The sequence below is a fragment of the Pituophis catenifer genome, unplaced genomic scaffold (genome assembly GCF_029215685.1).
Source record: "Pituophis catenifer annectens isolate HBS135680 unplaced genomic scaffold, rPitCat1.0.hap2 SCAF_5, whole genome shotgun sequence".
NCBI lineage: Eukaryota > Metazoa > Chordata > Lepidosauria > Squamata > Colubridae > Pituophis > Pituophis catenifer.
In genome coordinates this window covers 44,639,148-44,783,326 of record NW_027256885.1, presented here as the reverse complement: position 1 = coordinate 44,783,326, position 144,179 = coordinate 44,639,148, and the positions used below count along the sequence as shown (strand labels likewise).

At 43.4% G+C, this 144,179-nt stretch overlaps 1 protein-coding gene across 2 annotated transcripts; it reads left to right on the top strand.

The window, feature by feature from the left end:
• Positions 1-33,328: 33,328 nt before the first annotated feature.
• UBE2M (ubiquitin conjugating enzyme E2 M) lies at positions 33,329-104,209 on the top strand. Of its 2 annotated transcripts, XM_070944534.1 has the most exons (6): positions 33,329-33,735; positions 34,865-34,959; positions 62,022-62,060; positions 97,408-97,511; positions 98,999-99,062; positions 102,574-104,209. In XM_070944534.1, the coding sequence occupies exons 1-6, from the start codon at positions 33,627-33,629 to the stop codon at positions 102,712-102,714; spliced, it is 552 nt and encodes a 183-aa protein (XP_070800635.1). In that variant the 5' UTR covers positions 33,329-33,626; the 3' UTR covers positions 102,715-104,209. The 2 variants fall into 2 exon arrangements, with proteins under 2 accessions (XP_070800635.1, XP_070800636.1); XM_070944535.1 differs by lacking the exon at positions 62,022-62,060.
• The last annotated feature ends 39,970 nt before the right edge of the window (positions 104,210-144,179 follow it).

The following is a 144,179-nucleotide window of genomic DNA, read 5'->3' as shown; positions in this document are numbered from 1 at the left end:
GCCCAGGCTGAGGCCTCCGCACCTTTCCGGCCCTGCTGGGATGATCCGGAGCTGCAATCCTGCTCCTCTGATGGAGAAGAGGAGATCCAGAGACATTTCCAGGCCTATCCAGCCCATGGACCTCATCTGATGGGCCTCCAGTCTCCAGAAAGATCTCCAGGCCTTCTTCCCACTCCTCCAAGGTTTCCCCGCCACATCGCTGATGTTCGGGCCTATTCTGAGGCTCCAGCCAGGCCTGACTTCAGAGCTCAGAGAGGGAGATCGGCGCTCCAACAAGAAAAGGCTTTGGAGCATGCTCCATTTCCTGCACGTGCCCAGTTGCTTCAAACTACAGAAGGACTACAAAAAGGAGCCAGACCTAAGCAATCGATCCCAGGCTTAGGGATCCCAATGCTATTCACAACAGGCTCTTTTCAGCCATTTGAACAACTCCCCATGCAGTTTAATGGCAATAATTTTGTAACTTTGCCAAATAATTTTGAAAAATTACATTTAAGTGGTCAGAATTTTAAAAAATGGTGTAAAGAGATTCAGATAATTCTCTTAAGAGAAAATACTCTGGACATAATCAAAAGACCACCCCCTTTACCTTGGAGCCCTGAAATTGAGTTCCTGCATAAAAGAGCTTACACAACCCTGTTAAGTTCTATAGACACAGCTCTGTATGCCAGTCTTTCAGACGGCCTCACAGCTCAGGAAGTTTGGACTGCCCTATATAATTTGTTCCATAGTGACAATATGGCTGCAACTAGCAGATTGTCAAGAATTTTCCACAACTATAAACTCAAACCTGGTGTCAAAATGGGGGAACATTTGGCAACGCTTAAAGCCATGAGGGATGAGCTTATACAGAGGGGGGAGCCTGTTTCTGAATCCACTTTAATTAGTGTGATGTTGAACTCCCTAGACAAATCCTGGAGTCCCTTTATTATTTCTCTAGAAGGGGTTTCTAGGGAACAAAGAAATATAGAATACTTTTCTGGCCGCTTTATTGAGGAAGATTTAAGACGCAGACATGAGGAACAACAAGAAATGAAGGAGGCATATCACAGACCTAGGCCTCAGAGGAGGCGCCAGGACACAAGTGAAAGGATTAATACCCTTCCCACCTGCTTTGACTGTGGCATACAAGGTCACTTTAAAAGGGCCAACACGGCTGGACTTAAGTAAAATAAAAATAAAAGAGGCCGTGGAAGAGGGGGAGGTGGTCATAAAGGATACCAATTCTGTAGTGTCACTAGTGACAATCACACCTCCCAGGTAAAGGATGCTGAGGGGCTGTGGCTTCTTGATTCAGGTGCATCAACGCATATAGCCAACACGAAGCAACGATTTAAGGTTTTACACCCACTCAAGTCCTCAGTAAAAGTTGCCACTGGGGACAAGGCAGAGGTAACTGGGGAAGGTGTGATCAATGTGCCTGGTATAGGAGATGTCACAGGGGCACTGTATGTTCCCTCAATCAAGAACAACCTTTTAAGCATCTTAAAATTGACTGAGGATAAAAATGTAAAACTGGTTTTTGAGAAGGGTGGAGGTTATGTTTTCGAAAATGGGGGTGTTGTTGGCGATATTGTAAAAATCAACAATTTGCCTTATTTTTCCCCAAAAGCACAGGTCAAAAGGCACAAGAAACCTAACAAGAGGGCTCAGGGAGCTAACGCCCAGATAGAGCAGAAAGCTTCTGTGCCAGCCCCCAGGTTGTCCAAACTCAAGGACCCTGGACCTAAAACCAATGAAGCTTTTAAACCAGCTCCTAGGACATCCAAAGCCATTAAGGCTGAGCCCATTAAGGTCACAACTCCTCAGCCAACCCTGAGGAACTCTAAGGTGACCATTAATCCAGTGCCTACTCTCATTACTGAACAGACCAAGGCTTGTAATGGTAAGATACATAAGGTTGACAAAGTATGCATGGGTAAACCTTTACATTTGGATTGTGCTCATATATTACACCGCAGGCTCGGCCATGCCAGCTTCCCGGTTATTAAGAAAATGCAAGATTTTTCTGATGGGCTTAAGATAAAGAATTGTAATACCTATTTGGAATGTGCCATCTGTAAGGCAGCAAAATCTAAAACTGCTGCTATACCTAAGGTCTCTTCCCGTCGTGCAAGGTACCCTTATCAGCTGGTACACATGGATTTGGTTGGTCCTTTTAGACCCTCCCTTGGTAGGGGGCGTTATTTTTTAACAGTAGTAGATGATTACTCTCGTTATAGCCATGTATTTATTTTAAAGGACAAAACTGAAGTCTTTACCAACTTCAAATATCTTTACAACCAGATCCAAACGCAACACAAGGTGTGCATCGCCCAGGTGCAGAGTGATAGGGGGACTGAGTTTACATCCAAGATTTTTGAAAAGTGGATGAAGGAGAGAGGTATCCTCCATTTTAAATCATCCCCTCGAACTCCGTCCGAGAATGGTATTGTAGAAAGGAGAAATGGCGTGCTGCAGAATGTCATGAACTGCCTACTTGCAGATGCTGACATGAGCCAAGTTTTTTGGGCAGAAGCGGTCAAAATGGCTAATTATCTAGTCAACAGGACGTGGAGTAGTGCCATTAACCAAACCCCATACTTCCTGGTCCATGGAAGGAAACCTAGCCTCTCACACCTGAGAATTTTTGGTTCCTATGCCTGGGTCCATATTCCCAAGCACCTCAGAAGAAAGGGGGGCAAGGCATCAAGGAGGCTCAGATTTATAGGTTATGCAACCGGCAGCAAGGCCTCTAGGTTTGTAGACAAAAATAACCTTGTCATTGTCTCTAGATCAGCTTCCTTTGAGGAGGGGTCAAATTGGTCAAAAATTCATTCCAATGAACCCGGTTATTCCCCTATTAGAAGCGACACTGAACAAGCAGCACCACCTGAAGAGGATGAACCAACAAACTCCAAGCAACTGACCAGTGAAGATCTGGATGGTGATGAATCCCTACCTGACTCTGACGATTCAGACAAGGAATCCCTGGGTGACTTCACACCTCCTGCCTCACCTAAACGACCATATCTTCGCAGCGCCTGGGACAGAGGCCCGCCCCATTTTGATTGGAAAGATACCTCCGGCAGCTCCAATTCTGACACCGATGCTCCGGATGACAATGATGATGGTGAGTGGCAATTTCCCAGACGATCAAAATGCTCCAATAAAGGGGTGCCACCCAAAAGGTTGGACATTGGCTGTGTTGCCTCGGTCAACAGCGTTACCATGGCCCCTAAAACGTACTCAGATGTCCTCCAGCTTCCCGAGGAAGAACAGCGCAGGTGGAGGGTGGCAATGGAGCGGGAAATGGACAGTCTCAAAAAATTGAAAGTCTTCATCCCCATGGAAGTCCCCAAAAAGAGGAAAGCAATTGGCACCCGTTGGGTCTACAAGGTCAAGCCAATGCCCAACAACAAACTCCTCTATAAGGCCCGGCTGGTAGCACAAGGCTACGCACAGCGCTACTTGCAGGACTTTGATGAAACATACTCCCCCACCGTGAGAGCGGAAAGTGTGAGGGCTGCTTTGGTCACCGCAGCAGCACATGGGGAACACATTTTTCAATTTGATGTGCAAACTGCTTATTTACACGCACATCTAAAACAAGAAATTTACGTCAGAGGTGCCCTCGGATTTCAACGGCAGGAAGGCCACACCTGGCTTCTGAAGAAAAGTTTGTACGGCCTCAAACAATCAGGCAGACTGTGGTACAAATGCCTAACTAAAACTCTCAAATCACTGGGTTTCCATCCATCTCCAGCTGATAAATGTACCTTCACAAGGGATACCAAAGGGGGGCTGGAGAAAGTCCTAGTGTATGTCGATGATCTTTTATATATAGGGCCTGACAAGGGAGGAAGTATTATATTTGCCAGGACCCTACAAAAAAAGTTCACTCTAAAGTCTTTAGGATATGTGGACAAGTACCTAGGCGTACAAATCATCACTACACCAAAAGGTTTTGCTCTCTCCCAAAAGGAAAAGATAGAGGAACTCTTGGTGAAATGTAAAATGGAAGATAGCAAGCCAACGGCTATCCCAATGCAGACCGACTATTATGGATTGGCACACAAGGATAGCCCAGAGTTCCAAAATAATACTCTATTTAGGTCAGTGATCGGCTCATTACTATATATAAGTAACTGGAGCCGTCCAGATATTGCCCTGGCCGTAAACCTGCTATCTAGACAAGTGGAACATCCTACCCAGTCCCACTGGTTGGCCATTAAAAAGCTATTAAGGTATCTCAAGACCACAGCAGATTACGTGCTTCGCTTGGAACCTGAGAATAGAGACAAGGCCCAATTAAAATGCTTCGCGGATGCGGACTGGGCCGGAGATACCAAGACACGTAGGAGTACTTCGGGCTTCTTGGTACTATTAAATGAGGCACCCATCCATTGGCATGTGGGGCAACAGAAATTTGTTTCGTGCTCCACCGCTGAGGCCGAATATGCATGCTTATCAGAGGCAGGGAACGATCTGATATGGTTTGATGCCTTAATTTCTAGCATCTGGACACCACCAACTTTGCCCATCCAAATTATAGAAGACAACACCGGGGCCATAGGCATTGCCAAAGCCTATGCGGTGGGAAAAAGGTCCAGACATATTGATATCCGCTATCAAAATGTTAGGCAACTAGTAGAGATGGGGTTTATATCTTTATCACATTGTCAGACCAAATATCAAACAGCTGATATTTTCACAAAACCTCTACCAGCAGATAGGCACAAAGATCTGTGTAAAAAGTTATGTCTCACAGAGTAAAATCTGTTGTGCATTGCATTTGTATGTTTGCATGCCATTGGCTCGCAAGGAGGGGAACTGTCAAGTATTTGCAAGCCATTGGCACATATATCATACAGACACTAGTGGAGGCAGAAAGTGCCCCCACCCCTATGTGGAGAGGAGGGGCTTACACTGAGTATAAAACCCCCTCTAACCTCTCCACCTTGCTCTCTTTTACGTTTGTTCTCCATGAGACATGATCTTTGATGGGGTAGTCACACACGCTGTGTGCCCCCTATCCTAATGGATATTAAGACAGCCTTTGTATATAGTTAATATGTTTTGTTATATGAATAAATACATTTATCACATTTATTCATGCATCTGCCTTTGGACTCTTCTATGCTCCTGGGTGTTTCTACGATCCAATTTTCCACAGAGCCTGAGCCTGTTTCTCCCCATCCAGATCCGCACAGCCTCCAGGCACCGGGACATCACTTCAAGGGCATCTTTGGGGTGGTCTGGGGTGGAGATGTACAGCTGGGTGTTGTCAGCGTACTGACAACCGTGAATCCAGGAGGACGCCCAAGTTGCAAGCCCTATCCATGGGGGCCAATGATTCGCCCCCAATAGTCAGCGATGGCACCAGCTGACTATATCGGGACGTCGGAAACCACAGCCACTCGGTCTTGGATGGGTTGAGCCTGAGCCTGTTCCTCTCCATCCAGATCCGTACGGCCTCCAGGCACTGGGACATCACTTCAAGGGCATCGTTGGGGTGGTCCGGGGTGGAGATGTACAGCTGGGTGTCATCAGTGTACTGATGGTACTCCACCCCGAAACCACGGATGATCTCACCCAGCGGCTTCACATAAATGTTGAACAAAAGGGGCGAGAGGACCGATCCTTGTGGCACCCCACATATAAGGGGCCTCGGGGTCGACCTCTGCCCCCCTGTCAACACAGACTGTGACCGGTCAGAGAGAAAAGAGGAGAACCACCTTAGTACGGTGCCTCCCACCCCCAACTCTTCCAACCAGTGCAGCATGATACCATGGTCGATGGTATCAAAAGCCGCTGAGAGATCTAACAGGACCAGGACAGAGGAGCAACCCCTGTCCCGAGCCCTCCAGAGATCATCAACCAACGCAACCAATGCCGTTTCTGTGCTGTACCCAGGCCTGAAACCCAACTGGAACGGATCCAGATACGACGCTTCATCCAGGTACTGGGGAAGCTGTCCCGCAACCACACTCTCAACAACCTTCGCTACAAAACGAAGGTTGGAGACTGGATGATAATTAGCCAATATTGCTGGGTCCAGGGAAGGCTTCTTGAGGAGGGGCCTCACCACCGCCTCCTTAAGGGCGGTGGGGAAGACACCCTTGCCCAGTGAAGCATTTATAATCCCCTGGAGCCAGCCTCGCGTCACCTCCTGGGAAGCCAGCACTAACCAGGAGGGACACGGGTCCAACAAACATGTGGTCACATTCAATCTACCCAGAATCCTGTCCACGTCATCTGGGGTCACAGGATCAAACTCATCCCAGATAACATTCTCAAGACCTGCCTCCGTCACCCTCGCTGGACCTACCCAGTCGGAGTCCAGACCTTCCCGAATCTGAGTGGTTTTGTCATGCAGATACTGAACAAAATCCTCAGCTCTTCCCTCCAAGGGGTCCTCCCGCGCTTCCTGGTGGAGCAGGGAGCAGGTCACCCTAAACAGGGCGGCCAGGCAATTATCTGATGACGCAATAAGAGCAGCAAAATGAGTACATTTCGCTGCTTTTATCGCCACTAGGTAATTCTTAATATGAGATCTTACCAGTGTCCGGTCCAATTCAGAAAGACTAGCCCTCCAACTACTCTCTAGGCGTCTTTTCCGGCGCTTCATCTCCCTCAGCTCCTTGGTGAACCAAGGAGCCAGGTGAGATCGGCGCCGGGTCAGAGGCCGCAAAGGCACGACTCGATCCAGAGCTCCAGCGGCCGCCCTGTCTCAGGCAGCCACTAGGTCTCCAGTCGAGGCGTAAGCCAGATCCTCGGGGATTGGCCCAAGCTCCATCTGGAACCTGTCAGGTTCCATCAGGCACCTGGGGTGGTACCATCTTATCGGTTCCGCCTCCCTGCGGCGGGGTGCCGCAGTTCGAAGGTCAAGGCGAAGGAGAGAGTGATCCGACCATGACAAGGGCTCGATGACTATATTCCCTATCTCGAGATCACTCAACCACTGTCATAACTATCGTCCAAAGAAGAAAGGATTATATAAACTTGTTGTAGTTCTGAGAAAACAAGTTCCTTTTCATGAAGCTCCTGGAAAATTCTGGTCATGGATTCCAAATGAGCCATCATATCTCCACCTTTAAGAAGATGTTGTTTAAATAATATCCATGTGGGATAAATATGAGCACCCACAGAGTCACGAACATATAGTCTCTTCAACTTGGTCCAACACCTAGCAGCAGATTCCTCGCCACGAATATGGCGGCCTATGTGCAAAACAAAAGACCTTCAGCTCCAGGATGATGGGATTATCCTTCAGGGCAAAGCCATTCAGCCACAATAGGAGCTGCACAACAAGCCTCTTCATTGCATCAGCCCAAGCTTCAACCAAGCTTGACTCAGATGACCTACAAAATCAGCTATGACCCCTGCATAGCCCCACGGCATAGTCTGATGGCAACCAATAGAATACATGCTGTTAAGGATATTGTGTTAACCAACCAGCAGAGCGTAGAGCACAGGGAAACGGTGCTGAGAGCGATGAATAAAATACATACAAACTGGTTTATCAAAGTTTTTACTTTGTAGTGAAAAACAATCTCATAGTCTTTAATCAATCCAAGTCTTAGCCATTCAAATCAGTCCAGTGATACAAAAGTCTTCTTACCATACAAAACAGCAGTAGGTAATAATAGCAGCACATACACGCTGGTAACAGATCACGATGGTAGCATATCCATCCACGATGATAGCATCTCCACACACGATGATAGCATATCATCAATGACTACATTTCAGCTCCCTTCTTAAATACAGGTACAACAGAGCTTATCCAATCAGGATACAATGACTCAGCATTACAATGACTCAGCAGTACTTCTTAAAGTCATATAATACATATTCATGTTAAAGTCATAGAACATATATTGCCTGGACAACCTGTTAGGCATACACCATATCCTAACACATGCCCTTGCCATAGGAACAGGAAGCTCAAGGGCAAGGCCCAAGAAAGGGTATAAATAACCCTCACTCTCCACTCCATGTGGTCAGCTGCCCAGGACCTCAAACCTATGTGGTTCTGTTCATCAATAAACCATCTTTCCAATCAGCCTCCATGTTTCCAGTGTCTTTCTCCCCGCTTGTAACTGAACCAGATGGATATTTCTTCCAACACTAGTTTTGTACCTTGTCTCCTACAGAGATGTGAACGAGTTCTCCTTGAGCTACTTTGTTATGAACCATGCAGACCTCTTCACCGGCTTTCCAATGCTCCAGTGAGTTTGTCACATTGAGTTTTATGAGCTGGAAGGGTTAATTTAAATACCTTGGATTGTAGCACAATTTATGTAGTTGAAAAAAATTAACAGATGCTTGGCAGGTGTTAATTGTTTTCCTTTGTGTCCAAGCAGTTCTTAATGAGGGAATTTACTGTAATTCTGAGCTGTCATTTTGTTCAGCTCTTAAATAATTACAATAGATGGTATTGCTTTGTATGAATGTTAAAAGTTTATAATACTATAAACAATATGGGGATATTTTAGAAATGTCTATTAAAAATAATGTCTAAAAGTTTTTTTTAATGCTTTTGTTGTTTTTAAAAGCCATTTACAACCTTCTTCACAAATTTTGTGAGAAAAGTTGGGCTTCTAAATTGCATGTGATTAACATACCTCTTGATAGAAGATTTAGCATAAAACCATAAAGTTTTTCTTTCTGGTTTATTTTCCAGGAGGGGCAGAACACAATTGACTTGACCTTGATTAGAGCAAAGCTACAGCAGAAGCTGTCACCACCCTGCACATCTCCTGATGAATTTGCAGGTGATGTTTGGAAGATGTTCAGGCAGTTTAACAAGCTGACTGAGGTGAGGCTTTCTTTTCCTAGGAAGAGCAGGGATAGAGGTCTTACATTGTTACATTAAATAGAGATAGACTGGCAGGCTGTTCACCAGCTCTCCTTGAAAGGAGTCTGGAAACTTGATGGTGCAAGGTCCAGCTATGCAGTAAGTAATTTAGTGCATCATAATGGGATTGATTGCATTATTCCTGTTTTGAAAAACTTGTATGGCTGCCAGTTGTTTTCCAAACATAATTTAAAGTGTGTTGAAATTATCTGAAGGATAGCCTGTTATATTATGAACTTGTATGGCTGCCAGTTGTTTTCCAAACATAATATAAAGTATGTTGAAATTATCTGAAGGATAGCCTGTTTTATTATGAACTTGTCTGGATGTCAGGTAAGGCCCTTGTGAATTTTTAGGGGCTACTGGCCCATGAATTAGACACACATTTACTTGTGACATTCTTTGGAAGTGTAATGTACTCTCCTGAGAATTGCATACACCCCCTCCCCCAAACATACTGTGCTTTAGAGAAGGAAAGAAGATCCAGTTCCTAACCAATCATTTTAAAATCCCTATTTACATTTTTTAAAATTTATTTATCTTTTCATCTGTTGGGCACTTTGAATATTCAGCTGAATATAACCTGAAACAAAATATCAAATACATCACTGAATCTGTTTGCAAGGGGGTGCATCAGTTATTTCTGGCAGCAGCCATAGTTGCTGATCTTGATGTAATACTTGGCAGTGTCACATACTTGAGGATTTATGAAATCTGGGAACATTTGGCATATTCTGCTTGCACTGAGCTTGGCTGGTGATACCAGTTGGGCAGGATGTTAGGTGTTTTGTGCCAGCCATGGCAGTCTCTTCAAAGGCCACCAGATGGGGGCAAAGAGGCACCTTTGATCCCACTGGTGGGTCAAGGGGCTCCAGCCCCTGCAGCCCCATTGGGGAGAGTTAATGGTCCTCCGGTCCCCTCACACATTGGTAAGGGAGGGGCCAGGGGCCCCTATAAGAACACCTGCACAGGGGCTGCTCCCTGCTTTTTGCTTTTTACCCTTTTTCCCTTTTTCCCTGCTCTTGTTCTAGTCTCCTATGGGACTGACCCATGGGCTCAATCCAGGCATGGATGCCTCCATGCCTGGGAACTTATTTTACTCTACTTTTACTTCTAAATAAAGACTTAATTTGATTGCATCCTTGCGTGCTGACCTTTTCTTGGAAGCGCCCTCAACGAACCATCATTCTTCGTGAGATCCCTCACAAAGTGGTAGCAGAGGATGGTTTGAGGAAACGCTTCCAAGCCAGCAGAAGCAAGATGCCAGGAGATTCCAGCAAGAACTCCCAAGAGATGGATGGTAGGACTTCCCCGGTCATGACCAGGAGTCTCCAAGCAAGGTTGGCAGCCCTGCATCCGGTCCCTGAAGCGAGCTTCGATCCAGAGGAGGGTACAGATGATCTCTATGCCCCCAGAGGACCCAGCGGAACGCAAGGGACTCCTTCGCACGTTTTCTTGCAGCTGCAAGCCACAGAGGAAGGCGTGGAAGGCCAGCAGTCCACCCAGGACTGCCAGGACACTGGGGATGCGTCCAGGGACCAGGCTACCCCCAGCGTGGACCAGCTCACTGGTGAGGAATGCAGAGAGCTGCTAAGAACGCTCCTAGCAACCCGAGGGACACCAGGAGCCAAGCCACGTGGGACACCAGCGCAGCGGGCCTCTGGACACCGGGTAAGTCCTTCCCCAGCGCCCAGGAGGCTCCCCAACATGGCGGCCCCCAGGCCACCTACTCCAGCGAGGCTTGGTAGGCCTCAGCTAGGCCATGAGGCCCAGCAACCGATGGCAGCCAGCCAAAGCAGCATGCAAACTGCTGCCCCCCCCAGGCAAGCCTTGAAGTCTGCCCAGCCGCTCCTGCTGCAGCAGGCATCAGGGCTGCAATCCAAGTCCTGGTCGCTGATCTGTCCCCGTCCCCACACACACACAACACAGCCAGCCGAGGGTTAAGGAAACACTTTGGAATGCACCCAGTTCTTATCTCCCTCTTGGCAGCGATAGACACACCGTCTGCCAAGGGACTTTATTTTCACAAACAGACAGATAAGATACGAACGTTCAAGAAAGTCCAAACAGAAATAATATTCCTCCCAGCAGTTCCGGACGAGGCTTTAGTGACTGTCCAAGGTTTACTTTGTTCGTCACAAGGATCCTTTGACCACTACCCTCTATTATATAGTCTCTGGGGTGTGGTCCAGTGACTCAGTTCTAATCCCTAGCACGCCTCCTAAGCTGCTGCAAACGTTTATCACGCCTTCGGAGGCGTGCGTCCAGGAATGATGTTTCATTATCACTTTGATTCGAATCAGCTGTCTCCTCTCCCTCGACCGGCACTTGAGACAATGCCAGAGGGGAGGGGCCTGGAGAGGGAGGCCTGGCTGACTCCTCTTCCTCATGCTCAGAGCTTTCTTCCTCCGATGGGACAGGCTCAGAGGGCGGGGCCACAACAGTCACAGTCCTGGAGGCCATGATGACCATGGCCTCAACCTCGGGGCAGCCAGCCTCCCTCAACACCCCCAGGGGACCAGTGAGGGGGGGCATCCAGTCCAGAGCCCCCCAGCCAGGACCCAGGCCTCCAGAGAGCCCCAGAAGAACCCCTGGGGGCTCCAGCCTTCCCAACACCCCCACCAAGGCAACGGAGGACTCACCTCGATGGCTTCAGGGGGCCTCCAGCTGAGCCTCCCACCTCCCAAGATGGCTGCCTCCTCTGGAGTCTTCAGGACCAGCGGTGGGCCCCTCCAGGTGATCCTCAGCATTTTTGGGCTTTTCCAGCCCTATCCTGCAGCCTTCGCCCCCTGGTAAGTGTTCCAGTACCAGGGGGGCTTCCAGAAGACTCTTCAGAGCTCCACAGGCCTGGCCCCAGGCCTGGCCCTGAAGTACAGAGGGAGAGGTCTGCCCCCGTCCGCTCCTGGGCTGGAATGAGTTCTGAGCATGCTCAGTTGGCCCCATCTGAAAAGGAGAAAAATAATCAGAGAAAAATACCTACACCGGCCAGCAGAGGGATCCCTCTCCCATTTACTTCAATGGAACCTAAGAAGAGATACCAAGGGCAGCAAAATACATCAGCATTTTCTACCCCAGCTGTGTCTGTTCTCCCAAATAATTTTGAAAAATTACATCTGGGAGGGGAAAATTTTAACATATGGAATAAAGAGGTACAGGTATGTCTCTTAAAAGAGGGGACCCTAGAAATGGTTTTAGACCCCCCACCTTTCCCTTGGGGACCTCAAGAAGAGTGGTACCACAGGAGAGCCTATACCACTCTACTGAGCTCACTGGATGCTAAATTGTACCCTAGCATTCCAGATGGGCTCACAGCTGGTGAAATTTGGGGGGGGGGGTTATATAGCTTATTTAATAGTGATAGCTTGGGCTCCACCACAAGACTCACAACGGAGTTCTATAACACCAAGCTAAAGTTTGGGGCTAGCATGGCTGAGCACCTGGGAAAGTTGAAGGCACTCAGGGCAGAGCTGGTGCTCAGGAACTACCCCGTGACTGAGGCCAACATGATCGCTGTCATTCTGGCATCCCTAGACAAAAGTTGGGGCAATTTTATTGTCTCACTAGAGGGAACCAGAAAGGAAGCCATGACTCTGTCCTACCTCATAGGGAGGCTCAATGAGGAAGACAGGAGGCGTAGAGATGCGGGAGAGTACACCAGGGCCACAACTCATCGCATCAACAGAAGGCACCAGAGTTCAGAGCAGGTTAACGCTCTACCCAAGTGTTTCATCTGTGGCTCTGAGGAGCATCTGAAGAAGGACTGCCCCCATTACCAGCAAGGACCTAAGCGTGGTTCCAATCAAGGAAGGGGCAGGGGGCAGAGAAGGGGGCCTGGCGGGGGCAAAGGTGGTGCTAAGGGCAATTTTGTGTATACTAGTTACCTCACCCCCCGCCACAAAGGCTGATGGCCCTACTGGCCTCTGGTTACTGGACTCTGGGGCTTCATCTCACATTGCTAACTTGAGGCAAGGCTTTAAGAGGTTAAGGAGAATTAACTCCTCCATTAAGGTTGCAAATGGTAATAATGCTTTGGTTGTTGGGGAGGGCACTGTCTCTGTACCAGGGCTGGGCAATGTCAAAGGTGTTTTATTTATTTATTTATTTATTTATTTTATTGAATTTGTATACCGCCCTACTCCCGAAGGACTCAGGGCGGTGAACAGCCATAGAATAAAACATATAGATACAAAATTTAAAATAAACTAAAACGAATTAAATAATTTGGCTGAACAAATTTAAAACCCCAATAATTTAAAACCAAATTTAAAATTTCCATTTAAAAAGGGGAAAGACTTAGGTCAGGCCAACTTGATGAAATAAGAAAGTCTTGAGTGCGCGACAGAAGGTACGCAGATCTGGGATCCTCCGTATCTCCGGGGGGAACTCGTTCCAGATATTCGGTGCCCCCACCTACTATTACATGTATTACATGCTCCCTCTATAGCCAATAACCTGTTAAGCATAACCAAGCTATGTGATGATGGCAGGGTGGAGGTATTGTTTCGCAAAGGGGGAGGTCATGTCACTCAAGACAGAAGGGTCATTGGGAATGTTACCATTATAAATGGTTTGCCATATTTCTCCCCCGAGTACCCAGCCACAGGAGACAGCTCACAGGGTGCCACCCCAGAAGGGGCCTGCGCGCAGAGAGAGAGAAAGGCTCCACAGCCAGCTCCCAGGCTGTCAAAGATGCACAAGACTGAGGCAGTTGCGCCCACGCCGCCTCAACCAGCACCACGGCCTTCCAAGGCCAATGCAGGGAAGAAACCCAAGCCTCAGCAGGCACCTAAGGCAGGTAAGCCCAAAGAAGGGCCTAAGGTGCCAGCACCGCCCAAGGCAACCAGAGCCAAGGGGCTATCAGTGGGAAAGCCGCTCCATATTAAATGTGCCTACCTCTTACATCGGAGGTTAGGCCATGCGAGCTTCCCAGTGGTTAAAAAGATGGGGGAATTCGCTGAGGGGATTCATCTCCAGGATTGTGAGGTGTTTCTGGACTGTGCCATCTGTAAGAGGGCAAAGAGGAAGGCCGCCCCAATACCTAAGGTGTCACTGCGTAAAACTCAATACCCATATCAATTAATACATGTTGATTTGGTTGGGCCATTTACACCATCCCTAGGAAAGAGGCAGTACTTCCTCACTGCCGTCGATGATTTCTCGAGGTATGGCCATGTGTATACCCTCACAGAAAAGTATGAAGCCTTTGATGCCATAAAATCATTGTACAACTACGTGGAAACTCAGTACAAGACAAAGTTCGCGCAGCTGCAGAGCGACCGTGGGGCCGAGTTCATGTCCCGAAAATTCCAGGACTGGATAAGGCACAAGGGCATACACCATTTTTGTACAGCACCTTTTTCTCCTGCGCAGAATGGTGTGTCAGAAAAACGTAACGGCATTCTGCAGACCATGGTGCACAGCCTGATTGCGGATGCTGGGGTTGCGGAATCGTACTGGGCGGAGGCGGTACACTACGCCAACTACACCCTGAACCGCACCTGGAGCAGCGTTGTGAACCAGACCCCATATTTTCTGGTCCATGGTAGGAAGCCAAGTTTGGGACACTTGCATGTGTTTGGCTCCTACGCTTGGGTGCACATCCCCAAGCAGCTGCGGAAGAAGGGGAGATCCATCTCCCAGAGACTGAGGTTCTTGGGCTATGCCCCTGGCTCCAAGGCCTACCGATTCCTGGGAGAAGGAGGCAGGACTGTGACCTCCCAATCTGCCTCCTTCGAAGAGGACTCCAATTGGACCCAGATCCACTCAAATGATCTGGGTCCATACATTAACCGGCCCAGCAAAGCTGCACCAACCATGACGCCGCCTGAGACAACCACAGACCCTGCCACCGACGAGAGCGAGGAACAGGATGAAGAGGTCAGCCTACCTGGTCCAGATGAGGAGGATGAGCCATCCAGTCCTGAGGGGGAAGACACGCCATCTTCACCTGACTCTTCACTTCCAGCGACGCTCCAGAGGCCCATGATGCCCAATGCCTGGGACCGAGGGCCTCCAAATCCCGGTCATGAACAGCTAGTCGGCGAAGAACCCGCAGAGGAAAAGGGTGGTGAGTGGCAGGAGGTCAGAAGGTCAAAGCGGTCCAACAAGGGGGTCCCACCTAAGAGAATTGACATTGGGCACGTCGCATCCGTCAACAGCGTCGTGGTCACCCCAAAGACTTTCTCTGACATATTCACCATCACCTGTCATTGGCTGGCAAGAAGGGGAATTGTTTCATATATTGTCATTAAACGAGTTAAATCATAGTTTGAGTCGTGTGTTTAACTCGGCCAGCACAGGCAGGAAAGAAAAGCCGAGAACAGGTTTCGCTTTTCTGCAAATCAGCTTCCCCAATTAAACATAAATAATGTTATGGCGGGCACTTAAGTTATACGGATGCCCATGAGCGTCCACTACCATGTTTCCCTGAAACTAAGACCTCTCCGGATAATAAGCCCAATCGGGCTTTTCAGCATATGTGATAATGCCCCCACCAACTACTTACACACATGCACAGCCGGTCTCGCCATTTCCTCTGGTTGTTTGCCGTGCAAACAACACGAAGTGAGGCGGTGAGGCCGGAAGGGGGGGACATGCCCCATGCAACCCACACGCCCTTACCATACCTACCAGTAATGCTGATGCCCACTGCAAAAAGAGCGGCAGGCCAGCAACGCGCCTCGCGCCTCACTCCTTACCGGTAATGCTGATGGCTGCCGCAAAAAGAGCGGCAGGCCATTGATGTGCCACGCACCCCACTCCTTACTGGTAACACTGATGGGAGCCGCAAAAAGAGCCACAGGCCAGCGTGCGTCTCGCTCCTTACCGATAATGGTGATGGCACCACCGCCGCCGCCTCGTGGAGTAGGACTCTGCAAGGCTTAGCAATTTCTGTTGCTAAGCATGGCATTTGTAAAGTGAGGGGGTGCCTGATTTTATGACCTTTTTCACCAGGGTTGTAAAGCAAATCACTGCAGTTAAGTGGTTCATGTGGTTGTTAAGTGAATGTGGCTTGCCCCATGGAATGTAGGATTGTAGAAAGCCAGCTGGGAAGGTCACAAATGGCAATGACATGACCCTGGGATGCTGCAACTGTTGTAAATGCCTAGCTGTTGGCCTAAATTGTGATCAAGTGACTGGGTATGCTGTGATGATCCTAAGTACAAAGACCGCTCATAAGTCAAGTCACTTTTTTCAGTGCTGTTTGAGGACTACCTGTACAGAAGTCTTCCCATTGATACTACAATCTCCATCTTGTATAGTATTATTCTGTCAATATTTATCATTCAGTTTAAAAGTACAATTTCCCCTCCTAGCTATTTGCATAATGAAAAGATTTCTTCATACAATGAATTTTTCCTGCATGCCAGTCTTTTAGCTTCTGTTTGAATTGCTGCCAAACTGTAAGTCAAAAAGCCCTCTCTATACTTACAAACATACGAAGGAAACAACTGCTTATAGACTTCTAAATGTACCAGTAATTCCTAGTTTCTATGATAGCTGGAATTGGTATTTTCCCATTTTGGAAATGCTCCCCACATTTGCAAGCAGTCCCTCAAACTGACCTATTCATAACACTGGGACTAGTTCCCGCAGCAATTCATATGGATAACATATTTTTAAGACTTCAGGATTTAATAAATGTAATAAATAATATCCTATTACAATCACCCAATGTCTTCTATTCTCAGAAAGTACTGCTTCCATTTCCAACACTACTTCCATGTGATCTAGTAAATAAAATAAAAACCTTCACACTATAAGCATTTTTAAAAATTTCTTGGCAGTGCCTTTGCCACCCATGAATTTGCACATTTGCCCATACCAAATGTTCATGCCCTAAAGCCAGTGTTACCCTCAGCCTCTCATATCCCCTTAAATATTATGCACAATCCTTATAGCTTAATTGTATAGAAATTACATTCTATCAATCATCCACATGCTTTTCAATCATCAGGTATGGAGTCAATTATATCTGAAAGGCACCAGGTTGGGAAGGTTGCAAGTGATTATCCCAGGACCCAGGCATGCTGCAATCACTATAAATACATGCCAGTTGCCAAGCACCTAGTTTGATCAAGTGACTATGGGGATGTTGCAATGGTCATAAATGGATGGCCCCCTTACATATGGTTCACAACAATAAAGCCATCAACTCTGATGGCCAGAGATGGCTATCCACTGCCCTTGATTTCAGATCTTTTGGATAGGTTGCAGAAAACACATTTTTACTAGGTTGGACCTTTGCAATGCCTAGTCTCATTAGAAGCAAAGAGGGCCATGAATACTTAACTGCTTTTGACACAAGGTACAGTGTTCGATCAGGCGCAGGGAAAGAAGACGATGACCAGCTCGATACATTTAGTAACTTTATTGCAACAGTAACAAGAGCTCTCCTTATATTCGCTCCGGCAGACGCACCGCCCCTAAGACAGCTATTCAAACTTCCCACCCGAGGCTGGCAGCCAATCTGGATGGATGTCCTTATAAGGACGTAACACTCCTCCCCCCTAGTTCTTAGTCTGTCCATCAATCACGTAATCGCGCAGGTACGCGGGACGTCGCGAAGTCCTAGATGACCTGTGCAGTCCCATTCTGGTTTGGCCGTCTTCGTAGACGGAGGGAGTTCCTGCATCTCCCGGTCCCCTCCCGGGAACCGAGCAGGATCCGGCCGTCGAGTGCGTGGGCTGGGTTCCCGCGCCTCCGGCCGGGTCTCAGACCTCCACCCGCTGGCGATGCTGGTCTTCTTCCCTGCCTGGATTGTGGATTACTTGCCGCTGGCTGTCGTCGCCGACCGGTACGGAACTACTGAACCCCGGTAAGTCACTAATGTCCCATTTGTCTTTTACCGGTTCGGTGGTGGCTGGTTCCGGTTGGGGGTTCGGGTCTCACGGCTCCATCTGGTTCTGGTCCAGGTGTCCCTCGGTTGAGGCCGGTGCCCTCCCATGGTGACTGCCGGGACGTGGTGGCTCTTGTCCGACCTCGCCGGGGTGGTGCTGGCCTCCTCCACAGGGGTGGTGTAGGCCCTCTCTGCTGGGGCGGCGTTCCCCGGGTGGACAATGATGTCTGCTGCCGTTGTGCTGGAGTTGGCCGTCCCTGTTGGGTTGGTGCAGGCCTCCCTCGCGGGGGTGGTGTAGGCCTTTCTTGCAGGGTTGGTTTGCGTCTTGTCTGGGGTGTGGTTGGTCTGCCAGGTAGGGTTGCTGTAGGTCTCCCTTCCCGGTGGGTTGGGTGCCGACCTTGCTGGGGCGATGTGGAACTCCCTCTGTGGTCGGGTACCGGTCTACTGGCTCTTTTCGGTGGGGGTCTCCCTTCTCTGGGTGTTGTTGACTGACCTCTCCGGGGCGTTGTGGGGTGCGGCTGACCTCTGGGTTCCGGTCTACTGTCCCACGGTCGCAGATTGGGAGGTCTCTGGTCCCGGGGTGTCGCTGGCCGCCCTCCCTGGGGGATTGTGTGGTGCCCCCCATGGAAGGTCCCCGGTCTACTTGCGCCGCGTCTTGATCGAGGTTAATGCTGGGTGGTGGTGGTGGTGGTCCTGCCTCGTCGGGGTGTTTCAGTCCTACCCCGTCTGGCTGGGGGAGGCCTACCTCTTCGGGGTGTTGCAGGCCTACCTCGTCGGGCTGGTTTTCCTCCACTCCCTTCCACCTCTTCCGGAGCTGGTCGATGTGACGTCTACAGACCTGTCCATCTTCCAGCTCTACCCGATAGGACTTCGGGCCGGTTGTGCTCTCGATCTTCCCCTTCAGCCATTTCGGAGAGCCATGAAAATTCAAAGCAAAAACTGGGTCTCCTATGGCAAAGGTGCGAAGTTGGCGGCTGGCGGTTGTGGGTACCTCTGAGTCGTATTGAGGGTGCAGTCTGTCCAGTGGTGACCGGAGTCTTCTGCCCATCAACAGCTCCGCCGGGCATTTTCTTGTGGTGGCATGCGGGGTGATGTGTTGGGTGAGGAGGAAGTTATCAATCCGCTCCTGCCAATCACCCGTGCCCATTTTGGTGAGCGCTTCCTTGGTGAGCCTCACCATCCGTTCCGCCTGCCCATTTCCTGCCGGCCTGTACGGTGCTGAAAGGGCATGGCGTATGCCCAGTCCGGCCAGGAATGCTTCCATGGCCAAGGACGTGAGTTGGGGCCCGTTATTGGAAACCAACATGTCCGGCAGTCCATGGGTAGCGAAGAGTCGGCGTAGAGCCCGGATCGTCACTTTGGTTGTGGTAGATGCCATGGGTACCACCTCGAGCCACTTGGAGAAGGCGTCAACGACGATGAGTAGGTGGCGCCCCTGCATCGGACCCGCGAAGTCGATGTGGATCCTCGACCAGGGGCTGCTGGGGGTCTCCCAATTCATCGGTTTGGCTTGGGGGGGGCGCTGAACGTACTTCTTGGCACGGGTCACATCTGGAGACCCACTCCTCGATGTCTTTGTCCAGTGATGGCCACCAGATGTAACTCCGTGCCAGGGCTTTCATGCGGACGATGCCAGGGTGCCCGTTGTGCAATGTTTCTAGCGTTCTTCGTTGCAGAGTGCTAGGAATCAGCACTCTGTCTCCCCATAGTAAACAGCCTCTTATGGTGGACAGCTCCTTTTGCTTTCTGGCGAAGGGGCTGAATTTCTCTTCTGCCTTCTCCATTGGCCACCCTCTGAGGATCCAGGATTTGACTTGGCGGAGTGTGGGGTCCTTTTGTGTATGGACGGCCATGTCTGCAGATGTGACTGGGCAGCTGTTGTCGTTGTCGATGTGGAAGAGGTCGAGCATGGGAGCTGGGTCTTCCACTGGGTCTTTGGATGGGCATCTGCTCAGCGCGTCGGCATTCCCAATGGACGTGCCTGGTTGGTGCACAAGTCTGTATGAGTAGCCGGCTAGGAAGATGGCCCATCTTGTCATTCGCAGGGACATGAAGGTCAGGGTTGGTTGGTCACCTGCGAGGAGCCCCAGCAGCGGCTTGTGGTCGGTCACTATGGTGAAGCTCCTCCCGTAGACGTACTCGTGGAATCATCTGACTCCTGCGACAATAGCCAGGGCCTCTTTGTCCAGCTGGCTGTAGTTGCGTTCTGCGTTGGACATTGTCTTGGAGAAGTACGCTATGGGGGCTTCCGAGCCATTTGGTAGTTCATGGCTGAGTACTGCTCCAACCCCGTATGGTGATGCGTCGCAGGTGAGCTTGATTGGGAGCGTCTCATTGTATTGTATGAGGACGCTTTTGGATGTTAATAGTCCTTTGATGGCCCGGAATGCTGTTTCCTCCTCTTGGTCCCACTTCCAGGAAGCCGCTTTCCCCAGTAGGCGGTGGAGTGGCTCAGCAATCGTGGCTTTCTGTTTGAGGAATATGGCATAGAAGTTAAGCAATCCAAGGAATGCCTGAAGCTCCGTTTTGTTGTTTGGGCTGGGAGCTTCATGGATAGCTTTAACTTTTGATTTGGTGGGGTGGATGCCTGTGCCATCTATGAGATAGCCCAGGAACTCGACCTCCTGGACCCCTAAGATGCATTTATCTCTCCTGACGCTCAAGCTCTTGGCCTTGAAGCGCTGCAGGACAAGCCTGAGTCTTTCAAGGAGTTGGGGTTTGGAATCTCCGGAGATTAGTACATCGTCGAAGTACGGCACCACCCCTGGAATGCCTTGAAGAAGGCGTTCCATCATTGATTGAAAAATTCCTGGGGCAGCGCTGACTCCAAATTGGAGATGGTTACATTTGAATGCCCCCCTGTGAGTAACGATTGTTTGGGCCTCCGCCATTTTTTCGTTCACTGGCAGCTGCTGGTAAGCCTGGGCCAGGTCCAGTTTAGCAAAAATTGAGCCAGTTCCTAGGGAATGCAGCAGATGCTGCACCACTGGCACTGGGTATGTGCTCTGCGGCAACGCCTTATTGATGGTACACTTATAGTCAGCGCAGATGCGCTCAGATCCATCATGCTTCATTGGGGTCACAATGGGGGTTTCCCATGAAGCATGATCGATAGGTTCCAGAATGCCTTGGGCGATCAGCTTATCCAGCTGAGTGTCTACCTTGGGCCGCAAGGCGAAGGGAACCTGGCGGGGCTTCAGCCTAATTGGGGTGATTCCCTTGTCCAGATTAAAGGAGATTGGCTTTCCCACAAATTTACCCAGTTTACCATCGAAGACTTCCTTGAACTCTTCGATGAGGTTGTCGAGTTCATCCCTCTGGATCTGGTGGATGCCTCCGATTGATAACCCTAGTGGTTTGAACCACTCCACTCCCAGCAGATTCGGCCGGCTGTGCTCCACGACGGTGATGGGGAGGTTGCCTTGGAATTGCTTGAAGGAGATGTGGAGCGTGGTTCTGCCCAGGACACCTATGGGGTTTCCGCTGAAGTCCACTAGTCTCGACCGCAGGGGCTTCAACTGGTTCTTTTCACAGGCTGGCTTCAGGCGTTTCAGGTGCTGCCAGTCCATAATGGAGTAGATGGAGCCTGAATCAACAGGCTCCATCTACTCCATTATGCATAAATTTTGTAAAGCACATATTAAAGAGGATTTAAGGACTGGCACCTTGAGAGTGCTGAGCAGCTTGAGAATGCTGAAAGTTCCAAATACTTTTATAAGCCTAGTATTTTAGTGTTTACAATTTGTCAGGGGCATGGAGAGTCTACCTTTAACATTTGTTTTACAATATCTAAAAATCCTGAGAGCATTTGGCCCAGTATTATCAATACACAGTTTAGATGAAAAGAGCACATTATTTTTGAAAAATGCTTATGTGTTTCAGGATTAGTTCCATAGTAATTTTACTGACTACTGGTAGGATAAGAAAAGTATCTTAATAAGAAAAGGTTATTTCCCTACACAAGCAAACTTGAGAGGCTCTTGTGGATGGACAAACCTCATATTTCAGGAAAAGGATAGAGAGATAAAACCCATTTACAACACATACAGAAAATGCACTAATAAAACAAACAAAACTTTTCTTCTAAATGAGCTTAAAGATTCCCTCCTGACAACCTTGGGCTGCTTTTAACGGTACAGAAAGGGGAGTGGAAAAAAGGGGGAAAACAGTTCTCTTCACCCTGTTTTGCTGTCTAGGCAATCTAGGGTGAAGGTATTTTTCCTTTTATGGTTTGTCATTTTTTTGTGACAGAATTTAGAATTTTTGTCTCTAGGAATTAGAGACATTTAACAGTTACGTTTACCTAACACACACACACACACACACACAGAGAGAGAGAGAGAGAGAGAGAGAGAGAGAGAGAGAGAGAGAGAGAGAGAGAGAAGGATAACAAAACTCTCAGGTTTACACACCCTGGTCATTCTCACCATAAATCTCAGTTAACTTTAGGAAAGACAAAAAACCTTAACAAACATATTAATTGCTCAGTGGTTGCATAGAAGAGGGGGAAAAATGTTACTATATTTTCATTTTCTTTTAAGTGCCTTTATTTAACCAAATTGGTTATCCAGCTTCATCCCTGAGCAGAGTCCACTTCTCACACAATCTGTGCGCGTGTCTTAATTTCACGCCTGGCTGGATGGGCAATTCCTTCCACCCCCAAGCCTCCATCCGTCTTCCTAGGGGAGATCTCAATAAGATCTTTGACCCTGAGTTCCCCATTTTCTGGGCCATATTCCTTCGGTCTCCCACCATCCATGGTGAGACTCCAAGGCTCCTTTCCTGGGTCTCCCGCAATCCGCGGAACTACGTCAGGTGAATGAACCTTTCAGCCTGTGGTCTGCCGCCCTGCGTTTTCAGGCAAATGTCCTGGGAGGACTCTGTCCGCCAAAATTAATCAGAGTATGGGCACCTCCTTTTCCAGAATAGGGCTCTGCTCAGTGATTCTCATCTAGTTGCCCAGGAGTGAACCTCTCACTTTTCTTTTCATTCAACCAATTCCCCACACTCTCTCTCCCTTCTCTTAACAGAAGGTCCTGCGCTCTGGCCAAACCCCCTTGCTTTCCAGGGTCTGTCAGTTGAACAGATCTGTTTGCAGCTAGGAAAGGCACAGAGGGAGCAGGATCAAGCTGTGATTGGGAGAAGGGTCCTCTTGCTCACACACACAGGCATACACACATTTCCCTCACTCTCCTGGACTTTAAAAGTTCAAATTTAGAGGTACTCACCTTCTTTCCAAGCAGCCATTGAGCTCAAGACATAAACTCCCTTTTTACTACCCTTGCTCCAAACGGGCAAGGTCCAGGGAACCCACCCACAGACACAAGGGGTCTGTTTGCGACAAGGTGGAGGCTTACCCAGGCCAGGTCCATTGGTCAGGTTAGCTTGGAGTCCCATCTGGTGTGCCAAATTGTTGGAAGAAAAATTCGGTCCAGTTCCAAGCCAGGAGAAAGACGCTGGAAATAAAATGGAGGCTGATTGGAAAGAAGGACTCTGTTTATTTGGATGCCAGAAACTTCAGTGACAGCAGCAAATGTTTCTGGGGTGACTGACCCCTTGGCTTAGGAATGGAAGGCTTTTTATAGGTTTGTGAGATGCATCCAGGTGCAATGTAGTGAGCTTTGTGCCTTTTGCTATTCTAATAGTGGTAGGTTAATCCTATTATGTCCAATTTGTCAGCGTTCCAGAAAACCCCAACTCCAAGTAAAAACTGTCATCTTCTCAAAGCTTCCGTTTATTAGAGTAGGTATACTGGCACATCTGGGAAAACCCGAATCTGAGAGTTCCGGGTTTTCCCTCAGAAAATCAAAATCCCAAATCCAGCCCCTGCACCCCTCAGTCCATCACATGGCCCAATCACCATCCGTCCCAGCTTGAGCCACCATTTCAACCACTCCTCCTCCAGATGCAGGAACACACTGACCTTGACCGAAAAGAAGAATGCTATTATGTGTAACAATAATCCCTCTACTAAATCCCCCCTCCTACTTTCCCAAGCGCAAGAAGGTGGCAGTGTGGAAGCTTCTGGTGTTAATATGGCTTCCAAAGCTGACACTATTCTTAGAATTTGGGTGGGGGGGTGTAGATTTTAGGAGTCTTTGTTTTTCTACTTTTAATCCCTTCTGGGGGAACTGGGCTGAAGGCGTTTTGTTTATGAATAGGCTGGCCTGGATTTCTTAATGGGCACAAAATATCCATCTCTAAAGGCTTCAGGCATCTGCTGGAGGTTGTTTTACTATGCAGGAAGACTGGGGCTGCTTTCTGCCTTTAAGAACATGTTTTCTCCATTTCTCCTTTGAGGAAATATTCTATCCTGCCTCTCTTAATATTAAGAATAAAGAATATTTTAAACTGGGGGGGGGGCTTCCTACAGGGTCAAACACCCTGTGCAAAAGGGGGCTCAGAGAAATATCTTTACTCCTTTTCCAGAACTCATAGGACATTTACTGAGACGAGATTTTAAACAATTACACTGAAATGAAACTTCAATATTGTTTTTTTTCCTCCACATCGCTTGCCCCGCATATTGCCATATTCAATTGGGAACCTGAAATCTTAGAAAAGTGCTATGACGCCTGTAACTTGTCGAGCGTCAAGAAGCACTCAACACCGTGTCCATGCAACGTCAGAACATGGATACCCGACCGGCAGGGGGGGGCAGATTCACATGGGTGTTGGTAGTGGAGTAGGCGTCTGGTTAGGCGTTTATGTGCACGGGTGTCTTATGGGGTCGCGTGGGATTAGCATACCACTCTGAGAACGCTCCAGAAAATGACGACATCATAGCAGGCCTGGAGGAAATGGGGAAATACGAGACCTACGCAGCTGAGGGTAATCAGAGAAGGAGCTATATAAGAGCCTGACTACGAGGGCGTGACAGCTGCGTCTTTGCTATGCTTTGCATTCTGGTTCCTGTAAGAGCTGATCGCCACGATTAAACAGAGATACACCGGCTTGGCTTCGAGCGTATTCTTTGGGTGTGGACACAGTCCCAGGGGAACCGAGAGGAAGACGCAGCTCTCTCTCACCTATCCCCGAACATTTGGAGCCGCCCCGTGAAGGAGCGGTATGGCAGAGGGCGTAGCGGCTGCCGCGCTGCCGGAGGAGAGAGCAGAATCCGTGGGCGAAGTGGAGGGAGAGGTCGATGCTGAGACGGATGGGGCGGGCAGTCCGCCGGTGGTGCGGCCGAAACGGTAGGAGCCAGAGGTCGACGGCGCCACGAGAGAATGGAAGGAAAGAGGATGCGAAGACCGGGAGACGCCTGGCCCCGAGGCAGGTGGGATGCGCCTTCAAACTCCGCCCTATGCCGACACCCAGTTCCAAAGCTGGAGGGAACGGCGGTGGCTTGAAGACGAAGAGGGAGAGTGGAGCCACTCCACTGGCCTGGGGGCTTCTACCCTGGATATTCTGCGTGACCGTTTCGGAGAGGCTAGTTTCCGCGACGCATCCTCCTGGCAGCCATGGGCACCCAGCATGGAGGCAACCGCTTCCTGGTCGGGAGGCAGTACGGCGGGCGGGAGTTCTGACAGCAAATTCCGCCTTGCAAGCCCGAAGTTGAAGCTTGAGGGGCGTGAACAACGCTGAGTGGGTGGAGAGCGGAGAAGCGCTGTACCATTATACGGTGGTGGTGAAGGCAAACGCACAACCCCCGGCTCCGCTACGCAACCCGGAAGAGAGAGGAGAGCAGATCCCGTGAGAGACGTCCCGCAACAGCTACCCGACACAGGGAATAGACCACCGCAACAGCGCCACGTAGACCCGTTACCAGTGTGGGGCCAGGGACCCTGGGCACCCCCCCAGCAACATCCCTGGGGTTTACCGCCTGTGCAGGCTGCATTTGATGGAACTGCAGGAAAGGTGGCGCTGTTCTTGAGTCAGGTAATAAGCCATATGGACCTTTATGGCAGATTATATCCATCGCAGTGGTCCATGGTAGTCGCGGTCACGGCAGTGTTAACGGGGGAGGCTGCCGAATGGGTCGCCGATTTACATAGTGAACACGCCCGCAAATTAACAGATCTGGGCCTGTTCCTTGAGGCGTTACGCAATAGGTTCGAGGATGAAACCCGGACACAGGTTATCGAAGGTGAATTAGTCAACCTACGACAGCGTGGCCGCCCTGCCAAGGAATATGTCAAAGAGTTCCGTAACTTGGCTGGGAAACTCCACTCTTGGCCAGAGCGATTACTTATCCACCAATTCCAGGCAGGACTTGATAGGGAAATAAAGCAAGCCTGCGTATACCAGGGTCTAGGCCCGCGCTTGTCCGAATGGTACAAGGCAGCGGTAAGCCTAGACGTTGGATTGCAAGAATTCAGACCGCGAAACACACAACTCCAGTCCCGTCGTGGTCCAGGAGGCCGGTCCAGTGACCGCGGGGTGTTTAGAGGAACCCCGGCATTCGGACCGACCACCACTGAGGCGAACAGACGCCCGTTCCGTTGCTTTAGCTGCAACCAAGAGGGTCATAGAGCTGCGGACTGCCCCCTCGCAGCCCCGCGACTGTCAACTCCACGGCCACCCGTCCTGACTACCACGCCACGTGATCGAACCCTACGAATGCCAGAATGCTCTAGGGCAGCCACGCAGACGTCCTCGTTAGAAACAATGACCCGTTCCAATAATAGCGTGCCAGGTACGGCTCGTGTCCCCGAAGCCTCCGAAGAAAGCGACAACGGAGATGAGTTGCAGGATCCTATGGTAAGTGACCCTGTACACCCCTTCCTAATACCGGTGACCCTTAGACATCCTGTCACTAAGAAGGAGTGTGAGCAGAAAGCCTTAATCGACACAGGCTGTACTCGGTGCCTTATGCGGCAGTCTGTGGCTGAGGCCTTGGGACTTTGGATCCTAACCCTACATACCCCCATTAAATTCGAGCAAATGGACGGGTCCATCCTGGGCGGCATACCTACCGCCAGCGTCACTGAACCCGTTACCTTGCAAATAGGAGCCCATCAGGAAAGGATCCGATTTATAGTTGTAACACAGATGATCGAGCCCATCATCCTTGGGCTCGCGTGGTTAGACAGGTGGGAACCGCACATATGGTGGGAGGGGGGTTACCGTAAGCTCAAACTACCATGTACAAAAGAGAGCGCGGCTCTCCAACAAGAGGCAACAATGCCAGGCCCATATCCCCAAGTATATAACGACCTCGCCCGGGTCTTTAGCGAGGAAGAATGTAACACCTTGCCCCCGCATCGGGACACGGATTGTGGTATCGAAATACTCCCCGGGGCACGGCTGCCAAAACCGCGTATGTACTCGATGACACCACAGGAGCTGAAGGAATTGCAAGCTTATATAGATAAAAACCTGGCCCAGGGGTTTATCCGTCCCAGTCTTTCACATCTGGCGGCACCCGTCCTCTTTTGAGGAAAGAAAGATGGAGGATTACGTTTATGTGTTGACTACTGAGGATTAAACGCTGTCTGTGTAGAACCTCTGTACCCCCTGCCGCTGATGACTGATTTGTTGGCTACCCTGGCATCAGGGAAAATCTTCACGAAGTTAGATCTCCGTGAAGCCTACTATCGAGTACAGATACGTCAGGGGGACGAGTGGAAAACCACGTTCAACACCCCCCTCGGCAGCTACCAGTTCCTGGTGATGCCCTTTGGTTTACAAGGGGCACCAGCGGTGTTTATGCAGCTTATAAACGGTATTTTACATGAACACCTGTACCGTGGACGACATTTTGATTTACTCTAATACGATGGAAGAACACGTTCAACTGGTTAGACAGGTCTTAACCAAGTTGCTGGACGCACACCTTTTTGTAAAACTCTCAAAATGTGAGTTCCACCGGGAGGAGATCGATTATCTAGGATTTCGAATCAGTCGTACAGATATCCAAATGGACCTGAAAAAGGTGACAGCGGTCTTAGAATGGAAAGCTCCGCAAACCCCTAAACAATTGCAGAGTTTTTTAGGTTTTGCAAACTTTTATTGGCATTTTATTCCATCTTTTGCTACAACAGCATTGCCATTAACGGAGCTTTTATGAACAAAAGGTGTGGTGGCCCCTGGGAAAAAACCCAGGCCGGGATACAAACTGCAATGGTCATCCGAGTGCCAACAAGTGTTTGAGAACCTTAAACGGGCTTTTGCCACTGAACCCGTGTTGATACACCCTAACACGTCACAACCTTTCGTGATACAAGCGGATGCCAGTGACGTGGCAGTAGGAGCTATTCTAATGCAAAAAGATGTAAACAGTATGCTAAGGCCTTGTACATATACCTCCCAAAAGTTCATGACCGCAGAAAGGAACTGGGCGGTGTGGGAGAAAGAGGCCTATGCCGTCAGATGGGCGTTACAGACATGGAGGCACCTACTAGAGGGAAATCCCATTCCATTCGAAGTCTGGACGAATCACAAGAATCTACAGGCCCTCCAAACGCCCCGAAAACTGTCCCCAAAACAGGTGAGATGGGCACAATATTTCCAGCGATTCCGCTTTTCCCTTGTGTATAAGCCGGCCAGAGGAATGTTTTTAGCGGATGCGTTGTCAAGGATGCCGCAATATCATAGTAAACGAGATGAAGTTTTACAAGCAGTGATCTCACCCCTGAAAGCATATGTCTTGACAACCCCTCAAACCGAGGACTGGCTAACGACCTTGCGGAAAGCCATACAAACGGACACATGGGCCCAAGACAATTCGTCGTCCTTAACACATCGTGATGGCCTAGCATGGTGGGGTGATAAATTGTATATTCCATCCACATTGAGACAACAAGTGTTACTCCAGTGCCATGATAAGAAAACCGCCGGACACTTCGGGTTCCTCAAAACCCTACACCTGACGCGTAGACAATTTTGGTGGCCTAAAATGAGAAAGGAGATCGACCAATACGTCCGGAAATGCCACACGTGTGCTGTATCCAAGCCACGACCAGGAAAGCCATTAGGCCTGTTACAAACAGTAGCCGAACCGAACAGACCATGGGAAGAAATAGCCATGGATTTCATTGTAGACCTTCCCAGTAGTAGGGGCTATACCGTCATTTGGACAGTAGTCGATCTTTTTTCAAAACAAGCCCATTTTATTCCATGTAAGGGGTTACCCTCCGCCCGACACCTGGTACGTCTATTCCTACAACACATTTACTGTTTGCATGGAGTACCTAAGATGATTATATCAGACAGAGGGGTGCAGTTCACTGCCAGGTTCTGGAGAGGTTTCCTTCGTGATATAGGGTCAGCCCAGGGCCTTAGTTCAGCTTATCACCCCAGTACAAACGGTGTTGTTGAGCGCACGAATGCCATGGTAGAACGATATTTACGTTCCTACGTTACCTACCAACAAAACGATTGGGTGGATTACCTCTTATTCGCTGAAACGGCATACAATAACTCAGTGCATCGAAGTACCGGATTCACACCGTTTCAGGTAGTAATGGGGAGAGAATTCCCTGCTATCCCTGAACTGGACCTTTCCCTTCCAAAACCTATGACCCCCAACGACTGGTCTATTAACGTGAAAACTGTATGGCCTCACGTGAAAACTGCCTTGACACAGGCAGCCGATGAATACAAGCTCCAGGCAGACAAAAAGAGGACTACATGTCCGTCTTTCCAGATTGGGGACCTGGTTTATTTGTCGACGAAATACCTAAAGCTACGATTACCAAGTAAAAAGCTAGGACCCAAATATATAGGCCCATTTCCTATCATTAGGGTAATAAACCCTGTAACATTCATGTTAAAACTACCCCCCTTGTTGGGAAAAACCCATCCGGTTTTCCACTCTAGTCTGTTAAAACCGGCCACCACGCCCACTACAACACCAAAAACACCCCCCCGGCCCAGTAACCGGCGCTTACTATGAAATAAAAGACATCATCGATTCCAAACTACGTAGAGGCCAGTTACACTATTTGGTTCGATGGACAGGGTATCCTGATAGTGAGGCATCCTGGGTACCTACAAAAGATATAAACGCCCCAAGACTGCTGAGAAGGTTCCACAGGGCAAACCCCCATAAACCACGTCCATTATGTGACCATTAACATTTTCTTTTTTTGTTTCCTCCTCTTAGACGGACACCTGGTAGGAGGAGCCGCCTGTCGAGCGTCAAGAAGCACTCGACACCGTGTCCACCAGTTCCTGTAAGAGCTGATCACCACGATTAAACGGAGATACACCGGCTTGGCTTCGAGCATATTCTTTGGGTGTGGACACAGTCCCAGGGGAACCGAGATAACTCTTGGGAGTCCCAGAAGTCTAACTTGAGAGCCGGAAATTCCTGCCACAGATTTTTCAGCCGTAACCCTGAGGAGACCGAAAACAAAGCTGAATCGGAAAACCCCTAGAGCTCTTTTGACTCGTCAAGGAAGGCCGAGCCCTTGATGGAGAATTTTGATATAAAAAAAGGCACAAGACAAGGATGCCCGCTGTCCCCATTACTATTCATATTAACATTGGAAGTGCTAAACAGAAGTATTAGACCCAGAAATAAAAGCTATGGAAATAAAAAGAGAAAAGTACAAATTGCAAGCATTTGTGGATGACCTGGTATTTATTCTAGAAGAACCATTGGAAACCACCCCAAGCTAATGGGGAAAATAGAAGAATATGGAGAAGTTGCAGGATTGAAAATAACGAAAAAACCAAAATATTAGTCAAAAACCTCACAGATAAGCAGAAAAATGAATTTACAAAGAAGATAGACCTCCAGGTAGTTAAGAAAGTAAAATATTTGGGAATCTATTTAATGGCAAGATGCGCAACAATTAAAGAAGATAACTATACTAGGTTAACACAACAAATCAAACTGGATCTGGAAAATTGGGAAAACTGCAACTGTCAATGGTAGGTAGAATAGCAACCATAAAAATGAATATCCTGCCGAAGTTACTCTTTTTGTTTCAAACAATTCTTATAAAACTAGAGACAAAAATACTTTGATGAACTAAACACAATAATTTTGAAATACGTGTGGCAAGGAAAAGGGGCAAGAATAAGACTGAAAATGCTGCAAGAATCTAAAAATAATGGGGGCTTTGGGTTCCCGGATTGGGACCTTTACTGCCAGGCCTCTACACTCTCTTGGGTGAAAGAATGGCTAAATCTTAGACATAGAAGATTACTATTGTTGGAGGGACATGATCTTCAACTGGGATGGCACGCTTTTCTGTGGTATGAAAAGAACAAAATACATAGATATTTCCAAAGACATTATGTAAGAAATGCTCTATTTTTAGTTTGGGAAAAAGTTAGGGCAAAAAACTACATGAAAATACCAGTCTGGCTTTCCACAATTGAAGCACTGATACACCCAAATGTTGTAAATTTGGAAAAAATTGTGATGTATAAAGATATTTTAAATGAGAAAGGGGAATTAAAAACTAAACAGGAATTACAAAACCAAGGGGTGAACCTTGCATGGTGGCCACATTTGCAAATACAATCAAGATATGTGAAAGATGTAAAAACATATGGTTTCTATAAAGGGTCATCAACACTTACTTGATCAGATACTATTAGGAATGGATGAAAAGTTAATAAAGAAAATATATAGCTATTTATTAAGCTTTAAAATGGAAGATGAACAAGTGAAAGAAACAATGATAGTATGGGCAAATTTTTTTGGATATACTATAGAACTAGATAAATGGCAGAAACTTTGGGATAGAAATTACAAATTGACAATGACAACTACTTACAAGGAAAACCTGTATAAAATGTTTTACAGGTGGCATTTGCTAGCAAAGATGTTTAAAGATATGTCCGCCAAATGTTGGAAATGCAATCAGACACCAGGTTCGTACTATTGTAGGGAAACAATAATAAAGATAGAATATAAAATACTGATATACTAGATTTAGTAAAAGCTTGTTATTCTGTAATCATTAGGTTCCTGTAACATATATATTGTGCTTTTTGTATCACATATATTATTCCTTTCTATTTGTATCTCCTGTTACAAACATATTGTCATTAGGAAAATGTATGTATCTCTGAAATGTATCTGGTATTTGTCAAACGTATGTCCCTGCCATTTGACCTGAACTCATATCAATCTAAAAGCATGGTACGACTAGCCATCAACAAAGGAATAAACCATACCTCAGTCCTAATTTATGCCTGATCTGGATAAGATCTGGTCCTCCAGAGCCAGGGGCTAAGTAGCCAATTAAGTAAACAAAGAAATGCTTAAGATAAGACTAATTGGAAGTTTAGATTCCTTTGCAGGGCAACAAAGAATACACAAACATAAATTAAGGGGCCAGAGTGGGGACCTAACTGGTGCTTTAAAGGTATAAAAAGTGGTTACATCTTCTCTGAAGGTGTGAACCCTCCCATATACATATCTCTTTGTATGTGTTTGGAATGGTTTTACCCAGCCTTTTGTCTTTGAGCAAAGATTAAATGTTGATTCTTATTCAAGCCTCCGTTTAAGTCTTTCTTTTTGGTTCACTGAGAGCTTAAGCGTATAGCCGGACCTTACACTATCATATGTGGTGGACATGTCCAAAAGCAAAAAAAAATTGGACAAAAATGCATACATGGTTAGAGAAAATGACAAAACAACATATAGATCTAAAGCCAGAAATATTTTTGTTAGGTATATTGCCAGAAAATTACGGCAAAGGGAATGCTGTAAAAAAAAATTGCATGTTTTGACAGCAGTGAGAATTGTATTTGCACAATACTGGAAAAATGAGGAAACTCCTACAGATGAAAATATAATCAAAAAAATACCAGACTGCGGAAATGGATAGGTTAATGTTAAAGATAAAGGATAAAGAATACTTTTTAAGTTGGGATTTGTTTTATCAATGGTTAGACAATAAAGGTAGAAATTAGAAATTGGAAGAATACTATTATATACAAGTAAAGAATATTATTGTTACTAGAATTATGTATATGTAAAATGACCCAGACAATACACTGTTTTGTTGTGGATTTAATAAGACAAACACAACTTTTGGGTTAATCAGAGACAGATTTTATATATTGCGCAATAGGTTCAAGGCTCTGTACATGAAGCGTTGAACAAAGACAGGAATTAGGTACAATGGTTTTATACCCTTCTAGACAAAGGATTCTTTGAAGTCAGCAGTTCATATGGTCCTACACATTTATCAATTTTAATTGACATTACAGAGTTTCTTTGCAAAACAGTCATAATTCTTTTTGTAGATTACTGAAGCATCTCTTTTATCTTTTGTTGAAACAACAAAGTGGACATCTCTGTCACTTTAACCTCAAGGTGTAAATCACGTAGACTGTTCTTATCTGTGACAACTGAGAGGCCTTGAAGTAAGCATCCTTGCAAAGAAATATCCCTGCCTGTGTTCTGAATATAATTGCAAGCAATTTCTCTCTTACAATATTAAGAACAAAGAGGGCCCTTCAGTGACTATCTAACTGGACCCGTGTTTTTTATTTATTTTATTTTATTTGTTACCTGTCCCACCATAGTTTACTAAATACTTATATATGTTAAGAAAAATGTATAAATAAAAATATATTTTAAAAAAGGAAGGCCAAGCCCTGAACTGGAAAGGCTGAGATCTTCTATAAGCGTCACTTGTCTCCACCGAAGGCATCCAAGTCCTTTCGGAGAGTCGGCAAGTAGGCGGAGCTTGAGTGTATGGCGGAAGTTGCCGACGCTCTTCCGGGAAGGGCCGAAGGCGGGCTGTGGGTTGGAAGTCACACTTACACACTGAGCAAGCAATAGGAAAAGCAGCGGCGGCCCTCTAACCCGGTTGCTTGGTCCTTTCCCTAGCTCGGCCACTCCGCCCTCATCGTCCCGTCTCTCTCGGCCGGCCAAGCCAGGCCGCGGGAGTCGCCGTCCCCCCTCATTTCCCTCCCTCTCTTCTCTCAAGAGCCGGGCAGTATTGTGTTGGGCCTGGCTGCGGTAACCACTGGGAGAGGCCGGGGCCGGAAGGGCCAAACAACAGTTAGCCAAGCCACCAGGAGCCAGCCAAGATGATCAAGCTATTCTCTCTGAAACAGCAAAAGAAGGAAGAGGAATCGGCTGGCGGCACCAAAGGCTCCACCAAGAAAGCGTCTGCCGCGCAGCTCCGCATCCAGAAAGGTTAGGGGGAAGGTCGAGAGGCAGATGGGCAGCTGCGTTTATTTCTAGGGGAAAGAAACAAAGCCAGGCCGGTGAGGGCAGTGCTGCTCCTGTTTCTTCTTCCGTGCCGCAAGGATCAGCTAGTATTGTAGGTACCTCCTGTCGACGACAGGATTAAGACATTGTCCACCGAGGGCTTGCTGTCTCAGTTGCCCCCGTTGATGAACATCACGGGTTTTCCCCATTTTCGTATGGTGGTGCCTTAGTGCTTCGATTTTTCTCGATATATTTATCGAGTGATCCTCATAGCAGCCAAGCTTTGGTAAGTGTGACTGGAAAAGCCCTTCCTGCTAGTGGCTGCTAGGTGAGTTCGTGGCAAATCATTGAACTAGGCAGGTCCTACCTAATTCCTTTTACTCCCAGAACTCTTTTGGATTTTACTCTGGCTTTTCAAACTCACAAAGCAATGGTAGTCTGCTTTTCTTCATAGGATGAGTTATAAACACGATAATAGGCTAAAGTAACTAGTGGATACATGAAAACCTTCTCAAACTGTATTTTGCTGATTTTTGTTTGTTGTCCTTCCTCCACAAAGATTTGGCTATTGAACAACTCCATTTTTATGCTTTATTATAAACAATTAGAGTTAGACTAGGCTATGAGGTGTTTTCTATTAATCTTGGACACATGCAGTCTTTTATAATTTCAAATATCCTGTTTAAAATAACTCCTCATTCAGAATAATCCATGCCTATAACTTACATTTTCATTACATTACAGTAACTTGGTTGTCCCTTAATAGTTGTCCTTGTGCACATGCACATATTTTGTTTTATTTTTGTAGGATATACAGTGAACCCAAATTTCCAACAAGCTATCCTGGAGCCATTTTAGGAAGATTAGAACATCATGAGATTGGATCAAATTTGCCAGTTTATTTTCCTGTCTTATGGTCAAGAAACTGTTGACTTACTTTTTTCCACCTTTTCTAAAACTTTTCAGAGAAATGTATCAGTGTTGAGCTAATGATCAACATAAAGAGGAATTATATATTTTGATTTGGGAATAGAGTCTTTTCTATTGATTTGGTCACAAATCTCTAACCAGCTGCTTTCTCTAAACTGACAATTACTTCTGCTTTTCCTGCCAGATATAAACGAACTTAATTTGCCAAAAACATGCGAAATAGACTTTTCAGACCAGGACGATCTTCTCAACTTCAAGCTAGTTATCTGCCCTGATGAGGTAAGTGATGTGGGCATAGGAAGGAACTGTTTAACATGGTACTTACATACTGTACTGTTTGAATTGCTGAGCCCCATAATCAGTGTATTAGTAGGCTGTGTCCAGTGCTGGTTTTTCTCTCTATAAGGGATGATTGATAGAACTTGGTTTGGGGAACAATACTTATTGAAAATAGATTTAATCATTAGGGCTCTTGTAGTTGAAATTGTAAAGAGTACATGTAGTCCTTGAATTACGACCATAATTGAGCCCAAAAGTTATGTTACTAAGTGAAACAACTTGGTTAAGTGAATCTGGATTCCCCATTGACTTTGCTTGTCAGCAGATTGCAAGAGGGGATCATGTGACCCCAGGACACTGCAACTGTCATAAATATGAACCACTTGCCAAGCATCTGAATTTTGCTGGGGGTGTTGTAAGTGTGAAAACTGGTCATAAGTCAGTTTTGTCAGTACCATTGTAACTTAGGTCACTAAATGAACTGTTGTAAGTCGAGGACTACCTGTAGTACGTTGAAGGGTTGAGTGTCCTGGGATATTCCCTCTTGATGATGTTCATTGCATCCTGCCATATTTCTTATTTACTTCTTATATGTATCCTTCTTAGCTTGTCACTGCACCATAAATATTAAACCTGTCTGCTGAGCTTTTCTTATATTTTGTTTTTACGATAATTATAGTAAAAGATTTTCCCAAATTGTCTAGTTCAGAAGCATGGTGTTAAGTAGCAAATTATCCATAGCTGGTTGCTTTCGGTGGGGAGACTTCATGAGTGGGGTGATTTACCAGGTCAGTGTCTCCTGTGATACTAACATTCATATCAGTATACAGTATGTGTGTGATATTTTTACCTTTGTGCTTTAAGTCCATCATTATTGCTTAAAGTTCTTCACATTTTGAATGCAGTGTGGTCCATTTTGTACATAAATTAGCTCTGAAGGTAGGCAAAAATGTCTTTGCAAAATACCTTATTCTAAAGCGGGGAGAGGGATGGCATGAGAAGAGGGTAAGGAGAACTTCAACGTATTCTATTTTTAATCAATTCGTCTGTGTATTGGCATCTTAATTCTACCTTGTCATGGTTCAAAGGTGTGAGATGTTAGGGGTAAAATAAGAGTGTCAATTAGCATAGGTCTCTTTGGACCATTAAATAGAGATGCACAACCTAATTTACCAGGTTATATGTACCTTCTGAAAGTCTTAGCTGCAGACCTTGAGACCTCCAAAAATGGTTATCATGTAATTTTAAATGTGGCAGAAATGGACACCATTAAATACAACACTAGAGAGTGATTATTATCAACTAAATTTAATTCATATGTAATTTAAATTTAGTAGCTTTTCTGGCTGCATTCACTACATTTGGGGGAGCAGCTTTCATCTTGCCACTTGAGAGTTAAGTGAGCTTTTGATCCATTAGAATGATAACGCACTGAATGTCATGACTCCGACTAAGGAACCCAAGCAAATCAGAACTCTGAGACTAGAATCTTCCTCAAAAACTTCTTTATTGTGTACATCATATCGGCATGATCAATTGTAAAACCAACTCTAAATATTCCCTGCTGTTTCAGCATAATTAAAATAGTAAATGGTCCCCTCCCCAGGTGTCACCAGTCACATTGTCCAATTAGGTAAATTGGCAGGCTCCTTAGGTACTCCCTTCTTCATCCAACACCTGTGGAGATGACCCTGGTTCCCACGAGATAGAATTGGTGGTGTGTCTGGCAATGCATTCCAGCCCCCCCCCCCCCCCCCCCCAGTGTGGCAACTGAGAACCAAGAGAATGGCTTCTGCCAGGTTCCGTTTGAAGTTGACAGTCAGATCTCCCTGAGTGAGTGAGTGAGAAGTACCTGGAAAATATCAAGTACAGATAGCCACCTCTCCCATCACCAGGTTGTTCCTTTGGCTTCTGGGGTTTTTTTTTCATGGAATTTCTGGACCAGCTTATCTGCTCTTAGGTCTTTACTCTTCACCCAGGTAGCTTCTGACAGGGGGTAACCTTCCACTGCACTAGGTATTTCAGCCTTCCCTTATATAGTCTAGAGTCTAGGATCCTTTTTACTTCATAGTGGGTTTCCCCTTCCACTACGATAGGACCTGTGGCTACCTGAGCTACTGGTCTCAGCTCCGATCCTATTACCGGCTTCAATAAATTACTGTGGAAAACCAGATGCACTTTCCATAGCAGATGTGGGAGTTTCAGCTCCACCATGACTGGGTTGATGATCTTCACGATGAGGAAAGGTCCTAGAAATTTGAGGCCCAGTTTTTTACAAGGCAACTTCAGTTTCAGGTATTTGGTAGAGAGGTAGACTTTCTCTTCTATATGAAACAGCCTCTGAGGGGATTGCTTTTTGTCTGCTTGTTCTTTTTGGGTTTCTGTGGCTTTCGTTAATGCTCGTTTCACATTTCCCCAAGCGCTCTGCAGTGAGTCTACCCATTCTGTCAGACTCGGATGAAGGGGGCTCCTGAGGGTACTCAGGCATGGGGACAAACTCTACCCTTGTGGCTACCTTGAAAGGAGTAAGCCCCGTGCTGCTGTGCATGGCATTATTGTATGCCACCTCGGCAAAAGGCAGTAGATCTGGCCAATTGGTTTGCTGGTAGTTGACATAGCATCTCAAGTACTGTTCTACCATTACGTTCGCTCGTTCTGCCGCCCCATTTGTACTTGGATGAAAAGCTGAACTAAACCCCTGGGAAGACCCAATTAGCCTTATGAACTCCCTCCAGAATTTGGCTGTAAATTGAACCCCTTTATCTGATATTCTCTTTGGTACTCTGTGCAGTCGGTAAATATGTTTCAGAAACAGTTTCGCCAGCTTGTGGGCTGAAGGAAGACTGGGACAGGCTATAAAATGAGCCTGCTTGGAGAAAAGATCAATCACTGTCCAAATATGGCGTTTCCCCCACTTTCCGGGAGTTCCACCATAAAATCCATTGCTATCTCCTCCCAGGGTCGGGATGGCTCAGCTACTTGTAACAGTTCAGGAGGTTTCCCTGGCCTTTTTTTTCATTGTGGCACACACTACACAGCTTTCAATGTCTTCCTTCATTCCTGGCCAACAAAACTATCTCCTCACCAGGTGCCAAGTTTTTAAGAATCCAAAGTGGCCAGCTTGCTTGGCATCGTGGCTTCTCTGCAGGACCTGGACCTGGAGGGTGCTGGGGATGTACAGTTTGGGGCCTTTCCATGCCAACTCGTCCCTGGAGGTCAGGAGCTGTTTGTTGTACATAAGGGCTGCAGTGGCACAGTGGTTAGAGTGCAGTACTGCAGGCTACTTCTGCTGATCACCAGCTGCCTGCAGTTTGACAGATCAAATCTCACCAGGCTCAAGGTTATTATTATTATTATTTATTATTTATTAAATTTAAAGGTTGACTCAGCCTTCCATCCTTCTGAGGTCAGTAAAATGACCCAGATTGTTGAGGGCAATATGCTGACTCTGTAAACCGCTTAGAGAGGGCTGTAAAGCACTATGAAGCGATATATAAAAGTGCTATTGCTATTGTCTCTAAACCAGGGATCAGCCTGCAACTTGGCTCTGAGCTTCTGGGTCAGTTCGGCCCAGGCTCTGTCAGCCGTTTCCAAGTCTGCCACCTTGTAGTGACTTGCACTGCCTTTTGAGGGAGGGGAATGATGGCATTGACTACTTCTTCGCGATTGCTTTTGTATTGTGGCATCCAGGATAGGGCATCAGCCAGGACGTTCTTTCCCCCTGGGATGTTACTTCAGAGTGAACTCAAACTGGTTAAAGTACTGTGCCCACCGAAGTTCTTTGGGCGAGAGCTTCCACGTGGTCCTAAGTGCCTCCAGATTTTTGTGATCAGTCCATACTTCAAATGGCACTTTGCTCCCTTCTAGAAAGTGGCGCCAGGTTAATAATGCACAGCGGATGTCAAAAGCCTCCTTCTCCCACACCACCCACCACCTTTCAGGGTCGGTGAGTTTTCTGGAGGTGTATGCGCATGGTTGCAGGTTTCCCTCCCTATTTTTCTGGAGGAGAACCGCGCATCGGCCTGGATAACAAAAGGCTCCTCGGGGTTAGGGTGTTTTAGGACTGGTTCCTCTGCAAACAGCCACTTGAGCTTCTCGAATGCCGCTAGCATTCCATGGTCCACTCTAGCGGTTGGCCAGGCCGAGGGTTGACCCCCCCTTTTCCTGTTTTTAGCAGTTCGGTGATTGGCAGGGCTGTCTTGGCGAAAGAGGGGATGAACTGGTAGAAGTTTGCGAATCCCAGAAAGCTTTGCAGTTGCTTGTGGGTTCGAGGGGGCTGCCACTCCAGGATGGCATTTACTTTTCCTGGGTCCATCTCTACCCCTTCACTCGACACTTGGTACCCCAGGTAGTCAAGGCAGGTCTTGTGAAACTTTCATTTAGACAATACAGGTTTGCGACCAGGAGTTTTTTGAGTACCTGGCAGACCAGTTTGATGTTGTCCTCCATTATTTCAGTAAAGATGAGGATGTTGTCTAAATAAACTAGAACCCACTTATACAGGTGATCATGCAGCACCTTGTTAATCAGCTGCATGAATACAGCGGGGGGGGGGGCTGGAACTGGAAACTCCCCAGCGGACAATTAAATGCAGTCTTCCATTTGTCCCCATCTTTAATTCTCACTCTATAGTATGCCTCTATAGAGGCCGGGGGTGGGGGTGGTGGGCAACACATTGCATTCTTTCTCACTGAACACCTCTGCTAGGTCCCGGTACACTTTGGGGATGAGCTGGGATTCCCGGCGGCTGCTCCGCTGCAGCTTTCAGACACTTGTTCTCTTTAATTCTCCCTCTCTGCTGGAGAGCTCCCCTCTCAGGGCCGCTTTGAGGAGGGAGAGGGCCTTTCCCTAGTCTCATTTTCCTCTCGCCACCTTCCCACCATGTCGTTGGACCCCATTTATCCAGCCAGGACAATCTCAGAATTACTGCTTCAGTCATTTTCGGGACTATCAAAAAGCGGATAGTCTCCCAATGCTGGCCCATCTCTAATCGCACTGGCTCGGTTAAGTGCATTGCGGGGTGTTGTGGTCCGCCAGCAGCCTGCGAAGCTGGCAGCAGAGTCAGACAGTGAGGAGGCTGAGGAAGAACATGGGCCAGTCCTGGAGGCTAGGGAAGGCCCGGATGAGGGCTCTGGGTCGGAGGCAGAGATGGGGCCAGGGCCATCTGGGAGTGATGTGCAGACTCCGGAGCCTCCAGAGGCTGACAGCAGAGAAGCAGGGGAACAGGAGGAGCCTGTTCCTAGTGCACGTATGAGAAGAGCTGCCAGAAGGCAAGAGCAGCTAAAGTAAAAAGGACGACTCGGAAGTAAGGCCAAGAGATGATTGGCCCCTCCCATAAGGCTTAAAAGACCAGCAATGGCTCTTGGGCTCTTTGTCGGAAAACAACGTTGATAGATTTGTTTCTTGTCTTGCTGCATTTATTTCTCAGCTTGTGCCTCAGCTTGCAGGGCTTAGCATCCTCGAATCTGGCTTAGTTCCTCCAGGAAGGCATATATGTTCCCCAGTTCTGGTGCATCCTCATCATTGTCACCCACACCGCGGCTTCCCCCTCAAGGTTAACGTTCACCATCACCACCTCCGTTGGGTAAGCTGGTCTCAAAGGTCTAAGGCCAGACCTGGTTAGGACCAAAGCAACCACGCTCAGGAAACCAAGAAACTAGGCAAACCAGACTTTAATCCTCAAAAGCAGGCCGGAGCCTTGGTACATGATGAGTGGGAAACAGTCCCTTGCAAAGTCAGCGCTGGGAGCTCTCACCTCCCAGTGCACTTTATAGTCCAGGAACCACACCGTCCAGCCATCCGGACACGTCTGCCAGTCAAACAACATCTAGTAGCCAGCAGTGTCGGCCGCCTTGCACATCCGACATCAGTGGCAAGTCTTCCCGACCAGAGGCATGTTTTGGGGCCCTTGCACATCCGGCAGCAGCGGCACTCCCTCCCAACTGGAGGCCTGTTCAGGGGAGCGAACCACCCTGTCCTGCGCAAAGGCCGCCTAGTGTTTCCAGGGCCCTGGAACAGTCACTGGATGGTGGTTGCAATGCGGGGACGTGTCCAGCCAGCTGGAGGGCGTGGACCTTTGCTGATAAAGTGCACTGGGAGGCAGAACCTCCCAGTGCTGACTTTACACCAGACTTTGCATCGAACTAATTGAGTACCGAGGTTTCGGCCTGAATAAAAGTTTTGTTGGCTTGATGGTTCCTGAGCATGATTGCTTCAGTTCTATCCAGGTCTGGCCTTGGACCCTTGAGACTTGGTCTATTTTGTACCGGTCCCCCCCTACAGGACCCAGTGGCTGGGTAAGGGGCCGGATATTGGAGTCTTCACAGGTTTCAGTAGGCTGCTGTGGAACACAGGGTGCACCCTCCCCAGCAAGGGTGGAAGTTTCAGTTTCATGGTCACGGGATTGATCACCCGAACAATTGGGAAAGGGCCCATGTATTTCGGGCCCAGTTTCTTGCCAGGCACTTTCAATTTGAAATATTTAGTTGATAGGTACACCCAGTCTCCCACCTGAAAAGGTTTGTGGGAAGCCCATTTTTTGTCAGCCTGAGCCTTATGGGTCTCGGCCGCTTTCTTCAGCGCCACCTTTACAGCGCTCCACACCCCCTGTATCTTGTTCGCCCACTCGCTTGGATTACTGGGGGAAGGAGGGTCTTGGGGCCACTCAGGAATCGGCACGAATTCCATCCCATTAATCACTCGAAAAGGGGTGAAACTGGGGGCGTGGTTATGGCCGTGGTGGTGTGAGGACGTTTTCTCCACTTCGCAGGGCATTTTACGGAAGATAAATGTGGATTAAAGTGTTTGAAATGCACTGATAAGGACCAAAATTTTATAAATTGTATCGGAAGAGCTACTGGCCCAGCAGACTGGACTTTTGAATCGGTAGGTCACCCTGAACGACTCAAATTTTGAAGCTTTTCATAGCATGGGAAAGTGGAAGGAGCGAGGGGTGACCAGATAGGCAGTCGCGATTGCATACTTGGAGTAAATAGCTGTCTTTGTTCTCATTATTACTGCGATCTGTGTTTGTTTTTGCTGTGAGATAAAGGCACGGAACATCAAAAGACTGGTGGAAGGGGGTTTTTTTTCTCTCTCTTGGAAGAATTTGTGAACTTTAAGTTGATCTTTTGTTTGTGAAAGTGCCTGAGTTGAAGCGGCAAACGCATTTCTGGGCAGTGCCTTCCAACGGATGTTAGCCTTTTTTTTTTCTTTTTTTTTTTAGGGAAATTACGTAAGCTGAATTGAGAACTATAAACTTTTATTGCTGGCCCTTTTGAGTGCAATAATAAGCTGTCTCAGCTTCAATATTGGATTGCTGTCCCTTAATCTTCATTACAGACCCTCTTGGCAAAAGTGGATAATTAAAACTTATTAAAAAATGGCAACCCTACAATCTTTAGAAATGCAACAAGTTGCTGTGGCCTTAACCAAAATTAGTGAAAAGATATCAGGACTGTCAGATAGTATGGATAATATGACATTGGAAATTAAAAGAATGAAGCAAGAAATGAATGAAAATTTTGCAAAGCAAACAGCAGAAATGACAATAATTAAAGATGAAATTGAGCAGATTCATACACATGATGCAAAGATAGATCGGCAAATTGGAGAAATCTTTTTTAAAAATAAACAAGATAAAAAAATTTGTCTTTTGGAAGAAGAAGCGAGGAAATATAATCTGGTTATTCGTGGAATTCAAGAAGAAAAAGTGGACAATTTGAAACAACGAGTTTTAAAATGGCTCAATGACTTGGATACACAAATCACATTTACAGCAACAAATCTGGCAAGTGTTTTTAGAATTGGGTTTAAAAGACAAAACGGCTTAAATAGAAATGTACTTGTCAGATTTGCAAATCTTAGTGACAAATTGGAAGTGATGGTGAAAGTGAGAGAGATGGGTGAAGCTTTGAAATTTGAGGAGAAAATTATTCAAGTCTTTCCGGATATATCAAGAGAAGAAAGGGCGTGGAGATTTTTTTTGAAACCAATCACAAAGGTTCTGAGAGACAATGGAATTAAATATAACTGGAGACCGCCACAGCAACTAAATTTTTTTTATAAAGGAAGAATGCAAATAATTACTTTGGAAACAGATGCAGTGTTATACTTACACGAACTTGGATTGATTGTAAAGTATGAGGACGTAACAGAGATAAAAGATCAAATGCTCAAGATGGGTGGAACATATGCAAAAACATCAACACCAGAAGAAAAAGGGGCTGCTGGAGGACAAGATCCCAAAGGACTAAAGCGGAAGGAAATCTCACCTGCGATGGTTGAACAAAAGAAAAGTCGTGATGATATAATGGGAGATGGAGCGGATAAGAAATTCAAGGATCTTGAAAAAGAATTGCAGGAAGCTGAGTGCGGGGAGAAATTACCACCCTTTTCTCTGAGAGATGAATTTATGTAGACTACCCGAAAGAAGTGACCCGACCATTGGCACGTCCCCTCTCCCCCACTCTCTTTATAGAGGCGGAAACCAATTGAGGATGTGGGGGACGACGATTGTTTGTTATTCAATGTTTGATGTTTTTTTTGTCCTTTTTTGTTTTTTTTTATTGTTTTTTTTCTTCTATGTTGAATGTTGTTTGGAATGTGGGAGATTGGTGCTGGGATCTGGGCACAGAAAGGAAGAGGAGGGGAAAGGATTAAAAAAGTTACAGTTTAAATGGGTTTAATAAAAATAATGACATGGAATGTGAAAGGTACAGGGAATCAGATCAAGAGAAGACGATTGGAACTTAAAATTAAAAGAGATTTACCAGATATATTATTTTTGCAAGAAACCCATCAGAAATCTGAAGACTCAAATAAAATGTATATAAAGGATATGCAAATTTATGAAAAATCTTTTGGAACTTCAAAAGCTAGAGGAGTTGCTATATTGATATCAGATAGGGTATATTTTGAAAAAGAACAAGTAATTGTGGATGAAGAAGGAAGATATGTAATAATTGTGGGAAATATTAACGAGGAAAAAGTGACACTGGTTAATTTATATTTACCAAATGAGAAGCAAAAAGAATTTCTTGAAAAAATAACTAAAATTTTGGAAATCGAAAGTGTAGGGAAAGTAATTGTGGCTGGGGATTTTAATTTAATTAGAGATAAAATAGATAGTACTAACCCCACTCGTTGTGGAGGAGCAAATAAAATGGGGACCTTAAATAAATGGATGTTTCAAAATGGCGTGGTGGATGTCTGGAGAGAAGTGAAAGGAACTGAAAGAGTGTACACTTTTTACTCTAAGATACATAATACATATTCAAGAATTGACTATATCTTAGTTTCTAAAGATTTGAATAATGTGGATAAGATAGATGTGGGAATTTTTAAGGATTCTGATCATGCAGAAGTTACGATGGAAATAGATTTTAATTTTGAGAAAAAAGGAAGTTGTTGGAGATATGATGAAAAACTGTATAAAAATGAGGAGGATAAAAAATGGATATTTAAAAAATGGGAAGAATGTTGGAGATTGAATGATAATGGAGAGGTTAAATTTGAAATTGTTTGGGATGCGATGAAAGCAGTGTTTAGAGGGGAAAGTATCAAGTTATCAAGCAGAAAATATAAAAATTATAAAAATAAAATTGAAAAAGATAAAAGCCAGATTAAAGAATTGGAAAATCAATTTTTGCTTACTAAAGAAAAATTTTTTTTGGAGGAATTAAATTTGCTAAAAAATAAATTGATAGAAGAAGATATAGAATTGGTAAAAAAGAATATGAGATATTTAAATAGGAATTTTTTTGAATTTAGCAATAAAAACTGTAAGTTATTGGCAAGGATGGCGAAAAATAAAAGAGAGAAGAGAGAAATTGGAGCCTTGATAGATGATAAGGGTATAAGACGCTATAAAAAATTAGAAAAATGTGAAGTGGTCAGGAACTTTTTTCAAAATTTATATTCGAAAAAATTAATTGATCGGGGAAAACTGAGAAGCTATTTAGAAAAACATGTTGTGAAAATTGACCAAACATATAAAGATTTAATGGAAGAAGATATAACACAAGACGAGATTAATGGAGTAATACAAAAAATAAAATTAGGGAAAGCTCCAGGTGAAGATGGATTACCTGCTGAGTTTTATAAAGAATTTAAGGAAATAATAATACCAAAATTGCAAAAACTATTTAACGGAATTTTACATGGTGGAGAAGTTCCGTTGTCATGGAACAGAACGGTGATATCTATAATCCCTAAACCAGATAAAGACTTAGAAAGGATTGAGTCCTATCGGCCCATCTCTTTAATTAATCAAGATGCAAAGATATTTACTGCCATTATAAATAATAGATTAAGTAGATTTATAGATAGATATATAAGTTATAACCAAGTAGGTTTTGTGAAGGGTAGATACATGAGTGATATTGTCAGAAGAGTATTAAATATTATAGATGTTGCTGAATATAATGCTGATAAAATAGGTATAATATCATTAGATATTTTCAAAGCTTTTGACTCTGTACAATGGGAAACTATTAAAACAATTGTTGAGGTACTAGGTTTTGGTAATAAGTTTATACATGTTATTTCAAAACTGTATCAAAAAAGTAGTGCAAGAGTGAAGGTGAATGGAAGGCTGACAGAAGAGATAAGATTGGAAGCGGGTACAAGACAAGGATGTCCCCTGTCTCCAACATTATTTTTATTAGTTATGGAAATTTTGACTAAAATGATAGAAAAAGATGAAGAATTGGAAGGGTATAAGGGATATAAGATAAATCTGTATGCGGATGATACTTTGATTATTTTGAAAGATATAGAGAAAGATTTGAAAAGGATACATAAGCATTTAGAAGAATTTGAGGAAATGACAGGTTTGAAAATAAATTGGTCAAAATCTGAATTATTAATAATTATGGTGAGTGGGAGAATATGCAAGAACAACTTGGGATAAGGATTAAAAAAACATTGAAATATTTGGGTATAACACTTTCACTCCAAGTTAAAGAAATGAAAAAATTAAATTATGATGTGGTGATGAATGAAATTGAGAAAAAGATAGATAAATATAAAATGATAAAGTTGTCTTGGTTTGGTAGAATTGCAATGTGTAAGATGATGTTGTTGCCAAAGTTTAATTTTTTATTTGAGATGTTACCGTTAAACTTGACAGAGAAAGATATTGAAGGATATCAGAAGAAATTGGATAAATTTTGTAATGGTGGGAAAAGACCTAGATTAGTGAAGAAAATGTGGTATCAAAATCAAAAGGAAGGTGGATTAGGAATCCCCAAACTACTCAATTATTATTGGGCTTATGCTATTCGGACTGTGGTAAAAATATTTAAAGGTGAAGATAGTCATTGGAGAGATTTAGAATTAAAGGACATCAAGAGATTTGGCTCAACATGGTTTTTAGATAAAGCAAAATCAAAATGTGTAATTAATAGCTATTGGTTAAAGGGACTGAGTAAAATTTGGAACAAATTTGTTAAAATTTTAATTCCAGATATAATTTTCTTAGGGAAGACAATTGAAAATTGGCCGATTAAAACTAATATAAGTCGTGATAGGGTAATGGAAGATGAAAATATACAAACTATAATAGATTGGTTAAAAACTTCAGAAAATGAAAGGAGGAAAAAAATCATTGAAAAATTGGGTTTAGGCTGGTTTGAAAAAATACAGATAGAAAAATGGACTAAGAAGGTAAGGGACAATTGTTCGATAAGTAGAAGTAAAACTGAATTTGAATATTTAGTATTCCAAATTATGAAAGATGAAATTGGGCTAAAGGGACTCGTTAGTAAGATATATAAGATTATAAATTTTGATGGAAAACCACAAAGGGTGATGAAGATGAATTGGTTAAAAGAACTTAATATTAAAATATCAGATTTAGATTGGAACGTGAATTGGAAGAGTAGAATTATGAAGACTTTATCTGTAAGGATTAAAGAGCATAATTATAAGGTGGTTTGGAAATGGTATTTGACTCCATTAAGATTGTCATTGATGGATAAAAAAATTAGTAAACAATGTTGGAGATGTGACATGGAATTAGGGACTTATGAACATATGTGGTACAAATGTGATAAAGTTAAAAAGTTTTGGCAACAATTGGAGGAAATGATATTTGAAATGATGGGGAAAGCAATAATATTGAGACCAGAAACTATATTACTGTTGATAATTAAGGAAATAGAACCAACAAAATATGAGAAAGAATTGATTAGAATTATGATTATAATGGGTAGAATTATAATAGCCAGATATTGGAAATTAGATGTGAATTTTAGAATAGAAGAATGGTATTGTGAAATGTGGAAATTAGCTTTAAATGATAAAATGACATGTGATATTAAAATTAGAAATGGTGACTATAAAGAAGACATTTTCTGGAAAATTTGGAAACCATTTGTGGACTATGCGCTGGGAAAATTGGATGCTTCGGTACCTGTACCCCGAGAACGTGGATTTTGGCGATCATGAGGATATATCCGAAGAACCAAATCTTCCTTTCTTATGTATAGCACAGGGTGAAATATTGTATATGTTGTTTGTAATATTAGTAATTTAAAATATAAAATGTTAAAAAAAAAATAATAATAAAAAAAAGAAAAGGGGTGAAACTGGTACTGCTGTGCACCGCGTTACTGTAGGCCACCTCCACAAATGGAAGGTCTGGCCAATTCTTTTGTTGATAGGTGACGTAACACCTCAGATACTGTTCCACTATGGTGTTCGTTCTTTCTGCTGCATCGTTTGTGCTGGGGTGGAACGCTGAGCTCAGGCCTTGGGAGGAACCAATCAGTCGAATGAAGTCTCGCCAGAACTGAACCCCCTCTCCGAAATGATTTGCCACGGAACCCCGTGGAGATGGTAGATGTGTATAATTAACAGTTTTGCTAGCCGTCGCGCTGAAGGCAATCCGGAACATGGCATGAAATGGGCCTGTTTGGAGAAGAGGTCAGTGATCGTCCATATCACAGTGTGCCCATTACTCTCTGGCAGTTCTACAATGAAATCCATGCTGATCTCCTCCCACGGCCGGGAGGGATCAGCCACGGGCTGTAAGAGGCCTAGGGGTTTCCCTGGCCACGGTTTTGTGGTTGCACAGACTAGACAACTTTTTACATAATTCTCTATCTCCGACTTCATTCGAGGCCACCAGAACTGGCGTCTGGTGAGGTGTAGGGTTTTAAGGAACCCAAAATGGCCAGCTTGCTTGATGTCATGGTACTGCTGCAGTACCCTGGGCCTCAGGGCAAGTGGTAAGTATATTTTGCTGCCCTTCCATGTGAAGCCGTCCCTTTGGGTGAGTAGTGGTTGATTCTCCCGGAGCCATGGGTCGGTCAGTAACATGGTCCGTAGATCATGTGTCAATTCGTCCATCGGGCCTCTGACCGTTACCTGAGCTGCTTGTTGGGAAGGGGGTACGATGGCGTGGATTACTTCTTCCCGGCGGCTGTTGTATTGGGGCATCCATGACAAGGCGTCCACCAGGAAGTTATTACCCGCCGGAATGTACTTCAGAGTAAAACGGAACCGTTGGAAGTACTGTGCCCACCGGACCTGCTTCTGGGGACAACAAACGTGGAGTTTGGAGTGCCTCGAGGTTCTTGTGGTCTGTCCAGACCTCGAATGGCTCTTTGGCCCCCTCCAAGAGATGCTGCCACGTCAGCAATGCCCACTGCACAGCGAAGGCCTCCTCCCATATTGCCCAACAACGTTCTGTCTCATTGAGCTTGCGTGAGGTGTATGCGCAGGGCTGCATCTGACCTCATTCGTTTCTATGCAACAGGACAGCTCCCACGGCCACGTCGCTGGCCTCAGCCTGAATAACAAACGGTCATCCGGGGTCGGGGTGTTTCAGGACTGGCTCCTTGGCGAATAGGGCTTTTAGTGTCTCAAAGGCTCGTTGTCAGTCCATCGTCCACTGGAGTGACTGTCCTGGTCGGGGTCTTGTTAAAGTGTGCTTCGTTCGAAGTAGGTCAGTCAACGACAATGCCACCCTGGCAAACGACAGGATGAATTGCTGATAAAAATCAGCGAAGCCAAGGAAACTCTGCAATTGTCTGCAGATTTTTGGCGCCTGCCACTCCAAAACGGCTTGGACCTTATGTGGATCCATTTCCACCCCAGTGCTGGATATGCAGTAGCCCAAATAGTCCAGACGAGTTCACATTTGGAGAGTTTCACATATAACTTTGCCACCACCAGTTTCCTCAACAACTGCTGTACCAGCTGGGTGTTCTCTATGGTAGCAGTATAGATGAGTATGTCAAGGTACACAATCCCGATCAAGAAAGGGCCGCAACTGGCGTATCAGGCGAACCTGACAAAAAGTCCCCCTGGTCACAGCCGTCAGATATTCCTCCAAGGACAGCTGCGTATCCAGAAGGATTCCCAGATTGAGAGCCCTCTCCGAGGGGGCCAAAGACTCGCCCCCAATAGTCAGAGATGGAGTCATCTGACTATATCGGGATGCCGGGAACCACAGCCACTCAGTCTTGGAAGGGTTGAGTTTGAGCCAGTTTCTCCCCATCCAGATCCGCACAGCCTCCAGGTACCGGGACATTACTTCAAGGGCATCATTGGGGTGGCCAGGGGTGGAGATGTACAGCTGGGTGTCATCAGTGTACTGGTGGTACTTCACCCCAAAGCCACGGATGATCTCACCCAGCGGCTTCACATAAATGTTGAACAGAAGGGGCGAGAGAACCAACCCCTGAGGCACTCCACATATGAGAGGCCTCGAGGTCGACCTCTGCCCCCCTGCCAACACAAACTGCGACCGGTCGGAGAGAAAGGAGGAGAACCACCGTAGCACGGTGCCCCCCATCCCCAACTCTTCCAACCAGTGCAGCATGATACCATGGTCGATGGTATCAAAAGCCGCTGAGAGGTCTAACAGGGCCAGAACAGAGGAGCTACCTCTGTCCCGAGCCCTCCAGAGATTAACTACCAACGCAACCAATGCCGTTTCTGTGCTGTGCCCAGACCTGAAACCCAACTGGAACGGATCTAGATAAGATGTTTCCTCCAGGAATTGTGGAAACTGTCGCGCGACCACACTCTCAACAACCTTCGCCATGAAGCGAAGGTTGGAGACAGGACGATAGTTGGCCAATATTGCCGGATCCAGGGATGGCTTCTTGAGGAGAGGCCTCACCACCGCCTCTTTCAAGGCGGCGGGGAAGTAACCCTCACTCAACGAAGCGTTGATAACACCCTGGAGCCAGCCTCGTGTAACCTCCCAGGAAGCCAGTACCAACCAGGAGGGACACTGGTCCAGTAAACGTGGCCGTACTAAGTCTCCCCAAAATCCTGTCCACATCATCGGGAGTCACAGCATCAAAGTCCTCCCAGATAACATTCTCAAGACTATTCCTCGTCACCCTGCCCTGATCTACCCAGTCAGAGTCCAAATCCCCCCGGATCTGAGCGATTTTGTCATACTGATATTGTCCGAAATCCTCAGCCCTGCCTTCCAGGGGGTCCTCCCGCACTCCCGGATGAAGCAGGGAGCGGGTCACCCTAAATAGGGCAGCCGGACGATTCTCTGATGATGCAATAAGAGCGGAAAAGTAATTAAACTTTGCCGCTTTTATCGCCACTAGGTAGGTCTTCATATGCGACCTGTCCAGTGTTCGGTCAGATTTAGCGAGACTGGCCCTCCAACCGCTCTCCAGGTGTCTTTTCCGGCGCTTCATCTCCCTCAGCTCCTCGGTAAACCAAGGAGCCACAAGGGATCGGCACCGGGTCAGAGGCCGCAAAGGCACGACTCGATCCAAGGCCTCACCAGCCGCCCGATCCCAGGCTGCCATCAGGTCCTTGGCTGAGTCGTGTGCCAGATCCTCAGGAAATGGCCCAAGCTCCATCTGGAACCTATCAGGATCCATCAGGCACCTGGGGCGGACCCATCTTATTGGCTCCGCCTCCCTGCGGCGGGGTGTAGCAGTTTGAAGGTCCAGGCGGAGGAGCGAGTGATCTGACCATGACAAGGGTTCCATGTCTATATCCCCTATAATAAAATCACTCGACCACTGGCCAGAGACAAAAATCAAGTCCAGAGTGTGTCTCCCCCGCCCCCCCCGTGAGTGGGGCCATGAACTAACTGGGTCAGGTCCATGGCCGTCATGGAAGCCATGAACTCCCGAGCCATCCCAGACGTTTCACCAATGGACGGCAAGTTGAAATCACCCATGACCATAAGCCTGGGTGTATCAACTGCCACTGTGGCTATCACATCGAGTAGCTCAGGCAGGGCCGCTGCCACACGGCAGGGAGCCAGGTACATAAGCAGCAAGCCCATCTGAACCTCATGACCCCATCTCACAAAGAGGGATTCACATCCGGCAATCTGTGGCACAGTGGTCTCCCTCGGACCAAGACCTTCTTTAATAATAACCGCCACCCCCCCCGCCCCTCCCCTGGGCCCTCAGCTGATGGAATGCTCTGAAACCTGGTGGGCACATCTCAACCAGAGGGACCCCTCCCTCCGGTCCCAACCAGGTCTCCGTAATACCTGCCAGGTCCGCTCCCCCCTCCTGAATAAGATCGTGGATTAGGGGGGCCTTATTTACCACAGACCTGGCATTGCACAGCATCAGCCGCAGGCCCAGGTCCTGAGTATCTGAGCCACCTAGTATCCGAGAGGAGCCTTGGGGACTGGGGCGCGCAATTGCTCTCAAACGGCAAACATGTTGCCGCCGACTCTGCTCCCGTTTCCCATGGCTGCCAGGAGGGAGCGTCCTGAAAACTGGCCTCCCCAAACCGCTCCTGCAGCATATTCATGGTGCAACTACCCGGGGCGGTCAAGTAGCTCTACGCCCCCTTATCATCGTCCATCCATTGCCTCTCCCGCCGCTGAGTCAAAGGAACCCCGGAACGAGGGGGTTGGCAATCGCGGCCCAGAGGCCCCAGTCACTGATGAACTATGCCACCACTCCCCTGAGGGCCCCAGACCCTGGACAGCCTCTGGACCCTTTTGGCCCTCTGCTGGCTGCACTGCTCTACGTGCCTCACACTCCTTTGGCCTCACAGCTGGTTGTGCACTGTCCTCCAAAGCCTGTAGCTTGGGCACATCCTCCTCCAAAGCAGGCTTCACCTGGGCCACCTCTGACACCGTCCCTTCAGACATCACACTGGCTTCCTTTCTCCTATCTGGTCAACCCTAAAAGAGGCTGTGGAAAAGATGAGGGGAAAGTAGGTGGGAAAGGGAGAAGTAAACAGTGCTGACTTTCACTCAAAGGTCCAAGGCCTGACCTGGTTAGGACCAAAGCAACCATGCTCAGGAAACAGAGAAACTCAGCAAACCAGACTTTAATCCTCAAAAGCAGGCCGGAGCCTTGGTACTCAATGAGTGGGAAACAAAGTCCCTTGCAAAGTCAGCATTGGGAGCTCTCGCCTCTCAGCGCACTTTATAGTCCAGGGACCACGCCCTCTGGCCATTTGGACAGCCCACCGGTCAACCAACATCTGGTAGTCAGCGGTGTTGGCCTCCTCGCACATCCAGTATCAGCAACATGTCCTCCCGACTGGAGGCATGTTTCGGGGCCCTCACACATCTGGCAGCAGCAGCACTCCAGACCGGAGGCCTGTTCAGGGGAGCGACAGCTGGTGAGCGGCTGTCCAGCGAAGCAACCGGACGTCCTGCAGCCGCAGCCGCAGCCTCGCCTGTTACTCTGGTTGCTCTCCCCGCTGTGCGTTACTCTGTTGCCCTCCCGGAGGCCCATGCAGGAGATCAGCTGGGGAGCAGCTGTTAGGTGCATTATCCGGAAGTCTCGCAGCCGCAGCCTCGCCTGTCTCTCTGGCCACTCCACTGTGCGCAGCTCCATTGCCTTCCCATCTTCCCCCCCCCCCCAAGGTATGGTGAGCCCCAGATCAGGGCTCAACGGCTGGAGTATAGTGATCCAGGTGAGCCCACACCTGGTTTAGGAAGAACACTAACTTTTCCGGGTCCCTCTCAAAACTGGTTCTCATTGGTGGGGGATCTACCAGCGGAGGGGGAGGTGCCCACTGCCCTGGGAAACAACCGGGGCCTGGGTAGTAAGGCCATGGTTGATGGCCAGCCCACCCGGGGGGGGGGAAATGAGGTTGCCTGGCAGGGCTCGCCGCTTGTTGCTCTTGCTGGGGGTTTGCCATGACCCCGAACTTACTGCTGCCGCTGGCTGGGGAGGTGGGCTAGCTGCTCGGGCTTCTGTGTTTTGGCCTAGGCTCTGACAGGCTGGAGGTGACCTAGAAATGTGGGCTGCGGTCTCCACCAGCAGCTCAAATTGATGCACCGGCTCCACTCCTCAAATGTTCATGTGGTGAAACATCTCTCTCAGTTGCTCAACCGACAGGCTGTGGGTGGCGGTCAGGTACCTCCATTCCCCTTGCTCGTCCCACTAAGCTGTCCTCTTCGCTCAATTTTGGGAGGGGGGCAGCCCGCACCCGAGGAGACATCAAGAGGAACTCCACTTTTGGCCGCTTTCAGCATTCTCCTTCACCATGTGTCCTCCTCCACTCGGTAGAGGTCACCGGTGGCTAAGGCTTCTCCCCACACTGTTTGCCTTTATTTATTTATTTATTAGTTCGATTTATATGCCACCCTTTTCCGGAGACTCAGGGCGGCTTACAATGCGTTAAGCAATAGCCTTCATACTTTTGTATATACCTGCTTAGTAGGGCTTCCCCCCCCCCCCCAGAGCGATGTTCTTTTTTTATACAAAGTCAGCTTATTGCCCCCACAAACCAGGTCCTCATTTTACCTACCTCGAAAGGATGGAAGGCTGAGTCAACCTTGAGCCTGGTGAGATTTGAACTTGCAGTAATTGCAGGCAGCTGGTGTTACTTAACAGTGCTTTTTAGTCTGCTGCGCCACCAAGGCTCCTCTCTGTGTGGACTTTTGGCCTGGCCGCCACCGGAGGGACTCCCTGGCTTGGCCAGCCGGCTGCACTCCATCAGCTGGGGCTGCGCTAAGTTTGGTGGCAGCCTCCCCTTCTCCATTTCGGAATCTTCCCTGAGTCTTCTCCATCTTCCCAAAGCAACCAAGTAGGTTTCCGGGGCTCAAGACCTCGGAGGGTTGACCTTTTTTCAGAGCAAAATTTTAGGAGTTGGTTTAATGTCATGGCGCTGACTAATGAACCCAAGCAAATCAGAACTCTGAGACTAGAATCTTCCTCAAAGAACTTTATTGGGTACATCATATCGGTATGATCAATTGTAAAACCAACTCTAAATATTCCCTGCGGTTTCAGCATAATTAAAATAGTAAATGATCCCCTCCCCAGGTGTCACCAGTCACATTGTCCAATTAGGATAATTGGCGGGCTCCTTAGGTACTCCCCTCCTTCATCCGACACATGTGGAGATGACCTTGGTTCCCATGAGATAGAATCGGTGTTGTGTCTGGCAATGCATTGCAATGAATTATGTTCATTCACAGTCATCAAGGTTTGTCCAAACAGTTTTGCAAAGGAATATTTCTCAACACACCTTATCTCGTTTGGCAAGCTGCCACGTAACTTGTTTCCTACCGCAGTACAAGGCAAAACCCGGCACAGAGTCTCTCAGAGTCACGGAACGAACAAATTGTTTCCTGCAAAAGCCCACTCCCTGTTCACTCCTCTTTTATTTCCTATGGGAGGGGCCAATTATCTCCAATGCGTGGCTTTACTCTCAAGTCGACCCTGCTTTCTGAGTTGTTCTTGTCTTCTGGCAGCTCTGTGCATGGACACACTGGGAATGGGCTCCAGCTGTTCTTCTGCCTCGCTGCTGTCTAACTCCCTCTCTGCCTCCGACACAGAGCCCTCGTCCGAGCTTTCTCCAGCCCCCAGGACTGGCCCACGTTCCTCCCCAACCTCCTCACTGTCCAACTCTGCTGCCAGCTCTGCTGGCCGCCAGTGGGCCACAACACTCAGCAGACTGTTTGCAGTTGCCATTTGGTGACATGAATCATAAACCTGTTGGCATATGTTCATTATAAAGTGGCTTTTGCTATTTTGCTTATTCAAGGCAAGAGACAAAAAGGTCTGCAAATTTCAATTGTGATTCATGTTATTTGAATATTATAGGAGGAAAGTTGCCTTGCAGCGGCTTGTGTACATTCAGATTGATCTGATGAGTCACCAGTTCATTGTTTTGCTTTTAGTGATCATGCTGTATGTGTAAAATTTAGAAACTTGAAATATTTATCACATTTGTAAAGCTGTCTGAGTCAATGGCGACTCTGGGAAGAGTACAATATTAAAAACAAATTAACAATAGAACAAAAATAGTAAATATCCTGAGAAAATAAAACCAACCCCTTCTCAACCATACCACATACCCATAAGGGACCTGACACTCAACATAACCCAAGGCCTTGGGGCAGAGCCCGGCTTTAAGGGCTAGTGTTACCAATAGGAATAGCAGTTAGACTTATATACCTCTCTGTAGTGCTTTACAGTACGCTCTGAGTGGATTACAGTGTCAATATATTGCCCCCAACAATCTGGATCTTCATTTTACCAACGTTGGAAGGCTGAGTCAACCTCAAGCCTTGTCAGGATCAAACTCAACACTGTGGGTAGAGTTAGCTTGCAATACTGCATTCTAACCACTGCACAGATACAACTCAGCATGCCCAGCTCATTGCTGCCAAGTCGACGCAGGACAACTCGCAGTGGGCGGCTGGAGGGAAAGTAGGTCAGGCAAGAGATTGGGTGGGCAGAGCGGTGGCAGCAGCCAGGAGCTTTCCATTTTCACACCCACTGCCACCAAGCTCTGGGCCAAAGAGGCCAGGGACGGCGGTGGTGGGCGGGGAGGGCAGCAGGGAGGTGGCAGTGGCTGGGGCCATCCCATTTTCACACATACCGCCACCACCACTGTCCCTGGCCTTTTCAGTCTACAGCTCGCTGTGGCGGCAAGGGTTTTGAAAATGGGGCTACCCCACCATGGCCACTGCCACCATCCCCAACCTCTTTGGCTTGGGGCATGGCAGCAGGGTGTGAAAATGTGAATCCCCTACTACATGCCCCATCCATTGCCGCTGCCGCCTGCCCTGCCACCACCGCTGTCCCAGGCTGTTTCATCCTGGAGCCCCTTGTTGGCACTAAGGGGTGTGAAAATGGGAAGCCGCTGCCCTGCACTCTGCCCACCCAGCTCTCCCTCTGGCCATCTGTGATGAGTTGTCCCTGCAGTGAGTTGGCAGAGGCAACTTGGCTATGGCTGGCTGTGCCAAATTGTTCCATTCCGCCACTGCGCCACCAGTGTTCTTCCATTGCGCAACCAGGGCTCTGGGCTCATTTGAATGAGGCCAGGGTAAGAGGAATATGAATCTCTGGGGTGATGCTGTGCCAGAAGGTAGGTGCTACAACACAGAAGGTGCCCTTCCTAGTTCTCATCAGATGACATTGTTTAATCAATGGGACCTGAAGCATGCCAACTTTTTCAGCTCATACAGAACTGCAGACACTATAGGGTTATTCCTCAGATAGGTAGGCCCTATACACCTGAATAACATCTGGAAGCCCACTGATGTCCAGTGCAGCTCACAGATCTGAGATGTTATATGGGCACCCCATGGCATGTCCAAAATGGAGTAGTCTTTTTTTTTTTAAACAAGTTTTATTAAATTTTTCTTTAACATATTTTATGAAGAGTATTGACCAGATCACATCCTATACAACATATAACATAGTTAAATATTAATTTTTATACTCTATTCCAATCTTCTTTTTTGCTTTTTCCAAATACAATTTACATATTTCAATTCCTGCCATAATATTCTTTTTCCCTACTTTTTTATCTTAATCTCTTCTTAATACATAATATATAAACAATATCACCATCCGCCCTCCAAATCCTAATTTCTTATTATACCATCAATTATTTTGTTTCATCATTTACAACATATTTTTTCAAAATCCCAATCACACTTTTTTATGTTTCAATTTTATCTCTTGATTTCAGTTATTTTCATAATTGAACCAAATTACCACTTCATATTTTATCTGCTGTTCCATTTTACAATAAACAATATGCATCATTATATTTGCTTCTTACATTCACAATTACTAATGTTAATACAGTTCCCTTAGATCTACTAATATATACCTTACTTCCCTTTCTCCTTTCCACTATTCTTCCCCTTTTAACCATTTTCTCTTGGTCTCTCCAAAATTCCACTTCTTAATAATTTTCTCCCTTCATCCCATTCTCTTATCTTCTTTTTCTTTTCTTTTTTTTATATTTATTGTATCTTTTCTCCTGAATCCTTTCTCTAACTTTTGAATCTATTACTTGCATAATTCTCACCAAGCTTTTACCTAATCTTTTTCCATTTCCTTCTCTGTAATCATCTAACGTTTTACCTTCAATTCCTTTTCCTTCAATATTATTTTCTTGCTTCTCATTTATATTCTCTTTTTCCTGATTTGTGTGTTCTAACAAAATTTCTGACTTTTTATTGCCCTTTAATGATTCACGCATGTTTTTAAGCATCTCAATTAATTCCTCACACATCCAAGACTCCATATTGTCAATTTAAAAAATTATTGATATTTTAACTTATATTTAATTAAAATTTAAGTCCATATAGTCTCTTTTTTTATTTCCAGATAATATCCAGTTCAAATGTTTGTCCAATCCACTCCAATTCGAAGCTTTGTTGTTTTTCACCTCCTTTAAAAGTCGAGACCAAGCAGTTTAAAAGAAACAAATACTCCTTAAAATTTCTCACAGTTCTTTTAGTGGTCAAGGTCACTGCTGTTATTCCCTTCAATTTTCAGGCCAATTGTTGTAGTGCTTTCTTTCCACCAGCAGATGTCTCTCTCCATTCCACAATGTTCTCAGAACAACAAAGTATCAAGCTTACAAAAGTATTTTAAATCCACATAAAAATTACTTTCACAACAGTGAAAATGAATATACTGCCTAGAATTCTATTTCTGTTCCAAGTGATACCATTAAAACTAAGGAAAACATTCATTCAAGAATTAAATAAATTAATTTCTAAATTTATATGGCAAGGGAAAAGCCCAGGATTAAATTAAAACTTCTTCAAGACACAAAGGATAGAGGGGGATTGGCGTTACCAGAATGGGAAATTTATCATAAAGCGGCGAGTCTAGCCTGGTTAAAAGATTGGATGGAGCTGAAAAATAACAGAGTGTTAACAATAGAAGGGCATGACTTGCAAGCAGGGTGGCATGCATTCCTGTGGGATGAGAAATATAAATCACATAAATATTTTCAAAGACATTTGATCAGGAATGCATTGCTACAGATTTGGAAAAAAAACAAAACAAAAACACTATACTAGAATCCCAATGTGGTTATCACCAACAGAAGCATTGATATACCCAAATTTACTGGAGAAAAATAAGATAATTAGATATAAGGAATTGATAATCAGGGAGATTTGAAAACGAAACAGGAACTGGAACAAGATATTGGCAGGGTGACGGATTGGTGGACATTTGCACAAGTTCAATCTAAATTTGTAAGAGATAAAAAGATGTATGAGATACGAAAGGAACCTCAAGAATTGGATAAAATCATTCATGGAACAGAAATAAAATTAATTAGCAATATATACAAATATCTACTGAGGTACAAAATGGAAGAAGAGGTAGTTAAGGATACCATGATTAGATGGGTGAAAAATTTTGACTACAATATAGAATTGGAGAAATGGGAAAAATTATGGGAAATAAATACACTGCTCAAAAAAATAAAGGGAACACTTAAACAACACAATGTAACTCCAAGTCAATCACACTTCTGTGAAATCAAACTGTCCACTTAGGTAGCAACACTGATTGACAATTTCACATGCTGTTGTGCAAATGGAATAGACAACAGGTGGAAAGCATAGGCAGTTAGCAAGACATCCCCAATAAAGGAGTGGTTCTGCAGGTGGGGACCACAGACCATTTCTCAGTTCCTATGCTTTCTGGCTGATGGTTTGGTCACTTTTGAATGCTGGTGGTGCTGTCACTCTAGTGGTAGCATGAGACAGAGTCTACAACCCACACAAGTGGATCAGGTAGTGCAACTCATCCAGGATGGCACATCAATGCGAGCTGTGGCAAGAAGGTTTGCTGTGTCTGTCAGCGTAGTGTCCAGAGCATGGAGGCACTACCAGGAGACAGGCCAGTACATCAGGAGACGTGGAGGAGGCCGTAGGAGGGCAACAACCCAGCATCAGGACCGCTACCTCCGCCTTTGTGCAAGGAGGGACAGGAGGAGCACTGCCAGAGCCCTGCAAAATGACCTCCAGCGGGCCACAAATGTGCATGTGGCTGCTCAAACGGTCAGAAACAGACTCCATGAGGGTGGTATAAGGGCCCGACATCCACAGGTGGGGGTTGTGCTTACAGCCCAACACCGTGCAGGACGTTTGGCATTTGCCAGAGAACACCAAGATTGGCAACTTCGCCACTGGCGCCCTGTGCTCTTCACAGATGAAACCAGGTTCACACTGAGCACATGTGACAGATGTGATAAGGTCTGGAGATGCCGTGGAGAACGTTCTGCTGCCCGCAACATCCTCCAGCATGACCGGTTTGGCAGTGGGTCAGTAATGGTGTGGGGCGGCATTTCTTTGGAGGGCCGCGTAGCCTGACTGCCATTAGGTACCGGGATGAGATCCTCAGACCCCTTGTGAGACGATATGCTGGTGCGGTTGGCCCTGGGTTCTTCCTAATGCACGACAATGCTAGACCTCATGTGGCTGGAGTGTGTCAGCAGTTCCTGCAAGACGAAGGCATTGATGCTATGGACTGGCCCGCCCGTTCCCCAGACCTGAATCCAATTCAGCACATCTGGGACATCATGTCTCGCTCCATCCACCAACGCCACGTTGCACCACAGACTGTCCAGGAGTTGGGGGATGCTTTAGTCCAGGTGTGGGAGGAGATCCCTCAGGAGACCATCCGCCACCTCATCAGGAGCATGCCCAGGCGTTGTAGGGAGGTCATACAGGCACATGGAGGCCACACACACTACTGAGCCTCATTTTGACTTGTTTTAAGGACATTACATCAAAGTTGGATCAGCCTGTAGTATTTTTTTCCACTTTAATTTTGAGTGTAACTCCACATCCAGACCTCCATGGGTTGATAAATTTGATTTCCATTGATAATTTTTGTGTGATTTTGTTGTCAGCACATTCAACTATGTAATGAACAAAGTATTTACTACGAATATTTCATTCATTCAGATCTAGGATGTCTTATTTTTGTGTTCCCTTTATTTTTTTGAGCAGTGTATTAAATTGACTCTATCAACGGCATTCAAGGAAAACCAGTTAAAAATGTTCTACAGATGGCATTTTACACCAGTATGGCTTGCTAAAATGTTTCCTAATAATTCTCCAAATTGTTGGAAATGCAAAAAAGTCCGCGGAACATATTACCATCTCTGGTGGACATGTCCTAAGGCGAAAAAATATTGGGCTAAAATTAGAAGTTGGACAGAAGAGATAATTGGCCACAATGTGGACTTGAAACCAACGACATTTTTACTAAGGATATTAAACAGAACCTACAGTAAAGAAACCTGATATTTGATTTTGCATATAATTACGGCTGCAATGATAGTCTACGCACAGTCCTGGAAAAACGAAAATGTACCAACAGAGGAAGAAATAAGAAAATTCTGGACTGTGCGGAGATGGACAAATTAACGAAAGAAATAAAAGAAAAGGAAGATACAGATTACTATCAAGTATGGAATAAGTGGTACAATTGGTTCGAGATTAGGAAAAGTAAATGAATAAATGATGGAGAGGAGAATGTGACAAATGTGTAAAATATTGTAAATGAATAAAATTAGATATAAAGGGACGATAAAGATAATAAAGGATGGGAAAAATGGGGAATGTATAAAGTAGAAAGTAAGAGGAATGAAACTGATATGTAAAAAGAAAAACGTGTTGGTGTTCTGTATGTTGTGGTGGTGTTGTAAAATCAATAAAAAACTTTAAAAAAATACTTTGTTTCAGATTTCTTTTCCTTTTATTGTTTTTAATTTCTCCAAATTCAGTTTTAAGTCCAGTTATAAAATTTCCTTTCTTAGGCTTTAATATTTTAACAACCTCTTTGTTCTTCCTTCAAATGTCAAAACTGTCAAAAAAAAATAATGCTGGATGTTAACAGCTTTAATGAGAGTTAAGTTTCACTTTCACGCCCTATTAAGCACAAGCGCCATTGTCTTCCTTCCATCAACTTCCAAAAGTAACAATTTAAGCATGGAATTAAGGGCTTGTTACTTGGAATTGTCTGCTCTCCTGTCTTCACTCCGTCTGCGTAGATAAACAACTTAAATCTCAATAAAGATTGCAGAGACGGTCGCGACGTTTTTTTCTGCTTAAAGCAGAAGCGCCCTGGATCTCAGAGTTTCACTGGATATCCTGGGGAGCTCTCACCCTCCTAGCCCCCAAAGCTATTTCAGGGGCTTTCGGGGAGCTCTACCCCCATCCGATTGCTCTCCTTTCCCTCTTCTCCCGAGGGAAAGGTTTTCCAGCCGTCGGACAGCTGATTTGTGCTGTCAGAACGGCTAACAAGATCACAGGGCTGGCGCTCCAAGAAAGAGCGTCCAGCAACGTCGGCGGTGCCGGCGGAAGTCCCATCTCCAGTCCAGAATATTGAAGTGCAATCCCATTCAAGGCTCACAATGGAAACTTTCTAGTTTTGCCTGATCCAAATACCCAGGGTTTTTTGTTTGTTTACTTTTTTAGACAAGGTTTCTGGTTATCACAGATACTCAGAAGTCAGAACATTAGCAAATAAAGATTCTGTCCTCTTCTGAGTATGATGTCCTGTCTGTCTGCTACCATTTTTGCTTCTTTGCTTGTGCAGCTAAGAATTCTCCATCTTCTGTATCATTTAAGCCTATTCTAGGTTGGGTAGCTGACTGTATTTCCAGAATTTGGGAGTGTGAAGTAGATGTATGCTGAAGTGACAAATGTGGGGAAGTTGATGGTTTGTGTTGATGGATTGGAAAGTGAATTACTTTGTTGTAACTTTAATGCTGCCCACCTCCCATTTTCCCACAACTGATCTTTCTGAGAGTTGTTTCCTTCTGTTTGGAGCCATAGATGCTTAAACTGTCCAATGCTTGCCTTACAGGGATTCTATAAAGGTGGGAAGTTTGTGTTCAGTTTTAAGGTAAGCAATCTGACTCTTCTCTAAGACATCTAATGGGGCAATACTATATGTCTGACTTTTCTTGGTGTACACAGTAACTTGATATGGATACCGTGTTTCCCCGAAAATAAGACCCAGTCTTATTTTCTTTTGGGCCCCAAAATATGACCAGGTCTTATTTTCAGGGGATGTCTTACCCGCTTACCTTAGGACCACCACAGCCAGGCCTCCCATGCCCTGACACCTGTCACACTGCTGCCTGACTTCTGCCGCCGCTCTCAGCAGGACAGAGCATGATTCATTGCGCCAGTGCCGCCGCTTTTTGCAGGAGACCGTGTGGTGCATTGTGCCGTTGCACATGTGAGTGGCGACAGTGGTACAATGCGCTGTGCGGCCTGCCGCAAGCGGCAGCACTGGCACAAGGTGCCATGCGACCTCCCGCCACGAGCGGCAGCACCAGCGTGACGAGCCATGTGGCCTGTCGTGAGCGGCAGCACCGGCACGATGCCCCACGTGTCCAGCTTCAAGCGGCTGCAGAACTCAGGTAGCAGCGCAACCGGTGTCAAGGCGTGGGAGCTCCCAGATGGTGGGATGGAGTGGGTGGGGTCTTAACTAGGGCTTATTTTTTGGGGTAGGGCTTATATTAGGCGCACATGTAAAAATCAAGGTAGGGCTTATTTTCTGGATAGGCCTTATTTTCGGAAAAACATGGTAATACTGTTCAGCGCATTTCATCCATCTCTGTGTAATTTGGGTAGTAACATGGATGAATGGCATCAACTCAACTTAAGAGTCAATATATGAACAATTCAGGGCAAAGGCTGGGAACTGTAGGTTGCAAAAATCAAATGTGTTTGGATGCTTCACTGTTTTCTACCTAGAGCTGAGTTGAGTTTTGCACCTGAACTAGGAAAAGTCTCTTAAGTTTTTGGGACTCCAAACAGTAGATTGATTACTCAGTGAGCAATTTTGCAGAGTCCCAAGTATGCTTGGAAATATGATTAAAGACGGGGAGGAGGCGTCAACAGAGTTTGTCCTAGATATTTTGCCTGTTACAGGGTGTTAATGAAATAAATGATTTGCTGAGAGTGAAACAAATGTTGAAAAGAGTAATAATAAGGAATAGTACTGAACTATTATGGAAGAAAGCAACTGTTAATGGTTATTGTCTGAGGCTCATTGGTTCAGCTTCTATGTATGGATTTTCAGAAATTTGAAGTGAACTGTGTTTTAAAATTATTTGTAAGTTAACTAGATATCAAAGAAATGAACATTCTGTTTGGAATATATATTATACAGCTATATGTAGCACTTAAGGCATGTGGATTATTTGATAGTGGTTTGCTACAATTAAAATATCATTGCGCTTCAAATGACATGTCCCTAAAATGGCCTGAGGTGCAGATGCATCTTGGTGACAACCATCTGTGTGATTTTACAACTTTCTGCACAAATTATGAGATTAGAAATCAGATTGTATTGTTATAATTTTTTCTTAAAAATATCTGAAGCAATTTCTTCCTTGATATATTGCATGTTGAAATATAGGCTGGCTTACTTGCTAGCTATTCCATAGCCTTCTAATGATTTGGTTGCATACAGGTTAGTCTATCCTCGGTATATACAGCACTTCATAGGTATGTATTGACATCCCAATAGCCTCAGATTTCATTGAAAGAAAATCCAGTAGTAATGAATATTAATACATGTCTGAATACGCAGGTTGCTTAAAGCACAGGACAGCCCAAAATTGCTTAGAACTTTTGCCAATCTTTCTAATAAAAATGCTTAGGGTAAAATATGTATACACTGTAGGGGATAAAACCTCAAGACAATTGGGTTAAAATAATGCTAATGCAGAAAAAAATGGAGTGTTGAAATGTATTTGAATATAACAGCCCAACAGCCCAAATTGGAGTGTGTAAGTTTTTAGAAAATCTGTCTCTTTAACTGGAGATTAAGAAAGCAGAAAAACCTCACAGTGTGGCAACATCTGCCATTTCTGCCTTTGGCAGTTCTTAACTTTGTTAAAAATCTGCTCAGTGAGTCAGAACTATCAGTAGAAATTAGGATATTTTTTTTGGCTGTTTGTCAGAAGAGAAAGGAAAAGGTCTAATATTCAAGTTTCTGCTGAGAATTTCATGCAGAAGTCTCTCCTTCCCAAGAAGAGACAAAAATGGAGTATTAAGCTAGTTTTAAATAAAGTGATTAGAGGGAAGGATTCTTATGGGAAGGATCTTGGAAAGTTTTCAAAACTACCCAGTACTTTCAATTCATTGAAAGTATTTAAGTTTCCAGGGGGTGTGTGGCCAGCGTTGCGGTGAGACGAGTTCCTCCGCTCCTGGAGGAACTGTTGATACCTCAGCTGTTTGGGGGTCTTCATTGACCTAAGCCGACTCGTAGGGTCGGCAAACAAGAGAGGCACGGACGGACTAATACAGGTGTCAGCGTTCCAGAAAAACCTCAACTCAAAGTAAAGACGCAGAAGCAAGCATTCTCCCTTGCGCTGTTTAGAGAGTCCATTGACTGGGCTATATCTTGTCCGATTGGTCCATGACTGAGCAATAATTTGAATAAACACGCCTCCTCTTCCTGCTTGTCCCCAGTTCTTTGCTCAGTCAGATCCATGAAACTTGTCTTTCTTTCGCTCTTCATTTCTGGACTCTCTAAACCTTGCTAATTTCTCTAACCTTTCCCCTGCTGGCCAATTTTTCCTTTTTAGGATATTTTTAGATCTTTAGGGGAAAACTGAGAAGCCGATTCTACCTCTGCTCAGTTGAGCTGCGGTCCTCGCACTTATGACCACCGAAGTCCTTGCACTTATGACTGCCGGAACGCTTTGAATTTCAAGCCTTTTTACTGTGAATTGTCGGGCTGCGCAGGGGGGACCGTTTCATCGGTCCTTGCGCTGCGGGGATAGAGGGGAGGCTTCGTTCCGACGTAGCCCAGGTCTCCCACGCTTCATCCAAGCTGCCATTAACTGGGACTATTCCGTTAGCCCCTATAACTGTGGTGGAGCTGAGGGGAGCTCTCAACGGAGCAGTTTGTCTGTTCCGGAGCTGATTATTGCCCTTATTATTATACTGAACTTGGCTGCTGAAAGTTGCAACGTGGGATGTTCACTGATTATTTTTCTCTGCCACTACAGCCGCTTTCTCTATCGCCTCAATAGCAGCCGCCATTTTGAATCACTCCACTGCTGACTCATAGCGGCGCCATTTTTTTTTTGAAAATTTTTTTATTTTTAAATTAAAATAAAAAACAACTTAAAAATATCATCCTTACAAACAATTATAGACAGCATCTCGATCGGTTAAAATCATTTCGTGCTTACAATTTTCCAAATCTCATCAAATAACAATTATTCTTTACTTGAACAGAAGATAAATATTTAAACATTTCATCTAAGTTTCATTTCATATATGCTATCTCATCGCCATACTTTTTTGTCAAACCATTGATAAAATATCTCCCATATCAAATAATATTGTTTATCTTCCTGTTCTCTTATTTCAAATGTCAATCTACTCATTTCAGCACAGTCCAACATTTTCTTAATAATTTCTTCATCAGTAATTATCTTCTCTCCTTTCCAATTTTTGGCAAATACAATTCTAGCCGCTGTTAAAATGTTCACAATTAAGTATTGTAATTCTTTATTAAATGTCTATGGTAAAATCCCTAATAAAAATATCTCTGGTTTAAAGTCAATATGTCTCTTTGTCATTTTTTCTAACCACGTATGTATCTTAGTCCAAAATCTCCTTGCTTCCACGCATGTCCACCACATATGGTAATAAGATCCTGGAGTTTGATGACACTTCCAACGTTTCTCCGATTTATTCTTGAACATTCTTGCTATCCTCGTCGGGGGTAAATGCCACCTGTAAAACATCTTATACAAATTCTCTTTATATGCTGTCGACATTGTCATTTTATAATTATGTGAGCACAATTTTTGCCATTTGTCTAAATCAATACTATAACCAAAATTTTCCCCCCATGCTATCATTGATTCTTTAACTTGTTGTTCTTCCAATTTTACTTATTTTTAGTCATTATCTTTGTCTTTTCTTTATTAATTTTCAAACCAGCAACCTCCCCAAATTCTCCTATTTTTTCTGTCAATTTATTTATTGATGTTAATGGTTCTTCAATAATAAAGACCAGGTCATCAGCAAAGGCTTGTAATTTATATTCTTCTTTTCTAATTTTCATTCCTTTTATCTCTTTTTCTTCTCTAACATTTCTATTCAGCACTTCCAAAGTCAATATGAACAGCAATGGGGATAAAGGACATCCTTGTCGAGTACCTTTTTCTATTTCAATAGAATCAGTCAATTCTCCATTAATCATTAGCTTTGCCGTCTGTTTTGCGTATATAGCGGCGCCATTTTGTTGCCGGGGGGGGTGGCTCCCTCATCCCTTGAGGCTATTTCTTATCAAGGAATCACCGCATGACCACTATTCCTTTGGTGCATTTGTTTCTTGCTTCTGATGTTACAAGCAGTATCACCTTTTAATTAAACTTCATATTTTTTTTTGTCTTCAGGCAGTATTCCAATGCCTAATCGCAGCCATTCTAAAAAGTGCTCTCAGTCCTCCTCTCAGCAGGAGGGAAGCTCCAAGGGCAAGCATTCCACTAAGAGACCAGCTTCCCAGCTTGCCTGCACTTCTTCTGCAGCTGCAGAGAGGGATGCAAAGCGAAAGCACCTGGCCTTAGACAAGCAATTTGACAAGGCCAAAAGACAAACAGCGGCCATTGTTCATCCTCCACTCACCATCATGCCCATTCAGTCTGCTTCCCCTCAGGAACAGTCCATTTCTGTCCAACCACCTCAGGAGGTTTCTTCCTGGTCTCCCAACAGGTCTACCACTGCTGTGGATGACCAGTCCATTGTTAGAGAGGTCTTTGTTCAGGGAGCTGATGTCACCCCACCTGTGCAAGCTCAAGTTTCTTCTCCATCTCCAGCCACTTTCACTCCCACCTCTGCAGGTCTCCGCCCTGAAGACAGACCTCCATCGTCCATTCCTCGAGAGATGTGCGACCTTATTGCTCAGACCGTGGCCAGAAGCATTGATTCTGCCTTCACTCAGAGAGGTATCTTGGCTCCTTCATCGGCTCCAGCTCAGCCACACCGTTCTTCCAGGGCATCTTCCCATCTGGACAGCGAGGTGTCTTCTGTCACCAGGTCTCCATCCCATTCTCACCACAGTGAACAATCCATCCTCGAGGAGGAGACCATTGACTATGATCTCTCTGAGGTGGAGGAGGAGGAGTCCTTTCCTGAAAAAACCCGCCCATCGGGTCTCTTTAAACATGACCTATTCAAGACCTTGCTACACAAAGCCAGAGTCACTGCAAACATGGGCGTTTCCTCCTCCGGTTCCAAGACAGCTTCGGATCAACAGGATTCCAACACTCGCCTATTTTCAGAAGCAGTGACAGAGCAGGAAGTTGTTTCTTCACCCAAATTATTTCTTGACACAGTGCAACGCCAGTGTGTTGTAGACAAAATAACGAACTAGGCCAAGCTCTTCAATGCAGGAAAGAGTTTATTGCGCAAGGTTCAAACAGTCCCAAAAGGTCTGAACGCCGATGGCTTCTTCTGGCCATGCATTTATACAGTTTAAAGGCAAAATTATTACAGAGAGTGATGCATTTCACACGTAGAAGTTACCCTTTAATCTATCTCTAGGAAAGACGTAACAGCCCTGTTCCCACAGGCTCAGGTTTTCAGCTCCGGAGCTCAAGACATAATAAAAGGAGATAAGGAGCTCAAAGGCGCCTCACAAGCAGTAAAGAGGACAGTAAGGAAAGCAGTATTTCTTCTCTAGAATCTACATGACATTTGGGGTGCAATAAACATTAAACAACAGGGTGTATCTGTTTAGGGTCAATTTGCCCTTTTACAATTCTGTACCTACGTCAAATACCGTTTGTCATCTCAGCACATTGGCACGGAAGAGGCACTTCTGTCTTGACCAAAGATTCGGATTTCTAATAATTGAGTTTTATCCCAATATCGAATCTTAGACTGGCTCAGTGGGCCCAACCTGGCTCCATTTCCACCCCAAGCAGTTTAGACAAGAAGCTTTACTCCACTGAACAGGAATTCGAGGAACTGCTTAAGTTACCTTAGATTGATGCCCCGATGGCCAGTCTCACCTCTTCCAGTCTCCTTCCATGGGATGCAGCTGAGGGTCTACATGCAGAGGATAAGCGGGCAGAAACTTCCACTCGCAAGACCCATCAAGCCACCACTTGGGCTATCAAGTCGTCCACTGCAGCTTCCTTCTTTGCACGTACATCACTCATTTGGCTTCGCCAAATGCAAAGTAGAGCATCCCCCGAGGACACACGGCTGCACCAAGATATCAGCAAGATCATTGCCGCCATGGAATACATGGCAGATGCCACCTTTAATTCTGCCAAGTTCGCCTCTAGAGCCATGGCTTCCAACATAACATCTCGTCGTCTCCTTTGGCTCCACCACTGGCAAGCAGACATGAAGGCGAAGTGGTGCCTCGCAGCGGCCCCCTTCAAGGGTGGCAATCTTTTTGGCGAAGCATTGGACCCCATATTGGTGGAAGGTAGGGACAAGAAAAAGATTCTCCCCTTTTCCAGGCGCTCAGACAGACGCTCTGCATTCCCTTACCATAGGCAGACCTTTCAGCCAACGGACCCAGGTTTCCATTCTCCGGCCCCCTCCCGTTCATTCAACCCTACGGCTAACAGATTTCAGGACAGACAACAATTCAGGGACCGCAACCGTCAGGCCCAATCCAAGCGGCCCTTTCGGGGTTCCACTTTTTGCCCCTATCGCAGAAAGTGAAACTCATAGCTCTCCGGACTGCATTGGTGGTCGTCTGGCCCTCTTTGCCCATAACTGGCGTTCCACGACCACCGATGCTTGGGCCATACAGACAGTTTCCCTAGGTGTCACCTTAGAATTTGTTTCCACACCCCCTCGACGATTTATCAGGAGTTCTACTTCTTCTGACCCGGCCAAAAGGTCTGCAATGGACACCGAGATCCAACACCTCCTTTCAATTCGAGCCATTGAACCGGTTCCTTCAGAACATCGCGGAACTGGTTTTTATTCTATTCTATTCTTAGTTCAGAAAAAATTGGGGGGTAACAAGGCCATTTTGGACTTGAAGCGCCTGAACGTTCACATCAAATATAGGCGTTTCAAGATGCATTCCCTACATTCTGTCCTGGCAGGCATTAGAATTGGAGACTATCTGGCATCCATAGACCTGTGGGAAGCCTATCTACATGTTCCCATTCGACCATCCCACAGACGGTTCCTCAGGTTTTGTTACGGGGGGGCCCATTTCCAATACAGGGCTCTTCCCTTTGGACTCTCCTCTGCCCCCCGTATTTTTACTAAGCTTCTCGATGTGATGTCAGCACATTTGCGGGCCTCACCCATCAGAGTTCAATGCTATCTCGATGATATTCTTATCCAGTCTTCGTCATTTCAACAGGCTCATTTGGATCTTCAAGCCACCATTGATGCCCTTCACCTTTACGGGTTCACTGTGAATTGGGAAAAGAGCCAGCTGTTACCGTCCACCAATCTGGTTCATCTGGGAGCGCACATAGACTCAAAAGCGGGCCTCATGTTCCTATCACAGGAACGCCAAGACAACATCAGGGCCACAGTGACACAGGTCAGATCACTCCACAAAGTTCCTCTTCTCCTCTTCTCCCAACTGCTCGGCCAAATGATTTCCTGCCTCTCAATCGTCCCTTGGGCAAGGCTCCACTCCCGTCCACTCCAGTGGCTCCTCCTTCCCAGCCAGAAGGCGGGCATCAGCAATTCCACCTTCTGCATCAGGGTTCCTCGGAAGGTTGTCTCTTCTCTCAAATGGTGGACATCCACGGCCCTAAAAAAAAGGGGGTCCTCCTTCCTCGATCTACAGCAACTGATCCTGAGAACGGACGCCAGCCTATTCAGCTGGGGTGCGCACTTCAACGGTCGGATCACCCAGGGTCGTTGGATGCCAGTGGACCTTCGACACGACATCAACTGGCTGGAACTACAAGCGACCCATTTAGCCCTACAGCACTTCCATCACCAACTCTCTGGTCAGCACGTCCTACTCAGAACAGACAACGTCACCACCAAGGCCCATGTCAGCCGTCAGGGCGGGACACGGTCCAGGGCCCTCATGACCGAGGCCGCGGAGCTGGGAGCCTGGGCGGAGAGGCACCTTCTTTCCCTACAGGCGGAACATATTGCGGGCTCCTCGAACCTTCAGGTGGACTGGCTGAGCAGGACAGCCATTGACCCAGCAGAGTGGCAATTACAATTACCAATCGGACCCGAGGCCACATACCAGACGGGGAACCACGGCACTACGGCCTACCCAAAAACCTTTCATTCCGCGGAGCCCAATGAGGTGCTACAGATGTGGAGGAATAGGCCATCTAGCAGCAGCGTGTGGAATCCCGGGCCCGAGGCCAAACCCTAAGCCAAAGGCACGACGGGAATGGGGCCCCAAGCGAGCCACTGATGCGCCATGAAGTCTCCCCCCCAGGCACAGAGGTCTTCGCCCACCTGACTGAGACAAGGGGAGTCCCGGATGATGGAGACCAATCCCCCAAGTCGTATGACAGCGAGGACGAGGGTGAAGACGACCCAATGGTGAGTGGGCCCATCCACCCTTTCCTTTTCCCATACGTCTAACAGCCCCAAAAACAGGTACCCAAGAGACTTTCCAGGCCCTGATAGATTCGGGCTGCACCAGGTGCCTGATTAATCTACCCACAGTCCTAAAATTGGGGATCCGAGCTAAGAAACTCAACCACCCAATTCGATTTGAGCAAGTTGATGGGACCCTAGTAGGGGGAGCCTACGCCACACACCTGACCGAGCCAGTGAAGCTAGAACTAGGGGATCACTGGGAGACGATACGGTTCATAATAGCCCCCAAGATGGCCGATCCAGTCATACTGGGACTTTCCTGGCTAGACAAGTGGGGTCCAATTATCTGGTGGCAAGAGGGGACCCGCAGATTGAGGATAGCCAAAGGACCCCAACCTCTGCCATTTCAACCAGAACAAACACCCCCCACACTCGAGCCCCAATGTCTCCCGCCTGAACAAAAGAAGATAGCACCGACGCAAGGGCCCCTCCCGAAGGGCACTGCGAAGCAACTGGGGCCCACATACAACAGTGCCCATGAAGCAGAGCAGATTCCAAAAGACTACCAAGACCTAACAGAGGTATTTAGCGAGACCGAGTGTGACGTCCTACCTCCCCACCGCGATGCCGACTGCGCCATCGAAATCATCCCTGGGGCGAAACTACCTAAACCTAAATTGTGTGCCATGACGCCCCGTGAAATGCAAGAAATGCGAAACTACATAGACAAAAACCTACAAAGGGGTTTCATTGAGCCAGTCAAACCGCGGGTCGCGGCACCGGTCCTTTTCAAAGAGAAGAAAGACAGCTCTATGTGTCTGGTAGTTGACTTCCGGGGATCAATGCGGTCTGCGTACACAACTTATACCCCCTCCCCCTCATGAAAGACATGCTAGCCCACCTGGCCAAGGGGAAGATTTTCACCAAACTAGACCTCCGCGAAGCCTACTACCGAGTACGCATCAGGGAAGGAGACGAGTGGAAGACAGCATTCAACTGCCCCCTGGGAAGTTACCAATTCAAGGTGATGCCATTTGGGCTACAGGGAGCCCCAGCCGCATTCATGCAATTGATAAACGAAGTTCTACATGACCACCTGTACAAAAGGGTCCTCGTCTACCTAGATGACAATCTCATTTACACGGAGACCATAGACGAACACATACCCCTCGTACGCAAAGTACTGGAAAAACTGCTGAAAGCGAACCTCTATGTCAAACTGTCAAAATGCGAGTTCCACAGATCGCGTCTAGACTATTTAGGTTACCGAGTGTCAAACGAGGGGATAGAGATGGACCTGGCTAAAATACAATCAGTCCTAGACTAGCGACCCCCTCGCACCCGCAGGCAACTACAAAGCTTACTGGGGTTCGCAAATTTCTACAGGCAATTCATCCCCTCCTTTGCAAGAATTGCCAAACCTCTGACGGACCTCCTAAAGACAGGGAGTCCGACAACGAAACTCCGCCCGGGACAGCCTCTACAGTGGGACCCAGCCTGCCAACAGGCATTCGAGACACTAAAACAGATGTTTGCAAAAGAACCGATCTTGAAGCATTCTGACCCCAAACAACCCTTCATCATCCAAGCAGATGCCAGCGATGTGGCAGTAGGGGCAGTCCTACTCCAAAAGAACAGCCAGGGGGACCTGCAACCTTGTGCCTACACATCCCGCAAACTCACCGACACAGAGAGACGATGGGCGGCGTGGGAAAAAGAAGCGTTTGTGGTGAGATGGGCACTGTTAACCTGGCGACACCTGCTAGAAGGAGGCCAGACACCGTTCGAGGTTTGCACTGACCACAAAAACCTGGAGGCCCTCAAAACCCCACGGAAGTTATCGCCCAGGCAAGTCCGGTGGGCCCAATACTTCAATTGTTTCAACTTCGAGCTGAAGCACATCCCAGGGGAGAAGAACTTTCTGGCCGACGCCCTCTCCCGAATGCCTCAATACAACAGTGAACGTGAGCAGATAGTGAATCCCATCATCCCTCCTGCCCAAGGAGTGGGCCAAGTAACCAGCAGACGGCAGCATTGAGACCATCAGGGCCAACCCGCCAGTGACCTAACGACGAGGCTCAAGGCAGAAACGTTGGTGGACCCCTGGTTCCGAGACAATCAACATCTCTTGACAAAGAGAGATGGCCTAGCATGGAGAGGGACGAAACTTTATGTCCCAGAGGCCTTACGCACCTTGGTCCTCAAGAGAAGTCACGATGTCAAACCAGCGGGACATTTTGGCTTCCTCAAGACTCTGCACTTAGCACGGAGACAGTTTTGGTGGCCCCACATGAGAAAAGACGTAGACAGCTATGTAAAAAGCTGTACCACCTGTGCCACGATGAAAACCCGACCAGGAAGGCCCCCGGGGCTGCTGCAGCCAGTAACTGAACTGTCAAGGCCATGGGAGGAGATTGCTATGGACTTCATAGTCGAACTGCCGAGAAGCAGCGGAAGCACAGTGATCTGGACTGTAATAGACTTATTCTCCAAACAGGCACATTTCATACCCTGCAGCGGACTACCCTCAGCCCGCCAGTTGGCCAAACTGTTCGTAAAACACATCTACCGCCTGCACGGAGTACCCAGAAGAATCATCTCCGATCGAGGTGTCCAGTTTACAGCGAAGTTCTGGAGGGAATTCCTTCGATCCATAGGATCATCCCAAGGCCTCAGCTCGGCGTTTCACCTGAGCACCAATGGGGGGGTGGAGAGGTTGAATGCCATGATAGAGCAATACCTGAGGTGCTACGTGGACTACCAACAATCGAACTGGGCGGACCTCTTATCGTTTGCGGAGGTCGTATATAACAATGCTGTCCACAGTAGTACAGGACTAACCCCATTTAAGATAGTGAGCAGCATCGATTTCGTCCCCATGCCAGAATACCCAAGGGAGCCTCCTTCCTCAGTTACCTTAACCGAATGGATGGCAATGTTGAGAGAAACCTGGGAGAACGTCAAGAGGGCATTAGACAAGGCAGCACGGTCTTATAAGAAACAAGCAGATAAGCACCGAGCCCCCCAGAGGCCATTCCAAGTAGGGGAGAAGGTCTACCTCTCCACCAAGTATTTAAGACTCAGACTCCCGACCAGAAAACGGGGCCCGAAATTCATAGGACCATTTCCAATAATAAAAATAATCAACCCGGTCACAGTACAATTGCAGTTACCCCGGTTACTAGGGAGGATACACCCCGTTTTTCACAGTAGCCTCCTGAAGCCTGTGGTAGGGTCAACTTTAAGGCCGGTGCCACGTGATCCCCCAGGACCCTTGATTGTTGGAGGCCAGACCCACTATGAAGTACAGCGAGTTCTCGATTCGAGGTGGCACAGAGGGCGCCTCCAGTACTTAATTAAGTGGAAGGGTTACCCCGTGTCAGAAGCTTCCTGGGTGAAGAGCACAAACATCCAAGCTGACCGCCTCATAGCTAAATTCCATGCAGATCACCCGGACAAGGCGGGAGGGGGAGGGGTACACCCTCGGACGGGGTGAGGTACTAAACTTGTTGTTTATCTCACGCAGGCCCCACTGGGAGAGTGAAGGGAGAGGGGCCGGATGTCAGCGTCTCACCGCTGGCATAGAGAGGAGAGAGATAAGCCCTGAACTTTTGCCTGCTAAATCCCTTGGAAGCCCGGTCGTCGTGGAAATGAGGAGGGGGGAGACATTCCTGGGAAATGACGAGACAAGAAGTCAGTGGAGTGACTTGGAAGATAGCCAATGAGAAGCAGATAATTGGGGATCGGAAAGGGAGGGATTGGGGGGCAAAAGGTCAGTCTTGTCTGCATCAAGTCATGATCCGGTTGCTGTGCTCAATTAAAGAGAAGATTTCCTTAAAGATTGGCAGTTTGGAAATTCATTTATTATGAGATAGCATCGAAGTCTGACACCCGATCTATTCCGTCAGCTGGTACTCCGCTTCGGCCAACCTCAAATGGATCTGTTTGCCACTCTGACCAATACCCAGGTGCCTCGATTTACCTCCAGGTACTGGAATCCGCAGGCGGAGGGAACCAACGTCCTCTGCTGCAAATGGCCGCCCGGCCTTCTCTACGCTTTTCCTCCAATTCCTCTCATTCCTCGGGTCATCCGGAAGATCCTGGAGGAGGAAGCAGAGGTGATCCTCATTGCCCCGTATTGGGCCCATCACCCTGGTTTGCAGATCTTAGGGAGCTTTCGAAGGTCGGGCCTTGGTGAATTCCCTCGGATCAGGTATGTCTCATTCAAGGGGCAGTCCACCATCCAGAACCCCAGTGGTTACAACTAACCGCCTGGCTGTTGAACGGCAGATCCTGAAGGACGAACACTTTTCTTCCGAGGTGATTTCCACTATGCTCGCTTCCCGCAGAAAATCCACCATTCGGATTTATGATGCTACCTGGTCTTCTTTTTGTAGATGGTGTGCCTCTTCTAACACAGAACCGGCTCACTCTTCCATTCCACACATATTGGAATTCCTCCAGGCGGGTCTCAAGGGCGGCCTTGCAGTCAACACTCTGCGACGGCAGGTTTCAGCCTTGGCGACGATTATTCCCTGCCGGGAACACGGTTCATTGTCTCATCACCCACATGTTCATGGTTTTCTCAAGAGGGGCGTCAAATCTCTGACCTCCCACAATCCACAGATTCCCTTCCTGGGACCTCAGCCTCGTCCTACAGGTACTTATGGATTCCCCCTTCGAACCCCTATCCTCTGTCTGCCTGAAGTTTCTCACTTTTAAAGTAGCCTTCCTTATCGCAGTTACGTCCGCTCGTCGTGAATTGGTGGCCCTATCTACGCGAGTAGACTTGTGCATCTTCCATCCTGATCGAGTGATCCTATGACTGGACCCTACCTTCCTCCCAAAAATCAATTCATGGTTCCACAGAATTTAGGAGATTGTACTACCCGATTTTTGCCCTAACCCGGTCCATCCCACTGAACGATGTTGGCACTCCCTGGATGTATGACAGGCTCTCAAAAGGTATCTCCACAGGACAGCCTCCTTCCGCAAAACGGAATCGTTATTCGTGTCTTTCCAACCCACCTCTCTCGGATCACGAGTTTCCTCTTCCACCATCTCCCGTTGGCTTACAGCATGCATCGCATTGGCCTTGAATGTAGGAACAAGGCGCTCCCTGGCCGTATCACAGCGCATTCGACACGCAGCGCTACTACCACTGCGGCTTGGGCCACACAGGCGTCTCTTCTGGAGATCTGCAAGGCCGCAACGTGGAGTTCCGGCATCCTTCATCCGGCATTACAAAATACAGTTGCAAGAAAAAGTATATGAACCCCTTGGGATTACGTGGAGTTTTGCATGAATTGGTCATAAAATGTGCTCTGAACTTCATCTAAGTCACAACAATAGAAAAACACAGTCTACTTAAAATAATACTACACAAACGTTAGATGTTGCCATGGTTTAATGGAACATAACATGTAAACATTCACAGTGCAAGGAGGAAAAAGTATGTGAACCTTTGGACTTAATAACTGGTTGATCCTCCTTTGGCAGCAATAACCTCAACCAAACGTTTCCTGTAGTTGCAGATCAGACCTGCACAACGATCTGGAGTAATTTTGGACCACTCCTCTTCACAAAACTGTTTCAGTGTAGCAATATTCTTGGGATGTCTGGTGTGAATTGCTCTCTTAAGGTCATGCCACAGCATTTCAATTGGGTTGAAGTCAGGACTCTGACTGGGCCACTCCAGAAGGCGTATTCTGTGCTGTTGAAGCCATTTTTTTTGTTGAATTACTTGTATGCTTTGGGTCATTGTCCTGTTGCATCACCCATCCTCTGCGGAGCTTCAGTTGGCGGACAGATGGTCGTACATTTTCCTGCAAAATGTCTTGATAAACTCTGGAATTCATTTTCCCATCAATGACAACAATCCGTCCAGGCCCTGAGGCAACAAAGCAGCCCCAAACCATGATGCTCCCTCCACCATGTTTTACAGTGGGGATGAGGTTTTGATGTTGGTGTGCTGTGCCTTTTTTTCTCCACACATAGTGTTGTGTGTTCTTCCCAAACAACTCAATTTTGGTTTCATCTGTCCACAGTATATTTTGCCAGTAGTGCTGTGGAACATCCAGGTGCTCTTTTGCAAACTTCAAACGTGCTGCAATATTTTTTTTGTACAGCAATGGCTTCCTCTGTGGTGTCCTCCCATGTACTCCATTCTTGTTTAATGTTTTCCTTATTGTAGATGTGTCAACAAAAATGTTAGCATGTGCCAGAGATTTCTGTAGGTCTTTAGCTGACACTCTAGGATTCTTCTTTACCTCATGAAGCATTCTGCGCTGTGCTCTTGCAGTCATTTTTACAGGACGACCACGCCTAGGGAGAGTAGCAACAGTGCTAAACTTTCTCCATTTGTAGACAGTCTGTCTTACCGTGGACACATGAACATCAAGGCTTTTGGAGATACTTTTGTAACCCTTTCCAGCTTCATGCAAGTCAACAATTCTTGATCGTAGGTCTTCTGAGAGCTCTTTTCTGCGAGGCATGGTTCACATCAGACAGTGCTTCTTGAAACCAGTAAACCCAAAACAGGTGTGTGTTTTTAAAGGGCAGGACAGCTGTCAGCAACACATCCAATATCATCACACTGATTGGAGTCAAGTTTGGCTCACTCCTGGCTCCAATTACTGTAGCTCTTGGAGAAGTCATTAGGCTAGGGGCTCACATACTTTTTCCTCCCTGCACTGTGAATGTTTACATGTTATGTTCAATTAAACCATGGCAACATCTAATGTTTGTGTAGTATTATTTTAAGCAGACTGTGTTTTTCTATTGTTGTGACTTAGATGAAGTTCAGAGCACATTTTATGACCAATTCATGCAAAACTCCACGTAATCCCAAGGGGTTCACATACTTTTTCTTGCAACTGTAGATAAATTTGCCGAGGCCGAGGCCGCCTTTGGTCGTAGAGTCCTTCAGCAGGTCCTCGATCCTGTAGATCCGCCTGCCTCCTCTTCTTCTTCCCGCCCTAGGGATAGTTAGCTTGGGTATATCCCAGTCAATGGACTCTCTAAACAGCGCAAGGGAAAATGAACATTGGACTTACCTGAAGGTTCCTTCTCCTTGCGCTGTGTGAGAGTCCATACCCTCCCTATTGTCATTCCTTCCTTGTCTATCCTTTTTTCTCTCTTCCCCTTTCGCTCAAGTCATTTGGTTCTTAGGATCCGGACTTCGCTAGCGAACTGGGGACAAGCAGGAAGAAGAGGTGTGTTTATTCAAATTATTGCTCAGTCATGGACCAATCGGACAAGATATAGCCCAGTCAATGGACTCTCACACAGCGCAAGGAGAAGGAACCTTCAGGTAAGTCCAATGTTCATTTTCCAAAGTTCTCTTTACTAGAATAGGCAAACTGGCACATCTGGGAAAACCCAAATCTGAAAAGCCCGGGTTTTCCTTCAGTAAGTCAAAGCTCCCAAAACCATCCCCTTTTCCCCCCAGTCGGTCACATGCTCCAATCAACATCCACTAAACATAGCAGCTAAACATAAATTGAATATAGTAGAACAGGAAAATTATGTAAAGGCATTGAAATTTATAAAACAGAACCATTTTGAGTACGCGAATAAGCCAGGGAGGTGGCTTGCTTATAGATTGAGAAAAGAAAGGGAGAAAAGAATAATTCAACAACTACAGGACAAAAGGGGTAAAATGCAATATGGTTTAGAAAAGAAAAAGGAGATAGTAATTCAATTTTTTCAAGAACTTTATGAGCAAGATAAAGTGACAGCCGAAGAAATAAATCAATATCTGAGTGGGGAGGGAATGTCGGCATTAACAGAGGAAGAAAAAGAGATATTAAATAGGGATATCACCATAGAAGAGCTAAAGGAAGCGATTAAGAAGCAAAAAATTAATAAAACCCCAGGAACAGATGGATTACCAATTGAATTCTATAAAGGACTAGGAGAAACATTGAATTGGATACTACTAGAAACGTGTAATGAGGCATTGACAAAGGCAAAGCTACCAGACTCATGGAGGGAAGCTTACATTTCACTGATACCGAAGGAAGGAGCAGATATAACACAAATAAAAAATTATAGACCAATCTCTTTATTAAACACCGATTACAAAATTTTTATGAATATAATGGTAAATAGGATGAAAAAATTATTGAATTATAGAATACACTCAGATCAAAACGGGTTTTTACCAATGAGACAAATAAAAAACAATATAAGAACAGTAATTAATGTATTAGAATATTATGAGGTGCATCCAGAGAGGCAGGTAGCACTGGTGTTTCTGGATGCACAAAAAGCTTTCGATCAGGTCAATTGGCAATTTATGATTCAGCAAATAAAAAACATGAAATTCGGGGAGAGATTTGAAAAAATGATAGCCTCTATATATACGAAACAAAAAGCAAGTATACTAGTAAATGGAGACTCTACTAAATTCTTTGAAATAAATAAAGGAGTACGGCAGGGATGTCCACTTTCACCTTTACTTTTTATTTAAACATTGGAAAATTTACTTATAAGAATTAGATCAAATAAAAAAATAAAAGGACTAAATGTAAAACAAGAAGAATACAAGGTCCAAGCATTTGCGGATAACCTTGTATTCTTCTTAGAAGAACCATTAAAAACAGGACCAATATTAATAAAAGAGATAGAGGAATTTGGAAAAGTAGCAGGTTTAAAAATTAATAAAGATAAGACTAAAATGTTAACGAAAAATATAACAGGAAAACAAATAGAAGAATTAGTTAATGAATTAGGATTACAGGTAGTAAAAAAGGTGAAATATTTAGGTATAAATTTGACAGATGTGCAACCATAAAGGAGAACAATTATGGAACCTTAATCCAACAAATAAAAGAAGATTTAGAAAAATGGGGGAAATTGAAATTATCACTATTAGGAAGGATAGCGATAAAGACAAATGTACTGCCGAGACTCCTTTATTTATTTCAAACAATCCCGGTAAAATTGGATAAAAATTTTTTTCAATAATTTGAATAAAATAACTACAAAATTTGTGTGGGAAGGGAAAAAACCAAGAATCAAATTAAGTATTTTGCAAGACGATAGAACCAGAGGTGGATTTGGATTGCCAGCATGGGAAACATACTATAAAACAACAAGTCTGACATGGATTAGAGAATGGGTGAGCTTGAAAAATCAAAGACTATTAAAATTAGAAGGACATGATTTGTTGATGGGGTGGCACGCCTTCTTATGGAACACCAGGAACAAAACATATAAATATTTTAGTAATCATATACTAAGAGACTCATTAATTTGTACATGGCGAGAAATCAAAAACAAACATTACATGAAAGTTCCTGGATGGTTATCCACAATGGAGGCGACAATACACCCCAACACACTAGCATAATAAGATATAATGAAATATTGGACTCCCAGGGAATACTAAAAACACAAGAACAACTTAGAGAACAAGGAATACAGATAGACTGGTGGCCCTACTTACAGATAAAAACAAGATACAAAAAGGATCAAGAGGAAGGAGGAATTGAACTAAAACCGAACTGATTAGATAAACTTTTAGAAGCCAAGGAAGAAAAATTAATTTCAAAAATTTATAAATACTTATTGGAATTCGACTTAGCAGAAGAATTAGTAAAAGGACAAATGATAGCATGGGCGAGAAATATTGGACATAGCATACAATTAGAGGACTGGGAAAGAGTGTGGGAAGCTAATTATACCATGACAAAATCAGCAGTTTATAAAGAGAATCAGTATAAAATGTGTTATAGATGGTATCTGCCCCCTTCGAGATTAGTGAAGATGTATCTGAATTTAAACCCAACTTGCTGGAAATGCAAACAGGCACAGGGCACTTTCTTTCATGTCTGGTGGCTTTGCCCAAAAATTAGGAAATACTGGGAAAAAATAAAAACTTGGCTAACAGAAATAACAGCAGAGGAAATAGAGTTTAAACCAGAAATTTTTCTATTAGGCATGATCAAAGAAAACCATAGGAAAGAAACAAAATATTTAATATTACATATAATTACGGCAGCCAGATTGGCACTAGCTCAATATTGGAAAACGGATCAATTGCCAACAGATCAACTAATAATCCAAAAAATTTACAATTGTGCGGAAATGGATAAATTAACATTTGAGTTAAAAGATAAGGCAGACTCAAAATACTACACGGCGTGGAATAGATGGTACGATTGGATAATTCAAAAGAAAGGAGAGTAAATGTAAAATTCTGTAAGACAATAAAATTAACAAACAGGCACCCTCAACAAGATAAAGGATGTGATAAAGTGACAAAGTCACTTTCTACATTTTTTTTCTTTTTTGTTTTGTTTTGTTTTCTTTTTCTATTTTTGTTGTGAGTAAGTAATGATGTTCGGATTAATATAAATGTATTCTGTATATACTCGATATGGTATTTTATCTTTTTATGTTTAATAAAGTTTGTTTTTTAATAAAAAAAGAAAGTATTTAAGTTTCCAGGGGGTGTGTGGCCAGCGTCGCGGTGAGACAAGTTCCTCCGCTCCTGGAGGAACCGTTGATATCTCAGCTGTTTGGGGGTCTTCATTAACCTAAGCCGACTCGTAGGGTCGGCGAACAAGAGAGGCACGGACGGACTAACACAGGTGTCAGCATTCCAGAAAAACCCCAATTCAAAGTAAAGACGCAGAAGCAAGCATTTTCCAAAGTTCTCTTTACTAGAATAGGCAAACTGGCACATCTGGGAAAACCCAAATCTGAAAAGCCCGGGTTTTCCTTCAGTAAGTCAAAGCTCCCAAAACCATCCCCTTTCCCCCCCAGTCAGTCACATGCTCCAATCAACATCTGCTCCATCTTGATCCAGCCCCCTGACCACTCCTTCTCCAGATGCTGGATCGCCCTGACCTTGACCGACAGGAAGAATGCTATTATGTCTACTAACAACCCCTCTCCTTAATCCCCCCTTCTACTTTCCCACACACGAGAAGGTGGCAGCATTGGAGCTTCCAGCCTAATATGGCTTCCAAAGCTGACAACAGGGATTCCACAAAGTCCCTGGTTAGTCGGATACAGCCTCTCACACCGAATGATTGAGAAAGCGGTCATACTGAGCCGCTAAGAAGCTGAGGCGGCCACAACTGGAGCGAGGAGTTAAAAGACAAAGTGCATCATCTGGGTGAGAAATTGGCTCTTTATACTAAAGTTTCTTTTCATACCCGCTTGGAATAAATAGTGAAAAAGTGAAACGGAGCAAAGAGGGGAGGGAGAGCGGGTCTATGACAGCTCTCCACTTCCGGTATTAGAGCGGCGAGGAAAGCAAGTAAATCTAAAGAAAAGAATGAATTACAGAATGAATTGAAAGAAAGGATTTGATTTGAAAACAAGAGAAGATAGAGAACCTGATTGAGTATTTTTTTTTTTTGTATGGACAAATGAATTTAAATGAATTGGAACTGAACGGAGTATTTTGAAAACTAATTTTGTCTATTTTTGCTAATTGAAACTAATACTGTAGCGCCATCTGGTGGCATAAGAGAAGAGACTTTAAATTGAAGAAAAAAATAAGGCTGACCTTGACAGTGTTAGCTAGACTGATAAACAGACTGAGCCTTGATAGTACAGTGGTCTACGCACCCTGTTATTAACACAGCTGCCTGCAATTTTCTGCTGGTTCGAATCTCTCCAAGGCTCAAGGTTGACTCAGCCTTCCATCCTTTCTAAGGTAGGTGAAATGAGGACCCAGTTTGTGGGGGCAATAAGTTGACTTTGTATAAATATACAAAAGTATGAAGGCTATTGCTTAACGCATTGTAAGCCGCCCTGAGTCTCCGGAGAAGGGCGGCATATAAATCAATTAAAAAAAAAAAAACATGTTAAATAAAAAGAGAGACTTTGGGAGTGATGTTTTTAATGTAAGATAAATAGTGAACCTTTTGAAAGATTGAAACAACGAACTGGCTGGTTGATTTTGTTTTACATGGTGTTTTTTTTTAACTAACTTTCTTGTGTATACGTTTATCTTTGAAGTACTATTTGGAACTTTTGATTTGGCTTTATTGTTTACCATATATTGGTGGGAATAGAAGACTTTTGGACCTGGGATTTTTTTGTTTCTCTCTTTTTTGTTTGCTTTTTTTTCCCCCTCTGCTTTTTTTTTTTGGTGACTTCAGAAAGAGGCATTTTGACTGGGTTTTACTACAAAGAATTGGGATTAAGGCAAGAAGAGCCTGAAGGAGGATAATTGATTTTCTTTTTACTTTTTTTTTTTTACTTTTTTCTTTTTTTCCTTTTTCTCTTTAAATAAATACTCTTTTCCCCACCCCCTCTTCTTTTTGAGGTGGTTGTGGTGGTCTTATTTTTACCTATATTTTTCCTAATCCACCCAATGGGGGGGATTAGATATTTGGATTACAAATTGAACCATTTGTGGATTACAAATCGAGTGACTATCAAATTTAAGAAATGAAGAAATTTACTGCACATCTGCATTCAATGGCAAGTCCTTCCTCTGCAGAGCTACAGAAAATATCAGAAATTATGGACCTTAAAAATATGATACAGATGTTTCATGAAGCCCTGAAAGAAGACTTAAAAGAGGTCAAGGAGATGATGGGGAAAAGAAAGAATTCAAAAAACAGAGGAAAAAGCAGATCAGACAGAGAAAAAAGTGGGGAGAACTTGAGGAAAGAATGATATCAGTGGACAAAAATCACGAAAGGTCAATTATTGCGTTAGAAATGGACAGATCTGATTATTATCTAAGATTTCAAAACGTAGAGAAAGAGAAGGGAAATTTGGCAGACGTTATGGCAGAGATGCTGGCAGAAATGATGGAAAAACCTAAAGAGAAGATATTAAATGGGATTGATGAAATATTTAGGGTACACACAAGATATGCAATGAGAAATAAGCTACCAAGAGAAGTTCATGTAAGATTCACAAAGAAAGTGATAAAAACAGAAATACAAATATCAAGGAACACTCCAATAAAATACTAGGATAAAGAGTTAGTAGTGCTGAGACGAATACCCAGAAGAGCGAGAGACCTGAGAAAAGAATATCATTTTCTGACAAAGTTGCTAATCCAAAAAGGAGTGAACTTTCGGTGGTTAATCCCAGAAGGAATATTGGTGACTTGGCAAGAACAAAGACATAGACTAGATTCTATAGACAAAGCGGAAACATTCTATGAGCAGTTTTGGGGACCACTTGCAGATGGTAAACTGGAAAAAGCAAAAGAGACCAAAGACCAAGAAGAAACTGTAAAGGAGAAAGAAGAGATAACAAAAGGAAGAACACAAGAGCAGGAAGAGAGAGCAATAAGAGAAGGAGCGAGGGCAAAGGAGGCAAAAGAACAGAGAGACAAGAGCGACAAAGACTACCAACAAGTAAACATGGAAGAAGAAATAAAAGCAATATCAATAAATGTAAATGGACTAAATTTGGCGACAAAAAGAAATAGAACTTTAAATAAATTAAACAGACTAAAGATGGATATTATATGCTTGCAAGAAGTTCACATCAGGAAACAACATAAAAAATTACTAGAACACTCAAAATTGGGAATATTGTTTACTTCGTTGATAGACCAAAGTAAGAGAGGTGTAGTGTTATATATAAGGGAAAAACTAGAACCTAAGCAATTTTTTGCGGATGAAGAAGGGAGAATACTTAGGTTGAGGTAACAATGAACAATAAACAAATGCTGTTGATAGCGATATATGCACCAAATGAGAACCAAGAAGAATTTTATGGGAAACTACACAGAAAAATATTAGAATTTGAGTATGAAAATATTTGCATAATGGGTAATTTTAATACGGTGGTAGACTCAGATTTGGACTACAGAACAACAAAGATAAATAAGCAACCTAGGAAAATACTTCCAAAGACTTTTTTTACAATGGTTGAGGAATTAAGTATACAAGATGCATGGAGAAAAAGACACTTGAAAGAAAAACATACTTTTTATTCAAACAAGCATATGTCATGGTCCAGAATAGACATGATGTGTATGTCAGCAGATTTACTAGTTAATATACAAGAAGTGAATATTGAAACAAGTACATGGGCAGATCATAATCCAATTATAATTATATGGAAAGGTCAGAAGAAAAGGCCGAGATGGACTTTGAATTTGATAATTTTACAGGAAAATGAATTTCAACAATTTCTGGAAAAGGAGTTGGTTTTTTTCTTTAAAATAAACAAAAAAGAGGATACATCACTCCAAAATGTATGGGATACAATGAAAGCATACATTAGAGGGCTGGCAATGACATACTTGGGAAAAAAGAATAAAAAGAAAAGACAAAAACAGAAAAAGTTAGAAGAGGAATTTAAAAAGCTGGAGAAAGAATTGCAAAAAGATACACAAAATAAGTAAATTAAAAAACAAATGGACTTGAAAAAACATGAGAAATGAATTTATTTTATTTATTTATTTATTTATTTGCTTCAAATTTATATACCGCCCTTCTCCCTAGGGACTCAGGGCGGTGTACAGCCAAATAAAAACACATAATAAATACATTAAGAACAGATTAAAAGAAAATATCTCAATTTGGCCCAAAATTTAAAAAGACAAACAAATTTAAAATCATTTAAAAGATTTGTTAGGCCAGCCCGGCTTGTTGGAAAAGGAAAGTTTTAAGGGCACGGCGGAAGGCACAGAGGTCTTGGATTCTCCTTATCTCTGGGGGCAGCTGATTCCAGAGGGTGGGAGCCCCCACAGAGAAGGCCCTCCCCCTGGGGGTCACCAGCTTGCATTGCTTGGCTGATGGCACCCCAAGGAGGCCCGCTCTGTGGGAGCACACGGGTCGATGGGAGGTCGTCGGTGGCAGAAGGCGGTCTCAAAGATAACTAGGTCCTATGCCATGGAGCGCTTTAAAGGTGGTAACCAACATCTTGAAGTGCACCCGGAAGACCACTGGGAGCCAGTGCAGCTCGCGCAGGAGCGGTGTTATGCGGGAGCACCATGCAGCTCCCATAATTACCCACGTGGCCGCATACTGGACCAGTTGGAGCTTCCGGGTGCTCCTCAAGGGGAGCCCCATGTAGAGAGCGTTGCAGTAGTCCAGGCGAGAGGTGACGAGGGCATGAGTGACTGTGCGCACGGAATCCCGATCAAGAAAGGGCCGCAACTGGCGAATCAGGCGAACCTTACAAAAGGTCCCCCTGGCAACAGCCGTCAGATGTTTCTCCAAGGACAGCTGCGTATCCAGGAGGACACCCAGATTGTGTGCCCTCTCCACGGGGGCCAAAGACTCACCCCCGATAGTCAGCGATGGAGTCAGCTGACTATATCGGGATGCCGGGAACCACAGCCACTCAGTCTTGGAAGGGTTGAGCTTGAGCTTGTTCCTCCCCATCCAGATCCGTACAGCCTCCAGGCACTGGGCCATCACTTCAAGGGCATCGCTGGGGTGGCCTGGGGTGGAGATGTACAGCTGGGTGTCATCAGCGTACTGGTGGTATCTCACCCCAAAGCCACGGATGATCTCGCCCAGCGGCTTCACATAAATGTTGAACAGAAGGGGCGAGAGGACCGACCCTTGCGGCACTCCACAGATGAGAGGCCTCGAGGTCGACCTCTGCCCCCCTGCCAACACAAACTGCGACCGGTCAGAGAGAAAGGAGGAGAACCACCGTAACACGGTGCCCCCCATCCCCAACTCTTCCAACCGGTGCAGCATGATACCATGGTCGATGGTATCAAAAGCCGCTGAGAGATCTAATAGGACCAGAACAGAGGAGCAACCCCTGTCCCGAGCCCTCCAGAGATCATCAACCAACGCGACCAATGCCGTTTCCGTGCTGTGTCCAGACCTGAAACCTGACTGGAACGGATCCAGATAGGACGTTTCCTCCAGGAATTGTGGGAACTGTTGTGCGACCACACTCTCAACAACCTTCGCCACGAAGCGAAGGTTGGAGACAGGACGGTAGTTAGCCAATACTGCCGGGTCCAGGGAGGGCTTCTTGAGGAGAGGCCTCACCACTGCCTCTTTCAAGGTAGCAGGGAAGTGACCCTCACTCAATGAAGCGTTGATAATTCCCTGGAGCCAGCCACGTGAGACCTCCCGGGAAGCCAGTACTAACCAGGAGGGACACGGGTCCAGTAAACATGTCGCATTAAGTCTCCCCAAAATCCTGTCCACGTCATCCGGAGTCACAAAGTCAAACTCTTCCCAGATAACATTCTCAAGACTATTCCTCGTCATCCTGCCCGGATCTACCCAGTCAGAGTCCAGATCCCGCCGGATGTGAGCGATTTTGTCATACAGATATCGTCCGAAACCCTCAGCCCTGCCCTCCAGAGGGTCCTCCCGCACTCCCGGTTGAAGCAGGGAGCGGGTCACTCTGAACAGGGCCGCCGGACGATTCTCTGATGATGCAATAAGAGCAGAAAAGTAATTGGACTTCGCCGCTTTTATCGCCACTAGGTAGGTCTTAATATGCGACCTTACCAGTGTTCGATCAGATTCGGTGAGACTGGCCCTCCAACCACTCTCCAGGCGTCTTTTCCGGCGCTTCATCTCCCTCAGCTCCTCAGTGAACCAAGGAGCCGCGAGGGATCGGCACCGGGTCAGAGGCCGCAAAGGCACGACTCGATCTAAGGCTCTGCTAGCGGCCCGATCCCAGGCCGCCATCAGGTCCCCGACCGAGTCATGTGCTAGAACCTCAGGAAATGGCCCAAGCTCCATCTGGAATCTATCAGAATCCATCAGGCGCCTGGGGCAGACCCATCTTGTAGGCTCCGCCTCCCTGCGGCGGGGTGTAGTGGTTCGAAGATCTAGGCGAAGGAGCGAGTGGTCAGACCATGAAAAGGGTTCCATGTCAATATCCCCTATAACAAGGCCACTCAACCACTGGCCAGAGACAAAAATCAGGTCCAGAGTGTGACCCCCCCCATGGGTGGGGCCATGAACTAACTGGGTCAGGTCCATGGCCGTCATGGAAGCCATGAACTCCCGGGCCATCTCAGACGTCTCACCAACAGATGGCAGGTTGAAATCACCCATGACCATAAGCCTGGGTGTGTCAACTGCCACCGTGGCTATCACGTCGAGTAGCTCGGGCAGGGCCATTGCCACGCGGCAGGGAGCCAGGTACGTGAGCAACAGGCCCATCTGAGCCCCATGACCCCATCTCACAAAGAGGGTTTCACATACGGCCGTCTGTGGCACAGTGGTTTCCCTCGAACCAAGATCTTCTTTAATAATTAAATAAATTAAGAGCTTCTAAACAATTTTTTTTGAAAATGCAAATAAGCTAGGCAGATGGTTGGCATATAAAATGAAAAAAGAGAAGGAGAAAAAACTAATCAACCAATTAACAGATGAAAAAGGAATGGTATGTTATAGAAATGAAGAAAAGAAAAAAATAGTTCAAAAGTATTACGAGAGATTATATAAACGAGATAATAGCTGGAGAAAAGATAGAACAATATTTAAGAAAATCCAACCTACCTAAAATACCTGAAAATTATAAAAAGAAGCACTAGAAGGACTGGAATAACGATGATGGAATTAACAGAAGCAATAAAAAAAAAAAAAGAATGGGAAAACACCAGACCCAGATGGATTACCAGCAGAACTATATAAAATACTGCAAGATGTACTAAGCAATGTAATGTTGGAAGTATTTAATGAACTCTTTAGTAAACGCAAAGATACCAAACTCATGGATGGAGGCATATATTACTCTTATACCTAAAGAAGATACAGATTTACAACAAATTAAAAATTACAGACCGATTTCATTGTTGAATGCTGACTATAAAATATTTGCATCAATAATGGCGAATAGATTTAAAAAGTTGTTAAACGAATTTATACACATGGAACAAAATGGTTTTTTCCCAAAAGACAGTTTAGAGATAATATGAGAACAATTTTGAATACTCTGGAATATTACGAAGTGCACTCAGATAAGCAAATGGCAATGATATTATTGGATGCGCAAAAAGCGTTTGACAATGTGAATTGGCAATTTATGATAAAACAATTACAAATTATGGACTTTGGGGGGAGATTTATAAGATTTATAAATATAAAAACAATTTATAACAAACAGTCAGCAAAGGTAATGAACGGAGATATGACAGAAAAGTTTAATATAATGAAAGGAACAAGACAAGGATGCCCTTTATCCCCATTATTATTTGTATTAACATTAGAAGTATTAAATAGAAATGTAAGACAAAATGAAGAAATAAAGGGATTGAAAATCAAAAAAGAAGAATATAAACTACAAGCCTTCACAGATGATTTCGTATTTATCTTGGAGGAACCTCAACTATAGATCAAATAGAAGAATATGGAGATGTGGCAGGACTGAAAATAAATAAAAGACAAAAATATTGGTGAAAAATATTACAGAAAAACAGAAGAGAGACTTAATGGAGAAACTAGACATTCAGATTGCGAAGAAAGTAAAATATTTAGGAATCCAATTAACTTAAAGATGCATAACGGTTAAAGAGGATAATTATTATAAACTGAATAATCAAATTGAGAAAGACTTGGAGAAATGGAAAAATTTACAGTTATCACTAATGGGAAGGATTGAGATAATTAAGATGAATATATTACCGAGACTCTTATTTTTATTGCAAGCAATACCGATAAAAGTGGAAAAGAAATATTTTGAACAATTAAATAAAATAGTAATGAAATTCATATGGCAAGGGAAAAAAGCGAGAATCAACATAAAAATGCTACAAGATGCGAGACTTCGAGGAGGATTTGGACTACCTAATTGGGAACTATACTATCAGGCAGCGGCATTGACGTGGATGAAAGAATGGATTGAATTAAGAAATACAAGACTATTAACTTTGGAAGGACATGATTTACAATTGGGAAGGCATCCTTTTTTATGGTATGGCAAAAATAAGATGCACAGTTATTTTCAAAGACACTATGTAAGAATTATTATTAGTATGGGAGAATGTTAGAGGTAAATATTACTTGAAAATACCATTATGGTTATCTACAATGGAAGCGTTAATACATCCAAATATTATTAATATAGGGACTATTCTTAGATATAAAGATATACTAACAGATAAGGGGGAATTGAAAAAGAAACAAGAAATAGAAGAACAAGGGATTGAAATGGATTGGTATATGCAATTACAAATACAAACAAGATATGAAAAAGATGCTAAACTTTTTTACTTGGAAATGACAGAGCTGGATGAGATACTCACAGGAACAGATGAAAAAATGATTAAAAAGCTATACAATTACTTATTGAGTATTAAGCTAGAAGAAGAACAGGTAAAAGAAACAATGATAGCATGGGCTAAGAATTTTGGATATACAATTGAGTTAGACAAATGGCAGCAAATATGGGAAAGAAACTATAAATTAACCATGTCCATAGCATATAAAGAAAATCAATACAAAATGTTCTATAGATGGCATATGGCACCTGAAAAAATGGCAAAAATGTTTAAAGATAAATCAGCTAAATGCTGGAAATGCCATCAGATACCAGGATCGTATTATCATATGTGGTGGACGTGTCCAGAAGTGAGGAACTACTGGATTAAAATTAGAACATGGCTAGAGGAAGTGATACAACAACATATTGATTTAAAACCTGAACTGTTCCTATTGGGTATCTTACCAGAGAAATATAGTAAAGAGAATACTTATTTGATTATACATATTGTAACTGCAGCGAGAATTGTATTTGCGCAAAATTGGAAAGCAGAGAAAATCCCTTTAGAGCAGTGGTTCTCAACCTTCCTAATGCCGCGACCCTTTAATACAGTTCCTCATGTTGTGGTGACCCCCAACCAGGGGTGGGTTCTAAATTTTTTTACTACCGGTTCTGTGGGTGTGGCTTATTTTGTGGGCGTGACTTGGAGGTCATGTGACTGGGTGGGCGTGGCCAGCTGGTCATGTGACCGGGTGGCCATGGCTATGTGTATAGGTCCTGACAGGTCCTCACACTTTTGACTGGTCCTCACACTTATGACCATCCTCACATTTATGCCCGTGCAGCTTTCTTAACAACCATGTCACTCATTTCACAACTGCTTCTTTTCACCATGGCAAAAAACATAAAATGTGAGGATAGTCGTAAATTCGAGATCTGGTCAAAAGTGCGAGGACCAGTCAAAAATAACTTTTTCAGCCCTCTGAGTAGTCCATGTGCACAAAAGGACTACCCAGAGGGCTGAAAAAAGTGATTTCTGACAGGTCCTCGCACTTTTGACCGGTCTTCGCACTTATGACTGGTCATCATTTATGCCCATTGTAGCATTCTTAACAACCATGTCACTCATTTCACAACTGCTTCTCTTCACCATGGTGACAAGATAGGGCAAAAATGTAAAATGTGAGGACAGTCGTAAGTTCGAGGACTGGTCAAAAGTGTGAGGACCAGTCAGAAATAACTTTTTCAGCCCTCTGAGTAGTCCATATGCATAAAAGGATACAGCAATAGAGAGGGATGAAGGAAGGGAAGGGAAATTAGAGTAGGAGTGAGGGTAAGAGAGGGAGGAAGAGAGGAGGAGAAGGAGAAAGGAAGAGGAAGTAGGGAGGAGAAGAAGAGGGGCAGGAAGAGAAAGTAAGAAGGAAAGAAAAGAGAGAGGTGGTAGGTTTGAGGAGAAAGATTGCTGTACAATAAAAAAGATGAAAGGGAAGAAAGCCAACCCCAAACAAATATAAAGATATTAAGATAAAGAATGAATTGTTAAACTTTAAGGAATAAAAGAGAATAAATATGAATAAATAACAATAATTAGAAACACACATACAAACGTACAATGTATTTTCTTTTGTAGGAAGTTAGCACCCACCCCTTTCCTGGAAGAGTGAAATATTTTAGGAAATATGAAAAAGGCAGAATATTATATTTCCCTGGGATAAGCATGTTTTGAAGCAGCTCCCATCTTCCTGCCCCCACCCTTTGTCAATGGGCCATTAAGGCCTGGGCCAGTCTATTCTACATAACAAAGATCTACCTCCTTCAGGCAGAGCCATAGTAGGAATTGCCCAAGATCCAATAAAGATAGGATTAGCCCTCTACCCATCTAGCAACAGAAACTCACCACATGTGACCTGGGAAGCACATGAGACCATCAGCCAGAAGGCTAGCTAAGACTCCCACCCCCTGGGAGTCTGACAACCAATCAGGATACTCTTTCGTGGCCCCAAGAAATGCAGAGCCAGAGAGAGCATAAAAACCTGAGGATTTACTGTATCTGCCCCTTTTCTGTTCAGGAACTCAAGCCATGTGATCCTGTCCACCATTAAACCATCTTTCCAAGCAGTCTCCACGTTTCCAGTGTCTTTTTCCCCACTTGGAGCAGAACCTAGAAGATTTCTTCCAACACTTTGAACAGAGTATTTGGCCGGTTCACAAATTTAAACAGTGTTTAGTCATTTCAATTAAATTTACAATTTCTATATTTCCTTTTTGCCATATTTATTCCTCATCTATTTTTGTAAAAAACCAATATTACCCTTCATCCTCATCTCTAATCTTAATCAAATTCAATTTTTCCCTTCTATTCTATATTATGCCCCTTCCCATTGTCATCTATTTTTATATCCATCCTCACATTGGTTAATTATGTAATATTACAGTTGTTTAATATAAATTCAACATTTTAATATAAATCAATTAGTTATATAACTACCTTTTTTTTTTTTATTGAAAAAGTTTTTCAAATACAAGTTTTTCCCCCTTTTCCTCCCTTCTTCCCTAACCCCCCCTCACCACCCATCCCCCCCGTGACTTCTTCTTCACAACAATAAGCTAATTCATAATTAATTACATAATATTTTACCATGCCCTTACTCACTCCTCAAAGTACTGACCCTTAGCAAAGTATTCTTATAACTCCGCTTTTCTCCGCTTTTCACAATCTACCCTTTTTCTCCTCCCCCAAACTTATAAAATATTATTATTATTACAACAACATAACCTTTACTTTTATATATATTAATTTAACATTTCAAAGCAGCCTTCTCCAAATTTAACATTTGTTCAGTTCTATCCGATTCTTCCACTCCCCAAAATATATGACTTAAAAATCCTTTTTCTTAAACTAATCAATCACTAAACTAGCCTATTTCAACCCAGTTTCCTGCAAGATTACCATGCACTACAATTCTAAATATAATCCACTGCCCACTCTGCTAAAATATACATATGTCTATATATACATTCCATTTTATAAAAAAAGACAATAACTTTAAATTTATAATTCATTTAGTATCTTCTTTGATGTCTTTCCACTAGATTGTTAAATCCATCATCCATAATAGGGTAACATAGCATCCTGGTGCAACAGTTTATTCAAAATCTTCAGTCATCTTCTGCCCCCATCAATAATGAATATCCTCATGTATATATAAAAATAAAAACAACCACCCGAGTGACATTATAATTATATTCCATATAGTTGTAATTGTGGTTTTCATCAGGATTATAAATCCCCATCATCTTTGTGGGTAACAGCCAGATCTTCTGCATGCCCCAGCATGACTCTCTTGCCTTGTAACTCAAAATAGTTATAATATATTTATCGGTAAGAGAAATCCAAAATAGATAGTTCAAGTTCAAATCCAACAATGTAAGGCTCTTTCCACATCCCAAAATCACGGCATTGCAGAGATCTGCCACTTTCCTCAAGATAGTATTAAACAATAATTCGCCTCCAATATCTTTTCACATATTCATTTATTTTTTTTTTAAAATCCCTGGCTTCACTGTTGCTTGGTTTAGAAACTACTATTTCTACGAGATCTGTTTCTTTTCTTTTTCTTTTGCGGGTTGCATTTCCATCCAGATTTCCTTCCTACAAGTTGTGTATCAGCTGATCGGTTGTCATTCTGCTTTGTAAATTGATCTTGTTGGTTTTGTTTTATTATCTCATATGTCTTTTCCTTCACTTGTATATCAACTGGTTGATTTACGCACTTGTCTGTAAGTTGATAGTTCATCACATTAAAATCAGATGACACTGCTCTCAAATTTATAGACAGTCCAGCTGGGGTATCCAAGGAGTCCAAAGACAGTTTATCTACCACAGCCTCTGTAATTTGATGTTTTCCCTTTATTTCCAACTCCTTTTGCTTGTCCTGTGTTATGCCTAAAGATGTTAAATTTATTTTTAAAAATTTTTGATAAAATTCTTCCGCTTTTTCGACTGTATCCAGTTGGTATCTTACTCCTTGGTGTCTCAATATTAAACCAACTGGGACGTCCCACCTAAATAGAATATTCCTTTTTTTTAACTCATTCACTAGAAAACCAAATTTCTTCCTCTCCATTAACATCTTGGGCGGGAGTTCCTTAAAAATCCAAATCTTTCTTCCACGAAATTGCAAAGCAGAGTCATAAGAATTCTGGACAATATTATTTCTAATTTCTTTGTCTGTAAAATAAATCACCACATCTCTAGGCAATTGCCTTTGTTTTGCCAACCAGGAGTTTATTCTATAAATTCTGTCAATCCTGCAAAACACTTCATCAGGTTGAACCTTTAAAATCCCAGCCAGAATTTCAGAAGATATCTTCCTTAAATCATCTCTGTCATCTTCCTGCAAACCTCTCAGTCTAATTGCATATTCTGTAAAATTGTATTGGATCATTAAAACTTCTCTTTCAATCCTCTGTTGTACATTTTCTTCAATAACAGTCTTTTGATCAGCCTCCATTTTAAGTTTGTCTTCTGAACTATTATCCTGAATGTTTGCCAAATCCTTTTTAATTTTTTGGATCTTGTCATCCAAATTCTCCTCAGTTTCTTTCATTTTAGAGTTAGTATTTGCTTCCAACTGAGTCATAAAGTCTGCTAAGCCATTAGCTACTTTTAAAATCTTTCGATCCAAAAAGCCAAACTTAGATTTCACCAGTTCACCAATTTCTTTGATTTCCAACTTAAATTTTTCAAGTTGCTGATTCACAATCTCATCCCTTCTTACAATCTCCTCAAGAAGAAATTCTATTATATTAAAGTCAGGTTTCTGTGACTGGAGAGTTAAAACTTGTTGATGTAATTTATTAATGGGGGAATCCCCCCCCACTGCCTGTTTGTCTAGTTTTATAAGTCTCAGTGCCATTTTTCCACGCAGACAAAATTTACTGGAAAAGAGAGAAAAAAAAAACTTTTTTCCAACCAAGATCAATATCAAATCCTCAAAGAGAAAAAAGAAAAAAGAAAAAAAAAACAGAAATGAGAGTGAGATTTTGCCTTCAGTTACAGCCAAAAGTATTCATTCTGCTACTTTGTAATTGAAAACGGAAGGAGTTTCCCTTTCAGCCTCTCTTCAAGCCGCAGCAGCAATCGCCATTTTAAAAAAAAACTTTTTTCCCTTCACTTCACTTCTTAGGCAAAATAGAATAAAAGGAATACTTGCGCTTCAGGATCAAAGGTCCAGCTCATATCTTCTTTAATTAATTTATTTGACAGATTTACAGGCTTGCTTTTGCCCCCTAGCTCTGCGTGTAGCAGAGATTTCCCAGAGCCCGGAGCGTCGGCTGGGGATACGGGGAGTCTCTTCCGCTCCCTCCCAAAAGTAAATAAAAAACTTTTGGGATTAGGCAGAGGACTCTACCCACCCCAGCCGGCTCTATCTCCGTTTCCTAATGGAAACGGAGTTTTTTCGAGCCGCCATTCCGCTGAAAAAGGCGGCTCTTACAGGCAGTGGGTTCGACGATCCCAGAGGAGCGTCCAGCGGGGACAAACAGCAAACAGGAAGTCATATAACTACCTTTTTTGTATATTAATCAATATGAACATGAATATTCCAATTATTTCCATGCAATCCAATTTCTTACAAATCAATTAATTATATTTACCAATAATAATAAACCAAATAATTTCCCCCATATATTCCTCCAAACCACAACTTAACCATTTCTGCTTTCAACACAGTATACAATTAATAGTATCTCAATTATTACAATTCTCTAGTTAAATAGAGCTTTTTTTCTTTTGTGTTTTAAAATCTTGAACTCTCCTCTTTTTCCCTAAATTTCCCATTGTTTGCACCTACCTTTTTTGGTGAGGAAAAAGAAATCTGCCTGCCTAATTTTCCAGCTTGCAGCAACAGCAAAGCCAACAGCCTCTTTACTTCCAGTTTCGTTTTTCAGCATAGCTAGGGGAAAAAAAATCAGCACTCTTTGCAAGCAAGCAGCAGAGCCCTGAGCAAAACAGCTGAGAGCAAATCAACTGAGGGTGGGAAGCTGATCTAATCCAGGGCTAATTAGCCTATGCTGAAGCTGCGCGGGCCAATAAAATTACAAAAAACACCGAACCATTTGTTAAATTGCTGGCTCGCCCGCCCCTCGCCCACCACTATTTATTGACAATAAATAGTGGTGCGGAGGGGCGGGGCAAGCCAGCAATTTAACAAACGGTTCGGCTGCACCACTGGCTATAGGGCAGCCCTTTGAAGCCCCGCGGCAAGAATTTAAACCGGTTTTTTTCCTCTAGCCATCAGCTGGGACTCAGGAAGCAGCAATAGATTGGGAGTGGGCGGGGTAAGCGAACGGCCGGCGATCCAACAGAGGCAGAGGGTGAGGGTGAGTGAAGGTGTAGGGGGGGGCCGAGAGAGGGCTTTGGCGACCCCTGTGAAATGGCCGTTCGACCCCCAAAGGGGTCGCGACCCCCAGGTTGAGAACCGCTGCTTTAGAGGGAGAAGTAAGTAAGAAAATATTGGAATGTACAGAAATGAATAGATTAACATTGGTAATTAAAGAAAAGGAAAAATCGGAGTATTTTAAAGTATGGGGGCAATTATATCAATGGTTAGAGAAGAGATATATTTAAAAATTTAGATAATTGATAAATTAATATAAACATAAGAAATTTGGGAAGAATGATGTAACAATCTAAATGAAAATATAAAGGTGTGATAGAAATATAATATGAAAATGATGGAGGAGGGAGTAGAAGACACAAAATACGTACTCAGATGAAACACTGAATGATTAAGGATGTATTGTTTGTATGTTTGTTTTAAAAAATAAACTTTTTTTTTTTTAAAAAGAATATTTAAATTCCTGCCTTTAGCACTAAGACATGATGCAAAAAAGCTACTGTCTTTGAAACAATTGCATTTTTATTGCATCCTTCCGAATTTTCAGAGTAGTATGCATGGTTCATTATTTTACTCTATGGTTGTCATTTGGATCCTTGTCAGTGTTTGTACTCATAAGGAGCTCATAATCTCAGCAACTCAGTTGTAGCAACTGTTGTATTGATTGTATTGCTCTACAATCAAGTTCTTAAAACAAAGAAAGCAATGTAATTGAAACAGCCATGCAAGCAAATACTTCACATTTTGAAATATTCATAAAATTGAGTAGTGGACATTGATTATCTGGACACGTTATATTGTACACATAGATAGAGAAGCCAGAACTCCTCTCCTGTTTCCCCATTCTAGTTTGGGGCATTGTATACTTCAAAATATAATTTATCTTTTGTACCATTGAGATGAACATGAATTTGGGTAAACTCCCAGAGGCAGTGGAGAACGGGGGGGCTGGTGTGCTATGGTCCATGGGGTCGTGAAGAGTCGGACATGACTTAGCGACTGAACAACAATAACAACCATTGAGATATGGCAAAACCCAAAATCTACTGGCAAGAAATTAGTGAAGAATGGGAAAGCCTTAGATCGCTATGTGGATGGCCCCATATTTTTGGAAAGAATATTAAATGGACCATAATGAACATGAAAAAACTGACAGTGTGTCTCTGTTTTGTGTTTTATTTGCAGGTGGGGCAAGGTTACCCACATGACCCCCCAAAAGTCAAATGTGAGACTATGGTATATCACCCAAACATAGATTTAGAAGGCAATGTTTGCCTAAATATCCTCAGGTACAAAACATGTTCTGTTGTTCTAATACAGGTAGTCCTTGAGTTATGACCACAATTGAGCCCAAAATTTATATTGCTAAGTGAAACATTTGTTAAGTGAATTTGCCCCATTTTACAACTTTTCTTGCTACGGTTGTTAAGTGAATCATTACATTTGTTAAGTTAGTAACTTGGTTGTTAAGTGAATCTGGATTCCCCATTGACTTTGCTTGTCAGAAGATTGCAAGAGGGGATCATGTGACCCCAGGACACTGCAACCGTCATAATTATGAACCATTTGCCAAGCATCTGAATTTTGATTATGTGATCAGGTGGATGCTGCAACAGTCGTGTGAAAACCAGTCATAAATCACTTTTTTCAATGCCGTTGTAACTTTGAACAGTCACTAAATGAACTGTTGTAAGTCGAGGACTACCTGTACATTCTCTTCTCATTCCTATTATTTTCTTCCTTGCAGGTTTAGAGGAAGTTTTAAGAACAAATATTGTTGTTAAAGTATCAAACAACATATAAAATATTTTCTTTTTGAAGTGAGTGAAATGCTTGTATAAACATGTATTCACTCACTGACTGCTCAACTACATTTATGATTCACAGATCATAGGAAATAAGAAGCAGGCAAGCCTTTGCTTATGAACTCTTTCTCTATGGTCCCCAGAGTCTCCTTGACCATTGCTGAAAATTGGTGGCACAGTTTCTTACCATCTTAAGGCAAAGACATAAAACTTTACTGCAAGTCCTACATTTTACCACAATTTAATTTTTTAAGAAAACATTAGCACCACCCACTTTGCATCACTGCCCATCCATTGTGGCCCTTGGTTTGCACACAAAATGTTATGTGTGACTGCCAGGTTTCAAAAATTGTTGACTTCTGTGCCACGCCATGGATATGTTGGTTGTATTCATGTAACACAGACAAAACCAAACAATCCATTATAGTTTTGTGTTTATGAAACTAGCTACACTAAGGAGTAGAAAAGAGCCTGCAGCAATCATGCCAAACCTGGTGCCCTCAGCATGTATTGAACTGGAACTGCCCTCAGCCATAGACAGTATGGATTAAGGAAGGCAGTCTTCCATTCTAGTGGGTGTATTTCTGAACACTGCTGACTTTATTTTGGAATGTTGAACATATTTGTTTTTTGTTTTTTTAAAACCTGTTATGCCTTCATAATTAGAAGGGCGATAAGGAAAAAAAAATCCTGAAAGAGGCTTGTCAATAATTTTAGTTTTGGGATATTGCCAGTGGGACCATGAAAATGTAATTAAAATGTGTCTTATATTTCAAAGGTCTGATTCTAAGAACTGTTGACTTCATTTTTTTAAGGATTTGGGATATTAAACATATTTCAGTTTGGATCAATCTTCATAAAGCTTTTTTTAAACAATGTGAATCTAAAACAAGATTGTTTTGTTATTTTTTTAGTTGGGTAAACTTTCCTGACCCCGTGCTCATTTTTTTCATTATTTTTCTGGCCCACAGAGAGGACTGGAAGCCTGTACTAACAATAAACTCTATAATTTATGGCCTGCAGTATCTCTTCTTGGTAAGTATATGTGGAAAGAAGGTGTGAAACAATGGCATTAAGGCTGGAGCACTATCTTCCTTCTCAGTCTGAGCAGGAAGAATGAATGTAAGATTGGGGGAGAAATTATACAGAAGGCAAAGCACAGTGTGCTCCTGAGAAATCCAGTACACTGGATTAGAGGGATAGCAAGTTTGTGTCATTACATTTTGGGAAGTTATGTCTGATGTGCTGTCTACCAGTTGGAATGGGAATTTGCCTGTACACAAGACTGTACTTGATAATATCTGCAAAATAAAACTGTTGGAAAACTTTATAGGGCATGGCTAATGTGAGAATGTTTGCAGGGTAGAGTGATTTAAATGAAGTTTTTAGCTTTCTATTACTAAGCCGCTGGGCGAGATCATCCGTGGTTTTGGGGTGAGGGTACATCAGTACGCTGATGACATTCAGCTGTACATCTCCACCCCAGGCCACCCCAGTGATGCCCTTGACGTGATGTCCTGCTGCCTGGAGGCCGTACGGGTCTGGATGGGGAGAAATAGGCTCAGACGCAACCCTTCCAAGACCGAGTGGCTGTGGCTACGCGCGTCCCGGTATAGTCAGCTGACGCCATCGCTATCTATAGGGGGTGAATTTCTACCCCCCACAGAGAGGGCTCGCAATCTGGGCGTCGTCCTGGATGCACGGCTGTCTTTAGAAGAGCATATGACGGCCATGGCCAGGGCGGCTTTTTATCAGGTTCGCCTGATTCGCCAGTTGCGTCCCTTTCTGGACTGGGACGCCTTGCGTACAGTCACTCACGCCCTTGTTACCTCCCGGCTGGACTACTGTAATGTTCTCTACATGGGGCTCCCCTTGAAGAGCACCCGGAGGCTCCAACTGGTCCAGAATGCGGCCGCGCGGGTAATTATGGGTGCAACCCGTTGCGCCCATGTAACACCTTTCCTGCGCGAGCTGCACTGGCTCCCAGTGGTCTTCCGGGTGCGATTCAAGGTGTTGGTTACCACCTTTAAAGTGCTCCATGGCTCAGGACCTGGGTACCTACGAGACCGCCTTCTGCCACCAATAGCCTCCCACCGTCTAGTTCGCTCCCACAGAGAGGGACTCCTCAGGGTGCCGTCGGCCAAATTATGTCGGCTGGCGACACCCAGGGGGAGAGCCTTCTCTGTGGGAGCCCCTGCCCTTTGGAATGAACTGCCCCCGGACATACGCAAGATCTCTGACCTCCGAGTTTTCCGCTGTGCTCTTAAGACCCTGCTCTTCCGACAGGCAGGGCTAGCTTCATAAATTGAGTTTTAAATTTGGAATTCTTAAATTTTTGGGTTTTTTAGTTAATTGGCCTTAAATGTAATACTTTTAATAATTTTTTAAATTTAAATTGTGATATTTGTATTGTGTTTTTACCTGGCTGTACACCGCCCCGAGTCCTTTGGGAGAGGGGCGGTATAGAAATAAAATTATCCTTATCCTTATCCTTATTGTCTCCTGAAGAAACTTGACTACTCACAATTAATAGTAATAGCCCGTAGACTTATATACCGCTCCATAATGTTTTACAGCACTCTCTGAGCAGTTTACAAAGGTCAGCATATTACCCCTAACAATCTGGGTCCTCATTTTACCGACCTCGGAAAGATGGAAGGCTGAGTCAACCTTGAGCCAGTCAGGATTGAACTCCTGGATGTGGGCAGTTAGCCTGCAATACTGCATTCTAACCACTGCGCCACCACGGCTCCTTAAAGCATTTGTTTGCAACAAAATGGGACTTTACTATACTATCCAAGAATATGATCTCGAAACCCCTTTGTCTTCTCCCTCCTGTTTTGCAATATAGTGTCAGCATGATCCTAAGCACATTAACCAAGAAACACTATGTTCAGTGAATATTACATCACTGCATTTATTTTTATGGAATAAATTAGAAATTAAAGAATGTTCCACTTACTGAGACTTTTAATAATTAACCCAGACAGTAATTCATTATGGCATAAGAAGTAAATATCCATGTCAATGTGTGATACCCTTGAACTTGAAGTGGCATGCTGGGACCACACTCCAAAATGTTAGTGGGGCCAGGGCAAAATATAAATATTTTGCTTGTATATAATAAAGATTTTATATCAAACACATTTAATATTTTTCTACTTTTGTCATTTCAATTTGAGAAATACAATTTGGAATGCTTAGAATAGATTATGTTCCTTTGGCCTAAATATTCATGGTTTATATGAAAAGGGCACTCCATAACCTATTGTGTTAATGCTTACTGACTTATTGTATTAATAACTTAGTGTCCTTTTTCACCTATAAAAGTAAGCTTTAATCACCATTTTAAAGAAGATGGATGGATTGGGTTTTAATATTTTTGATAATATCTATAGGGCATTGAAGTATAATTAAAATCAGGTGGTTATAAAGTGGCATTACTTTTTAAAAGAAATATAAACAATACATGTATTTTTAAATGTATAAAATTGAATTTTTGTACAGCCTGACTTGTACACATTATATGACAAGTAGTACAAAAATTCCTCTGGGCTTTTAACTTTCTAATCTATTGGCAAAAAAAAAAGATCGTCTTCCAAAAAGCAGTTCCATTTCATCACAAAGGTTCCATATTTTGGGTGTCTGGTTCATCTTACAGTTTTGAGTTGATTGGTATAATGATATGTGGGTGAAGAGAAGCTGTCTAGAGAACAAGCATAAAAGAGGGTGCATAAGCCACAGCTGCATACAGAGGGCGGAGCAAAAGGCTCTGGGGGGACACTCCCTAAATTATCAGGCTGTAAAGATGACAGCAGGAAAATTATACTTTGAGACTTGCAAGATTCTTTTAATGTAGTTTTACAGTAAAATAGAATTAGCTTATCTGGTGATACTTTCTGTCTGGTCTACTGAGTAAGGCTGACATTGGTCTTACAAGTCTCAATGTACAATTCTCCTGCCCTCACTTATTTAATTATTTATTAGTTCGATTTATATGCCGCCCTTCTCCGGAGACTCAGGGCGGCTTACAATGCATTAAGCAATAGCCTTCATACTTTTGTATATACCTGCTTAGTAGGGCTTTCGGGGCCCCCTAAGTGGTGTTCTTTTTTATACAAAGTCAGCTTATTGCCCCCACAATCCGGGTCCTCATTTTACCTACCTCAAAAGGATGGAAGGCTGAGTCAACCTTGAGCCTGGTGAGATTTGAACTTGCAGTAATTGCAGGCAGCTGGCAACTAAGTGCTACTTTAACAGCACTTAGTCCACTGCGCCACCAAGGCTCTTAGTTACTTTTACAGCCCAATAAATTAGGAAGGGTCCCTCCTTTTGGAGTAGTGCTTATGCTAGTTGACAAATACAGGGCAAAATTATAGAGGGTGAAAACTGACTTTTTAGGGGATAAAGGATCTAAGATAGGAATAAGATACTGTCACTTATTCTTACAGCCTGATTAAAATGGATTCCTTGTCCTCATCCAAGGTCCTCATCCTTAAACTGCAACAAGACACTGGCATTTAATGGTGTTCTCTTCCCTCTCTAGGAGCCAAACCCTGAAGACCCCTTGAACAAAGAGGCTGCTGAAGTCCTCCAGAACAACAGACGCCTGTTTGAGCAGAACGTCCAGCGCTCGATGCGGGGTGGCTACATTGGTTCCACTTACTTTGAGCGCTGCCTCAAATAGAACTGACCGGCTCCAGGCACAAATTTGCTCCCCCTCCCCTCATCTCCCTTCTAGTTTTTCTAAGGGATTCTGCCAACACCGCTGCCATCTGCCATCAAGGGGGCACAGGAGTCAGGAATTGGCAGGGGTCCCCTTCCATCTTCTTTCTCTCCCCCTCCCCCCCATTGCCCCCTGCCAGCCTGGGTCTTCAGCAGCCACTGTCTCACCAGATCCTTATACTTCCCTCACTGCTCGCTCTCTATGCTGCTGTGGGGCGAGGGTAAGGTTACTGTTGCTTCTTTGTCCCACCCACTGTGTTGAGTTAACCACCTGATCCTGACTGTGTGAGACTCCATTCCTGGTGCCCATCAGTCTTTCTGAGAGATGTGGTTTTGCAGTTAAGAACAGAAGGTTCCCTATATGCTCTGGCATTTTCTGCTTGCAGTGCAGTGTTACTCAGCTGCAGGATCTACAGGCTCTCCTTTCCTCCCCTGCTGGGCACCAAAGTTTCTGACTGCAACTATTAAATGGGGGAGGCACTTGAGGGCTGGAGCAAGACGCTCAGATGTCTCCACTTGGCCCCAGGTATTGCGGCTCATGGGGGAGGGGCTGAATCAGCCTTTTTCTTTTAGGATCAACTGCCTTGTATGTCTGGTTTTTAAGTAAAAGCTAATAAAGCCACCACCACCAAGGGTCTATGACAACTCGCTGTTGCCACCTCACCTGGCCAACTCACCGCAGGGACAACTTGCCGTGAGCCTGGGTATTCCACTCCAGTTTCCGAAGCTGGCCTGGCTTAAGGGAGGCAAAAGTTCCTGCCAGCCTGCACTCCTTCTTCGAAGGCTTTCTTGCCTCGCTTTCCAGGCACACACCCTGCGAAAGGCAGGCTAAGCAGGAGTCATTGTTACACACAGAGAGAGACACACCATTCTGAGCTTGGGGACTTTCATCCGCATCCAAGCTGGTGAGCTGCTGATCATGCCCAGGCTTGGGGAGGGAGCTCTCCTTCAGCATTCTGCACTGGACCCTGACAGTTCCCAGGCGGGGAGAGGGGCAAGCAGGGAGGGTGACAGGGCTACTCGCTCCCAACGGTCATCGCTGCGAAGGGTCTTCCCTCTGAAGCATCCAGCCCAGAACAATGACTCCACATAGCCCACCTGCAATCCTTCTCCAAAGGCTTCCTTGCCTCGCTTTCCAGCACACACACCCCAAAAGGTGGGCTAAGCAAGCATTGTTCCACATAGACACATCATTCTGAGCTTGGGGACTTTTATCTGTATCCCATGAGGTGTCCCATGGCGAGGTGCTGGCAGGGAGTTGTCCCATTCTGCACCACCAATCCCACCAATGCTAATGGTAGTAATAAAAGTAATAGGGACACTGCTGATCCCATTGTTGTCTACGAGGGCCTGGCCAACAATGAACTCTACTCTGCATCTCCAGTGACTCCTGGAAGTCTGTGGCCAACATAAAGCCGCTGTAATTCTACTGTGTTGGGTTATTAAAAGGGGAATATTAGCACATCCAATTTGCCCTTTGCCTCTCATTTTCTGCTTCCATCTTCCCTGGTTGGTGCACGGGTGGAGAGGGCAGGGGAAAGTGATGTGTATTGGTTGGGACTGCCGCCACAGGAAATAGCATCACTGGAGATGGTTTCTAGATGGAAGGGACTGGAGGTGAGTACTGAGGTGATGGAAACATTTTAAGAAAAACTTGTGACTTTGAGACACTAGTTGGACACATTTATCCCATTAATAGAATTACAGAATACTCTGCATGCATATCTCGACATCTCAGTGTAGTCCTTAGAATACAACTGACTATTACCGTTTTGTGGTAGGATCTAACAAAGGTGTTGACCTTCCACCATAATCCTGTTTTGCTGACGATCCCTTTCACAATCTTCCTCTAGAAAAATGCACTTTCCTACCTAACAGTCATACTGCCTATTTGTTCTAAGCACATACAGTCATGCGAAAAAGTGTACCCTCTGTGAGTTCTATGGTTTTACATATCAGGACATAGTAAAAATCACCTAGTCTTTAGCAGTTGTTAAAAGTAGATAAATACAACCTCAGATGAACAACACATGACATATTACACTATGTCATCTATTTTACAAAAAGAAAGCCAAAATGGAGTAGCCTTGTGTGAAAAACTAAGTCACCTTATGATTCAATAGCTTGTAGAACCACCTTTAGCAGCAATAACTGGAAGTAATCATTTTCTGTATGACTTATCAGTCTCACATTGTGGAGGAGTTTTGGCCCATTTGGCACATTCAACAAAAGAAACTTCCAGCTTTTTAGATTAATTGAGAATAGTTTTATTGAAAAATCCATCTAGGCACAGCAGAAGCAAAGTCAGTTCTGGGTTTTTTCCCCGCAAAAACCCACATAGGTAACTCCCCTTTTCCCCTCTGGGCCACCCACAGTTCATAGTTCACCAATTCTTTTGCTTTGGGAAAAGCTGTCTGCTTCGGTCAAAACATGCATCATTTGGCTTTGTTAGATAATGTCTCTCTGGCAACAAGACAGTTCACTTGCATTCCATAGCCTCCCTCTACCCTTAGGAATTCACCACGCTCCCTGCTGTCACTGTTTGGCAAAGCGAGTGAAAGTAGGTACTTGCAACTGTGCAGTAGAGTCAGGTTTGACATGCCGATCCTCCAGAAGAATGATAGCCCTGGAAAATAAAGTGCACACAATATTAGTCATTACTGTTCACTTCCAAGACCACCATCACCTGGGCCAGCCTGGATGCTCAGCATGAAATCTGCACACTAACCTAGCTGCCTTCACATCTGTCGCTGCCACCCATTCTGCATCGGCTACAGGGTAGCCTTTCCATAATACTAAATACCGCAGTTCCCCTCTATGGTACTGGGAGTTAAGAATCTCCTTAATTTCATAGTGTTGTTCTCCATTGACCAGAATAGGAGGAGGCGTTTCCACAGCGGGTCTTAATCCCAAACTGGAAAGGTTTAAGCAGGCTGCAGTGAAATGTAGGGTGGCCTAAGGCTAAGCCTAACCCAGCTTTTTACAAGGCTGCCTCAAGTTAAGAAATTTTGTAGATGGGTACACTTTATCTCCCACCTTGAATTCTCCATGGTGCCCTCTTTTTGTTTTGCTTGCTTTTGTTTCCCTAAATTTCTGTAATGCTCTGCACACTACCCCCCACGTTTCCTTTAAGGTTTCCATCCACTCGGCCAATGACACTGAGGATGGTCATCCCTGGGGGATCTCTGGCATCTGCACAAACTCCACCCCACTAGCAATCCTTAAAGGGGTAAATCCCATACTACTATGCACAGAGTTATCATATGCCACTTCTGCAAAAGGCAGGAGTTTGGCCCAATTGGTCTGTTGGTAATTGACACAACACCTCAGGTACTGCTCTAACACTGATTTGGTTCATTCACATGTTCCATTGGTACTGGGATGGTAGGCGGAGTTAAGGCCCTGTGAGGAACCAACCACCTCCTCCCGTTTACTGTTGTATTGCGGCACACGGGACAAAGCGTCAGCTAGGAAGTTTTTCCCAGCTGGGACGTACTTCAAGCAGAATGAGAACCGATGAAAGTATTGTGCCCACCTTAGTTGTTTGGGGGATAACCGTCTTGGTGTCTGCAGTGCTTCCAGATTTTTACGGTCTGTCCATACTTCGAATGGTCGTGTCGCCCCCTCGAGAAGGTGACGCCATGTCATTAACGCCCACCTGACGGCAAAGGCCTTCTCCCAGATTGCCCATCTTCGGTAGGGCTCAATTTACGGGAGGTATAAGCACATGGTTGCAAGTGATCTCGTTCGTCTTTCTGTAACAGTACCGCCCCCACGGCAACGTCGCTAGCATCTGCTTGAACAATAAACTCGTGTGGGATCAGGATGTTTGAGAACCGGCTCTCTAGTAAACAGGTACTTTAGCTGTTCAAACGCCCATTGACAAATTGGTGTCCAACTCAATAATTGACCCGGCCGTGGTTTCGAAGTGATTGGCCTAGTCCGTAAAAGGTCCATCTCTCATCCGGTCCAAATAGCGAAAGAAAAATAACTCAAACCACGAAAGAACGTTAACACAGGTTTACTTTTAAGTTCCTCAGCAACTCAGCCGGAAGAAAAGAACAAGCCGGAATACAAGTTTAAAGTCAGTGCTGCACGCAGTTGCCGTGCAACACTATTTATAACCCTCTGTGCCGTATTAGCTATCATCCGGCACATAAGAACCCAAACACCCCGCCATCAGCTGTTCATTGGCTTGACAATTGGCGCTGCACTGACGTCGCTAGAGGGCGCCAACGACTTGGTTCCTGATGCTGCCGGTGCCTGTAGCTCATTGTCAAGGCTCCCACCAATCCACAGGTTAGATGCCTGGACGACGGGGCTCCAACCTTCCACGCCCCCCCATCGATGGCTAGTCCCAGCCGGGCTCGACAGAATTCCTGCCAAAATTTTGTGCTGAACTGCACCCCACGATCTGAGATGATGCACTTTGGGACTCTGTGCACTCAGTAGATACATTGTATGAACAGTTTTGCCAGGGTTCAGGCGGAGGGAATCTTTGGGCACGCCACGAAATGTGCCTGCTTCGAGAATAAGTCTGTAATGGTCCAAATTATGGTGTTCCCTGTGCGCTCTGGCAAGTCCACAATAAAGTCCATGGAGATTTCCTCCCAGAGGTTCATCAGGTTGGCTACCAGCTGCAGTAAGTCGGGGGGCTTCCCAGGCATTCATGTTTTCTTTTTAGTATATATATTTTATTTTTTAATTTAAACATTTCATCTTCCATTAAACAGTGTGTCGTCTGGGTACAAATATCTCTGTGCAATAACAATCAAGATTCACAGTATTCATTACATTGATATTGATTCTCTAATCTTACAATAATAATAAGCATAATAAACCTATTCATTTCTCTCTCAACATATCTTCTAATAAGAGTATAATAGTAATATTAAACAATAGTCATATCAAACATATTAGCAAAAATCATATTGTTTACATCTTTGTCTTTACATATTTTCTATATTTCACTAATCTCCATTTATTTCTAGCTTCTGTTTTTGTTCTCCAGCCATCCATAAAATAGTTCCCGTGTCATATAGAATTCAGTTTGTAACCAAGGAGGAAGAAAAACTGGAAATAGCACGCGAATACTATGCGTCTTTATATAAAGAAAAAGATATTCCCAAAGAGAAAGTAAAACAATATTTATTGGAGGAGGGAATGCCACAGATCAGAGAGGAGGAAAAAGAGATGTTGAATAAAGAGATTACATTAACAGAGTTAAAAACAGCAATTGCCAAACTGAAAAAGAATAAATCTCCGGGCCCGGATGGATTCCCAGGGGAATTATATAAAATTATATAAAAACTTAGAATTAGAAGACATTCTGCTTCCAAGAATGCTTGAAATTTTTAATGAGGCCCTACTGAAAAATAAAATACCAGAATCTTGGAGAGAGGCTTATATTACACTCTTACCAAAAGAAGGATCGGACACCAAATTGATACAGAATTATAGGCCAATCTCTCTTCTCAATATTGATTATAAAATATACATGAGCATATTAGTGGAAAGACTAAAAAGAATCCTCAATAAGATAATACATAATGACCAGAATGGATTCCTCCCAGGGAGGCAAATTAGGAATAATACAAGGACGATTCTGGATGTGATGGAATATTATGAGGAACACCCGGACAAAGAGGTGGCATTAGTTTTTTTAGACGCCCAGAAGGCCTTCGACAATTTGAATTGGGAGTTTATAAAGCAACAAATTAATATAATGGGATTTGGACAAAATTTTGCAAACACAATAAACACGATTTATGAGAAGCAAAGGGCTAACATCCTAGTAAATGGCGAACTCACTAAAACATTTAAGATCAGTAAAGGAGTAAGACAGGGATGCCCAATGTCACCACTTCTGTATATATTGGCACTAGAAGTGCTATTAAAGAAGATTAGAGGACTTCCGGTTTTTCTGGCTCCGGTGAAGACGGTGCCTTTTTTAAGGTCCGCCAGCCCCGCCGTTTGTAGAGCCGCTCCGATCGTGAGGAGCGGCTTGAAAACTCCAGAATCTGTAGGACTTGAAGGAGAGAGTTGGCAAGGCGCAGGTTGAGCCCCTGTGAGCCCCCAGAAGTCTACTACTGGGGAGGAAACAGGCGCGGCTCCCTTTCAACTTGCGAAGACTCCGGACAGCGTGGGACGACTCTGCTCTCTGCAGAGCAAGCCGGCAGCAGCAAACAAACTGATTTAACCCTACCAACTATGGGGGGAAAAAAGCCTGAACCCTGAAACCAAGGAATTGCAAGTATTCTCTTTTCTTCGTGACTTCTTGATCTGATTAAAAATTTAAGTGAGTGGAAGCGGCTTGAAAAGATGGCGCCGCTCCAGCGCTAACAAGTTAACAAGCTGAAAGGGAAAGTGACTTTCTAAAGCCATTCTAATAAGTTACATTGTAGCGCTGTTTGTTACGAGCACAGGAGAAGAGGGGTGGAAAAAATCCCTTTCTAAAATAAGCTGACTTCATACAAGTTTACTTCTAATTTGATTAAAGCTGGGGGATTTTTTTAGAGGACTTTGTGGCGCTGGAAGAAGAAAAAGGATTTCTCTTTTTAGAAAATCTAACTCACGTGGCAAAATGGCTTCTAAAAAGCAGGAAAGCAAGGCAACGGGGGGGGGGGGATCTCCCACACATAAGCCTGAAGAGCAGTTTGATTTTGAAAGTTTAAAAAAATTTATCACGCAGGCTTTGGATGATAAATTTCAAAAATCTCAACAGGAATTTAAGCAGGAAATTACTGAAATGAAAAATTTGGTGAAAGAGAATTATGACAAGGTGACTGATAAATTATCAAACGCAGTTTCTGGCCTGTCAGAAATTATTATTAAAGTGGATTCCAAATTGGAAGAATTTAAATCAGAAGTGAATGTCAAAATAAAGGATACTGATTTTAAAATTTCTGATGTGGATAATAAAATGCAGAGAGTTGAAGACGAAATCACGATGATGAAATTCCGGTCTATGGAATTTGCCATAAGAATTAGAGGGATTAAGGAGAATGACCGGCAAGATTTGAGACAGGTTTGCGCTGATGCCTTGGCTGTGTTGTTAAAAATTAATCCTGATGAGATCTTTTACAAAATAGATAAAATTTACAGAGTGAACTCATGAGTGGCCAGACAAAGACAACTACCAAGAGATGTGGTGATATATTTTACAGATAGAAGAATGAGAAATGATATTCTGCAAAAATCTTTCCTTTCCTCTGTGCAAGTTGAGGGAACTGAGGTTGGAATTTATAAAGAACTACCACCAAAGATGCTGAAAGATAGAAAAGATTTTGGTTTTTTAGTAAAGGAATTAAACAAATTAGAGATTCCATTCAGGTGGGATGCTCCAACGGGCATAATTTTGAAGTATCAGGGGGAAAGACATTGACTGAATACTGTTGAAAAAGCGGAATATTTTTATTATAATGTTTTCAACGAGAGATCACCATCTCCATGTTCATCTACTGTATTGGAGATAAAGGAGAGTGAGAAGAAGAAGCAACCCCAGCAAGAGTTGGAAGTGCAGCTTAAGCAGATTGAATTAGATCCAACAGAAGCGCAGGGTGCTGTAGGAGGTTTTCTGGAGGAACCCCTGTTAGAATCTTCTCCAATTTTGACTACAATAGATGTGGCATTGGACCTAGAGCGTATGGCTGAAGCTAAAGACCAGCGAATAACTCGTGCAGTTTCAAAACAACTTAAAGAAAAACAATTGCAAGAAAGAGCTACGGCACAACAATATAAAAAAGGAGCTAAGAGTACTACAGAACAAAGGGAAGCCATGGGGAGAGCAAAGTCGGCGGCCCTCGGAAGACATCCGGCAATCTTGCTCGTTGCTTCAAAAAGGTATGCATGATGGTTAAGTTTTTGTCTTGGAACGTGAATGGACTGAACTCACCACAGAAAAGGAAGAAAATATTTACATATTTACAACAATTTAATAATGATATAATTTGTTTACAAGAAACTCATATTAGAACGCAAGATCAAAAATATTTGATAAACTTAAAGTTAGGAATACATTTCATAGCTTCAAATTTGGAAAAAAAGAATGGCGTGGTTATTTACATAAATAAAAGATTATCAGCTAAAATTATAGAAGCAGATGAAGGTGGTAGGTTTGTAGCAATTGAACTGCGTACTGCATATGGCCAAATTCTTGTGATTGGGATTTATGCTCCTAACCAACAGCAGGATCATTTTTACAAAATTTTGCATACTAAAATATTGCAATGGGACTATAGATCAATTTTGATCATGGGAGATTGGAATGGAGTAATTGATTCCAAACTAGATAAAAAAAGTCTGGCGAAGTCAAAGATTAGACTACCACAAACTTTTTTTGAAATGAAAGAAGATTTGGAACTAAAGGATGTTTGGAGAATACATAACTTAAAAGATTTGGACTATACTTTCTTTTCTGATAGACACAGATCTTTTTCAAGGATTGATTTTATTTTAGTATCAAATGATTTACTTGTTAAAACAAAAAGGACTAAAATCTTTCCAAGAACTTTATCTGATCATAGTCCAGTATGGATAGAAATCGAGACTGAAAAAATTGAGAGAAGATCATGGAGACTAAATGAAAATCTGTTTAGATATGAAAAAAATATAACAGAACTTAAGAAGCAGATGAAAGAATTTTTTGACATTAATTTGAACAAGGGTACCCCTATTGAAATTGTGTGGGACGCGAGTAAAGCATATATGAGAGGGGTACTCATTCATATGAACTCTAAACATAAACTGAATCGACAAAAGAAAAGATCTGAAATTGAAGTAGAAATAAAGAAAAAAGAACAGTTACTTATTAAAAATCCAACAGATGAAAGAACACGTAGTGCTATAAAACTTTTGAAAGACCAATTCCAAATGCTTATGGCGGACCAAGTTGCAACAAATTTACAATATGCAAAGCATAATACATTTTGTAATGCTAACAAACCGGGCAGATGGCTGGCTTATACTTTAAGGAAGAAGCAGAGTATGCGGACCATCGACTGTATTGATATTGGAGGGACAGAAATTTATCAACAAAAATTAATTAAAGAAGTTTTTGTAGACTACTATACTAAACTATATGTTAAAGAAGACATACAGGATGGACTTATAGAAAAATATCTAGAAAATAAAAGAGTTACAAAAGTTATTAATCAACAAAAGGAAAGACTGAATCATCCTATAACAGCTGAGGAGATAATTGCAGCAATAAAACAACTGAAAACTGCCAAAGCTCCGGGAACAGATGGCTTGACTGCAGTGTATTATAAAACTTTGCAAGCAGAAATGGTGGAACAACTTAGAGACTTATTTTGTAATATACAACAAGGGGGTAACATACCCCCATCATGGAAAACAGCTTATATCTCTTTGATACCAAAAGAGCAAGCAGGTCCTAAAAAACCGGAAAATTATAGGCCAATATCTCTTCTGAATAATGACTACAAAATTTATGCAAAAGTATTAGCCAACAGGTTGATGCCAGTAATTAAAGAGGTGATTCATGATGATCAAGCGGGATTTATAGAGGGTAGATATATGAAGGACAATGTAAGGCAAGTGATAGACTTATTGGAATATCTTGAGAAGAATAAACAGATCCCTGCAGTGCTGGCTTTTTTGGATGCGGAGAAAGCCTTTGATAGAGTGGACTGGAATTTTCAATTAAAGACTTTGGAAAAAATGGACTTTGGGGATCAATTTATATTGGCGGTTTCAGCAATTTATCAAGAGCAAAAGGCACAGATTATTATTAATGGAAGTTTGACAACAGACTTTAAAATTGAAAAAGGTACAAGACAAGGCTGTCCGTTATCCCCTTTGCTATTTATTTTAACATTAGAAGTCTTGTTGAATATAATAAGGGATTCGACCAGCTTGAAAGGTATAGTGATAAGGCAAGAAGACTACAGAATAAGGGCATTTGCAGATGATCTGGTTGTTACCCTAACACAGCCGGTGGAATCAATAATCCTGATGAAAGACATTATAAAAGATTATGGTACAGTATCAGGATTTAGACTGAACCAGAAAAAAACTAAGATGATAGTCAAAAATATGACACAAGATCGAAAACATGAACTTGAAAAGAGGGCAGGTTTTGAGATTGTTTCAAAGGTTAAATATTTAGGAGTTCAGGTTGCAGAATCTAATATGAAACTGATTCAAAATAATTATGAGGTGTTGTGGCGAGAGGTACAAAAGGACATGGAGACATGGAAAAAACTGCAGCTTTCTTTACTTGGAAGAATAGCAGCAGTGAAGATGAACATTTTGCCAAGGTTTCTTTTTTTGTTCCAAATGATTCCGGTGCTTAAAGGTGATAAACAATTGAAAGAGTGGCAAACTGGAGTGAATAAGTTTGTCTGGAACGAGAAAAAACCGAGAGTGAAATTGAAAATTATGCAAGATGTTCCGGAAAGGGGAGGTCTTAAACTTCCAAACCTACAGTTATATTATGAAGCAGCAGCTTTGACTCAAGCAAGCGATTGGTTTGGAAGGAAAAAGACTGGAATATTGAATATAGAAAGTTTTGATCTCGAACTTGGTTGGCACGCTTACTTGTTTTATGACAACAAAGTGGATAAAGTATTTAAAAGTCATATACTTAGAGATTCTCTGATGAGAGTATGGAAGAAGCACCGAATCAAATGGGATTATAAAATACCGTTGTGGCTGGATCTTGGTCATATTATTTGGAATACAAATATAATGTCACTCGGGGGGTTTTTATATAAAGAGGTTCTTTTTACAGATGTGGGCAGATGGCAACTGAAGACACTACAGATACTGTTGGCTGAAGGGATTAACCTAACTTGGCTACAATACAATCAACTTCAACTGAGATGGAAAGAGGACCAAAAAACTGGTATTATGTTGCATGAGGAAGAGTTGGTTAGACATATAAAAGAGAAAGGTCCAATGCATATCAAAAGGCTATATAATGTTTTGTTAGAAAGGGACTCAGAAACTGAATTGGTTAAAGATTGCATGATTAAATGGGCACAGAATTTTGCAGAACCAGTAATGTTGGAAACATGGGAGAAAATATGGGTTCAGAATGTTAAATTTACGCAATCGCAGAATTTGAGGGAAAATTTTTATAAGATGTTTTACAGATGGCATCTAGATCCCAAGAAATTATCATGTATGTATCCTAATGTTCAGCCAAAATGTTGGAGATGTGATTGTTTAGATGCTACATATTATCATGTTTGGTGGAATTGTAAGAAAGTTAAGGCTTTTTGGATAAAAATATGGTGGGTTATGCAGAATGTTTTGAGAAAAAAAATTCCATTTTCTCCACAATTGTTTTTATTGGGTATAGTAAAGGGTTTTACACTGGATGAAATCAAGTTGATATTGTACATGATAACTGCAGCAAGATTATTGATAGGTAAATATTGGAAAAATGAAGCTTTACCCACTATTGAAGAATGGACTTTGAAGATGGCCAGTTTCGCGGAGATGGCGAAGATCTCAGCATATTTAAAAGATCGCTCACAAGAGACTTATGAATGGGAATGGAAAAAATGGATAGATTATGTGCAGAACAAATATCAAGTTAGAAAGTACCAAGTAGTTTTTCATTGAAAGTATTATATAAAAATAGAAATGTATGAAAACTGTGAAGATAAAAATTTTTTTAAGGGGGTCTGAGGGGTTCAAGTTTTTATAAAAAGGGGATTTTGATGGGATTATATTTTGTGGAAGTCAGGGGGGAGGGTTAGGGGGGTTTGGGGGGGTTAGGGTGGGGTGAGGGGGGTGGGATGGGGGAGGGAAATGGGGTGAAAATGTAATTGTAAAACTTTTGCAATAAAAAAAAAAGATTAGAGAGAGTGATCAAATTAAAGGGCTCAAAATCAGGAAGGAAACATATAAAGTCCAAGCGTTCGCAGATGATGTTGTCCTAATCATGGAAGAACTGGTGGAAACAGGCATACAAATATTGGAAGTACTTGACAAGTATGGAGAAGTAGCGGGGCTCAAATTAAACAAATCTAAAACCAAAATGCTCACCAAAAATATGACGAAAAATCAGAAAGAAGCCCTGGAGGAATCCATGGGAGTACAAATTGTGAAGAAAGTTAAATACCTGGGAGTGTGGATCTCAACAAAATATTCGGCCCTCAAAGAGGACAATTATGGCCCTTTGGTAAAAAGCATAAAACAAGACTTAGAGAAGTGGGGGAAGCTCCAGATTTCCTTCTTAGGGAGAATAGCGACAATTAAAATGAGCGTCTTACCTAAATTGTTGTATCTGTTCCAAACGGCACCAATTAAATTAGATAAAAAAAATTTCAGAGAATTCAATGCCATCATTAGGAAATTTATTTGGGGAGGAAAAAAGCCAAGAATAGCAATTAGGAGTTTACAAGATAAAAAAGATAGAGGAGGGCTTGGACTACCTATTTGGGAAACTTATCATAAAGCAGCAATTCTAGTTTGGCTAAAAGATTGGGCGACCTTGGCTAACAAAAGAATTTTAACGTTAGAAGGGCATGATCTTCAGAAAGGCTGGCATGCCTACCTATGGGAAACAGGGAAAAAAACAAAAACACACTTTAATAAACACAAATTGAGGGATATACTGAAGTCAACCTGGGAAGAAATAAGACGAAAACACTATACTAAAATCCCCAGTTGGCTCTCAACTATGGAGGCGATAATATACCCAAACGTTCTGGAATTTGGTAAAACGGTGAAATATAAAGAAATACTAGACGAGGTAGGGAATCTTAAAACAATAGAACAGTTAAAAGAACAAGGCACTCATAGAATGGTGGACATACGCACAGATAAAATCAAGGTACAAAAAAGATAAAGAACAATACGGTATAGAAATGGGTAGCAAAGATTTTGATAAGATTTGGATGAGCACGGACAATAAATTACTGGCTAAACTGTACAATTATTTGGCAGAATACGACCTGATGGAGGAGGTGGTTAAAGACCCAATGTTAGCATGGGCCAAAAATATTGGGAAAAATATAAATTTGGAAGAATGGGACCAAATATGGAATAACAATGTAAGACTCACTAAGGCAACCACCTACAAGGAGAACCAGTATAAGATGATCTACAGGTGGCACCTAGCACCAGCTAGGATTGCCAAAATTTATCCCAACTTAAGTCCAAAGTGTTGGAAGTGCGGGCATCAGCAAGGCACTTTTTACCATTGCTGGTGGACCTGCCCTCAAGCAAAAAAATATTGGAAGATGATTGGCAATTGGCTTTCAGAAATAATAGGTGAAACTCTTGAATTAGATCCTAAAATATTCCTCCTGGGAATTCTCAAGACGGAAATGGCAAAAAAAGAAGAAATACCTAGCAGTGCATATAACAACAGCAGCAAGAATCTCTTTTGCTCAACAATGGAAAGAGAAAAAAATACCAACTAAGGAACAAGTAATCGGTAAAATAATGGAATGTACCGAGATGAATAAATTAACGCTGGAAATCAATGACAGAGAAGATTCTGATTATTATAGCGTGTGGGACAAGTGGTACGGGTGGTTAGAGAAGAGGAAAATGAAATAAAAAAATGAAAGAGACTAGATTGAGTACAAGAAATAGTTAAATGATATAGTAAGAGAAGATGTACCGCAGATGGTAGAAAGTAAAATGAGGTAAGGAAAGGTTACTTAGGTAAGCAAAAGATATGACTCATGTATTTATTAATTTACCTTTAAAGACCCACTATATATATATATATATATACATTAAGAATGATATAAGTATATATACCATGTAATTGAGTAGCAAAGATTATCTATATGTACATACATCTGTACTCTTATTTATTTCCTTTTCCTATACCATGTAACCGGATGGACAAAAACTGTATTATTATAATTTCTTAACAATAAAATATTTAAAATAAAAAAAAAAGAAAGAATTCAGTTTGTTCTTTCTCCTGTATAGCCAATGTTAATCTATTCATTCTGCACATTCTAATATTTTCCTAATAACATTCTCCTCGATAGGGATCTCTTCACTCTTCCAGTTTTGTACAAATACAATTCTAGCCGCAGTTAATACATGTATAATTAAATATGCATTCCCTTTACTATAGGTTTTGGGCAAAATCCCCAACAAAAATATTTCTGGTTTTAAGTCAATGTGTTGCTTTGTAATCTTTTCCAACCACCTTTGTATTTTTGTCCAATATTTTTTTGCTTCTACACATGTCCACCACATATGATAGTATGACCCAGGTGTCTGATGGCATTCCCAAGATTTAGCAGATTTATCTTTAAACATCTTTGCCAATCTCGCCGGTGCGAAATGCCATCTATAAAACATTGTACAAATTTTCTTTATATTCAGTTGACATTGTTAATTTATAATTCCTGTCCCATAACTTCTGCCATTTGTCTAGTTCTATTGTGTAACCAAATTTTTTTGCCCATACTATCATTGTCTCCTTCACTTGTTCATCTTCCAATTTAATGGTCAATAAATAATTGTACAGATTTCTTATCAATCTTCTGTCCCTGTTAACATCTAATTCTGTATATTCTTTATAGAAACCATATAATTTAGCATCTTTCTCATATCTAGAGTGTATCTGCACCTGCGCATACCATGCCATGTCAATCCCTTGGTTGCTCAATTCTTGTTTAGTTTTGAGTTCCCCCTTTTCATTCAAAATATCTTTGTATCTAACAATATTTCCCATGCTAATAACATTTGGGTGAATCAGTGCTTCCATTGTTGAAAGCCAAACTGGTATCCTCAAGTAATGTTGTTCTCTGATTTTCTCCCATACTAACAATAGTGTATTCCTCATATAATCACAGGTGGTATTCAGCAGGTTCTGACCAGTTCTGGAGAACCAGTAGTGGAAATTTTGAGTAGTTCGGAGAACCGGTAAATACCACCTCTGACTGGCCCTGCCCCCATCTATTCTCTGCCTCCTGAGTCCCAGCTGATCGGGAGGAAATGGGGATTTTGCAGTAACCTTCCCCTGGAGTGGGGAGGGAATGGAGATTTTACAGTATCCTTCCCTTGCCACACCCACCAAGCCATGCCATGCCCACCAAGCCACACCCACAGAACCGGTAGTAAAAAAGTTTGAATCCCACCACTGTATAATGTCTTTGAAAATAACCATGTACCTTGTTTCTCCCATACCACAAGAAAGCATGCCAGCCCAGTTGTAGGTCATGTCCCTCCAGAGTCAATAATCTTGTATGCCTCAGTACAATCCATTCTTTCATCCATGTTAATACCGCTGCCTGGTAGTACAATTCCCAATTAGGTACTGTAGTCCAAAGCCTCCTCTACTCCTTGAATCCTGCAACATTTTAAAGCTAATTCTTGCTTTTTCCCCCTGCCAGATATATTTTTATACTATTTTATTAAGTTCCTCAAAATATTTTTTCCCAATTTTATCGGAATTGTTTGGAATAAGTACAATGCTCTCAGCAATATATTCATTTTAATTGTAGCTATCCTTCCTATCAATGATAGCTGCAGATTTTTCCATTTTTCCAAATCTATTTTAATTTGTTGTATCAATTTATAATAATTATCTTCCTTAATCGTTACACATCTTGCTGTCAATTGAATTCCTAAGTATTTTACTTTCTTAGTAATCTGAACATCTATTCTCTTTGTTAACTCTTTTTTCTGCTTATCTGTAAGGTTTTTCACTAAGATTTTAGTTTTCTCTTTATTTATTTTCAGTTCTGCTACTTCACCATATTCTTCTATTTTTTAAATTGATTTAGGCCCTGTTTCTTGTGGCTCTTCCAAAATAAATACTAAGTCATCTGCAAATGCTTGTAGTTTATACTTTTCCTTTTTTATTTCCATGCCTTTTATCTCTGTATCCTGTCTAATATTTCTATTCAATATTCCCAGTGTCATTATAAATAACAGGAGACAAAGGACATCCTTGTCTTGTACCTTTCTTAATATGGAACTTCTCAGTCATGTCTCCATTTACTATCACCTTTGCATTTTGTTTATAGTATATCGCCTTAATCATATTAATAAATCTCTCCCCAAAATCCATGTCTTTTAATTGTGTTAACATAAATTGCCAGTTCATGTTATTAAATGCTTTCTGTGCGTCTAGGAAGACCAACACCATTTGCTTCTCTGGATGTGCTTCGTAGTGAGCTAGGCTAAGATCCGATATTGGGACAAAATTCAAATATTATAATTCTAAATCTTTGGTCAAGACAGAAGTGCCTCTTCCGTGCCAAGGTGCTAAGCTGGCAAAAGGTATTTGACGTAGGTACAGAATTGTAAAAGGGCAAACTGACCCTAAACAGTTACATCCTGTTGTTTACTGTTTATTGCATCCCAAATGTTATATACATCCCCAGATAAGAAGTACTGCTTCCTTTACTGCCCTTGAGGCGTCTTCAAGCCTCTTATCTCCGTTTGTTATGTCTTGAGCTCCGGAGCAGAGAACCTGAGTATGTGAGAAGAGGATTGTTATTTCCTTTCCTAGAGATAGATGAAAGGGCAACTTCTACGTGTGAAATGTATCACTCTTTGTAATGATTCTGCCTTTAAATTGTATAAATATATGGCCAGAAGAAGCCATCGGGGTTCAGACTTTTTGTTTGCCTTTGGGCTGTTTGAACCGTGCACAATAAACTCTTTCCTGCATTGAAGAGCTTGGCCTGGTCCCGTTTCTTTTCCTGCAACAGTAGTATTCCAATGTGTTTAAGATTATTCTCATTTTGTCTTTAATTTGTCTCTTGGGTAAAAAATGGGGAAAGAGTTCGTCTTCAAGGCGGACCAAGAGCGATGGCGGCCGCACAGTGAGGAAGCAAAAAAGTGGAATCAGCATTGGATGGTGATCGTGAAAGACTCAGAAAAAGGAAAGGCGGAATCTGGTTGAGCGGAGGCATGAGAGGAGAGAGACACAGAGAAGAAGGAAAGGTGGCGACGGAGAGGAAAAAGCACAAGATGGAAAGAGGACTGAGCGGAGAGGTTAGTGCAACAGAAAAGAAGATCCCATAAAGTGGATACAAAGTAACGGAGAGAAACTGAGACTGGAGCGAAAGGCTTATTGTAAAAAGGAAAGTGGAGAGGGCACGAAAAGGAAAGGAGACAGCAAAGGGGATTCAGCGGAAATAGTGCAAGAGACTCATAAATACTGGCTTAAATAAGACTATAAGAACTATAAGAACTAATATAGAGACTAGTGACTGTGGAAAAGACAGACTAAGGGCGGAATAAGGACAGAAAATACAAATAAACTTACGGATATTTTGGTGGATAGTTATAGATTTATAATCTTGGACACAAAAGGAAGATCGTACTGAGTAGAGAATAAAGAAGAGGCACAGAAGACATAGAAGATAATGAGAATAAACCGAAGGATTTAGAGAGAGTATTGTGGAGAAGACAGAGACTGATGCAATACGGACTTAAAAGGAAAGATACAGAAAAGAAACAGGAAACTTTGGAAAGACTCTAAAACAACTGTTGATTGTGTAATAAGGGGGAAATAACTGTTAAGCTGTCCTAATTTATTAATCAGTTTATTGATATTGAAGGAGGGGAAATTTGAAAAAGTTGCTAAAGGACTAATGAACAGTAGAAGCATTGTCAGGATTGGAGGTGGAGGAACTAAAGTAATTTATGTATCTGTATTACTGGTATAAGACAAATATAGAATAAATAATAAGATAATTATTGATAGAGATTAAGAGGATAAAATATAAACATTGAATATTATTATAAGTTTTTATTGAAAAGATATTAGAAGTCGTTTATTGAAAAGGTATAATTTACTTTAAATATTAAATAAGTACATGAAAAGTGAAAAAGAATAATACAAATCAACTTCCTAAGAAAGAAAGAGACCAATTGAGAGGTTTATAGGAGAAGGAGGAGACACCAATTGTGTAATACAGAAAAAGGAGTGTTGGATATTTATCCTACGGTTGGGCAGGTAATATATAGAAAAACGATGTTTGTGACTTTAAATGATATAAGAAGAATGATTGGCTGTGCTATTATCAGGCAGCCATAAAAGTAGACAGGAAGCCTGGGAGCTCCTGCTCCTGCTATTTGATGATTGATCTTCTGAAGAGGGACTGTGTGTGACTGAAGAGAACTGTAAGCAAACTATGTTTTGTGTTGGAGAGTGATTATTCGAAGACGTGTTATCATTGTTTTGAGAAACCAAGTTTGTTTTTTCACTAAGAGTAAAGAATGTTTTTTTTCACCATTCAGAGTCTGTGAGTATCTGTGTGTTTAACCAGCAACATATCTCTTTGCTGTCCGGTCTGTTGCCTACTATGCAGAGGGAAGTTTTACCCTCAACACTGGTTATGGGCCCAGTTTGTATGTACCGGTTACAGCAATAAGGGAGTTGCAACACACATTACTCCTCCAGGCATTCTGATATATTTCATATCCTGGTGAGGATGGCACACGGTCAAGCTCCAAATTTATTGCTGGTTACCCGGCTGGATGGCACCAACTACAAATCCTGGTCCACCAAATGCAGTCTACTGTTGCGCAAAGAGGGGCTGTGGGATGTAGTGCAGAACCCACCAGATGTGGCCTCCTGGAATGCTGACGATGCCGAGGATGCCAGGAAGATAGCGGAGTTCCAGAGGAAAAATGAGAGTGCATTGTGTATAATTGGTTTGATTCTAGACGATACCCAGCTTGTTCACATTGAGGGTGAACAGTCTGCTGCAAGATGCTGGGGTAATTTGAGACGGCTTTATGTTCGTGACACTGTGGGGGCACAAATTAACATTACACGAAAGTTATTTCGCACACGACTCCTTAAGGGTGGTGACATGTTAACACACCTGAATTACATGAAAGGCGTTTTTCGAGAGCTACATCAGAAGAAGGTGGTTTTTTTCGGATCTGCAGTGTTTATACATATATACATAAAATGTCTCTGGTATCACTTTATCAATCTATTACTACTTTTTTATCATACCTTATATTCCCTCTTTAATTCTGTTGTTCAACCATTCGTACCACCTTTCCCACACAGTATAATAATCTGAATTCTCATTGTTATTTATTTCATACGTTAATTTACTCATCTCTGCGCACTCCAGGATTTTTCTAATTATAAGTTCTTCTGGTGGCAGGGTTTTCTCTTTCCAGAGTTGTGCGTATGCCAGTCTAGCAGCTGTGGTTATGTGTATTATCAGATGGATCTTTTTCTTTCCATACCCCTTTTTTACTATTCCCAGGAGAAATATTTCTGGCGTCAATTCTATGTCTTCTCCAATTATTTCTTGTATCCAACTCCAAATTTTATTCCAGTATCTTTTCACTTCGGGGCATGTCCACCACATATGAAAGAAGGTGCCCTGACCATGGCCGCATTTCCAACAGTTGGGGTGCATATTGGGGAACATTTTAGCTAATCTGGCAGGTGCTATGTACCACCTGTGAAGCATTTTGTATTGATTCTCTTTATAGGTCGCGGCTCTAGTTAATTTATAATTTTTGTTCCATGCCTCTTCCCATTCATTGAAATTTAGAGTATGTCCTATGTTTTTCTCCCATACTCTTAATTGGTTTTTAGCTGTCTCTTCAAATCTATCCTCCTCTAACAAATAGTTATATAATTTGGCCAAAACTTTTTTCTCCGGTCCCATCAAAATTTTGTCTAGTCCATTATATCCTAATTCCAAGCCATAATCTTCCTTGTCTTTCTGATATCTTGATTTTACTTGTAGGTAAGTCCACCAATCTAAATTTATACCTTGGTCTCTCAAAGTGTCAATTGATTTAAGGTTTCCTCCCCCATCTAATATATCTTTATATCTGCACATTTTCTCCATTCCCCACCTGTTTGGATAGATCAAAGCTTCCATCGTGGAGAGCCATTTGGGGACTTTTGTGTAGTAACGCTGTCTGATTCTGGTCCATGTTTGGATTAGGGATTCCCTGATTTTATGCCTATGGAAATAGGTTTTCTTTTTTTTGTCTGTATCCCACAAATATGCATGCCACCCCTTCTGGAGGTCGTGGCCTTCTAGAGTTAGAATTCTCCTATTTTCCAGAGTGGCCCACTCCCTTATCCATACTAGCTTGGCTGCCTTATAATATGATTCCCAGTCTGGGAGTCCAAAACCTCCCATATTCCTTTTTCCCTGTAGGATTTTAAGTGAAATCCTCGATTTCTTCCCATCCCATAAAAATTCCCTAATATTTTTATTTAATTCTAAAAAGAATTTTTTATCTAGAGTCACAGGTATATTTTGGTATAGGAATAGAATTTTGGGAAGAATGTTCATCTTGATCGCAGCTATCTTACCTACAAATGATAATTTAATTTTCTTCCATCTGTCCAAATCTTGTTTCACTTTTCTAATTAGGGGAACATAGTTATCTTCCTTTAGGGATGAGCACCTTTTAGTAATCCAAATTCCCAGGTATTTTATTTTTTTGACTACCTGTAATCCCAACGATTTTTGTAGCCCTTTTTCCTGGACTTCAGTTAAATTCTTAGTTAGTATTTTAGTTTTAATTTTGTTCAATTTAAGTCCTGCCACCTCGCCATACTTACCCAATTCCTCTAATGCTTTTGGTCCAGATTCTAAAGGATCTTCTAATATTAGGGCCACATCATCCGCGAATGCTTGCGTTTTGTAGATTTCTTTCTTGATCTTAAGACCTTTAATTTCTTCATTTCCTCTAATTTTCCGTAATAAGACTTCTAGGGCCAAGATAAATAATAACGGTGAAAGGGGGCAGCCTTGCCTTACCCCCTTCCTAATCTGGAACCCTCTTGTCCTGTCACCATTCACAAGAATGCTTGCCCTTTGGTTATCATAGATAGTTTCTATCATTTTTACAAAATTTGCTCCGAATCCCATTAATCTAATTTGGTTAATCATAAACTTCCAATTCAGATTATCAAAGGCCTTTTGGGCGTCCAAAAAAATTATGGCCATCTGCTTTCCGGGATGCTCTTCATAATACTCCAGGGTGTTTAATACAACTCTCAAATTATCTTTAATTTGCCTCCCCGGAAGGAATCCATTTTGATCTTTATGTATCCAAACATTTAGTATTTTTTTGAGTCTCTCGGCCATTGTACTCATAAATAATTTATAGTCGGTATTAAGTAGGGATATTGGCCTGTAGTTTTGAATTTGTTTTAGGTCAGCACCTTCTTTTGGTAGAAGTGTAACATGTGTTTCCCTCCATGAGCCTGGGATTTTTGCATTCATCAGGGCCTCATTAAAAATTTCCACTAATTTTGGTTGTATTTTTTCTTCCAATTTTTTATATATTTCCCCATCCGGTCCTGGTGGTTTTTTTTTTTTTTAATTTATATACTGCCCTTCTCCCTGAGGACTCAGGGTGGTGTACAGCCAGAATTAAAAAACATAAAATACAAATATTAAAAAACAATTAAAATATATATAAATTTGGCCCAAAATTAAAAATACAAACCAATTAAAACATTTAAAATTTCTTCTTAAGCCAGCCCGGCTTGCTCTTTGTCTTCTATGACATTTTGGAACCATAGGTAGAACGATGCCCTGTCCATTTCCAGTTGGATTAATGAGTCTTCTAATTGCTTATTCTGCATCGTCAACGTCTGGTCTACCGTATCTAGTTTTTTCTCATTTTGCTCAATTCTTTGCTCCGCCTTCTGGATCCTTTGCTCGTTATTGAATATTGAAACTTGAATTTCATTCATCTTCTTGTCCAGTTCGTGTATGTCTGTTTTTAGTTCAGAGTGGTTATTTGACATTTTCTCTTGCATAGCCATCATCGTTTCTTGTATTCACGTCAATGATGATTGGACGGTTTGCAGTGATGGTGTTATTGCGGGTTTTTCCATTTTTGGTAGGCCTTCCGTTGATTTCTGCAAAGCTGGGGAGGAGGTCATAGTTATAGTGGGATTTGAGGGTGTTTTCTTTCCAGTTTTCAAGATCGTAGAGGACATACTCGTCATTTCTCTCAGAATTATTTTTTGATCTCTGATTATCCTCTCAATATTTCTCCAAATTTTCATTCACAGGTTGCCACCTTTTTTATTATTTTTTTCATTAATTTTGTTGTTTTAGGGTACTAATATTTTTCCTAATTCTCAACTAATTCTCAGCTATGAGGAGGATCTAGTATTCCTTCAAATTCAGATTGACCAACAATATCACTTTCAGTCGGACTCTCGGCTAGATAGCGCTTAAATCACAATATTAATAATATCAATTGATTAATTGTAGTTGATTAAATACTAATTACTTATTTATACTTGATTAATTTAACAGCTAGTAAATGGTTAATTAATTGTTAAAAATTGATTCTCTTTGTGGGGGATTTGTTCAGGTCCCTTAAATATAAACAATATCTATCATTTTCTGATGACTTAAATCACTCTACTTCCTAGAATATACAAATATCCTCTATCTCTTAAATTCCTATATCTTACTTAATTTTTTTAAATTGATTTCAAGTACAAAATAGTATATAACTATAAGTGTAATAAATTACTCTAAAAAATAAATTACTGCAAATAAATTCTACCAATATAAATAGGTACAGTTAGATGCTTAACAGATTAAATATAATTAGGCAAATATGTGATAGAATATAGAAAGATAGAAAGATATCTATTATTGTAAATATTATACTTATGACTTATAACTTATAACTATTAAAGGTAAAGAAAGCTCAAAGTTTGATGGATATAAAAATTTACAGTATTTGTTGAAGTTAATAGTAATATATAAAAGTACAGATTACTGCATAAAGCGTATCTGGGTTGGAGCAGGATATGTTTCTTTACTGCTCAGCCTCCCAATTTCTCCCGGTCTTTCTTCTTTCCAAATTCGGAGGTCTGAGTCTGCACTCTATGGTAGATCTCAGTGCTAGATTGTCTCAAGCCAGTCCTTCTAAATGTTACTCTGTCCAGTCACTGAGATGGCAGCATTTCCTGTTTTTCTCCGCAGTCGGGTGTAGACAAATCTCCACTACCTTGTTTTCCGCTGGATCAGTGCTGTAGACAATCAAAAAAAAGATTTTTCTGGGTTCCTTTTCCTTCTTGCTTGCTAAACCTGCCAAACCTCTCTCTTCGCGCAGAGGATCTCACGCCAGTCTCATGCCAGTCTCTCCGTTCACCGCACCGGCTTGTCAGGCTCCGTCTTCTTTAGATCTCCTTCTTTGATCTCAATCGCCGCTCTTTCCCTCGCTGAGCCCTTATCGCCCGACTCCGCCAGCCCCTTCTCCGATACCCTCTTTACTTTAGGCAGGAAAGGTAGGCTCCGATTTCACCACTGCAGCCTCCAAATCTCCTAGCTCCCGTCTCTTTGCTGGCTGCTACAGCTTCGGGTCAGCCATTTAAGGCTGACTCACACACGTTAGGTTGACAGAGCCGCCCGGTCTTGCGAGAAGTGTTTACAATTCGCTTTCTCGCTCGCCTGGCTCTCTCTATTGTCCGCGGGGCTCTCCGGGTCCCGCACCCCCGAAGGGATCCCCAAAACGCAGTGACAGACGGTGTTGAGGAGTAGCGGTCACTCACTCAGCACCGTATCGCTGCAGCTCACCAACCGGAAGTCAGGTTTATATACTGTTATCATCGCTGGATGAGAGCTACGACGGCGTAGTAACATTTGAAGTCCTCACACAGCAAGAACTAACTTTGGCCAATGTAACCTTGTGACTACTAGAAGAGGCCAGAAGGAGAGAAGAAAGAAAACAGCTGAGAGAAGAACCTGGGTCATCTAATGTAAATGCAAATGCAAATAACCATGTATATGCTGTGAAACATTGTTTTAATTGTGGAAAGAAGGGTCATATAGCCAAGTTTTGTAGAAGGATGAAACAAACAACCATGGTTAAAGATAGGAAACAATGTAATGTAGCTATGTCTGATAAGGCACCGGTTAACCACGAATCATGGGTTATTGATAGTGGGGTGTCGCTGTGCATTATCAGAACTAGAAACTATTTTGTAAAAATGTTGCCCAGTAACAATAAGATTTCTTTAGCAAACAGGTGGAAGCTAACGGCATGTGGTGAGGGAACGGCAATATGTCCATATGTAAAAGAAAAAATGCATATGTTATACGTATCAAATCTAAACTTAATTTATTATCGGTTAGAGTATTAGTTAAGCTAGGATATACAGTAACTTTTAGAGATAATGATTGTTTAATAGAAAAGGGTGGAACGAAGATTACTGGAAAATTGAAAGATGGTTTGTATGTATTATCTAATAATCATGTTACAAATGCTGTATACTCGAATGTCAAACCACATGACGAATGTGTTCACTTGCTCCACAGACGAATGGGGCATATCAGTTTTAAGATGCTGCAGAAAACTGTTAAATTAGTTGATGGGTTGAAGCTGAAGCCATGTAACCAGTATTTAAATTGCAATATTTGTAATCAGCAAAAGAGCAGAACACTCCCTGCCAATAGGTTTGATGGATTTAAAACGAAGAGACCACTGGAAGTGGTATTCGCTGATCTAATAGGGCCAATGAAAGCTAGTCTAGGGGGTGCTTGTTATGTCCTAAGCATAGTTGACCATTACTCCAGGTATGGTTTTTGCTACCTATTGAGGAATAAGACAGATACATTTCGGTATTTTGTTCAGTGGATCAAGTTTGTTGTGAGAAAAACAAAGCAAAAAATAGTTACCATTGTAACTGATAATGGTACTGAGTTTGTAAACACGAGGTTTAAATCAATGTTGGACAATGCTGGTATAAAAAAAAATGTTCAGCTCCATATAAACCATGACATAACTCATATGTTGAAAGGAGAGGACAAACTGTGTTTTATCTTCTGGCTGTTCACCGCCCTGAGTCCTTCGGGAGAAGGGCGGTATAGAAATTTAATAAAATAAAATAAATAAATAAATAAACTTTACAAGCAATGATGAGAACAATGTTAGCTGATGCAGGTTTACCGGCCAGTCTATGGGGAGAAGCCATAATGTGTGCAAATACACTCTTGAACAATGTCGTAAATACAACCACTAAGAAAATTCCCCATACTGTATGGCATGGAAAGAAGCCGGATTTGAGTTACATTCACACATTCGGGTCACCTGCATGGGTACATATTCCATCGCAGTTAAGACGTAAGGGCCAGAGTAGGGCACAACAATTAATATTTGTTGGTTATAATTCAAACCACAGGTCCTACAGATTTTGGCTAAAAGGAACAACAACGGTAGTTAACAGTGCGAATGCAAAGTTTATGGAGCATGTAGGGTGGAATAAATTGGGGACTGAGAATGAGGTTATCATTGAAACTCAGACTGAAGCTACTAATGAAATGCCAGAAATCCAGAACAAAGAGGTAGTACAGGAACAGGTGAAGGTGGAGAGACCATCTGTAAATCCTGATCTTCCAAGAAGGCCGAATAGAGTAACAAGACCACCTGATAGGTATCAGGCAACAGGCACCAATGGTTTATCAATTAAACAAAGTTCCTACAACATATAATGAGTTAACCACGTTTCCACCTGAAGACCAGGACGTGTGGAGATCTGTGATGACTAAAGAACTAAAATCTTTGCAGAATTTAAATGTGTATGAAACTGTAAAAATACCACAAGGTAGAACTATACTCGGTAGTAAGTGGATATATAAATTAAAGACTGGTATAAAGGGTGAACCAATATATAAGGCTAGGCTGGTAGCTCAAGGATTTAATCAATCTCCTGAAGATTATGATGAGGTATTCGCTCCAAGTTTAAAAGTCATTACACTAAGAGCAGCGTTGGTATGGGCAGCTAGATATAAATATATAGTTAATCATTTGGACGTAGAGACTGCATACCTACATGCACCACTACAGCATGAAATCTATTTAAAGAAACCCTCAGGATTAGAGGAGAATGGGACATCTGACTGTTGGTTATTAAGGAAAAGCCTTTATGGGTTAAAACAGTCAGGGTACGAATGGAACCAGTGTATTGTAAGAACATTAGAGAAGATTGGATTCAAAGCAGGATTAGCAGATCCATGTTTATTTAGAATGGAGAGGGATGGTAAAGTGTCGTTATTACTTCTTTTTACTGATGACATAGCTTTGATTACAGAAAATGAACAAGAGACCAGCAGGATTGTTGATCAATTAAAAACTCATTTCAGAATTAAAAATCTAGGGGAGATACAACAATACCTGGGTTTACGAATTGAAAAAACCAGGGGAGGATTTAAATTGTCCCAAACTGATAAAATCAATAATTTATTAAAACAATTTAGGATGGAGTTATGTAAACCATCAAAGACACCTATGGTTCAAGACTATTGTAACACTGATGTAAACAGTGTTTGTTTGATAAAGGGATTTACCAATTGCTGGTTGGCAGCTTATCATATATCAGCAATTGGTCTAGGCCCGATATTTCTTATAGTGTTAACCAATTGGCTAGGTTTAACAAGGAACCTACAGAAAGACACTGGCAGGGAGCAAAACGTATCCTAAGGTATTTGAAATATACCATGCATCATGCATTATATCTACAACCATCAGAAGATTTACCCATAATTGCTTATGCGGATGCTAGTTTTGCAACAGATGTGAATACAAGGAAATCAACCTCAGGAATCGCTATATTTCTGGGAAAGTCTTTGATATGGTGGCGTTCAATTAGACAGAAGCATTTGAGTATGTCTACAATGGAGGCAGAATTTTCTTGTTTATCTTTATTATGTACTGATCTGATTAGTATTAAGCAACTGATGCTACATATAGGAATAAATATAAGAGATCCTATAACAGTATACGAAGATAATCAGGCAGTGATTCAAATGGCGACGAATATAGTTGTAAAAACTAGAACGAAGCATACAGATCTTCGGTATCTAAATGTAAGAGAGTGTATAATGAACAAGATGATAGAACTTGTATATTGTGCATCGGAAGACAATGTGGCTGATCATTTCACGAAAGCACAAGGAAGTAGGAAACATAAAGATACATGTGAACAATATGGTTTGAGATTGTAAATATATTAAGCTATCCAAAGGGGAGAATGTTGGATATTTATCCTACGGTTGGGCAGGTAATATATAGAAAAACAATGTTTGTGACTTTAAATGATATAAGAAGAATGATTGGCTGTGCTATTATCAGGCAGCCATAAAAGTAGACAGGAAGCCTGGGAGCTCCTGCTCCTGCTATTTGATGATTGATCTTCTGAAGAGGGACTGTGTGTGACTGAAGAGAACTGTAAGCAAACTATGTTTTGTGTTGGAGAGTGATTATTCGAAGACGTGTTATCATTGTTTTGAGAAACCAAGTTTGTTTTTTCACTAAGAGTAAAGAATGTTTTTTTTCACCGTTCAGAGTCTGTGAGTATCTGTGTGTTTAACCAGCAACATATCTCTTTGCTCTCCAGTCTGTTGCCTACTATGCAGAGGGAAGTTTTACCCTCAACAAGGAGTATAAATTTAAATAGAATATTGTGTTTATATGATATTGTGGGAAAATTTCACCTGGAGTTTAAAAATGTCATCCATGGCAACTGTAGCCAAAACAGGGAAAAAACCTACTACCAAACCCCTACCTATGGCTTCCCCGTCAAATCAAAGGTCAATAGAAAATATGTTGGGGAAAGAAAAACAAAACAGAGTTGACAGTAAATAGTATGCAGAATATGCTACAGATGATACAGGAAACCCTAATGAAATCACAAGAGAAAATGGCCGACAATCATGAAGAGGCGAAGGAAATTAAGAATGAGATAGGAGAGGTAAAAGAAGACATCAAAAATATGAATGACAAGATAGAAACTATACAATGAGCAATGCTAGAGAATGAGCAAAGAATTAAGAAAATGGAAACAAAAATAGATCAAATAGACCTTAAAGTAGAAACAGTGGAACAGAAATCATTACAATTAAATAAAGAGCTCTCAGATTCAATTATCATCAGGGTAGGGTTGGGGGGGGGTGGCGGTTGTTATTAGGGAGTCCCTTGGCCCACGGGAAGTCACTTTTCCTCAGATAGACGGGTGTGAGTCCCTCCTTATGAGATGGGGTCCGCAAGGGCAGTTGGGCCTGCTGATTACATACCTATCTCCCAGCTGCGTATCAATGGCCCTGCCCAGGCTGCTCGATGCTCTCTCGGGGTTGGTGGTTGAATTCCCTAAACTTATTGTTCTGGGGGACTTCAATCTGCTGTCCCTGGGTGGAGCATCGGGGGCGGCCCGGGAGTTCATGGCTTCCATGGCAGCCATGGACCTGACCCAGATAATTCAGGGCCCCCCTCATTTGTGACCTTATTCAGGAGGGAGGAGCGGACCTGGCAGGCATTACGGAGACCTGGTTGGGCCATGGGGGGGGATTCCCCTCGTGGATATGTGACCACCAGGCTTCCGTGCATTTCATCAGCCGAGAGCTCAGGGCAGGGGCGGGGGGGGTAGTGGTCATTCTAAGAGAAGGTCTTGATCCGAGGGAGACCACTGTACCTCAGATAGCCGGATGTGAGTCCCTTTTTGTGAAGTGGGGTCGTGGGGCCCAGATGGGTTTGTTGATCACGTACCTGGCTCCCTGCCACGTGGCAATGACCCTGCCCGAACTCCGCAACGTCATAGCCGAGGTGGCAGCTGATACCCCTAGACTTGTGGTCATGGGGGATTTCAACCTGCCATCTATCGGTGAAACGTCTGAGGTAGCTCGGGAGTTCATGGCTTCCATGACAGCCATGGACCTGACCCAAGTAATTCATGGCCCTACTCACATAGGTGGACACACTCTGGACTTAGTTTTTATCTCTGGTCAGTGGTTGAGTGGCCTTGATACAGGGGATATAGGCATTGAACCCTTGTCATGGTCTGACCACTCGCTCCTTCGACTTGACTTTCTGACCGCTGCACCCTGTCGCAGGGAGGCGGAGCTGACCAGGTGGTTCCGCCCCCGGCACCTGATGGATCCTGATAGGTTCCAGATGGATCTTGGGCCATTTCCTGAAACTCTGGCTCATGACTCGGCTGAAGACCTGGTGGCTGCCTGGGACAGTGCGGCCGCTGGGGCTTTGGATCGTGTCGTGCCTTTGCGGCCTCTGACCCGGCACTGAACTCACTTAGCTCCTTGGTTCTCCAAAGAGCTGAGGGAGATGAAGCGCCGGAAAAGACGCCTAGAGAGCGGTTGGAGGGCCAGACGATCCGAATCTGACTTGACACTGGTAAGGTCTCATATTAAGACCTACCTAGTGGTGATAAAAGCGGCGAAATCTAGCTATTTTGCCGCTCTTATCGCGTCATCAGATAACCGCCCAGCCGTCCTGTTTAGGGTGACCCACTCCCTTCTCCATCTGGGAGCGCGGGATGACCCCTTGCAGGGCCGAGCTGAGGATTTTGTACAGTATCTGTATGATAAAATAACTCAGATTCGGGAAGACTTGGCCGCTGACTGGGTTAGTTCAGATGAGATGACTGAGGCAGGCATTGAGAGTGTTATCTGGGAGGAGTTCGATCCTGTGGCTCCCGAGGACGTGGACAGGATCTTGGGACGGCCGAACACGACCACATGTTTATTGGACCTGTGTCCCTCCTGGTTGGTGCTGGCTTCCCGGGAGGTTACATGAGGCTGGCTCCAGGGGATTATTAACGCTTCTTTGAGTGAGGGTGTCTTGCCGGCTGCCTTAAAAGAGGCGGTTGTGAGGCCCCTCCTCAAGAAGCCCTCCTTGGACCCGGCTGTTTTGGTTAACTATCGTCCAGTTTCCAACCTTTGCTTTATTGTGAAGGTTGTTGAGAGTGTGGTGGCCCGACAGCTTCCCCAGTACCTGGATGAAGCTGTCTATTTAGATCTACTCCAGTCCGGTTTCAGACCTGGGTACAGCACGGAAACGGCATTGGTCGCGTTGGTGGATGATCTCTGGAGGGCTCGGGGTAGGGGTTATTCCTCTATCCTGGTCCTGTTAGATCTCTCAGCGGCTTTTGACACCATCGACCATGGTATCATGTTGCGCCGGCTGGAGGGACTGGGAGTGGGGGGCACCATCTTGTGGTGGTTCTCCTCCTATCTCTCCGACCGGTCGTAATCTGTGTTGACAGGGGGGCAGCGGTCGACCCCGAGGCGCCTTGTTTGTGGGGTGCCACAAGGGTCGGTCCTCTCGCCCCTTCTGTTCAACATTTATGTGAAGCCGCTGGGTGAGATCATCCATGGTTTTGGGGTGGAGTTCCATCAGTACGCTGATGATACTCAGCTGTACATCTCCACCCCAGACCATCCCAACGATGCCTTGGAAGTGATGTCCCAGTGCCTGGAGGCTGTGCGGGTCTGGATGGGGAGAAACAGGCTTCGACTCAACCCTTCCAAGACCGAGTGGCTGTGGCTGCCAGCGTCCCGGTATAGCCAGCTGGCGCCATCGCTGGTTATTGGGGGCGAATCATTGGCCCCCACGGAACGGGCTCGCAACTTGGCCGTCCTCCTGGATGCACGGCTGTCTTTAGAAGAGCATATGACGGCCGTGGCCAGGGGGGCTTTCTATCAGGTTTGCCTGATATGCCAGTTGCGCCCTTTTCTGGATCAGGACTCCCTACGCACAGTCACTCAAGCACTCGTCACTTCTCGTCTGGACTATTGTAACGCTCTCTACATGGGGCTCCCCTTGGGGTGCACCCGGAGGCTCCAACTGGTGCAGAATGCGGCCGCGCGGGGGATTATGGGAGCGACGGGGCGCTCCCACGTAACTCCTCTCCTGCGCGAGCTGCATTGGCTTCCGGTGGACTTCCGGGTGCGCTTCAAGGTGTTGGTGATCACCTTTAAAGCGCTCCATGGCTTAGGGCCGGGGTACTTACGGGACCGTCTTCTGCCACCAATTGCCTCCCACCGGCCAGTTCGCTCACACAGAGAGGGCCTCGTCAGGGTGCCGTCGGCCAGACAATGTCGGCTGGCGACCCCCGGGGGAGAGCCTTCTCTGTGGTGGCACCTACCCTCTGGAACAATCTACCCCCAGAGATACGAGTGATCCCAGACCTCCGGACTTTTCATCGGGCCCTTAAAACCTACTTCTTTCAGTTAGCCGGGCTGTCTTGATTTTATGATGGGTTTTTAAAATTTGAAATTGGTTTTAAATTGAAATGTTTTAAATTATGGGCCAAATTATTTAATTATTTTAAATCTATTTTAACTTTTGTGTATAAAGTGTTTTACTTTGGCTGTTCACCGCCCTGAGTCCGAAAGGAGAAGGGCGGTATAGAAATCTGAAAATAAATAAAAAATAAAAATAAAATGGGGGGGCACACCCCCGATCTTGTTTTTTTTTTTAATTGAAAAGTTTTATAAGAAATACAAGCATTTTCTCCCCCTCACCCTTTCCCCCTCCCCTCCTTCCCCCCCACCCCCCTCCCTAGACTTCCCAGAACAGGCACAGGGTATAGCATTCACAAACATAGAGCTAAAATATGCTAACAAATTATTGCATTCATATTCTCCCTAAATCTTTAACTCCTTATAACTCAAAAACTATAAACATAAACTACTCAAAAATATTTCATTCATAAGCTATATGAATCTTCTTGTTCGGATACTTTTTTTGTATATAGTCAATCCATCTTCTCCATTCTGATATGTATCTTTCATTTGAATGATCTTTAAGATATGATGAAATTTTTGCCATCTCTGCCAGATGCACAACTTTTAAAGTCCATTCCTCAATGGTAGGTGGATCTTCCTTCTTCCAGTACTGTGCCACCAGTAATCTGGCAGCTGTTATTAAATTCAAAACCAATTTAGTCTCTATTACAGTACAATCCGTGACTATTCCCAACAAAAAAAACTGTGGCGTAAATTTAATTTTTTCCCTTAAAATATTTTGAATAATCCACCATATTTTTATTCAAAAAGCCTTAATTTTTTTACATGTCCACCATATATGAAAATATGTAGCATCTTCACATTCACATCGTCAACACTTGGGTTGTAAATTTGGATACATGCAGGCTAGTTTTTTTGGGTCTAAATGCCATCTATAAAACATTTTGTAAAAGTTCTCTCTTAAGTTTTGAGCTTGTGTGAATCTTACATTTCTAACCCATATCTTTTCCCATGTATCCAACATTATTGGTTCACCTATATTTTGTGCCCATTTTATCATACAATCCTTGACTAACTCTGTTTCCGAATCTATTTCCACTAATACATTATACAACCTTTTAATATGCATTTGACCTTTATCTCTTATTTGCTTTATCAAATTCTCATCCTGCTGCAAAATACCAATTTTTTGATCCTCTCTCCATCTGGCCTGCAGCTGACCATACTGAAACCAAGTCTTAATAATTCCCTCTTCTCTTAGTTGCACCATAGATTTTAATTGTAATCTAACTTCTTCCTTATAAAGGAGTTCCTTATATGTAAACTTATCTTGCTTTTGCTCCAAATTTATATTCTCTATCGCGTGTCTGGGTACTGTCCATATTGGTAACTTATCCTTTAGTTTATATTTATACTTTTTCCAGACACGCAGTACAACATTTCTTAATATGTGACTTTTAAAAGTCTTATCTACTTTCTTGTCATACAATAGATAAGCATGCCAGCCGTAGACCAGACCATATCCTTCAATATTCAGTATCTTTTCCTCTGTTAAATTTATCCAATCTGTAATCGCTGAGAGGGTAGCAGCTTCGTAATACAGTCTTAAATTGGGCATTTTAAGACCACCTCTTTCTCGGGTGTCTTGCATTATCTTTTGATTAACTCGTGGTTTCTTCCCTGCCCACACAAACTTGTTTATGCCCTTCTGCCATTCCTTCAAATTTTCATCTTTTTTGAGTATAGGTATCATTTGAAAAAGAAATAAAAATCTTGGTAAGATATTCATTTTTACAGCGGCTATCCTACCCAGCAAAGACAGTTGCAATTTCTTCCAATTTTCCATCTCTTTCTGTATTTTTTGCCATAACGGTTCATAATTATGTTGATATAATTTCGTATTTGCAGTCATAATATAAACCCCTAAATATTTAACCTTCTTAACTATTTCAAATCCTGTTAACCTTTCTATCTCTTCTTTCTGGCTTCTGTCCATGTTTTTAGCTATTATCTTTGTTTTAGCTGTATTTATTTTAAAACCAGATACTTGTCCATATAAGCGGATTATATCCATCAAGGCTGTAATCGATTGTACCGGTTGGGCTAAGGTAACCACCAGGTCATCCGCAAATGCTCGTAGCTTATATTCATACTGTCTAATTCTAATTCCCTTTATTATATCAATCTCACGTATTTTATTTAATAAAATTTCCAACATCAAAATAAACAATAATGGAGACAAGGGACAGCCTTGCCTTGTTCCTTTTTCTATATTAAAATTATCTGTTAAACCACCATTGATTATTATTTGCGCTGTTTGTTTTTGATATATTGCCTTAATAGATTGTATAAAATGTTCTCCCAATTGCATCCTTTCTATTAATTTTAATAAAAATTGCCAATTCAATCTATCAAAAGCTTTTTCAGCATCCAAAAAAACTAGCACTGCGGGGACCTGGTTGTTCCTTCCCAAATACTCTAATAAATTAACAATTTGCCTTACATTACTTTTCATTTGTCTTCCATTTATAAAACCAGTTTGATCATGATGAATCATTTGCTGCATAACTGTCATTAATCTATTTGCTAAAATTTTAGCAAAAATCTTATTGAATAATTCCTTCAGTGGTTCCACCATTTCCTCCTGTAAACTTTTATAATAAATAGCTGTCAAACCATCCGTTCCAGGAGCCTTACCCACTTTCAACTGCTTGATTGCAAACATAATTTCCTCGGAAGTTATCAATTGATTTAAGCTATCCCTCTGCTCTTTTGAAGTTATACAGATATTCTCTTTCTGCAGATATCTATCTATATCTATATCTTGAATTTTATCACCAGTATACAGCCTTGAATAATACTCTAAAAAGGCTTTTTTAATCAGTTCTTGCTCATAAACCTCCTTACCCTTGTATTTTATTTTCTCTATTGTCCTTGCTTTCTGCTTTTTCCTTAACAAATATGCCAACCACCTGCCTGGTTTATTGGCGTTACAAAAAGTATTATGTTTTGCATATTGTAAATTGGTTGCCACTTGATCTGCTATTAACATATTAAACTGACCCTTCAATAAATTGATTGCCTCTTTAATTTTCTTATCTGTTGGGTTGGCTGTTAAAGCCCGTTCCTGTTTATTAATCTCCTCTTCTAATTCTTTTCTTTTTGCCCCCTGTTTCTTTCTATATTTATTATTCAAATATATCAAAATTCCTTGCATGTAGGCTTTACTTACATCCCATACCATTTCCATAGATGTACCCTTTTGCATATTCATAGCAAAAAACTCTTTCATAAACTTTTTACACTCTTTTACATTTTCTTCGTATCTAAACAAATTATCATTTAACCTCCAGGACCTCCTAGGCCCTTTCCCATACTCCAATTCCATCCAGACTGGACTATGGTCTGTCAATGTTCTTGAACAGATCTTCGTGTCTTGTTTTTATCTCGGAACAGTGGCACGATGACTTCGGTGCGGGAGTACCAGTTATCCATCCCCTTTCATGGACTGATCATCATCTCCTGCAGCTAGGCTTCCAGAATGCCAACCCCGCCCCCCTGGCTCGGATGCGGGACCGACCATCTGGTTCTGCCCCAGGCACCTGATGGACCCGGAGAGGTTCCAGACAGAGCTTGGGACAATACCTCTCTCCCTCTCCCACGCCCCGGTCGAGGCTCTGGTGGATGCCTGGGAAAAGGCGGCATCTGGGGCACTCGACCGTGTCGTGCCTTTGCGGCCTCTGACTCGATGCAGATCCTGGCTGGCTCCTTGGTTCACGGAGCTCCGGGAGATGAAGCACCGTAGGAGAGGCCTAGAGAGCGGTTGGAGAGCCAGCCATTCCGAATCCGACCGTTCCCAGTTGAGATCATTCACATGGTCCTATATGGTGGCGATGGAGGCGGCGAAGCGGGCATACTCTCTGCCCTCATCGCGTCTGCAGATAATCGCCCGGCTGCCCTGTTCAGGGTGTCCCGCTCCCTCCTAAATTGGAGGGCGGGGAATGATCCTTTGCAGGGATGCGCCAAGGAGTTTAGTCAGCATCTGCTGGATAAGATCGCTTGGATTCGGGGCGGTCTGGACTCTGACTGGGCAGGGTCTGACGGTGAGGAGGCAGCTGGTCTTGGGATCTGGGAAGAGTTCGATCCTGTCACCCCTGAGGAAGTGGACAGGATCATGGGAAGGTTGAGTGCCACCACGTGTGTACTGGACCCGTGTCCCTCCTGGCTAGCTTATGCGGCCCGTGAGGTGACACGGGATTGGATCCAGGCAGTAATAATGGCATCCTTGGATGAGGGGATCTTCCCTGCCGCCCTGAAAGAGGCGGTGGTGAGACCTCTCCTCAAGAAACCTGCCTTGGATCCAACCATATTGGATAACTTTCGTCCGGTCTCCAACCTTCGCTTTGTAGCGAAGGTTGTTGAGAGCGTGGTGGCACAGCAGCTCCCATTGGCCCTGGAGGATACAGACTACCTGGATCCATACCAATTGGGTTTCAGGCTGGGGTACAGCACGGAGATGGCATTGGTCGCACTGGTGGATGATATTTGGAGGGCTTGGGACAGGGGATATTCCTCTGTTCTGGTCCTCTTGGATCTTTTGGCGGTGTGATACCATCGACCATGGTATCTTGCTGCGATGGCTCGAGGGGTTGGGAGTGGGGGGCACCGTTTTACGGTGGTTCTCCTCCTATCTCTTGGGCCGTACGCAAGCGGTGTTGGCAGGGGGCAGAGATCGGCTATGAGGCCCCTCACCTGTGGGGTGCCCCAGGGGTCGGTCCTCTCGCCTCTCCTGTTCAACATCTATATGAAGCCACTTGGGAAGATCATCTGTGGTTTTGGGGTGCGGTATCATCAGTATGCTGATGATACCCAGATTTTTATATCCACCCCAAACCAGCCCAGTGATGCCCTCGACGTGATGTCCCATTGCCTGGAAGTGGTACGGACCTGGATGGGAAGGAACAAGCTTCGACTCAACCCTGCCAAGACCGAGTGGCTGTGGGTACCAGCATCTTGTTCCGATCGAGATATTCCATCGTTGACCATCGGGGGTGAGGTGTTACCCCCTGTGGATAGGGCCTGCAACTTGGGTGTCCTCCTGGATTCACGGTTGTCTCTGGAAGACCATGTGACGACCGTGACCAGGGGGGCATTTGCCCAGATTCGCCTTGTGCGACAGTTGCGCCCTTACTTGGACCAAGATGCCCTACGCACCGTTACTCATGCGCTGGTCACCTCCCGCCTTGACTACTGCAGCGCTCTCTACCTAGGGCTGCCCTTGAAAACCACTCGAAGGCTTCAGCTGGTGCAGAATGCGGCCACACGGGTTGTGATGGGAGCATCCCGACACTCCCATGTTACACCCCTCCTGCGTGGCTTGCATTGGTTACCGGTTGCCGTTCGGGTGAGGTTCAAGGTGCTGGTTATCACCTATAAAGCCCTTCATGGCCTAGGCCCGGGATATCTGTTGGACCCCCTGCAGCCGTTCGGGTGAGGTTCAAGGTGCTGGTTATCACCTATAAAGCCCTTCATGGCCTAGGCCCGGGATATCTGTTGGACCCCCTGCAGCCAGAGACAATCCCCAATCGCCCGGTGCGTTCCCACAGACAGGGCCTCCTCAGGGTGCCATCGGCCAGACAGTGTCGGCTGGTGACTCCCAGGGGGAGAGCTTTCTCTGTGGGCGCACCCACCCTCTGGAACCAACTTCCTTTGGAGCTCCGGATGGCCCCTGACCTTCGCTCATTCCGCCTCGAGTTGAAGACCTGGTTGTTCCGTAGCCTGGACTGATGGGGGTTTTTTAATGAATTTTAAACTGTTTTAAATTGGGTTTTAATTTTATATTGTTTTAATAAGGAACTATGCATTTTACTGTTGTGAGCTTCCCTGAGTCTTCGGAGATAGGGCGGCATATAAATTGCATAAAATAAATAAATAAATAAATAAATAAATAATTGCATTTCTGGAAATGGAGAAAGCTTCATACTTTTTACAATTTCAGAATGTGGAGGAGAAAGAAGAGGATCTGGGTGAAAAAATGGCTGAAATACTGACAGAGCTAACACAAAGAAATAAGATGGAGATGAAAGAATATATAGACGAAATCTATCACGTGCATAACTGTGAGGGATCTCACGAAGAACGATGGTTCGTTGAGGGCGCTTCCAAGTAAAGGTCAGCATGCAAGGATGCAATCAAATTAAGTCTTTATTTAGAAGTAAAAGTAGAGTAAAATAAGGTCCCAGGCATGGAGGCATCCATGCCTGGATTGAGCCCATGGGTCAGTCCCATAGGAGACTAGAACAAGAGCAGGGAAAAAAGGGAAAAGGGGCAAAAGGGCAAAAGCAGGGAGCAGCCCCTGTGCAGGGGTTCTTATAGGGGCCCCTGGCCCCTCTCTTACCAATGTGTGAGGGGGCCGGAGGACCATTAACTCTTCCCAATGGGGCTGCAGGGGCTGGAGCCCCTTGACCCACCAGTGGGATCAAAGGTGCCTCTTTGCTCCCATCTGGTGGCCTTTGAAAAGACTGCCATGGCTGGCACAAAACACCTAACAATAACTGTTAGGGTGTGTGTAAAAAGTATTTGTTGCTTGAGCAACGAGCAGAGCAGAAACACACAGGGAAGGAGATAAACGTGTAGCTCGTGTGAGAAAAATACTTTATATACAAGATAAGAAGCAGTTTCGGTGTAAGTAAAACAGTCCAAGGTCATAAACAGTAATATCAGTCCAGTAAGTATCTTCCCTTACCAAAGCAAACAGACTTTAGTAACTCTCGGTATACAGTACCATATACCAATCCAGTCTAACACCAATCAGCAGAAAGACGCAGGAAGCAACAGTAACAGGATCAATCAGGAACAAGGAACGCTTCTCTGTGCTGCTTATTTATGCACTGTAGCCTAATTACAGGGTTCAGCAAACCCTGATTACATGGCTCAGTTGTTTCTTAAAGAAACAGATATATTGCCTGACCAACCAACAAGTTAGGAGTAAGCTACAAGCTGAACCTAACATTAACAATTATATAAGAAGACATTGACTGGCAAAAGAAGTCCACATAAGATTCACAAAAAAAGCAGTCAGAGATGAAATCTACAAGAAATCGAGAGATGAAACAATAACATATAGAGGTAAAGAAATTATAATTTTGAAACAAATTCCACAAAGAATTCAGACCCAAAGACAACAATATCTTAAAATAAAATTATTTTATTATTATTATTATTATTATTATTATTATTATTATTATTATTATTATTATTATTATTAGATTCAGACCACCAATTAATACAAAACTATAGACCAATTTCTTCTAGAAACTCCTGGTTTAGCTTGCTTAGAAGCCATCTTTCTTTTAAAAAGTCTTTTTTCCTTTCACAGCCACAAAATCCCTTGAACAATTTTCAAAAGTTTATATATTATAGTTTGTCAAACAAAATAGACTTTTCTCCACAAAACTCTCAATTCCCAGCAGCTTTAATCCACTCTCAGAGTGCAAAGTTCTCAATAAGCACTTTCGTTTCTAACTTTCACTTTCACGCCCACATCAAAGGCGCCATCTTCCAGCCTCCAGCTCAAAGAGATTCAATTAGAAACAATGTAAACCCGGAGTTAAGCACTGTTACTTGCTAATGCTTGTTCTCCTGTTTCCGCTCTGTCTGCGCTTGTATTCAATCAAACTCACTTTTGCCTGCAGAGTTGGTCGCAATGTCTGGCTCTGTTTAAAACAGAGTCGTCCCGGATCCGGAGCTTCAGTGGGCTGACCGGGGAGCTCTTGCCCTCCAAGCCTCTGGAATTATTCCAGAAGGCTTATGGGGAGCTCTACCCACACCCACCGGCTCTCCTCTCCTTCTTCTCCCGATGGAGAGGTTTTCAAGCTGCCAGACAGCTGCTTAACGCTGTCAAAGCGACTTTTACGGAATCGCGGGGCCGGCAGTCCGGAGAGACCGTCCACAATGCCGGCGGTGCCAACCGGAAGTTCAAAATATATAAATTCTTATTACGGTATAAAATGGAAGAGGAAATAGTAAAAGACACAATGATTAAATGGGCAAAAAATTTTAATCATACAATAGAATTAGAGAAGTGGGAAAAGATGTGGCAAACAAATATTAAATTAACACTGTCTACAGCATACAAGGAAAACCAGATGAAGATGTTTCATAGATGGCATTTACCACCGGCAAGAATAGCTAAGATGTTTCCAAATAAATCCCCATTATGTTGGAAGTGTAAAAACATTTATGGAACAATTATGGAATAATTGGTGGACGTGTCCAGCGGCAAAAAAAATTTGGGCCAAAATCAAAAAGTGGTTAGAGAAAATAATACAACAACCGATAAATGGAAAACCTGAGACATTCCTACTAGGGATATTCACAGAAAAATATACAAAGGAAATAAAATATTTAATATTACATATTTTAACAGCCGCTCGCATAGTCTATGCCCAGAATTAGAAGAAAGAAAATGTACCATCTGAAGAAGAGCTAATAAAAAAAATCTTGGAATGTGCCGAGATGGACAAACTGACGAAATAACTTAAAGAAAAAGAGGATACAGAATATTATAAGACTTGGCACAAATGGTATAAGTGGTTGGAGGGAAGGAAAAACGAAGAAGAAAATTAGGGGGGGAAAGATAGAAATGTTAAAAAAGAAAGAAAGGATGTGTTACAGTATAAAAAATAGGAAATAGATATGAATGAGCGAAATATATTGTATATATAGTAATTAAAATGTTGGGGACAAGTAGTAAATTGGAATAATACAAAGAGAAAGAAGGGGAAATTGTGAAAAACAAAGAAGACCACCATGCAATAGCTGTAAAGAAAGCTTGTTTATAAATGTTGTATGTCTTGTATTGTTATATTGTGTTATAAAAAAAAAAAATCTTTTTAGTCTTTCTGCAATTATTGAAGCGAATATTTTATAATCAGCATTCAATAAAGAAATCGGTCTATAGTTTTTTATCTGTTGCAGATCTGAATCTTCTTTTGGTATGAGAGTAATATATGCCTCCATCCATGAATTTGGTACTTTTGCTTCTAACAGTAGTTCATTAAATACATCCAACATTGGGGTACTTAGAGTGTCCTGTAAATCTTTGTATAGTTCTGCTGGTAATCCATCCGGGCCTGGTGTTTTACCGTTCTTTTGTCTCTTGATTGCTTCTGTTAATTCCATCATTGTTATACGTTCATCTAACATTATTTTAACTGTTTCAGGTATTTTAGGTAAATCCGCTTTTTAAAAATATTGTTTTATTTTGTCTTCTGAAATTATCTCCTGATCATATAGTTTCCCATAGTAGTTTTGAATCACTTTCTTTTTATCTTCATTTTGGTATTGAAGAGTCCCTTCATCATCCATTAACTGATGTATCCATTTCTTTTCTTTCTCCTTTTTCAATTTATATGCCAACCATCTTCCTGGTTTATTTGCATTTTCAAAGAAATGTTGTTTAACACTTTTAATTTTTTGTGCTAATTCTTCTTTATCTATTAAATTCACTCTTTCCATAAATTAGATAAATTCCTTTTCTTTTAGCATTGATTGGTTCAAGGTCCATCTTAATTTCCTTTTTTGTCCCTTCCATATAACTTTTATCCGATTATGATCTGCCCAGTTGCTTATTTCTATATTTATTTCCTGTACGTTAGACTTTAGCTCTGCTGACATCCATATCATGTCTATTCTGGACCAAGTCGTATGTCTATTTGAGTAGAATGAATATTGATTCTCCTTGGGATGAATCTCTCGCCATACATCTTGAATACCTAATTCTTCCGCCATTTAAAAAAAGCTTTTGGAAGTGTTTTTCTGGTTTTTGTTTGCCTTTCTAGTTTTATAGTCTTGTTCCACATCTAAAATTGCATTGAAGTCTCCTACTATACATATATTTTCATAGTCCAATTCTATTATTTTTTTATGGAGTGTTAAGGATATTGTTGTGTTACCAACCAGCAGAGTAAGTGCACAGAGAAATGGTACTGAGAGGAATGAATACAATACATACAAACTGGTTTAACAAAGCTTTTACTTTGTAGTGAAAAACAATTGCATAGTCTTTTAAGCAATCCAAGTCTTTAGTCATTCAAATCAATCCGAAGTTACAGATATCTTCTTACCAGACAAACAGCAGTTGGTAATAAACAGCAATTCAACGCTGGTAACAAATCACGATGGCAACAGATCCTGTTAAGTATAAATGCCCACCATTCACCATCCCAGGTATGATAAGGGTTAACTCTACATCCACCTAGATCCTCCCCTGACCCCTCCTTTCCTTAGCTCCACCTCCCAGGTACTTAAGACATGGTCCAGGAGTCCAGGAACCACTTCCAGCCAAACATCTGTAATAGAAACATTGATCAATAAAGAGCATTGGTTCACTGCATCCTGTGTTTTGGAGTTATTGGGTAAGATCCTAGAAATAAGTCACAGGTTGGTAGCAGAG

Coding starts and splice junctions, on each gene's coding strand:
- UBE2M (XM_070944534.1), top strand. CDS start 33,627: ATGATCAAGCTATTCTCTCTGAAACAGCAAAAGAAGGAAGAGGAATCG. Junction 33,736..34,864: donor GCAGCTCCGCATCCAGAAAG/GTTAGGGGGAAG, acceptor TTTTCCTGCCAG/ATATAAACGAACTTAATTTG. Junction 97,512..98,998: donor GTTTGCCTAAATATCCTCAG/GTACAAAACATG, acceptor TCTGGCCCACAG/AGAGGACTGGAAGCCTGTAC.